General features: G+C 33.1%; 8 protein-coding genes and 11 long non-coding RNA genes across 22 annotated transcripts; 13 read left to right on the forward strand and 6 right to left on the reverse strand.

Annotated features, from left to right (window-relative positions):
* Window positions 1–652: 652 nt before the first annotated feature.
* LOC144428291 (uncharacterized) lies at window positions 653–1,742 on the forward strand. The gene is made up of 3 exons (XR_013478246.1): window positions 653–871; window positions 1,038–1,111; window positions 1,549–1,742. It is a non-coding gene; the product is annotated as an uncharacterized LOC144428291 (long non-coding RNA).
* A 3,405-nt stretch (window positions 1,743–5,147) lies between these two features.
* Window positions 5,148–6,402, forward strand: LOC120338138 (uncharacterized). Its single transcript, XR_005569053.2, has 3 exons — window positions 5,148–5,646; window positions 5,870–5,955; window positions 6,208–6,402. It is a non-coding gene; the product is annotated as an uncharacterized LOC120338138 (long non-coding RNA).
* A 4,014-nt stretch (window positions 6,403–10,416) lies between these two features.
* Window positions 10,417–11,983, reverse strand: LOC144428329 (uncharacterized). The gene is made up of 4 exons (XR_013478276.1): window positions 11,588–11,983; window positions 11,116–11,235; window positions 10,869–10,921; window positions 10,417–10,718 (listed from the first exon to the last, which is right to left on the reverse strand). It is a non-coding gene; the product is annotated as an uncharacterized LOC144428329 (long non-coding RNA).
* Window positions 11,984–14,145: 2,162 nt separating this feature from the next.
* On the forward strand, window positions 14,146–15,685 carry LOC144428330 (uncharacterized). Its single transcript, XR_013478277.1, has 3 exons — window positions 14,146–14,401; window positions 14,630–14,734; window positions 15,029–15,685. It is a non-coding gene; the product is annotated as an uncharacterized LOC144428330 (long non-coding RNA).
* Window positions 15,686–18,251: 2,566 nt separating this feature from the next.
* LOC144428318 (uncharacterized) lies at window positions 18,252–20,332 on the reverse strand. Its single transcript, XR_013478271.1, has 3 exons — window positions 20,039–20,332; window positions 19,573–19,638; window positions 18,252–18,722 (listed from the first exon to the last, which is right to left on the reverse strand). It is a non-coding gene; the product is annotated as an uncharacterized LOC144428318 (long non-coding RNA).
* A 217-nt stretch (window positions 20,333–20,549) lies between these two features.
* Window positions 20,550–27,919, forward strand: LOC144428331 (uncharacterized). 2 transcript variants are annotated; one of them, XR_013478279.1, is made up of 4 exons: window positions 20,550–20,674; window positions 26,302–26,404; window positions 26,630–26,734; window positions 27,033–27,919. It is a non-coding gene; the product is annotated as an uncharacterized LOC144428331 (long non-coding RNA). The 2 variants fall into 2 exon arrangements; XR_013478278.1 differs by lacking the exon at window positions 20,550–20,674 and having other exon boundaries at window positions 26,247–26,404.
* Window positions 22,020–24,113, reverse strand: LOC144428328 (uncharacterized). Its single transcript, XR_013478275.1, has 3 exons — window positions 23,807–24,113; window positions 23,444–23,563; window positions 22,020–23,258 (listed from the first exon to the last, which is right to left on the reverse strand). It is a non-coding gene; the product is annotated as an uncharacterized LOC144428328 (long non-coding RNA).
* Window positions 27,920–30,358: 2,439 nt separating the features above from the next.
* On the reverse strand, window positions 30,359–32,066 carry LOC144428333 (uncharacterized). Its single transcript, XR_013478281.1, has 3 exons — window positions 31,591–32,066; window positions 31,117–31,230; window positions 30,359–30,925 (listed from the first exon to the last, which is right to left on the reverse strand). It is a non-coding gene; the product is annotated as an uncharacterized LOC144428333 (long non-coding RNA).
* A 3,161-nt stretch (window positions 32,067–35,227) lies between these two features.
* On the forward strand, window positions 35,228–36,970 carry LOC120338302 (uncharacterized). Its single transcript, XR_005569072.2, has 3 exons — window positions 35,228–35,376; window positions 35,940–36,038; window positions 36,210–36,970. It is a non-coding gene; the product is annotated as an uncharacterized LOC120338302 (long non-coding RNA).
* Window positions 36,971–50,774: 13,804 nt separating this feature from the next.
* LOC120338309 (uncharacterized) lies at window positions 50,775–52,825 on the forward strand. The gene is made up of 3 exons (XM_039406291.2): window positions 50,775–50,911; window positions 51,588–51,782; window positions 52,279–52,825. The coding sequence occupies exons 1-3, from the start codon at window positions 50,842–50,844 to the stop codon at window positions 52,338–52,340; spliced, it is 327 nt and encodes a 108-aa protein (XP_039262225.2). The 5' UTR covers window positions 50,775–50,841; the 3' UTR covers window positions 52,341–52,825.
* A 2,233-nt stretch (window positions 52,826–55,058) lies between these two features.
* Window positions 55,059–57,104, forward strand: LOC144428305 (uncharacterized). The gene is made up of 3 exons (XR_013478259.1): window positions 55,059–55,575; window positions 56,127–56,270; window positions 56,950–57,104. It is a non-coding gene; the product is annotated as an uncharacterized LOC144428305 (long non-coding RNA).
* Window positions 57,105–63,958: 6,854 nt separating this feature from the next.
* Window positions 63,959–65,665, forward strand: LOC120337730 (uncharacterized). The gene is made up of 3 exons (XM_039405614.2): window positions 63,959–64,206; window positions 64,343–64,507; window positions 64,753–65,665. The coding sequence occupies exons 1-3, from the start codon at window positions 64,137–64,139 to the stop codon at window positions 64,818–64,820; spliced, it is 303 nt and encodes a 100-aa protein (XP_039261548.2). The 5' UTR covers window positions 63,959–64,136; the 3' UTR covers window positions 64,821–65,665.
* Window positions 65,666–68,023: 2,358 nt separating this feature from the next.
* Window positions 68,024–69,736, forward strand: LOC144428190 (uncharacterized). Its single transcript, XR_013478200.1, has 3 exons — window positions 68,024–68,247; window positions 68,683–68,823; window positions 69,196–69,736. It is a non-coding gene; the product is annotated as an uncharacterized LOC144428190 (long non-coding RNA).
* A 3,766-nt stretch (window positions 69,737–73,502) lies between these two features.
* Window positions 73,503–74,886, forward strand: LOC120338405 (uncharacterized). Of its 2 annotated transcripts, none has more exons than XM_039406393.2 (3): window positions 73,503–73,644; window positions 74,028–74,234; window positions 74,571–74,886. In XM_039406393.2, the coding sequence occupies exons 1-3, from the start codon at window positions 73,560–73,562 to the stop codon at window positions 74,624–74,626; spliced, it is 348 nt and encodes a 115-aa protein (XP_039262327.2). In that variant the 5' UTR covers window positions 73,503–73,559; the 3' UTR covers window positions 74,627–74,886. The 2 variants fall into 2 exon arrangements, with proteins under 2 accessions (XP_039262327.2, XP_039262328.2); XM_039406394.2 differs by lacking the exon at window positions 73,503–73,644 and adding an exon at window positions 73,715–73,850.
* Window positions 74,887–83,013: 8,127 nt separating this feature from the next.
* LOC120337862 (uncharacterized) lies at window positions 83,014–84,606 on the forward strand. The gene is made up of 2 exons (XM_039405763.2): window positions 83,014–83,141; window positions 83,931–84,606. Exons 1-2 carry the CDS (start codon window positions 83,066–83,068, stop codon window positions 84,233–84,235), a joined length of 381 nt encoding a protein of 126 aa, XP_039261697.2. The 5' UTR covers window positions 83,014–83,065; the 3' UTR covers window positions 84,236–84,606.
* Window positions 84,607–86,724: 2,118 nt separating this feature from the next.
* LOC120337988 (alpha-mannosidase 2C1-like) lies at window positions 86,725–103,911 on the forward strand. Its single transcript, XM_078117053.1, has 25 exons — window positions 86,725–87,058; window positions 87,814–87,942; window positions 88,291–88,373; window positions 88,801–88,921; window positions 90,150–90,327; window positions 90,628–90,720; window positions 91,260–91,362; window positions 91,610–91,716; window positions 92,626–92,736; window positions 93,343–93,552; window positions 93,963–94,000; window positions 94,349–94,406; window positions 95,202–95,293; window positions 95,748–95,925; window positions 96,501–96,683; window positions 97,891–98,065; window positions 98,695–98,771; window positions 99,215–99,420; window positions 100,137–100,296; window positions 100,785–100,921; window positions 101,538–101,654; window positions 101,752–101,831; window positions 102,386–102,539; window positions 103,103–103,195; window positions 103,313–103,911. Exons 1-25 carry the CDS (start codon window positions 86,868–86,870, stop codon window positions 103,428–103,430), a joined length of 3,192 nt encoding a protein of 1,063 aa, XP_077973179.1. The 5' UTR covers window positions 86,725–86,867; the 3' UTR covers window positions 103,431–103,911.
* Window positions 103,912–107,087: 3,176 nt separating this feature from the next.
* On the reverse strand, window positions 107,088–117,612 carry LOC120337658 (uncharacterized). Of its 2 annotated transcripts, none has more exons than XM_078117411.1 (8): window positions 115,543–115,797; window positions 114,962–115,075; window positions 114,475–114,664; window positions 113,873–113,999; window positions 113,091–113,236; window positions 112,461–112,610; window positions 111,863–112,004; window positions 107,088–111,613 (listed from the first exon to the last, which is right to left on the reverse strand). In XM_078117411.1, exons 1-8 carry the CDS (start codon window positions 115,571–115,573, stop codon window positions 111,074–111,076), a joined length of 1,440 nt encoding a protein of 479 aa, XP_077973537.1. In that variant the 5' UTR covers window positions 115,574–115,797; the 3' UTR covers window positions 107,088–111,073. The 2 variants fall into 2 exon arrangements, with proteins under 2 accessions (XP_077973537.1, XP_077973536.1); XM_078117410.1 differs by lacking the exon at window positions 115,543–115,797 and adding an exon at window positions 115,827–117,612 and having other exon boundaries at window positions 107,089–111,613.
* A 1,267-nt stretch (window positions 117,613–118,879) lies between these two features.
* LOC120337662 (uncharacterized) lies at window positions 118,880–127,857 on the forward strand. The gene is made up of 8 exons (XM_078117513.1): window positions 118,880–120,098; window positions 120,773–120,886; window positions 121,183–121,372; window positions 122,126–122,252; window positions 124,472–124,617; window positions 124,905–125,054; window positions 125,369–125,510; window positions 125,779–127,857. Exons 1-8 carry the CDS (start codon window positions 120,023–120,025, stop codon window positions 126,379–126,381), a joined length of 1,548 nt encoding a protein of 515 aa, XP_077973639.1. The 5' UTR covers window positions 118,880–120,022; the 3' UTR covers window positions 126,382–127,857.
* Window positions 127,858–130,764: 2,907 nt separating this feature from the next.
* Window positions 130,765–132,188, reverse strand: LOC120338495 (uncharacterized). The gene is made up of 3 exons (XM_039406514.2): window positions 132,097–132,188; window positions 131,444–131,590; window positions 130,765–130,982 (listed from the first exon to the last, which is right to left on the reverse strand). The coding sequence occupies exons 1-3, from the start codon at window positions 132,164–132,166 to the stop codon at window positions 130,888–130,890; spliced, it is 312 nt and encodes a 103-aa protein (XP_039262448.2). The 5' UTR covers window positions 132,167–132,188; the 3' UTR covers window positions 130,765–130,887.
* Between the last annotated feature and the right edge of the window lie 11,991 nt (window positions 132,189–144,179).

Consider the following 144,179-nt stretch of genomic DNA (forward strand, 5'->3'; position numbering starts at 1 on the left):
TTCAGACTAGTCAATGGTATCGCGAAACTAATTCAGATGTGTAGTTGCTATCGGAAAGATTTGTCTGCAAAAATAAATAGACATAAAATACGTTGGTAGTGATGATGTATATATAAGTTGTTTCACAAATAATCTTTCAGACACCGCGTTTACTTTCGCTTTACACGTTCTTTGGTTAGCATTCTAAGAGTGAAATATCGTGCACCGTGCCAGAGTATAGGGAGTTCACATAAGGTACATGGACATCGGATATGTACAACTCTTACACATACATAATGTTTAAAATAAATGTATAAATTTAATATATAATATTATATATACCCAAGTAAAACAAAAATATTTTTCACATTCATTTAAACGCAAAATTTGCTAAGATATATAAATAAGATACTCCCGTAGTGTTTGTACCAGGCTTGGGTTAGGCCATAATTCTATTCCGATTTATCTTATTTTAGTTCTATTGCGTGTTCAGGGACTGTCGGTGTTAGCCAAGAGAATATAGGCTACCTACTAAAGTAGGCGAACAAAATTAGTTACCTTCATATTGGTACACACACTTCTGGAGCGCCATAAATAATATAGGCCTATAACATTACCCTCGAACTATATACCTTTGTGCTTGCCGTTTTTTAGCCTCTACCTGCATCATTGGTAATGTAGTTTCTTGTATTGCTTTTAGAACGAATTTCTCTACTTTTCTATATTAATCAGATACGATGTATACAAGTACCGGTAAGTCAATTTTCGTGCTCTGTATTTGCTGTTTGGTTTTACTTGATCAAATGCATTTTGGAAGCTGCCAAAAAGAGGAACTGAGTATAGAGTTGCCTGCTGAAGATATTAACACAAACGGAAAAACTGAATTCTCGAGGTGAGTGAATATATATATATATATATTCAAACTGATTTGTCAATCTTGTCTAATATGGAGCTTATTCTGTCATTAATTCAGTACAAAACATTCTAGGTGGATTCATTCCATACTCATTTGGCTCTTTATCGTGAAATTTAAATATTCATTTTTTCCGTCGACGCAGGTTCAACCGCGACTTTGCTCAGTGGTGGCGAAAAAAGCGAAATGTAGAAGAAGATTCACAAATGGTTGACGAAGGTAAATGACCTAAGTAACTAAGTAATGAAATTTGAAATATTTTAGCAGTGTATAGCTACATTTCGGTTATTATTATTTCTTAGTTTCTTTTTTATGTTATTATTTAAACTTTCTGGCGACCGGGAACTTTCCAAATTCCTGAGGTCATGTCAAGGTTGATAGAATAGAATTGATAGAAAGTACTTTACGTAAAATTTGATCTGTTCCAAGATTATTATTATTATAAAGAGGAATTTCAAAGAAATGAGCTGTTTTTTTTTTTTACCTAACTGTGTATTGTGATAGATTATTATTGCAATTGGTAAGCGCGACGTCAAATATTTAGTATTTTTAGTGACCCGTAATTGATTAATAGTTCTCTGTTACTGACGAGTCTCCTCACAAAAATATCGAATGGGGGAAAAGTAAACGAGTACAATCTATTTTTATTGTTTCAGATCGCTTCGACTTCGATTAAAAATTACAATAGCTGCATCTATATAAAGATCGATACTGTTGATGCTGTTCGTAATTATTAAAATTGAATTGTCTATTCTTTACATTTCCATTAAATTCGTACGTCATGGAGTTCTGCTACCTTTTCTCCAGCTTCAAAATGTATTCGTAGTGATTAAAATAAGCAATAAAAGGATGTTATGAATGCAATTAAATATTTATATCAAACCTTACAGATCGTCAGGCAGTTATAAAATTGACAATGCTCCAGTATATATTGGAAAATGCGCTTTGCATACATTTATTCGTTACTTCGGTCATATTTTTACAAACTCTCTGCTTGCTTTCCGAATAAAATACCTACATCAGTTACTTGTGGAATAGGATCGATTTTTATCTAATTTTGCTAGCTTGGCAATTTGGTGTTGCTTTTGTTGTTTTTCTGCAACACACACGAATATTTCACTCTATATATAGTCATTGGTAGGTCCACCCCTAGGCTATATCAAAGAAATTGGTGTCGGTGAAGATGTCTATGTCAGAAGTCAAGTTATATATTAATCCATCTATCAAATTCGGGAATTTACCTTTTTGTAAATCAATAATTTGAGCATATTAACAAACGCACCGATTTATTTAATCCAGGTGTGCTGTTTATTTAATATAAGTGTGCTATAATAGATATACGCGTATACCTTGATTGCAAATGTCCTCAGCAGCAGATGAGCGAGGATCCGAATGTCCTGTAAATCTGTATACTAAGGCTAAAACTATGGGTTCAAATGTCCGTTGACATAGGAGTACGTGAGTACAAATGTCCTGCATGCAGTTCGAGGGTGCAGATGTACGTGGGTGCTAATGTGATTTCTTCCACAATCATGGAACGCATATCACTTTAACCGTGATATACACTCAAGACAAGTGGCATGACAACTATAATTACGGCGTAACCTACGGCCCGTGGGCCGGATCCGGCCCGCGGAGTAATATAATCTGGCCCGCGACTCTTCACTGAATTATAGTAACAAAACAGCTGTTTTAACGTTTATATTCTTTACGTAACAGAATTTATTGTGAGACACGTGTAGACTAATTTATATTCTAACCTAACAAGAATATTTAATTACAATTACTCGTTTAATGAGCCTATAATTTATTTATAATTTGACAAATGGCAACATATCGCAGAAAAGTTGATGATAAGTGCAAAGGGTTCGATGGCGCCAAAAATATTCCAATGAAATTTTTTGAAATCCAATTAGGAAATAAATCTATATTTTATTTGAGAGATGTATCATGATTGGTTTTTATTATAAAAAGTATCATCCGTTCGGTTTTTAACTTTCTAAAAATATGTGCGGCCCGCCAATGACTCGCAGCCCCTTATATTGGCCCGCGAGCTACAAAAGGTTGCCGACCCTTGATTTACGCAAAGCAAGATGTTTTTGTATGGTAATGTCATAATAGTTTCAACCATATCGAGGTGCTTTTTACCAGGTTACCAGCTCTTGCTTGAACTAACTTGAGGTGCGAAAATCCTTGGGTGCGAATTTCTATGCATGCGAAGATCGTTATGTGCAAACGTACATGCGATGTAAACTTACATTAGTGTAAATGTCCGTGAGTATAAATTTTAGTTTAATTGGGTGGAACTGTCTATAATGCCATTAGGCCGACGTATGCTGATGTAAATGTCCTGGGCGCAGTTCATGTGTGGAAAAGTAAGTGGGTGCTGCAAAGATATTGGAACCTTATGTGATAGCTGAATAAAGCGATTCAGCATATTAATATTTTGTCAATATATGTTTTAGAATCTCTCCTGATTCTTACTATTCTATATATTAGGATTGTTTATGATATAGAAACAGTGCAACAATTCTCGAAAATAGCCACAAGTAAGAGTTAATTTTCCTTCCTTTCACCAGACAAAACGCGTGGCGCAATATGTTTAAATATTCTATGTTTATTTCCTCCATACCTGATTATTTTCTGGCCCGCATAACTCGCGGGCGGACTCAATTCACCATGTTTCATTTATTGTATACATATACAAAGTTTGTCAGTCCTCTCTCAAAAGTGAGAAGTAATCAGTACGAATGTTGGACCTACTCACCGCAGGCAAAACTTACTGTATGCGACGAGTATGTAATTTGGAGACTGCCGAAAAATAACAAGTGAGCCATGCTGAAATATACAAACACGAAATGCAAATAACTATTATGGCCACGCAATGTCATCCAAACGTCGAAAAAATTGAATCGAATGACATATGTACCGAATGTTAAATGAAGGTATTTTCAATGCTTATTGAAACTTGTAAAATTTGGGGTCAAATACTGCGCCGCGAAGTACGAAGGAAAAAATAAGGTAATAACTTTCTAGCAACCTATTCCATATAGAACTTGAGTACATTAAAAGTGTGAAATCGATTGTCTCAAAAATTAGCAGAATGTGATTTCATCACAACAACAGCATCTCCAACAACAACGATTTCGCAAAACGACCCAAAAGTATATACCCTTTGTGTTCATTAAAAACCCTTTCACATATACTTATATGCCTATATGGCGACAAGCAAGGTTTGCGGCGGGCTCAGCTCCATCATGATCCATTTATTATATATATACACAAAGTTTGTCAGTCCTCTGACCAAATTGGGAAGTAATCAGCTCGGATCGTTATCCTACCCACTACAGACAAAACTCACTATATGCGACGAGTATGTAAGTTGGAAACCTCAAAAGAATAGAGCAAAGTTCAAATATTCGAACACGGAGGTCAAATGACTATTATGGCCAGTGGCATGTCAGCATAACTCCAGCCAAATGTTAAAATATTTGTACCGAATGGAATTTATACCAAATGTTATATGAAGGTATGTCGATTAATTATAGGAACTCTCAAAATTGGGGGGGGGGGGGGGGGGGGGGGAATATCGCTCCGCGATGGACTCACTAAAATTTGAAAAAGTTTATTCACAACAACAACTATTTCACAAAACGAGCAACAAGTACACTTTGTGTCTTAAAAGCCTTACGTATACCATTGTACGCCTACATGTAGCCTAGATGTTTAAAATTAAACAAATCACAGTAATCCGCTGTCAAATGTCTGCTAACTGAACACCGGTGCCTATACAAAATGGCCTTCTTGTTGTCCCTTGTATTTAGGAAAAGACATGGCGTCTTGATTCGGACTTGTTAATGTGTCAACGCACCGTGATACTGCATTTATGTGACCTTTCTATAAAGCAAACGCAATATTTTTACGTCTTCTCCTTACTAGGTATTTATAAATAGAAAGATAGAACTTTAACTGGCGCTCTAGAAATAGACCCAAATCCGCAAATAAACCACGTTACTCAAAATAGTACCAGTTAAAATACAAAACTCAATACTGATTATACTTTGGTGATCTGTAGTTTTTTGTATCATTTTTGCCGACATTTTGTGAGTTTTGTTTTGCCTATTTCATACGTTTCTAAATATAATAATCTGAGATATAAGAGCAGTACGCATCAATCAAACTGAAATGTAAATAAACACAAATTCACCTTAAGGGCAAATTAGTTCATAATATCTAATATGAACTTTTAAACGACCACGAGGTATCGGAACATATAGTAAAGACATAAACATTCAGTAGTGATCGTGCCAAATCTTTATTTTGATCAATTAGATTGGATCTATACTAGAGGCCGAACTATAAAATAGCAGTGCATTTAACATGATGTGGTGTATATGTAAAATAATTGTAAAAGCCGTTCGACCAACCTGGAGTATAACGTGACGTTATATAATGTCAGGAATCAGGGAGGTTCTCTTGTAGATTATTCCAAAATACAACGTCAGCTTTCTCGATATTTTCAGTTGATGATTGACATCGGCTGGTTTGCTAACACGTGGATTAAAGATATAAAAAGCACATCTTCACCTCAAACATTAACAATTCTCACTTTACGACGAGAGTGTTTAAAACAAATAGTTCAAGCAAGAAATAATTCTAACGATGAATAAAATTCTGACAACATTTGTATTCTGCTTCTTTTTTACTATGATGCTTTCAACGATGCCAGTTTCCTGTTTGGTACATTATTCGAGGTTAGTACTTTTCATTGTTTGACTACTATTCGATAAATAGTTCAGCAGTTTTAATATTTATTATTTGCCATTAGACTAACTGAAGTATCGTTGGCTCTACTGAATGTATTCGTATTGATCGCCATTTCACGGAATAACTGATTGACAAAACGACAGCTAAAGCAGTTTTTAAACATATCGAGTTTTTCGCAATCATCTATTCTGTATATAATATTAACTACAGAATTGACGATACTCCGCCTCCCCAACTTGCATTTTCATGGTGGTCCAGAGCAGAAAGTCAACGACATAGAAGATCAATCGATTTTGGTAAGCTATGGTGCATAATATACAATACAGTACTATAGAATTATTAAAAGTGCAACAACAAGCATATTGTTTGTTAGGTATATACTCCAGATTTTAGACCGAGTGGTGTCAGCTAGGAATAGTGCATGAAATACGAATAGGCCAACGGTATCTTGGAAACTGTTTCATTACTCACTTATACTTTAAAATTCCAGAGTAGGCTTATTAAATAAATATTTTTATCGAGATTTAGTAATCCCTTGAATTTTTCAGATGAAGACCAGTTGTTCGATTTCGAATAATGGGCGCAAAGAGAAAGATTTTTTATGCATAACATGAAATGTATAAAGCATGTTTCAAAAGTTGACGAAGTTGAGTAAGATCAATCTTGACGAATTTTAATGATTTTGTAATGATTAATAAATACTACCTCGTGGTCTATCCGAATATAATAATATTTTTTTACGATGTAGTTTATCACACGAGTACATACTCACATTAGTATGAAGTGTCTATATCAGTTGGGCGAATTAAGCGTGAGTTTTGTTTAAAATAGGTGATTAGGCTTTAAATATACCAAACAGAACAGGACGTATTTTTATTATACGACGTACTTTATTGGTCAGAACATAAATTCACAGTGAGCAGGATTAACAACCGACTAAAAGAACCCAAAATTTTAGTTTGGCTTTTCCGGACAGGTCAGTCTAATTCACAAAAAGCTATGATGATTAGAAAAAGATAAGATTCCCAGTTCAATCTTAATGTAATCAGGATATGATAAATGTTTGGTTGTGCATATGGAGCCTTGTTTTGAGTGAAATGCAGGAAATGACAATAAACTGACTGACATAGTCGCTCCAAATTAAAGGTCTTTTATGATTACCATGGGGACATCAGAACGGGTTAGTTGAAGAAATTTGTTCCAAAGGTCTTCTTGTTTCATGATTAGGGAGGGACTCCATATAAGGGCAGACCATCGCTGCGAATTCGCAGTAACCACACACTACACATCGAGTAGGCATTGGAATTTTAATATAGTCTACATACTGCAATGTTACAGAATCAGAAAAGCGGACAAATCCCACATAAAGTATATGATCTTAATGATTGAAGACAATAGAAATAGTCTAGTATGCGTTATTTCACTTCAAAATATGTTACAGCATTCGCCAGCACAGAGATCGAGTAAATTTTAACCTCGGGTTGCTATTGGTTTGTATTAAAACCTGCTGCAGCATTGGACAAATGCAACGTCCAATATGACTAACCATTCAAAACAAGAGAGCGATGCTCAAATATTTGGACACGAAACCCAAAACGAAGTAGCACGAGTATGCAATCGGTCACAGTGGACTATCGGGTACAGCATTGCGCGTGTCCACCAGATATCAACGTACGCGTAAGCAGAAACGCCACAAGGTGCGCAATTTTCAATTTTGATAACGTCGGCGCAAACAAGACACGAATCCAATAGCGACCACAGCAATTTTTGAAATAAATGAAAGTAATAGCTTCCTAGCTAAAATACAATCTTTAAACACTGAAAATTCCAAAACAATCGGTACAGTAGTTGATGAGAAAAACGATTTTTTTTCACAACAACAAGAAGATCAGTTAGAAGACCATACTAATTATCGATCAATTTCTGCAGGGTTGACTTTCAAAAATTCATTTGAGATCCGCAAACGAAGTCCACTTTGTGTAATGAATAAACACCAAAAATCTCACTCAATTTTATATTATTATTTCGAAATCGTGAGAATATCACATTACTTGTTCGTTTATAATGTTACTCAAAACTTTAGCAACCAAACGCGCTTCACGAGCCCAGGAACTGGATTTGCTCTACGTCGACAGTTCAAACGAGTTCACATCCTCATATATAATGAATGTAAATATTGGGATTTTGTTGACATTTCTGCAATAGGGCGTGCCACAGATTCCATTTTAATGTCATTCATCTGCGCTAATATGCTGCGATAAGTTCTAGACCAGGGTCGTCCAACCGTTTTGGCCGAAGGGCCACATGTGATTTACTAATAACACGGGCCACTTAATACGCGGGCCACTTAACATATTAGTTATGTTCTAGTTTTGCTGCACTGACTACAGGTTAATCGCTAACGAAGAAACAAACAAAATCCTCACACCGAACTTTCACAATTATAAAAACAATAAAAAAACGAAGATACAGTAAAGTCAACATAGTTTTTTCCACATGTAGATATTTCAGTGTGAAGTTTGGCACTGCTTTCCGCTCACAAGTTTGTCAATATTCGCTGAGATGGACGATGTGGCAATGCGAAGCCAATTTTCCATATGACTGTCAGAAATTATTGATCTCAGGGGGGATTTGACCTGGTTCATCCGTGAAAAAACTTGCTTGCACAAGTAAGTGCTGCCAAATAATGAGGTCACGAAAACTGTCATTCTGTGAATCCTCTGAAATTTTTCTTTAAAGATGTATTTTCTGTAAAATTATAGTAATGGCAAATCTTACCTTTAAAGTAGATTTATGTACGTACGCCTAAACACATAGCATTGGCAATTATTACTTATGCCCCCGGCAGGTTTGATCAAGTAATATTTGATTAGTGTTAAATTTGAACGAGAGACCACGTGATAAAATAGAAGAAGATTGTCTCACAGATCTGATAACGTCATAGAGCAGGGGTGGGCAACTTCTCTAGTCGGCGGGCCAGATGTGTAAAAATAAAGTCCTCGGCGGGACGTATTAATACAAAAAATACTCCGGTATCTAATCTTTGGTAAATGCTCGACACTCTCAGTCAACTTTACGTTTCTTGGGATATTTCATGGTTAATAAAACTTAATATAAAATCGTATTTCTAAAATCTTTCTATATTTAGATTCCAAATATAACTGATAACAGTAGTGGGGAATGTTTACAACGCTCTCTGCTCTAACCTTATATTGTTTGTTTAACAAGTGTGCTAACGCAATTGTTTGTTCACTAAGGCAATTGTTTATTTCGCCAATTCGCACTGACAGTGCGGTGAGAGTAGAGCGATCGGCAACTTACATGAATGATGCGTCTGACCACATTACAGAGTGTGGTTGGATACAGTCAACGGGTCGGTCAAAATCTCGTCGCGGGCCGGACCCGGCCCGCGGGCCGTATGTTGCCCACCCCTGTCATAGAGAGTAGTAAGAGACCAAGTGTGTAAGCGACTATGGCACTTTTATGTATGACATTTCAGGAAAATAAACAAATCGTTTGTATCACATACACATACAAAAATAGAAATTTTACTCATTTTTTTTTCAATTTCGAAGAATACAGCGCAGGCCACTTGAAACCCTTCCACGGGTTGAACGACCCTGTTAAAGACGATGTCAATAAATAACTGTGCGATCACACACGATTGTAAATTGCATTTTATTAAGTATGGACAGGTGGAAACCACGCTCGCACGGATTTGCGTCATCAGCGTATAATTTACAGATACACAGAAAAATCATGAAATACATTATCCTCCGTAATAATATATTTTAAAATCTGCTTGGAATTAATATACCACAACTTTCTTCGGCAAGCATTAAGCCCGTCCTAAATATTTGTATTTGTCCATCTGACATTAATAAACATAGTGTGACTACTTTATTTAGTTTTGGCGTAATGTATTTAGCAAAAGCCTCGAGTTTAACGAGATCAAAATGTATTTTGAAAACAACCTCGGGCTGATCAGGTTGTTATGTATTGTCCGCAGAGAAAGTTTATGGGATGACAAATCGGTTATCCCCCGAGATAATTTTTTGACATTAACACAAATAAAACGACTACTTATTCAACGTCATTGTTACATAGAATATTTTGCACGTGTACTTGCTGGCGTGTCATTGTTTCATAGAATGAACTTAAATTGAAACATACAATTATATAATAAGCATATGGCGACTTCTTTTTCTAAATAAATTGTTTTTGGTGTGGATTATAAACTACGTAAAATAAAGACGTTTGGTATTTTGATTCAATCGCCGTTGAAAAATGTTTGCAAAAATAGCCTGACTAGAAATTTCAATATTGTGCGTTAAAGAATGCTTGTTTGTTACTCGTGTTTATATTTCTGTATATGAATATACTGTATGTTGATGGCAATTCGATTGAATCGTTTCCGCGTCTGATAAAATACAATGAATGTGATGTGATTCAAAGTTTGTAAGTAATCAAGTTCGTCATCGAGTATCCACTACACTTGCAAAATATATAACTACCTAGAATATATATACAAAACTGACTGTATAATATATAATATTGTTACTTAATCAAATCTCAAAGCAAGCATTTCTGTTTTAATATTGAAACCCTTAATTTTAAAAACTTACAGATATGTTAATTTGTTTTTAAATTGTTACGGCGTCTTCGGCGGCGGTGAGTGCTAAAAGTTCAGGATATGGTAAAAGTTGACCATCAGAACTTAAATATTAAATTATCTCAAAACACCAATTATTTGAGAATTATATATTTACATACACAGTATATTTCAAAATAAAGTAACAACATAAAAGATCTATTTTTCAGCAAAAAATAAAACGTACAATTTAACACTGGAGTCTTCGATTTACAGATAAGATACATCTTGTTCAATTTTTGATATGCTAAAAATATACTAAAAAACAAAAAATAATGAACACTGCATTTATAGAATCCATACCTCAACCAGGTTTAATCGAGCACATACACACACGTATGACTTATGAAGCAGATAAATATACTGGCTAAAGTAGTACGACGATGATTGTGCAGTAACGAGTTAATCAATGACAGCAAAAACATTTGGATACAAATTAAAAATGAGATCAGACACATCGAACATCAATAATGTAAAATGGTTTTTTAACATTTTAAAACATATCACTAAACAATCGTGTAAAAATGTACAAAATCGCAAATTCGTTTATTATTATCAAAAACCTGCAATGGGGCAAATTTTATCTCTGCACAATTTGCAATTTCTTTTATCTGAAAAAAAAATGAAAATATTTAATTTCATGATATTGGCAATATGGAAAAACCCGAAAAAATATTGATATTAAGGTCATGACAAGGTATACAAATCATCTCATTAATCAAATGAAGAATTTTTCCTTCAAGTTTCAAGTTGATCAGTAAATTGAGATGATATGTTTTTTTTAACAGCAAAATATGAAACATACTTCTTCTTCCTCTGGCTTTCTCACATCGTCGAGGTTTTATATAAGAACCAGTACTTCTTGTCATGCAGAAGCGGGAACATTTTGACTTTCCTATCACACTATTGCTTTTTCCACGTCGTCCTAAAACAAAATTTTATTGGAGTTCATTCATAGACAAAAACTTACTATAATATAACTCATACAGTATATGAAAATATAATATGAGTAATATGTATCCTTAAGTGGATATATGGTTGGACAAAAGTAATATTCGAGATTTTAAATGAAAAGGTATTCGTGACAAAAATGTTGATTAGGCTTATCCATACTTTTTGTTTTGAAACTTCTCAAAATTTTACAATTGAACCCAGAAGAGTGAAAAATTCGAATTTGATTGGGCTTTTTGACTTTTGAATGAATTTTCCTAATGCACACACCTTATCATATAAATTATTCCTACTTAATTTAAAGACAAATAAAATGAGAAACTTACTTGTGTATCTGGCATCCGAATATATAGTAGCCGCACAAATCAATATTGCAAGAAATAAAGCGAATTTCAAGTTATTATGATCCATATTTTGTTTAACTGTTGATGGTTTGCACTCAGCTTGTTTTTGAGAATGTAGCCCTAACTGCAGAAGCCTGCATATTTATGCATACAATTAGGCCTATCTACCTACACCGAAGTATTCCCCTAAAGTATTCCATCGTACGCTACATTAAGCGCCGTCATAAATAGCGCACCGGTGTTGTTTCAGGCATATTTCCCCGGGTTTGTTTGTACAAAAATGAGCGCGACAATTCTTGAACAGTTACGTAATAGCAATGCTAGTTATTATGCAGATACAATGATCGGATACAAAATAACTCTGAGGAAATCTCACAGGATTGTTGGTTATGGTAGTGACATCATACTAAAATGGGAAAGCAGAACCATTACACGATATACCTCTCGACCTAACGTAATTTCGTTCAATCTTAATCTAATTATAAGCAGTAATCATCAGTAATTTATTTCCTCACCATGCTGGAAATACACAAATTAGAAAGACACAATTTAAAATAAATCACATTTCGGAATGAAAGGAGGTGCCGAAAATCAATATTGGTTATCGAACGGATGTACCTTTGGGGAAGTCTAACAAAACGTGATAAATATGTGATAAAACAAAACGTAAAAAAAAAATCGAACTAAATGCTTGTTTGGATGCTCGACATGTCACTAAGATGTTGAATTGGCAGGGATGCTTGTTATTTTGGATTATTATCATTCCGGAAAAAGTTCTTCCAATAGCCTGCCTGCGCATATTCAAATTCAACCGAAAGTCGAAACTTTTTAACTTCTTTAATGATTACAAGTTCTCTTCATATATCTTATAGTATAAAAACTTGGATTTAATCTAGATTCTAAAATTAGATGGACAGTTAATGGACGATAGAATTGTCGTATGAATTTTTTTTTTGATGGAATTAAAGTTCTCACCAAGGTTCCCTGGTAACAGCTTCCGGTCATTCACGAAATATATGAAAGACCTGTTCTACTGGGATCAAAATTTCCAAGAATAGATCTGTGTTCTGTTTTGCTATTTAAGTAGTTTAACATGAAAAATATCGTGAATATCAGGTCAACTATCTCTCAAAAAGTTATGTTATTCCTGAAGGAAAATAAGACTATTTGAGGGCGAGGACGCTGAATTTTGCCAGATGTGGATGTGTAATTCATTCTGATGCTGAACACGACAAACGATTTCGTTGGTTTGGTTAGGTTAATTCGTATGTCAGCTTTGTAAAACAGATAAGTCATAAAAACTGTGAAAGGGCGGTTGGCGGTTTATTTTTTTTCATCCTGCGTTTAATTTTAAGCACGCTTCAAGCATAATAAGCATATATATTAATCCTAAAGCAAGACTGTACGAAATCACGCCACGCAATAGACGTTTCTTCGTGGTGATGATGGCACACAAATTCCGCTATTTCACCATATTATTTAAAACCCTGATGGTGTTTACGTAGTAATGCTGTAATTATATTATAATAACGTAAGTTGATATTGGTTGGGTAAGAGAGTCTCGTTTAAACGGATATCGCGTCATTCACGCTGTCAGCATACCGCGCACATCGCAAGCGTGAAACAGTCCATATATGGAAGCATATCAGGAAAGAGACGTTTCTCCCGAGGTACTCGACCAAAAATTATCCCAGAAAATCCCCCTAAATTGCCTATTTATCAATCACGCTCGTATGTTATTGATGCTGTTTACGTGGTAATGTATTACGTAAATCGGGGATGTAAGTTTCATTTTTGTTGGTTAAAAATGCTTAGATAACCAGGACCAAACAAACGCGATTTTTGTAAAGATTTATTCTCTAAACTGTTTAATAACCGAAAAAGAATCCATGAAACGTTGTTTATACGTATACAATGAATCTTATGTTTTATGGTATTGTCACCATTGCTAAATCATCATATAGCAAGTTTGTTAGGCTAAATATATATAAGTATTTGGAAAGATATACCAGCCAACATTAACAAAAAACCCAAAATTTCGGTCGAATCAAGTAACTTTTGTGTGAGCTAGAGAATTGAAATCGCCCAATCAAAGTAATATAGTTAATCATCTTTACTTGCTGGCGACTAATCTGTTCTACAAGAGTGACGAATTGGAATGAGCTGTAACATTTTTGTTTACTTAATTCATAGTCAAACTCGGCAAATTATATCGTCTTGTTTTTAGAAATACGAATTAAGTATTTATGACTTTGCTTACGAATGCCTCAACGATTTCACGTTCTCGTTGATGAGGTCTTGAAAAATTTTGCTCAATTTCGCAAAGAATTTCTCCATTCCTAGTTCGTGGAGTTAATCATTAACCGCATGTTGGCGTGGTTATTTGACACTGTGAACTATTTTGCTTATATAAAACAACTTCATAAGTTTCAATGGTAAAAAAGACATTTCTCCTAAACAACGAGGGATAAATAATGATATATATATAACATTCAGCATCCTAGTCCAAACTTCCGAAGTTATATCTTCATCGCTGTTTAAATATTTATATATTGGTATATTATATTTGCTACATTTAATCTCAGAGTAGGAAGTTGATAGCAGAACAGGAACGTTGTTCATGCCAATAAAGGGCGGTTTACCGTTTTAAGCTTATCAAATATAGAAAACTGAAAATGCTTTTTATTTTGCAGAATTTAATTTTGCTATAACAAATATTCAACAAGATGAAGCTTATGCTATTTTCTATTTTTTTCATTTTGTTATCTGATATGTTTACTCAAGCCAGACCATCAGGTGAGACAATTTACTATACTTGAGTTAATTACAAACTTTACAAGAAATACATATTTTTTTTTTGAATAGTCACAATCTTGTGAACAATTGGTTGATTTTTATCAAAGTCTTCTTATTTGTTTTCAATGATTTTTTTGAATGCTATAACTAATTCTTTCTTAGTAATGTACTTTTTCACATTCCATAAACCGTTGAAAAATATATAACAACAATTACAATATATTTCAGGAAATACTATTCAATTACGACAACTTAAAATAATTTGTCACCGATATTGCAGGATTGAAAACGGATTATTTTCCGGTCTCAAATGCGAGCGTAGACTAAGATATGGTAAGATACAAATTACGATAAAAACTTGCCGGCATGTAATTTTCTGAAAAAAGATATAGTGTAAGCAAAAAATATTCGATTTGATTAAACGAGTTTTTTTGACAAATCATTTTTTTGTCAGAATTGCATTGTGTCATTTCACTAACACAGATGAGTTGATAATTTTGAACCTGAATAGTATTTTTTTTAAATTTATTATTCGAACTCATTTCGTGATATGTGTACCGGTTTTGTTGTAATTAATTAAACATAAACTTGTTTATTTTTAATCAGTATCAATAAATATTATTTTAGATCGTCGAGCATGTGAAATCTGTCGATTCAAATACGAGTGTGGGGGTGCAAGTATATTTGGTTGATCTCATATGCGGAATATACTATGCACTTATCCGATATTCAGTTATTCAATCATTCGGGAAGATTATAGATATTATTTTAAACGACATATAAACTGATAACAATTGTTTATTAATCTAGCGCAATTTTTTCAATGTATTCATTTTCATTGATTGAGATGCAGCACCGCAGTTATTATTCGTGATATTGTCTATTGTGTCTTGCTTAACGAAACCACTATTTTCAGAATAATTCAATTATTTTTCCTTTAAATGTACTTATTGACATTGTATATTATTTATTCATAAAAGCATAAAAGCAAAGCATTCATGATTGTCATTCTTGACTTCATCACAATTCAGTGAATTAAAATACTGAATACATGTTGTGCAACTATGGTATTGACATTTCAATATTTTTGACTAAGATTCTAAATATTTGTTTAAGTTCTGCATTGACATGTAATTAAAGGTTTACAAATATTTTTTTGCTATGAGATGCATTTCCAAATTTCTCATTTCAAGTTTATTTTCAGAGGAAACAATATTTGGCAATAAATCAGAACTGTTTATAAATTGAATTTAAGGTTGTAGAAATGAGTACTAGAGCAGTAGAGCAATCAGAATTAGAGAGAGAATTTTAGGATCTTATGTCATTGACGCTTGAAGAGAGATTTCACAATTTTTTTTTTCAATTTTTAAAAAAGTTGCATAACTAAATCTGCAGCGTATTCGTTTTATATATGGATCAGTATACTTGTTGTTATTGGAGCTCTTCCAATATATATGGTTATATAAAAATACTTTAAACGCTTATGTCAGGAAAACTCGCACATTTTAAAAGACTGGGACAAGCTGAACAGGTTTGGAATTAGAGTGACACTATTATAAGTGTGGTAAAAGTTACATAAATGTTGGAAAAGCCGAGAAACAAGTTTGATTCAATCACGACGAGTGTGAGAAAGGCAGGACAAATAACATAGAAGAGAAAGTGGGGAACAACTAGTATAAGTATGGTAAAAGCAAAATAGGTGCCGAATAGACGGAGAACGTTTTAGACAAGCAAGATAAGTTTGATTCAATCAGGACGTGTCTGTTACAAGCCAAACAAGTATGAGACAAACAAGGGACAGGTTCGAAATAAGCAGAACATCTGTGGGTGAAACAAAATAAGTGCGGTCAAAAAATACAGAAGTGGTACAGTCGAACAAGTGTGATATATTCATGACAAGTTTGAGTCAAGCAGGGCAAGTGTGGGACTATCAAGACAAGTGTGATAAAAGCAGAACAAGTGAGGGATAAGCGAGTGAATTTTAATTAATTCATGAAAAGCAGGCAAAGTATTATACAAGCAGGGCAAGTGTGAGACAATCAAGACAGGTGTGAATTAATCAGGACGAATGTGGGACAAGTGTGGCACTAACCGGACAAATATTGGAAACTCAGGAAAAGTATAGCACGAACGAGGTAAGTTGGATGTAAGCAGGATAAGTTCAGGATAAGCAGGACAAGTTTGGGACGGTCAGAAAAACTGATTTACATGCAGAACATATTTCAAAATCAAGAGAAAATTTAATTCAATCAGGACAAGTGGTAGGAAAGCAGGAAAAATATCACACAAGAGCAAATATGAGACAAACTGGACACGTTTTAAATAAACAGTACGAAAGTAACATCAACAGAATAACTTTGATACAAGCAGGACAATGGTGGGTCAAGCAGAACAAGTGTGAGACGAGCGAATAAATTTTGATTCATTCAAGAAAAGCAGGACAAGTATGATACGCGCAAGACACGGTTGAAATAAGGGTTACAGGTGTGGGACATGGAATACAAATGTGGTAGAAGTAAATCAAATGCGGGGCGAGCAAAACAAATGTAAGGCAATTATGTCAATTTTGTTTTAATAAAGACGAGTCGGGCAGACGAGCAGGACAAGCAAAATACCAGGACAGGTTTGAAATAATCAGGACAACTGTTGGTGAAACAACATAGGTGCAAATGAAAAACATAAATGTGGAACAGTTCGAACAGTGATAGACAAGACGGTCAGGTAAGGAACTATTAAAACAAGTGTGGGACATGCAGAGAAAGTGTTAGACAAGTTCGATTCAATGAGGAAGAGTGTGTGACAGCTGAACAAGTATGAGACAAACAAGATAGGTTTATAATAAGAAGGACAACTGAGGGTGAAACAACATAAGTGCGATAGACAAATGCGGGACAAGCCGAATAATTGATAAAAGAAAGACAAATTTGATTAACTGTGAGCGTAAGACATGCTGATCAAGTGTGGAGCGAGCGGGACGAGTTTGAGACAAGCAGGGCAAATGTGGGATCATCAAGACAAGCGAGGAAAATGCGGAACAAGTGTGAGCCAAGCATGACAAGTGTGAGACAAACGGGTGAATTTTGATTTAAGGCGTTCAAACTCTCACAACATAGATGAGGTCCATTTCTTAAGTATTTTTGACAATGGCAGTCATTGGCGCTTGACTGGTTATCTACGCGGGCATGCGTTTAAAATCTTTTAGTGGCTAAAACAGGATAACATAGGAAATTGACGTTAGAATTTTTCTTTTGATTCAAAACATCAGATTGTCGCCATATGAAAAATATAATTTATTGTTTTATTGAATTAGGGCCTATTTTATCATCACTTTTTTATCACCTAAATTTGCATTGATCCGTGACTTGGCAGGTCGCTGAAAAAACGCTGGGGTCACTTTGTAATTCGCGGGTCATTGGTTCGCTATTCCTTCTTTTATAAGTAATTTAAATATATTAGTTATATTTTGGAAAACACATTACATTCATCTCGTTTATCTGACAACATTTTATTTTAAATCAGTCTGGCACTACATTTATTTGGGTTCCATCTCGTTTGTAATTTGCCGCGGGTATTCTGCACATACAACGCTATTATCTTTTTCGGTGGGTAAGTAGGCAGGCTCTAAAATGTTCTTTAATACTTTTGTGTCGCGAATCTGCGCCAAAGACTTAGATAGCGAATATTTATGCATTGTGAAGTTGAGAAAATATCTACTCGGCAATACTATTTAAAAAAAAAAAAGAGATTTATTTTAAATTGTCCGGGAAGATCTGTGGGGTAATAGAACCCTTCCGCCGAGTTACAGGTTAATCCACCGCGAGCTCAATCTGACACGTTTTGTGTTGTTAAAATGCTTAAACTCACCATATCATATAAATACCAACTTCTAAATATTCATCAAAATCTTAGCGTAGTAGTTGGATATGTGAAGTTCAATATCAACTAGCGAAGATTGCAACGTATTGTCTCAGAATATTTTTGCACGTGAACTTACTGCTGGCATCTTATTGTTTAAGAGAATAAACCTAAATTATAAAACATACAATAATATATTGAGCATATGGAGACTTCTTTTTACAAATAAATTGTCTTTGATGTGGGGTATAAGTTACGGAAAATGAGGACATTTGTATTAAAGATTCGATCACTAATAAAAAATGTTTGCAAAAATAGTTTTACTGAAATATTCAATATTGTGCGTTAACGAATTCTTGTTTGTCACTCGGGTTCATATTTTTGTATACTGTATGTTGACGTCAATTCGATTGAATCGTTACGCGTCTGATAAAATACAATAAATCGAGTCGAGAATCCACGTCACCTGCAAAATATATAACTATTACAAATATACGATAAGTTCAAAAGAAATTCTGATGGCTGAAAGTTCTCAATTAATCCAATAATTTCGATATTGAATAGGTAAAATGCATTTAGGTAACTGGAAGTTACGGCTGAGACTGATGGTGTAATATACAAAGAATTCTGGCCTTTTTCTAATGAAAATAAACTGTATCCATCCATTAACTGAACTCTTTGCAGATCTCAAAGCAAGCTGTTTGTTATAAAAATAAAAGTGAAACCCTAATTGCAGAAACTCACAGATATGGTACGTTTTTTGTTGTAACGTCGTCGAAATGTTGATAAGGGCTGGGAACTTAGAGGAACGTAGGAGTTGACCTTCAGTACCTCAAATATTGAATTATCGCAAAACACCAATTTTTGAGAAATGTGTATTTACTTTAACAGAATATTTCAAAATAAAGTAACAACATATGAAAGATATATTTTCATAAAAAATAAAATGTAAAATCTAACACTAACACAATTAGAATCTTTGATTTACAAATAAGATACATCTTGATCAAATTTAATTTTTGATATTCTTGAAATATACTGAAAAACAATAAATATGTATTCAAGAAATTAGTTAGTTGAATTTATAGAATCCCTACCTTATCCAGATTTGCCCGAGCACATACACGTACGTATACATACATATATATGTGAATTATAAGTCGAATAAACATACTGACTAGTACTGTAGTACGACGATGACTGCATGTGTAGTAACGAGTTAATCAATGACAGTCAAAATATTTTGATACAAAGTAAATAAAATTCGAAATGAGATCAGACACATCGAACATCAACAATATAAAAAGAACCAATACTTGTTGTTGGGCAGAAGCGGGAACATTGTGAATTTCCTATTACACCAATTCCCTTTCTACGTCGTCCTCAAAAAAAATTAAATTGGAATTTATAAAAATAAAAAAAAACCAACTTACTTTTATATAACTTATACAGTATGAAATTACAGAATAATAGGTATCTATCCTGAATTCGTGTAGAATGCAATCAAAATAGTTTCATCGAAATATCACAACTATCATTTTGAAATTTCAATGGAACAAATATAATATTTAACATTTTAATAAAAAACTTTTTCGTAACATCAATACTGTTTAGGCATACGCATACTTTTTGTTTTAGAAATTCTTAAATTTTTACATTTTGACCTAAAATAGTGAAAAATTCTCTTTCGATCAGCCTTTTTGATATTCATATGAATTTTTTTCCAATGCATATATATCCACTCCTATTCATTATTCCTACCTAATTAAAATGAAAACCTACTTGTGTAAATGGCATCCGAATATATAGTTGTCGCACACATCAATATTGCAAAAAATAAAGCGAATTTCATATTAATATTAGGATCCATATTTTGTTCAACTGCGGTTGATGGTTTGTACTCAACTTGTTCCTGTGATTGTAGCCCTAAGTACAGTAGCTCGCATATTTATAATGATATCTCTGCCCATACCAAAATATACCCCTAAAGTACGTTCATCGTACGCGAACCCGATGTTGTTGTTCAGCATATCTTCCCGCAGACTACAGCATCGGGTTTGTTTGTACAAAAATGAGCGCCGCAATACTTGAACAGTTACATAATTGCAATGCTAGTTACCACGCGGATACAATAAACCGATGCAGAATACCTCTGACAAAATTCCACGTGATTGTTGGTAATGGTGGTGACATCATGCATAAAGTAAACTAAAATACAATTTTGTTCATTCACCATGCTGAAAATACGCAAATTGAAAGAAATATAAACACATTGAATTTCGGGGTGAAAGGTGACGCCGGAAACCAATACTTGTTATCGAGCGACGGCACCATTGCGGAAGTCCAACAGAACGTGATAAATGGAATAAAGGCGAACCGAAATGTTTGTTTTAATGTTCGACATAGCAGCGATGCTTGGTATGTTATACTAATATTATTTCGGAAAAAAGGTATTCCAATAGCCTAAACGTATTTAAATCCAGTCGAAAGTCAATTTTCGGAGCCAACACATTTCGAAACATAAAATTTCTTAACATATGATTACAAATTTTTCTCATCTGACTAAGGAAGGATGAACAACTTGGTTTGGTACTTCCGTAGTGTGTGTGGTTAGGGTTGAGCCATAATTTCGTTTCGATTTCCTTATTTTTGTTCTATTACAAGTTCGGGGACTGTATGAGGCAGCCAAGTAAATTCAATCCCTTTACACAACTTGATGTAAAGATAGCGATCAAAATCAGTTACCTCCATATTGGTACACACACTTCTGGAACGCGCTTGGATTTGACCTAAATGAACATATTCTGATCGATGGGTTTGCCGTATGCAATTTTATGTTGAAATTAAAAATCCTACTAAGGTTCCAACTCCCCAAATGTCCATGTTAACAGCTCCCGGTCATTCCCAAAAAATTTATGAAAGACCTATTCCATTTAGATCAAAATTTCAAAGATTAGATCTGTGTTCTGTTTTGCTATTTAAGTAGTTTGACATGGAAAATATCTTGTTCAGTTCAACTATCGCTCGAAAAGTAATGTTATGATTCCTGGAGGCAAGTAAGGCTGTTTAAGGGCGAGGACGCTGCATTTTGGCAGATGTGGATGCGTAATTCATTCTAATGCTGCCCACGCCGAACTTAGTTTGGTTAGGATAATTCGTGTTGTTATGTTTGTAAAACATGTAGTCATAAAAACTGAAAGGTGTAAAAAATCGATTTAATTCGTTTTTATATTCATCCTGCGTTCAATTTTAATTAGGTTTCGTGCATATTGATAATACATCGTAATCCTAGAACAAGCCTGTACGAAATCACCCCATGCAAGAGGCGTTTCTTCCATGGTACTCGAGCAAAATTATCCCACAGAAATTCCGCTATTTCACCATATCTTAACCCCTGGTGGTGTTTATGTAGTAATGCTGTAATAATCAGGGTTGCCAGATCCCAGCGATAAAAAAGCGAAATCAAGAAGAAAAAAAATCAGAAAAAGCCAACAATTACTACGTTCAAAAGCCCCATGAATTGATTCCCATAGTGAACCACACAAATGTCTTTTCCCATTGAAGGTTGTATTTTCCGTTGCTATCATGGCGAATTCCTCTTCAGCGGGATAAAAGGTTTAAAAGTAAAAAGGATTGGTGGAATGGCAGCACCGGAATCTACATTCGACACAACACAGTTAAGCTGACATCTATATGGAAAAATTAAAAAAAAAACTAAAAAAAATTAAAAGAAATATTAAGCGGGCAGCAATATTTAACACAGGGTAGTTCAAGGCTGTCGGTCTCGCGAGCCACACTATTATTTTTGTATTGTTCGCAGGCCACAATAGTGCCAAGAATAGGCAACAGTGCAATACAAAACAAACTCTTTTATTGTCCAAATACACTGATCATTATTTGTCATTTATCCCGCTAAAATATAAAATAACCACCAAAAAACTCACTAAAACATTCAAGAATCTTACTATATCCACATTTGGTGTAAGATCGCAAACTATCAGAGAAAATGCCGTTTTAGATTGTCATCGACACTACTTGCAGACATATTAGGCAAGCATTTTTGTTTTAAAAATGAAACCCTTATTTACAGAAACTTACAGATATGTTAATTCGTTTTTAAATTGTTACGGCGTCGTGATGTCGATGAGTGCTGAAAATTCAGGATATGGTAAAAGTTGACCTTCAGAACTTAAATATTAAATTATCCCAAAACACCAATTATTTGAGGAATATATATTTACATACACAGTATATTGCAGAATAAAGTAACAACACAGAAGATTTGGGAAATATATATTTACATACACAGTATATAAGATTTGGGAAATATATATTTACATACACGGTATATTTCAAAATAAAGTAACAACACAAAAGATTTGGGAAATATATGTTTACATACACGGTATATTTCGAAATAAAGTAACAACACAAAAGATTTGGGAAATATATATTTACATACACGGTATATTTCAAAATAAAGTAACAACACAAAAGATCTATTTTTCAGCAAAAATAAAAAACGTACAATTTACCACTAGAATCTTCGATTTGCAAATAAGATACATCTTCAATTTATGGTATGCTTAAATATTAAGCCATAATATATGCCGAAAAACAATGTATATTCCAAAAAAAATAATTAACACTGAATTTATAGAAACCATACCTTAACCAGGTTTAATCGATCGCATACATGTACGTATACATACATATATATGTGTCTTATAAATCAGATAAACATATTGTCTAATGTAGTACGACGATGATTGTGTAGTAACGAGTGTATCAATGAAAGTCGAGACATTTTGAAACAAAGTAAAAACAATTTAAAATAAAATCAGACATATCGAGCATCAATAATGTGAATGAAGTTTCAAAATTTTAAAACATATCACCAAACGATCGTGTAAAAATTTATGAAGGCGCAAATCCGTTTGTTATTGCCAAAGGCCAGCATTGGCGCAAATTTTATCTCTGCACACTTTGCAATTTCTTTTATCTGAAAAAAATATTTATTTCTTGATATTAACAATATGGAAAAACCCGAAAAAATATTGATTGATTAAGGTCATGACAAGGTATACAAATCATCTCATTAATTAAATGAAGAATTTCTCTTCAAGTTTCGAGTTGATCAGTAAATTGAGATGATATGTTTTTTTAACAGCAAAATATGAAACATACTTCTTCTTCCTCTGGCTTTCTCACATCGTCGAGGTTTTATATAAGAACCAGTACTTGTTGTCATGCAGAAGCGGGAACATTTTGACTTTCCTATCACACTAATGCTTTTTTCACGTCGTCCTAAAACAAAATTTTATTGGAATTCATTCATAAACAAAAATTTACTTTAATATACTCATACAGTATGAAATTGCAGAGTAATATGTATCCTTAAGTGGATTTTTAGTTGGACGAAAGTAATATTCGACATTTTGAAAGAAAACTTATTCGTTACAAAAGTTATGAATTTTCCTAATGCACATTGCTACCTTTAATCAATTATTTCTACTTAATCAAAAACGGCAATTAAAAAAAGAAACTTACTTGTGTATCTGGCATCCGAATATATAGTTGTCGCACAAATCAATATGGCAAGAAATAAAGCGAATTTCATGTTAATATTTTGACCCATACTGTTGATGGTTTGTACTCAATATGAGACTGTAGCAGACTGTTGAGACTTATTTATGCATGAAAGTATCCCCCATACCGAAATATTCCCCTAAAATATTTTATCGTATGCGACTTGAAGTGTCTATTCTTAAATTGCGCACTGTTGTCCGGCATATTTCCCCGCGGACTACAGTCTCGGGTTTGTTTGTACATGAATATTTGAACAGTAACATAAACGCAATGCTAGTGACCATGCGGATACAATGATCGGATCAAAGTGACTATAACACTATAGCAAACCGTAGACCGTCGACACAATCGCACTTGATTAGAATATGCATAAAGTTTGAAAACAGAAATATTACCCGTTATGCCCTACAGTGGACATAAACGTAATTTCGTTCGGTTTTAATTCCATAATTTCGGAAAAAGCTCTTCCAATAGCTTACACAAGGGTCGTCCAACTTGTGGCCCGACGAAAGTTTTCGAGTTGCCCGCGCTGTATTATTCGAATCTCGGTGTCTCTTACAAATCCGGGCCACTATTGAAATCTTTAATGAAAAAGTTGTTCCTCGACGTTCAAACGCGCGAAAAGTACGAAAGCCTTTTTAAGTCTCTTTGCGGACGTTATTGTTGGAGAGAAACATTTGAATTAATTTTTATCGTCTGTCATGTATTTTTCAATCTGTTTCCCTGGCTTTTTTTTTTGTGAAGAAGCTGTTTTTATGACCTCAATATTCGACTGAACTTACTTGTAAGAGCAAGTTTTTTCACGAATATGAACCATGTCAAATGCCCCACGAGATCACTAAATTCTGATAGTCATATGAAAAGTTTGCTTCGCATTACTACATCGTTCATCGCGGCAAATATTGACAAACTTGTTGGATAAAAGCAGTGCCATACTCCACATTGAAATATCTATGTTTGGTAAAAACTTTTGACTTTACTGTATCTTCGTATTTTCATCGTTCTTATAATACTGGCGTAAGGGTTTTGTTTGTTTTTTCATTAACCTGTAGACGGTGTAGTGAAAACTATAACAAAACTACCATATTAAGTGGTCCGCACAATTATTCGTAAACTACATCAAGGTTGGACAACCCTGGCCTACACATATATTTAAATCCAATCGAAAGTCATTCTTCGACGTCAACAACGTTAGAAATACTAAATTTATCCACGCAAAATGTGTAAGAGCGGTTTATTTTATTTTTATATTCATCCTGCGTTAAATTTTAAGCACGCTTCAAGGATATTGAGCATATATTGTAATTCTAAAACTAGCCTGTACTAAATCACGCCACCTAAGAGGCGTAAGAGGAGCAAAATGATGGCACTTAAATTCCGGTATTTCGCCATATCTCAACCCATGGTGATCTTAATAGGGTTTATGTAGTAATGCTGTAATAATATTAGTAACGTAAGTTGAATTCGGTTATGCAAGTAAGCCTCGTTCATACGGATATTACGTCATTCTCGCTTCAGCATACCGCGCATATCGTGGGCGTAAAATAAATCCATATATGGTATACTATTAGATAAGAGACGTTTCTCTCGCGCGGTACTCGACCAAAAATTATCCCAGAAAATCCCCCTAAATTGCCTAATTATAAATCATGCTCGTATGTTGTTGATGATGTTTATGTGGTGATGTAAGTTTCATTTTTGTTAGTTAGAAATGCTTAGATTACCATGACCATACAAACGCGACATTTGTAAAGATTTAAACTATTTAATCACCGGAAAAGAATACATGAAACGTTGTTTATACGTACACGATGAATCTTATTTTTTATGGTATTTTTATCAAAGCTAACTCTACATATACCCAATTTGTTACGCCAAATATATATTGGAATTCGGTAAGTTATATCAGCCAACATCAACAAACAACCCAAAATTTCCGTCGAATCAGAAAGCTTTTTATGTTAGCTTAAGAATTTAAATCACTCAATCAATTAAATATAGTTTATCATCTTTACTTTCTCGCGAACAATCTGTTCTACAAAAGTGTCGAATTGGAAAATTTTGCACATTTTCACAAAGAATTCCTCCATTCCTCGTTCGCGGAGTCATTAACCGCACGTTGGCGTGATTCTCTGACATTGTAAACTACAGTATTTTGCTTTGACAAGATAACTTCAAAAGTTTTGACGATAAACAAAACATTTCTCCTAAACAACGAGGGATAAATAATGATACCGGTATATATATAACATGGGGCATCCTAGTCCAAACTCCCGAAGTTAGATATTTATCGTTGTTTAAATATTTATATATTGGTATAATATATTTGCTACATTTAATCTCAGCACAGTAGGAAGTTGATAGCAGAACAGGAAAGTTGTCCATGCCAATAAAGGGCGGTTTACCGTTTTAAGCCTATCAAATATAAAAAACTGAAAATGCTTTTTATTTTGCAGAATTTAATTTTGCTATAACAAATATTCAACGAGATGAAGCTTATGCTATTTTCTATTTTTTTCATTTTGTTATCTGATATGTTTACTCAAGCCAGACCACCAGGTGAGACAATTTACTATACTTGAGTAAATTACAAACTTTACAAGAAATACATAGTTTTTTTGAATAGTCACAATCATGTGAACAATTGGCTGATTTTTATCAAAGTCTTCTTATTTGTTTTCAATGATTTTTTTAAATGCTATAACTAATTCATTCTTATGAATGCACTTTTCACATTCCATAAACCGTTGAAAAATATATAAAAACAATTACAATATATTTCAGGAAATACTATTCAATTACGACAACTTAAAATAATTTGTCACCGATATTGCAGGATTGAAAACGGATTATTTTCCGGTCTCAAATGCGAGCGTAGACTAAGATATGGTAAGATACAAAATAACTTACGGTCAAAACTGACCGGCATGTAATTTTCTGAAAAAAGATATATTGTAAGCAAATAATATTCGTTTTGATTAAAAAAGCTTTTCGACAAATCATTTTCTGTTAAAATCACATTGTGTCATTTCACTAACACAGATGAGTTAATAATTTTGAGCCTGAATATAATTTTTTTTAACTTTATTATTCGAACTCATTCCGTGATATGTGTTCCGGTTTTGATTTAGTTAATTAAACATAAATTTGTTTATTTTTCACTCATTAACAATAAATATTATTTTAGATCGTCGATCATGTGAAATCTGTCGATTCAAATACGAGTGTGGGGGTGCAAGTATATTTGGTTGATCTCATATGCGGAATATACTATGCACTTATCCGATATTCAGTTATTCAATCATTCGGGAAGATTTTGAATGTTATTTTAAGCGACCAATAAACTGATAACAACCGTCATTGGTCATTTTCATTGATTGAGATGAAGCACCGTTGTTATTTATACTTTTTATTTTTTATTTTGTGCATTGCTTAACGAATCCACTATTTTCAGAATCCTTTCATTATTTTGTACATATTGACTTTATATAGTATTATATTCAATTATTTTAAATATTTTCATATTTAAATCTTAAATGAAGGCAGAAATGACAATATTAATGGTATGTTTAAGAAAGACAACAAGACGAGTTGATCGCATTGCGAACCACTACTTCTTGCCTGTCTTGCAATGTAGGTCTAATCCAATGTATATGAAAATAGTTCACCAGTTTCAGATTGCATGAAGTTGTCGACGGTTTTATTCTACCAGCAGTCAATTTTTTAAGAAAAATGTTGAAATTAATGTCATGAACGAATCATCATATGCAGTGGCCAAAGTATGCTATATCAGGTTTGAATAGACACGGTGGCATGAAAGCAAAGCATTCATGTAGAGATGTTACGATTGTTGGACGCGAATTCATCACAATTGAGTGAATCAAAATACTGAATACATGCATTACAACCAGAAACGTCTACTCTCTTTTAACGATATATGTGTGTAGTAATCTTCATATAAGCCATAACAACCTGGAAGTTTCTATACATTCGAGTATCTTTTGTTTGATTATTTTTGGGCCAAGCCTTGTTTTAACTAGGTTTGTGTTTTTTCCTAAATTTATTTCTGTATGTGTGCTGGGGGGCGGGCACATGTTATTTCCCATGTTTTAAACCTTTTCAAAGGTTTTGCTCGCCCCCCAGAATTCTCCATTTTAAATTTGTGTATAAATATGAAGTATTAGAATAAACTATTTATCTATTATTATAGAAATAAGTTCTAGAGCAGTAGTACAATTTTTTTCAATCAGAATCAGAGGGAGAAATCCCAAGTCTTACGTTATTGACGCGTGAAAAGGGATTTCACAATTTTTTTTGCTCAAGTTTTAAATTTTCTTTCCAATTCTCAAAAAAATTTCTTCACCAAATTTTCAACGTATTCGTTGTATAATTATGTTAAATCAATATAATTGTTGCGGTAATTTCATTATTGTAAGTCCTCCGAAAATTTGACAAAGACATTTTGATACAGTAAGTTAACGATAAAAATATTGTCTGGTATTATACCATCTGCCTCTTGATTATGACGATTTACCACTTTCACGCCTCTGGCCAAGTCCTCATATACACTGAACAATGCCGACTACTACGCGTTGTTTGGCAAGTACGAATCTATCGAAAAATATTTACGGGCAAAAAGGGATTGCTGAACTCAAAGCCGCCACCAGACGACGTTTGCGACGTGATAAGATAGTATTTGCATATTTATCCCGGGGAGGGGAAAACAGATAGGAATTCAAACTTCAAGTTTCCATGAAATGTAAGAACTTCCAAACAACCATATTATATTAAAAATTGTTCGCCAAACTCAAATTCTCAGTAAAAGCGATTTCTGATACAATTACGACACTACTAAGCATTTAGCGATTTTATTAGACGCCGGGGTGGCTGTGAAATGCTGTTTCAACGATTTTAACTAAAACAATACGAATGTTAGTGCGGCTGTATTTAGTGCATATTATTTTTCTCATTTTTTCATCCAGCAATTTAATCAATCCTTAAACCAAGTCATGAAATGCATAACTTCGATAGTTTTATTCTTATCCGGATAAACGGAACGATCTTTGGAGCTCTTCCATAATTTAAACGCTTACATCAGGAAAACTCGCACATTTTAATGCGTTCAAACTCTTACAACTTAGATCAGATCTATTGATGAAGTTTTTTTCGACAGTGACAGTCATTTGTGATAATATCTATGCGAGCATGCGTTTAAAATCTTTGTAGTGACTAAATCTTGGTAGCGTGATAAATTCACGTCAGAATTTCTCTTTTTTAATCAAAACATCTGATATCCTGGGTGTCGCGGTATGAAACAGCGAATTTATTGTTATATTGACTTAAGATCTATTTTTTCATCAATTGCATTGATCCGTGACACGGTGGGTCGCTGAAAAAATACGGTGGTCACTATAACCCGCAGCCAGTGGTTTGCCATCCTTGTTCTATAAATACTAATACTTCCGTGTCGCAAATCCGCGCCAAAGACTTAGGTAGCAAATAGATCGCTATTGTGAAATTGGGAAAATATCAACTCTCAATAATACAGCGCAATACTATTTCAAAATAAAGAGGAGATTTATTTTTATATCTTCCGGAGAAGATCTGCGGGGTAATAGGACACTTTCGTTGAGTTGTAGGTAAATCCACCGCGAGCCCAATCTGACACGTTTTGTGTTATCAAAATGCTAAAACTCACCATATCATATAATAACCAACTTCTAAATATTTATCAAAATCTTAACGTAGTATTTGGATATGTGAAGTTCAATATCAATTACCTGGGAACGAAGCTTGCAACGTCATTGTCCCATAGAATACTTTTGCACGGGAACTTACTGCTGACATCTTATTGTTTCATAAAATAGACTTAAATTATAAAGAAATCGTAACTTTGATTTGATCACTATTAAAAAATGTTTGCAAATAATTTCAATATTCTGCTTTAAAGAATGCTTGTTCGTTACCCGGGTTTATATTCTTGTATATAAATACACTGTATGTTGATGTCAATTCGATTGAATCGTTACGCGTCTGATAAAATACAATAAATGTTCTTCAAAGTTTGTAAGTAATCAAGTTCGTTATGAAGTATCCACGACCCTTGCAATATATATACCTACAACAAGTATACGATAAGTTCATAGAAATCTTGATGAAACGAAAGTTCCCAATTACTCTAATAATATCGATATTGAATAGGTAAAATGCGTTTGGGTATATGTTTGCTACAGCTTAGACTGACTGTGTAATATGCACAGAATTCTGGCATTTATCTAATGAAAATAAACTGTATCCAGTTATAAACTGAACTCTCAGAACTGCAGATCTCAAAGCAAGCTGTTTGTTATAAAAATAATAGTGAAACCCTTAACTGCAGAAACTCACAGATATGTTAGGTTTTTTGTTGAAACGGTGTCGAAATGTTGATGAGTGCTGAGAATTCAGAGGAATGTAGAAGTTGACCTTCAAAGTACCTCAAATTTTGAATTATTGCAAAACACCAATTATTTGAGAAATATGTATTTACAGTCACAGAATATTACAAAATAAAGTAACAAAATATGAGAGATATATTTCAATAAAAAATAAAATGTAGAATCTAACACTAACACAATTAGAATCTTTGATTTACAAATAAGATACATCTCGTTCAATTTGAATTTTTTATAGGCTAAAAATATACTGAAAAACAATGAATATTAAAAAAAATAGGTAACTGTATTTATAGAATCCATACCTCAACCATGTTTAATCGAGCACATACACACATATATATACACACATACATATATATATGTGGCTTATAAATCAAATACACATACTGACTAAAGTACTACGACGATGATTGTGTAGTAACGAGTGAATCAATGACAGTTAAGACATTTTGATACAAAGCAAAAAAAAATTCAAAATAAGATCAGACACATCGAACATCAATAATGTAAATGGAGTTTAACATTTTGAAACAAAGCACTGAACTGTACAAAAATGTATAAAGGTGCAGAACCGCTCATTATGGCCAAAGACCTGTAATGGAGTAGATTTTATTTTCTCTGCACACTTTGCAAATTTTTTTATCTGAAAAAAGAATGAAAAAAAATTATTTAAGGATACGGCCAATATGATAGCAGGCAACAAAAATATCGAAGGTGATTTATAGCAAGTTATACAAATCATCTCATTATTTAAATGAAAAATTTCCTTTTCAAGTTTTTAGTCGATCAGTAAATTGAGATGATAAGTTTATAAAAGCGAAATATAAAACATACTTCTGATCCCTCTGGCTTTCTCACATCGTTTTATATAATAACCAGTGTTTGTTGTCATGCAGAAACGGGAACATTGCGAATTACCTTTCACACCAATGCCCTTTCCACGTCGTCCTAAAAAAACATTTTATTGGAATTTATTAGTAAACACAAACTAACTTACTTTTATATAACTTATACAGTATTGAATTACAGTGTAATAGGTATCCCAAAGTCGTTTAGAATGTGGAATGCAATCAAAATTGTTTTATCGAAATGTCGCAATTATCATTTTGGATTTTTTGTTGGACAAAAGTAATATTCAACATTTCAATGAAAAAACATTTTCGTAATAACAATTTTATTTTACGCATACTCATACTTTTTGTTTCAGAAATTTCCCAAACTTTATTAATTTTCGTATGATTTTTTCTAATGCACATTGCCACCCTTTATTTCTACTTAATCAAAACGGCAATAAAAAAAGAAACTTACTTGTGTTTCCGGCATCCGAATATATAGTTGTCGCACAAATCAATATTGCAAGAAATAAAGCGAATTTCATGTTAATATTTTGACCCATACTGTTGATGGTTTGTACTCAATATGAGACTGTAGCAGACTGTTGAGACTTATTTATGCATGAAAGTATCTCCCATACTGAAATATTCCCCTAAAGTATTTTATCGTAAGCGACGCGACATAAACAGTCTATCGTTAAAACACGACACCGATGTTGTTCGGTATATTTTCACGCGGATACTGTCTCGAGGTTTTTGTACTAAGATGAGCGTGGCAATTCTTGGACCTTTACGTAATTGCGATGCTAGTCACCATGATGATACCAAGACCGGATGAAGTGGACCGCAGACACAATCCAACTTGAGTGGTAATGGTAGTGAAATCATGCACAAAGTTTGAAAACGGAAATATTAAACCGCGAACCTCGGCCTTCCGCCAAGTTATCAGTCAATGTCGGGTATGGGATTAGTAAGACAGTTGTCAAATGCATGGAATTGATGTTATAAGTTTTTTGTAATGATATAGCAGATAGCTTATACAGCTCCACATATCTTGCAAACAAATTCAAGCTCCCATGTTCTAATCTAAACAACCCTATTATATAGAAATTGACCGCCAAATTTAACGCAGTTACTGACACTCCCGAGCATTAAGCAATTTTATTAGATGCCTGGATGACTGTGAAATACTGTTTTAACAATTTAAAATAAAACAACAATAGGGAGCCATGACATGGATCATTTCGATAGTTTTTCCCTTTATTCGGGTAGGTTAATGGAACGATCATTGGAGCTCTTCCAATATATAGGTGGTAATACAAGAATACTTTATTTAAACGCTTACACAAGGAAACATTTCAATTCGTTCAACTCTTTCAACTTTGGTCAGGTCTCTTTCTGGAGTTTCTTTCGGTAGTGGTGTGGCAGTCATTTGTCACTGGATATCTATGCGATCATTCTGTTAAAATCTTCGTTCGTATCATGGGTTGTTGCCGTGAAAACAGAGTGTTTATTGTTCTATTGGATTAACTCTTTGAACCCTAAAAACCGGTATTCCGACTTTCCTGAAAACGTCTTGGACCGTCGAAGCAGGTTTCCGGCTTTGGCATTCCATATTAGTTATGCAACTTTGAAACCTCGCAATCTCGCAAACTTTATATTACTATTTAGATAAGTTTTATATTATTTGAAAGACAGTCTAGGAAACCAAATATAATTCTAAAATGAAGATAAAATATATCGATTATCCTGCAAAAATGGGCAAAATTAGAAGCGAAAAAATGTTCTGAAAAGCTTTTTATTTGAATAACAAAAACTTCGATCTGTTCTGTTTTAACCTAATACGATATTGACACATTAGTAGGGGTTTAAAATAGCTTTCGAAGGAACCATTAAATTGAATCCATGATGCACCTGTAAAATTACAAGAGCAATCTTATTCAATGTTCTCCAATTCGTCACATGTCCGTCGCGCCAACTTGACGTAAACACGACGTTTCTTAAATACTTCGTTACGCAGTTACGTTGCCAAGTATCAGCTCTGCGTTCCCTATGAAAAACACACATCGCTTTCCCTCACAAGTGTGTAACTTCATTAACCTGTCCCAAGGTCACGTTTAAAGCTGGTTTTATTCGAACTGATAATATGATGACTGTTCACACCATTTCCTCAGGAAAAATTTTCTTGATCCAACTAGCTGTTCCATCAGTTGTCCAAATAAATATAGAATGTAAACGGTCTCATGGCTAGCACAGTGTGCGCCTTATGAATTTCGTCAATGTGTACAAGTTGTAGGTTATAACGTAGAAAATCTAAACCATTCGCCGCGCCATCAACTTATCGCTATTTCGATTCTTTTGCGTTGAAAAATGTAAGATATTTACCAGGTGATTTAGCGACGTCATCAAATCTTCCACGTTCTCGTTGGTCAAACTTGGGATCAACTGATCCCAAACTTGTTTATAATTTCAATGAATATCCAATAGTAAAAAGTTAGCTTCGACGTTTCCGACCGAAACCCATACCCACGCGCGATTCAAGTTTTTTGGTTTGGCCATTTAGTTACGTCCCATAATCTGATAACAAAAGTATATACCATGGCGTTTGTTTTTCAGCAATTATTATCAGAGTTCAATCAAGATGCGTTCGAATATATAGCTTTTAACAGCGGCCGGATCATTGGAGCTCCTCCAATATATATATATATGTATTACCGCCGGTAATACAAAAATACTTGAAACGCTTACACCAGGAAAATTCTGGAGTTTCTTCCGTTAGCGGCAGTCATTTGTGAGTGGATATCTATACGAGCATGCGTTTAAAATCTTTGTAGTGGCTAAAATAGGATGTCATGAGAAATTGACATTAAAATGTCATGACTATTTACTGTTTTGTTAAATTAAAGCCTACTTTATATTAATTTTTTATCCCTGAAATTTGCATTGATCCATGACTTGGCAGGTCGCTGAAAAAACGCGATAGTCATTTTGTAATTTACGGGTCATTGGTGCGCCATCCCTGTTCTATAAGTAATTTAAATATATTAGTTGCACTTTAAAAAACACATTCCATCGAGCATTTTATCAGACAATATTTTATTTCAAATCAGTCTCAAATCTCTGGAAGTTCAGTATGAGCCCTGCATTTATTTGAGTTCAATGGAACTAGGCCATTCGTATGTAATTTGCCTCGGGTATTCTATACATATAGCACTCTTTTCTCTTTCTTGGTGGGTAAGTGGGCAAGCCCGAGAAACTTCACCAAAACTTTTGAGACACAAATGCGAACCAATAACTAAGGTAGCAATTATTTAGGCACTGTGAAATTGAGATTATATCATTTCGTCAATAGCCCAGTGCAATACTCAGTCTTGCTACAAAGGAATTTATTTTCAAATCGTCCGGAGAAAAGTCAACGTGACACTTTCGTCGAGGTCAATCTAGTGCGAACTCAATCTGACACGTTTTGTGGTGTTAAAATGCTATAACCCGACATAACATATAAATATTTATAAAAGTCTTATTAATCTTTATAAAAATCTAAATATTTATAAAAATCTTGGCAGTGAAATTTATGGGTTTTCATTACTATGTTTAGCCGTAAATATATACTACTACGGTTTAGCTCATTACCTTATCGCCTCTACTCGTTATAATCTTTTTTTTTTAAAAACACACAATGCATTGAAATTAAATTATTATTACAAACATAAGAAAATTGTATTTTTGATCCGATGAGTCACTTGTCTGTACAATTATTTACAAAACATTTGCAAGATGTGTATAAGTGTAATAAGCAGCTGTTTACACACGATCTCCTCCAAGAAGAAATTGGGAGCTGCAAGGTAATTTTTACGAAGCATTGACGTATACCACAACCCCACAAAAATACAATGATAACATTGTGATCCGCCTTAGCTCCTGAAGAAATAACAACCACAGCTTCATCGTCAACTGTATGAAGAAGCGTTAAAAGCGTAATGACCCGTACTAAGGACGATTTCTATAACCAAGTTTAATTTTTGTTTGATCGAGTTCACTTATCCATACACCAAGGACGATACGGAAACATACATTTATTATATTGAGCCTCACAATGGCATAATAGCACCTTTCACTCGGTATCGTCTCGCACAACTGAAAATTCTTTTATGCGTGAACAGACTAAACTGAATACGTGCTGTCGATATGAGTGGCAAATCTGCCTGTTGTTTGATTATCTTACTTCTAATTGTAAGTGACGTCGTTGAATGCAGGCCAAGTAAGTGTTAACGAGATTGTTCAATTTGTGTATATTATCCTACACTCTATAATAAAATAATATCTTGGGACATGCCAATTGAATCGTTTGGTATTTTTTCAAGATCTCTCGTACGAGCAAATGTTTGTATGATATATTTAAATAAATAAATAACAAATGCTTATTTTCTTCCACAAGAATGTCCAGTCAGCTAGAAGTAAACAATGACGTAACAATTGATATTAAAGCAGTAACTAACCCCCCTTTTACCTGCTTCGTAAATTGGGAAAAATGGTGAACTCGAAAATTTAATAAGTTTGCATGTTAAGATAAGCATTATCAACTTTGTATTAGTCAAGTATATGGAGGTATTGGAGAGACCAGGGGTCGTTAGGAACAATATGTGGTGTAAAAGGTAGCTTATTCAACATAGATGAGGTTACTTTTAAGCGGCATTTCAGTAACGGACTTAATTTTGAGTAGGAGTAAACATAAATTATAATAAAAATGTTGTAAATCAACACCTTTGTTTTCTAATGATAACTATCTAACTGGCCAGTATAAACAGTCACTTTTCCATTCAGGTCGGTACGGAAGACGGCTAAAAAAGATTTGCTTCCACTACTGCAGAATCGTAAATGATCGTCTTACTGGGCTAACATGCACCCAAAGAATTCATTTAGGTAAGATACTGAATTTCACAATTTAAATGCTATAACCCGACATAACATATAAATATTTATAAAAATAGCAATTTACAAATATCGCTCCCATTTAGGGTCAAATAATCTTGCTTAGTAGAATGCTTAGTATAACAAAATTTATCAACATTAATATATATATTTCTTTTTCAGATCATCGTATGTGCAAGCTGTGTCGACATGATTACAACTGCGGTGTAATATCTTTTATGTAAATTTTATTTTTAATATTAGTCATTTGGAGATATATAAACTTGAATTACATAACACTGCCGGAAAGTCGTTTTTAGGTTTTTAATGTATTTCAACTTGTCTTGCAACTTTGAGAGTAAAAATAAATTTTTGGCACTCAATGTAAACCCTATTTCTAAGTTTTGTTTAATTTTTTGAGCATTGAAGATATCGATTTGGGAACTTTTTAATATACAGTATAATATACTACAAAAATATCTGCTTGTAACTAGTTAGTGAAGCTATCAAGTTGAGAATGTATTATTATTATTTTATACGACGTAAAAACGTTCAAAGTTTTGTTTAATTTTTGATCATAAAAGATATAGATTTGGGAACTGTTTAATATACAGTATATATACTACAAAAATATCTGCTTGTAACTAGTAAAGCTATCAAGCTGAGGATGTATTATTATTTTTTTATGCGACATAACAATGGTTTTTGTGTGATATATCAACTAAAAACCTTTGTACTCTTAATTTGTACGTGATAGTTCTATTGTAGTAAGTGATTTATAGATAATGGCTAAACTTCAAATAGGCTTCAGTGTGTAAATTATATCAGGTCGTCTTTCTGAACTGAAAGTTTGAAATCACCAATTCTTTCTATTTCTCAGTCAGTTTGATGTAAGAATGTAAATACATATTATTCGCTAATACAACAACTTTGTGATACCTGAACTGTTTGATTCAATTGAGGCTCCTGTGTAAAATGAATCGGAATGGATGGCTGAAATCAATTCGAAGAGTTCAAATATCTTCTGGAATATATTTACGATATATAATGTTACATGGTGTAGCCCAGGGTGGTCCAAATTCAGGCCCGCGGGTCACATGTGGTCCGCCGCTTCATTATCTGTGGCCCGCGTCACATTCGGAGAGAAATCAAAAAATTGAATTTTGTGTTTTTCGTAATAAAATTATTCAGAAAAATCTGTTGACATATTGTTACATCACTTATGTCACTGAATTGACTAGTGTTATATCTAGATGAGGCAACTAGCGAAGTTGCATGATGTGCTTGGCAGTCTGATTTATTATCTTGTTTTCCTTTTTTTTGGTCAGGAATATATGCTAACAATATAGGCATCATAGAAAACTAAAAATAGAATGCTGATTCTATTAGCCTGGGATGGTTATGTATGATATCTATGTGTTCGCACAATAAAAGTGTTTGTTTTGTATTGCACTGTTTGCTTATCCTCGGCACTATTGTGGCCCGCGAACAATGCAAAAAAAAATTGTGGCCCGCGAAACCGACAACCTTGGACCACCCTAATGTATCCTATATATAGTAATATAATTTTGAGACTTGTTTAAATAAAAATAATTTCATTGCTCAATTGTTACATTTTCTTAATTCTCTGGAATATTTTAATCTATTAAAAGTATGTAGGAATATTTCAAAAATGAGGAAGACAATGCTTGAATATTAGAGAGGTTTTTTAATTAGAAAGAAAATATTGAACGAGTTGGGTACATCAAGGGGATCATTTCAATCATTAACTCATCAAATTAATATATTAATTAACCTAAATTAAGGCTTTATGATACTGAGGTAGGGCAATAGTATATATGGGGATAAATTGGTTATCGAGGGTGTATACAAGGTATATTTATTTCCATTTATCAACATCAGACAAGGATACAGAAATTGAGGCACATGATAAGTTCGACATTATCATGAAAGATTTATTAGAGTCTTCGTATATTTTCGAATGTTTACACGATATAAGCGAGAGGATTGTTGGAATCCTCGCCGCCTATTGGTAGTTCACGTAGCCGCTGGTCGGTTACGGCATCCCCACCAAACAAATACCTGGCTGACTAATCCCATACCCGACATACACTGGTAACCGGACGAGAGGCCGTGATTCACCATATGATTAAGCCGTTCTTCATCGGCTTTTCACTCTCCCAGGATAAATATGTAAATCCTATCCTATATATATCCTCTCATATACTATCTGTTGAATTCATTTGATATTTGTGAAGCGATCTGTGAAACGAAAAATAACTCTGCAAGTAGATGCTTCAATGATTGGATATCGGGGAACACAGTGAACTATTATTTCGCGCGGGTGAAATTGTTCAAATAACTGATTTGAGAAGGTATTGATCAATTAATGTTCATCATTAAATATTTATAATTAAAAAACCTCAGATGATATCTGGTTGGGGACAGGGTACAGAGAATACGTGTCCCACTTGTCCCGCGTGTTCCAATTGTTTCCATTATATATATAGGTTTGATTGAATTGTTTTCGTTTCGAGGCCAAAAAATGTTTATTCGAAGAAATTTTACCTGCGCGGGAATTTTCGTCTGCGTTATATAAATGAAATGTTTTGTCTTTGCCGATTGGTATATTTATGGTTTAAAAAATACAGAAAATCGGCGGTTACCAATCTTTGACGCCTTGTTACATGCATACCGCCTCCTGCGTGCATATACGAGTGACATAGAAAACTTATTCCCTCATACACATTTCTATCAATATAATCGGAGTTTTCTGTTATCGACCGATTTGAGATTTGTCCAGATCTTTCAAGTTAAGTTAAATAGTGTTTTTAAAGGGCTGTGCGCAAATAAATTTAGATTCAAACTGGCCCGCTAATTGCCGACGCCTGGTTTAAAATAATCGATCGGTACATTCCTTTCTGGAACCGACTTTCAACCTGTATACCGATCAACGACGTGTATATTACCCGATAAAATCTCAGCCCGAGACAGCAATACAGTCCTAACATTTCTATAATGGAAGTTTTAACTCATCTAACTGCACAAACGACTGAAAGAAGTGCAAACCGCTCACATATACGAAAAATTCCGAATTGCTGAATTATATTCCACATGACGAAATATTCTGATGTATAACATGTATTCAATTTTAATTTTTTTTGATTATGGGCCTAATAAATCACTACAGAATCTGGGGTGTCGCAAAAAGGTCGTGTGACACTGCAACCGTCAGGCTTTACTCTGCTAAAGTACGTTTAATTAATACTGGGGTAAGAACACGCAGAATAGGACCCATCTTAGGAATATGGACATCTAAAACCTCAAATATGTTTGTATCTTTTTTAACATTGGAACGATCGTTCGCAATTAGCAATTGAGTAACCAATTGTGGGTAATGAACGATATGCAATGCACAACAATGAAAAAACATCCAGCAGAGTTCAACTAATGGGGCAAGAAAATATTTTGCATTTGTTGGAAAAGCTTTGTTTTGAATTCAGGAAAGCGTAAGAAAATCGAAAATTATTTCGTAGAGAAAAATGATTTCACATCCTTCTCAAAATGTTTAGCAAAACTGTCGTTTCAAGGTTATTCGCTTCATACGTGTGATAAAATTAGAAGAAATCAACTCAAACAACAAATCAAAACCGAAGACAAGCGTATTTCAAACCAGCCGTCGCGTTTGGCAGTAATCGCCGTATCGAAATCAAACATAACGAATTAATTAGGCATACTTTGCATGTACGCTAGTAGTAGTGCGCGACCCTGACAATGTCGTCACAACAAAGAAAAGTCATCGACTGCGTTAAATTACGCAATAACCAGACGATCACATTGGCTGAAAAGAGCAGTCCGTGCTGACTCGCCATCACCACAATTAGTCACACAAGACAATACACGTATTTTCAACTTTTACTTAAATAAAATCATGTGTAATGAAGCAAACTCAACAGCTTGGATCTGCAACGTTCTGCTTCTGTGATCCTCCCCTCAGCTTACCCGGACTAACATACTATCAAGTTTGGCCTTCAGGCTCTTTTACATATAGCTTTCGAACTACCAGGCTATACAGTGCCATATATATATATTCAATTGTTTGATTAGATGGCATGGAAACAGGCTGTACTGCTTCCTATCATAGCAGTAGCAAAACAAGCAACCTGAGCTATAATTTGAGAGTGAAGAAAGAAACGGGTTGTGCTACCAGAAGTAGTACCTTTGTTACATCCTTGAACAACCACGTTTACTTTTGTTATTAATTAGAATCAGTACAACGCTATAAATGTTGTCAATTTTGTCACTCGATCATTCCAAGCATTATAACGAACTGTACATAACAATGAAAACTAGCTAGTAAGTAGTGAGAGAGCGCGTAACACAACATCCTCAAGATGTCAGTACAGCATGGGAACTCAATTTGATGTTACTGGCCTCACCCCCCAATATTTCTCGATTTCTTATTAAGATACATTGCGCTTCTATCAAATTTGGCCTAGTGTTTGCATCTCATAGATACTAATCTTTTCATGTGTCAATTTGAAAATTATGGTTATCTGGAAAGTTTTATGGACCACAACTAATGTAATTTCAGAAACGTTTATGAGTCTGTGAAAGTCGACATAATAAAATAATTTATTTTCCCCAATACCAGCCATCCTTGATGTCATAATATGAAATAACGCAGTATGCAACATTTGCATATCTAATGAAGATTTAATAAAATGGATTTTGGAATGGGTACAAAAAAATTACTTTTCAAAAATATAAATTCTCATAAATGATATCGGCGAGCCGGATATTTTAATATCCGTGTATTCCGTGAAGTTTACAAATTAAACACTTCGACTATCTGTCTATAGGGGCGCATGTAAACCCACAAACCGATTGTTGCGTGAAAGTTTATGTATAATGTGGCAATCAGTCATCATGAAATAGTAGTAATAAAAATGGATGCTAAATAAATTCAACAAAAATGGTTGTGTGCAACATATATTATATTGAATATATTATCAAATATCTTATTATAACATTATCATATATTCTTTATCGTTTATTTTGTTGACTTAAGGGGGAGAGAGCATTTAAAAATTATGACGTGTATTATGTCATATTTCACACACCGAGGAATATCAACTGTGACGTCATATATTTGTTCCATGAAGACGTGTCTGTAAATCCTGAAAACTTAATTTGGGATGAACTATATCGAACTGTGTGGAGCTCAGAGAAAATCCTGATTGCCTACCGCCTTCCAATGACTTCTTACTGAAATATTGAAATCCACTGGTCAATATGTTACGCAGAATTTCTATAATCCGAAAACTCAAAACACCACAGCAGCAACAAAAAAATAATTATAAATAAAAATTTCTGATAAGATTCAATTTATCAAAAGGTTGACTTTCTTGTTAAAATTATATCAAGCAGCAGTAGAAACTACAACCTCTTGAATTATCGCTAGGATGTTTGTAGGTAGTTTGATCCAATATGCTTTATCTTATCAAAATAAGTTATCAGTATTTGAAAAAACATTATGTCCGTCATTTCGTCATCGGATACTAAGTATAAAAACTGTATTATCATGTAAAGCAAACGTTGATATGAAAAGACAGAATATCTATGCGACTTTATGGCGACTACGAGATGGTAAAGCGGTTGATTAGTGGATACTGTAAAAATAATTGTCAACACGCATTCAATAACTTTGGAAATTGTGCCGAGAAACCGAGGCGTTCCTGGTCCTCAACAGAAGAGATGTTTAGAAATAAATGAGATCATGACGTACTTTTCCTATAATTTTCTCTGTTGGAGAATTGAATTGAGTTGAATAAAAATTTCAAGTGTCAGTATGCTTCATAAGTTTTAAAGGTACTTTCCTGAAATTATTATAAATTCATTATCATAATATACCTAAATAAACTAGCGTAGACTGAATTAAATTTATATTAGAGCAATAAAAGTAGTGTAGTAACTTCTCTGTTTGGTCCCTCACTCACACAACTTTAGTGATTTTTTCGACTGTTTTATAATTATATATATAAAAATCATATCAAAAACGAATGTTCATTGACTTGGAGCTTTCAGTTTTGAATATATTACAAAAGATATGGAATACCAAAATCGAATGTTTATCTTATAGCTCGGAAAGTTGATAACATGAACAAGCTAAATATGTACATACTCTTCAGAAAATATTTGTACTTGGATAATACATAATACACATACCTTTGATCGATGATTTCACAAACCAAAGTTAATATTTATCACTTCCTATTTGAAATTGTTTTTTAGGTTTGTGGTAATGAATATCGTACATGACATCTATATATTTACGAAAAAATGCTTTTGATACTAGGTATTATCTAAAATTGCAAAACAGTGTATGTTGAATCAAAGATGAGCCCTTAAGATATATTGCTGTGGTTTATAAAAAGCCTATTTTCATCGCGCGAAAACTTTATAGCTTCAATTCATTCTGAGAAGTTTACAAATCATTTACTTTCCTCCAATTTTTTTTTACAAAATATCAGATTTTTATCACAATAAAGATGACTGTGTTTATTAGAACGTTCGTGCTTTGAAAAATGCGATTTGTTGAAATAAAGGAAAATATTTTTCACACAAAATATTATATTCACTCATGCATTACTGATTCTAATTTATTGCTGAACTTCCAGTTGCGAATGTTATCACCCCATTGTTGATAAGCTCACCATAACTGTGTTTGAATATCGCAAAATATCTGGAAATTAGTTTGTATCAAAAGAGGTCATTGACAAGTTTATATTTACCGACATGGATTTAGAAAAAAAAGGGGGAATTGTGAACGGTACAATATACGTAAATGTCATTTTAGCCTTAAATATCTGGGAACACCCCAAGCACAGAAAATCAATCATACCAGAGAAAAAGATAAATAAATATTCCCTTAATTTCTAAATTTGTCTGCGTTTGTCACAACATTAATTTGCAAAACGAATGTACACAAATTACTACTGTTGCTTAAAATGACGTGATTTCAATTTTTACTCATTCTTGTAATCATACATACATGCTCATGTATTCCACGGCGAAAAGCGAAAAAAAGTGATGCAGATGTATTTTAATGAAATGAAAAACATGGAATACATTGAAAACAATCAAGTGAAATGCTACATAAGTAGATGTTTTTGGAATGTCATTTCATTTCCTAACAGGCCTTCAAAAGGAAAGTTATTTTCGGCAGTCTCGATGACTTACTCGGTGAATATTAGAAGAGTTATGATGATTTATAAAATGTTATCATAATTGAGATCAATTGTCTGAATATAATGCTCTAAAACAGGGGTCACCAAACTTTTTTGACCGCGGGCCGGGTATGACTCAAACTGTGTTGAAACGGGCCGGACAAATATTTTTGTCAATGCAATGTGCCTACAATAAATTCACAAAAGTTGGGAAATCCATTCAATTTGTTAACGATATATATTCTACATTTCTGAAGACTTGAATATTAAATTCTATCTATATCGCAGGATATAGATCGCAAACATCCTAGGAAAACAAATATACAAGATTTTCATATCTTGACAACTATCCTGAGTTTAGCTGTTATCAAAACGTTGCAGTCATCAATTAGGAATGTTACAAAATTCGCCTTTTTGCGCCAAAAAATGTCCGCATCACGTCTGCTAAGTACCGTTACGCCGTGTCGGAATATCGCTCATAACAACGACTACGGACTGCTTGCTGTAGCATAGAATTCCATAAAATTTTGACATAATTTAGATAAAATAAACAACTATTATCTGGTATTTGATTTTTTTCCTTAGCGCATAAATTTCCCATCATTCAGAACTTTCAAAAATTCCGCTCAAGTTATACTTAGTGCAAATTAATGGTATTGTCCATAGACACCGATAAAATTTATGTAGACGTGTGTATTTCTTTCCTATCTTGATACTTACCAATTTACCAATGAACCACTGACAAACTAACATGCACAACTCCAGCGTTTATTTGCCACGATCTTTCGGCGGTGTAAAACACCATTGCCAGAATAAAATCCTGAAATAGTCTCAATATTCCATAGATGTGACGCAGATCGAAAGATTAGTGATTGATACAAACGTTTTTTACAAACTTGGTATTATTTACTTATTTTCACTCAGATCTATCTAATTGTGCAGTTTTCATTTAAATCGGATGAACTTTTAATTTTTTTGTAACATACGTACATGAATATCCGCATTTAAGCAGTACAAAAGTTAGTGTGACTTTTGAAATTGGAGCAGTACGCGAGGGATTACAGTACTGTTAGCGCAAAATGCACATTCGACGTTCATTTTAGCACAAGAAACGTAAACAGTTTCGTCGAAAGCACGCGTCACGAGTGTACGAGTGTATCTTTCGCAGAAAACGTTGCATACTGGTAGAAAATTTAAACCTATTTTGTCACTGCTATTTCCAGACTAATTTTTCATTACTACTATTAAAACTATAACTGGAAAATGATGACTGGCTTAATTTGTTCCATTCATACTTAAATTTCCCAAACACAACCTAAAACTAACGAAGTATTGTTTACAACCACGACTGAAAACCTGCAGGGTGAAAAAAGTGTCTGAGCGAATGCGAAAAGGCCTCTTACACGTCACTCTTTTGCATCTTGCTGATTGGCCAATTTTACGAAATAAACAAGGAAGACGATGCTCGGGAAAATTTCCTTTGGAAAAATATTTCGCCCTTTTTGCGTGTTATCGCGGGCCGGATAAAATGACGCCGCGGGCCGGATCCGGCCCGCGGGCCGTAGTTTGGTGACCCCTGCTCTAAAAAGCTAAAGATTTTTTTAAAGTATTTATTAATTTACCGCATTTTGTGTTGTAATATCACAAAGTAATAAAATACTCAACAACAATCTTGAGAGAACCAGTAAGAATATAATATCACCATAAACAAAAACTAAGCATATGAAAATATATAGTTCCCACATTTGAGTAGCTGCTAACACATAGAGAAATCTTTTAATATTGTAAAGATTCAAGTATTATTGCATCTAGAAATGTTTATCAATAAATACAAGTAAAAATAAATATCAATTCATATTCAGCCTCATATTGATGTGCTCGAACGCCAATGTAAATTCGTTTATCTATCTTTCTTGGAAAAGGCGTCAAAAAATAACATCTGAAATTAGCTTTGTATATATATTCAAAATATTCTTACAGAATATTCCATTTGGCGTGACATGTAGTTAAAACTGGCTAGTATAGTTATATTAGGCTATCCCCGTACAATGATTCTAGTAAACGTGTTTTCTGAGCGCGACTCGGATAAAACAAAATGGAAAATTTAACGGTTATAGTTCAACAAAATGATATATCAAATTACCACCATGCTTTGTTGATCATAAAACACAGAATCTGTGCTTTGTAAATTATAAAATGAAACTAAAAGTTAAATTTGCAAACTTTATACTGTTTCTTTCGTTTTGAATTTATGAAAAGTTAACATAAAAATTTATTTCTCATTTTTGTTCGTTTCGTTTTTGTGGGAAATCCAACTTATTTGCTTTTGATTCGTTTTAAAATTTTATATCTATAGTCTATATGTATATATGATTGCGTTGGGTTTTTTAACTTGCTCAATGCTGCAAATTATTGGATTTGTCAAAAAATCTATACATCGTACTTTTAACGTAGTAAAGTATCGACATTATATTATTAATTTATGAAACGGGGTAAATCCAAAAAATCCATACCAAAATGAATATTACGTTTTGTCATGTTTGGAATTTTACATATAGTACAATAAGATACTCAAATAATAATTTTTTTTAGACTGTAGTCAGATTCATATCCCGTTATTTAATGTAGTTATTAAAAATTTTAATTAATAATCTATAAGATTTAATATCTATCCAATCTGATCAAACTAGATATGTCTATATGTAGTTAAAATTAAACATGATTTATGGGAGTTCGAATTAATTAGATGTTTAAAAGTTACTTATGTCTAATTTTTCATAGTAAATTTGAGACACGCTTTTTTGATGTATAAAATACGAATTCAAAAAAATTAATTGTCCTGTACATATTAGCAAGTGCTGAATTTCAAATATTAGCTGTAATGTATTCATGATATTAGTACTGTTTTTTAAATTTAAAAAGATAACTTTTAATATTTCTGTCAAAAATTTTTACATAAATTATTCTAATACACCAACCAATTGCTTTTAACTTATACCAGGACATTCTATTCTAAGCGTGACGGATACTAATCACGTTAATTTAAGTGAATGGCTATTATACCGTGTTTGCAAACATAAGGAGTCACAGTCTATACGAATATTGTTGTCGCGTTAATCAATTGGTAGTATTTTCAAATGCTTGAAATTTATCTTCGGCAAGTTTGTTATCTTTGTTTCGGGGTAAAAGAATCTTACCAGTCTCAACTCTGGAGAAGATTGTGATTTTGTCAGTAATTGTATGGAAACAATTTTCAGTATTTTACTTTAAATACGCTGTTACTTAGTATGTTTTGAAAGAACAGAGAAATCTCTAGCGAGGTAAATCAAATAAATACGAGGTATTTATATACAACTGTATCAATCGCAAGTGTATAAAGTTTTGTGAATACGGATACTCAATTATCATCTTCTGATTTACAAACTTGGGTAAATTTGGAAAAAGGATTCATATTTTGGATGCTTAATGTTGGACTAAGAATAATACGAACGTTAAAATTCGAATAAATCCTAAATGTAAATTAATTAGAAAATATTCTCGCCCAAACGGAATATACATTTTTGGCAAAGTATTTTTGTAACAGGAATTGAAGAATTTGTTTTCATTTTTTGAATATTTTTCGGGTTATTTAGTTTTAATTTCATTTGAACAACTAGTATTCAAATATGTATCTCACTTTACAGACAATAGAATTTACAAATACATGAATGATTGTTGCTTGATTTCTCCATAGGGTGACCTTATAAAAATCAGTCGCATATTTGTCGCTATTACGCTATGAATTTCATTGTATCAGTGTTAACATTTGTCGGCGTAGTAGAAGATATTAAGATAATTTACTAACAAATCCCGGGATTTAGCAGACTTCACGGTATGATGAATAGCAGGTAAAAAAAGATTGCGAAACCGATAGATTAAATGAATGTAATGAATCCAATATAAGAAATAGATTTGAATGTGAGTACCGGGATGTTATTCCGTGAATAAGTATATACAGTGTCACGAAGATTATCAGAGAGAGATTTGTCAAATATGTGTACTCAGTCTGGTTTGGTGCTCAAAACTGACTTTCGTTTTGACTTAATCGTAAAGGAGAATATCAGATATATACATATGAGATAAAAAGAAAGTGTTCTATTTCCCCCAAAAAATTATATTCAAATTTTTTTTGTTGAGTCCCAAATATTTGACCGTCTTCATAAAAACTTCCCCAAAAATATTTGAATATGCGCATCGCAAAAAATAAATGTAAGTTTTTAAAGCAGATTGGCCGACTTTTGACCCTAATATCTAGCAACATAATCCAATAATTTGAAGTTTGTTACTTTAACAATATTACAATATAACAAATTATATTACATAACTAAATATTTAAGAACCAATGGTAACAGAAGAGTCTCATAAAGTATCGGGGATTTCACCTACAAGTCAGCACTAATCCCTGTTGAGCGAATGTAAAATTCCGGGAAAACTATGGCAAAAAATGTGCCACGAAGAATATCGGTGACTATGTTAAGAATCGTTGCTTTATATATATTTCGTTGAATTGCTCAACGTAAAACGTGAAAGGTCTATTGAGTCTTTGTATAAAAAGAAATGTCGATGAACTTGTGTTATTTATTTTCATCGTTTAAAACAAGTATTTCACGCAATAGTTAAGTCTGTAACATCTGCGTAACATTTCATCATTAGGAAGTGTTTGGGTTTTGTCAAATTATGATTAGTACGTTAGGATTCCACCTCTGATTTTCTAGGTGTTTTAGTTGTGAGATGTGCAATAGTTGCATGAAGTTATATCCCTCGATATTCAGTAACAGAATTAATTTTATTTTCCCAATTTTTAGCTTGTCAAAATAAAAATAAAAAATGGCCATATTAGTCAACAAAGACGAATCGGTTCTTAAATTTTTAACATTTCCAGGGCCGGTACTTGACTGAGAATTTCATCCGGCCCGACATTAGGGTAAAATAACTCTTAAGGAAAATTGAATAATATAAGTTTTTTTTAAATTAATTCATTATAGACAGTTTCATTCTTATCCACCATTATAGTTTAATGATGTGTGTTAGTGTACAAACCACTTCCGCTTAAAAGAAAAAAATGTTTCTAGTTTCCCCATAAAAAGTACTTGTTTTGAGTATATATTGATTGCTGGGGATCGTATTTGTGCAATCTCAAATATGTTTGTGAGACGTGAGCGATGGGAAATATTGGGTTGCCATTTTGTCTCCAATTTACGAGGTATTGCCCGCTTTGCCACCATTATTTTTCAGCTGTATCGCAACTGCATGGTTGATATTTTTGTAACTGCCAGCAATTCGTTACCTGGCGGAGAATATCTGAACTCGAATTAAACTGCTAGTAAAAGGTAATTTTTTAAGACTATTAGAGTCTAAATTATAATCGTTTATCCAAGAAAAATGGCCAAAATTTTCAACAGCAATTTTCATACAAGCAAATATAAGGAATACTTGTGTAGTCATATTTAGCACGTCGTACTTCGCTGAATAGTACATATAATCCTTCCATAATCCCGCCGTTTACGTATATACGTGTAATAACGGGCAGAATCTAATCAGAACCAGAATATTGTTCGTATAGGTGAAGGTTTTGATAAGAAAATTACAATTTGATAGTCTTGAACGTAGGTAACGGTTACAAAAATTATTATGTTTCCGGCACGGTAATAAACTGAATCAAATACAGTTGTATTTTTCGATCGTTATCGCGCCAAGCTATGTGCAGCGCACGATTTTTGCGAAATCTAAAAGAAGGGAAAAGATTAGCTTGATAAATATTGTTCATAGGTTTTTACATTGTTTGCTTCAAGATAAAATTGTGGATGTTGATTATTGTTAATTCTTCAGCAGTCATTCCAGATATTGCCAACAAGTGCCCTAATCGAATACCTCACTAGGCAAGTAACAATTACATAGCTATTTTGTGTTTTTTCAAGACTAGTTGTGAGTTTAGGGTTATTTTGTTGTCTTGAAGTGAATTTGGTACTTCCAGAACTACAATTCGATTTATATATGTTCGAGGGAAAAAACTAACTACCGTGCGCAAATTTGTTGTGGCGATTGAACAAATTTACAAACCTTTCAAGAGTAGTTAAATATTAACGTTATTCCAACTCCTTGCCTAATGAGAATAATTTTGATGGCGCTACTACTTGAGGGGAATATAGGAAAGCGACAAAAAATCAAATATCATACGTGAACCGTTCATAAACGGTGTAAAAAAAACTATTCTATTCACATGATATAAAAATATTTCAAATAAAATCATTTGAAGAAAAATATGTGATTTTCATTGTTTTAATCCCGGGCCGAGTATAAACCAATTTGCTTGTATCGATGTATTATTTTGTTTGATTTAAAATATGAGTTTGTTTTGAGGTTTAGTTCATTATACTCAAGGCTTTTAAGACAATAAAAGGCGAAGGTACTGAAGAGTTATTTGTCTTCTATTGCGGATTGGAGGTTTAGTTGAGAGACTATATTACAGGTTGCAGTGAAGTTGTGACTCCTAGTACTTACTCGAAGATTTATTGGTGCTCCCGAAGTATGCGAACCAAGATGGCGGACAACGGAACGTATCATGGCTAACAGGTTAGGGTTAGGCAATAATTTTTTCCAATTTTCCTTATTTTAGTCCTATTATCAGTTCGAAGACTAGCCAAAAGCCTCCCGTAGTATTTATACCTAAAATTATGGCCTAACCTTAACCTAGTACACATATTACATTCCGATGTCCGCCATCTTGGTTCGCATACTTCGGGAGCCCCGATTTATTTGCCATTAAAAAAAATATTTGTCAAAAATATAATGAATTTTTGCATCCTTTTTCTACATTGTTGATTTTTAGTGAATCTTACATTGTAAAAGTTATGAGGTAAAATTCAAAATTAGTGAAAATTAAATATCAGTGTGTTAAATGTCAGTGCGTATTCTCTCTTATACAGTAATTGACAGCAAATTACTTACGGTTTTATGATAATTAAATTATCTAACTTATTATAATTAAGTATGAATGCTTCCCTTTTTAAATTCGATGATGAATAATATATTGAAATGTATATTCTATTGAACAAGCATGATTAAAATCTTCCAGATTTGATCATTGGAAAAAAAAGAGATTCAAATTATTAAATATAACCTAATTTGTTTAGGTTTATAATTGAATTTTTTTCATAGGAATGACAATGACAAGATACAGATTTTATAAAAAATCTGCTGAACTTTGATTCATTATTAAGTTATCTGGGTACCACATACAACGAACATGTATATAGTTTTTTTTTCGATTTTGGCTTATTGCTATCTAAAGGCTCATCAGGATTCGTTTTACCTTACGATTCGAGTCTATTAAAAGGCTAGGAATGTGATTGTAATCGTGTCAAAAATTATTTTTTGTGGGGATAAAAATAACTGACTAGGTTATCCATGTCAAGCAACGAAGTTCCTCGCTCTTCGTGTCACGTCAGCACCAGAATATATGTTATATATACTCATAACCACACTATATATATTTTTGCAGTTTTACACTAGAATTTTGTAAGTTAGATACGGAGCTTGCAACAAAAATGAAAATCTGCCTATTCGCCGTTTTCGTACTTATAATCCTGTGGATTACTTGCTCAGAGAGCGCAAAATGTAAGTGGGTTAGACGACTACAAATAGAGTAATAAAGTAGTAAATAAATTTTTTTACTGTATTCATTATATTATTATATTTGATAAACCGAAAATGTACCAAAAGTAAATCGTTTATCTAAGTTGTAGGTGAGATGACGAATTGATTCACGTTATATCTCGTAAATCAATAACGAGAATGCGCATAATTTTTTGTTCAGACACAGATGTTAGTGAACTAACCCTGCGTTCAGTTTGAAATTTACAATTATTTGAGCATTACATTTTGTCGAAGGTTCACCATTACTAATAAAGAATATATCTGAATATTTATTAAATCAGAAAAATAAGTCTTTAATAAAATACTACAATTTAATTCGGCTATTTATCCAGATGAATTGCTATTTGTGGATTGTCTGAATCGGAGAAAAAATAGCATTAGCTATTTCAAAAACATATTAAGTTTTTTGTGAACTTTTGTTTCGGTATTTCAAACGAAGTTAGGATGTGACAAACGAATTGTGAACGTAACTATACTAACAACATATAAATACTACTTTTCGTTGAATACTTATTCAAATTTATATGAAAATGCAAAATGGCGAAGTGTGATTCCGGAAAAATCTCTATTTTTTTATACTATTTAACATCACTTATTGTGCATTTTCATATTTTCTTCCTATATAATGAATATCTAGACGGGAAACCGCATCTCGTCGCTAAAGGAAGATTGGGACAATTGTTATTCGGGAAGAGAACGCATTTTCGCCGCAAGAATTTTTTTATCCGAGCTCGGGGGAAAACAACAATAGATTGCCGGAAGTTCTGCAAAAGGAATCACGATGGAAGTTTAGCTGGAAGAACGTGCGACAAGAGAGGACCAAGAAGTAGAGGTAATGAAAATGTTTCACGACTTATCATTATGAGTTGTTATAAAGGGAATTTAAATGAGTGTACCCGACTTTGAATTAGTTTTCAAAACACTTTCAAGCGAAGAGCGTGATATTCTTCAATTTGATTTATCTTGGTATATAATTGATTACATCCATATATCATTTAAATTTGGTTAGCAAGAATTTTGGTCTGGGTAGAAAATTTTCTAAAAAATGGCTGTCCCCTAACTGTCATTTACATATTATTTTACGTCAATGCTGAATTAATTAAGAGATCATCTGATATATTTTTGCACGCTTGTCAAAATAATATTAATAATCTTTCAACAACATATCTGAACTAAAATAAAACAACTTCTAAACATTTTCACTTTTTCTATTTACCTAAAATATTTTAGAAATTGTGATGCTAAAAATAGCGGATTAAAACTAGAATTTGTAATAAATAGATTTTTGTAATATCATGAAATTTTTAAACTTTATTTTTTTTTTACAGTATTCTGCCGAATTTGTCGTTCAAACGAACACACATGCGGAACCAAAGATATATTCTCATGAACACCGCTTCACTCAACTGTGTCAAAACTTAGCCCACGATTTCCAACACAACTGAATTGTTTAAACTATAAAACACAGGAATTTCTTTATCCATCTTTTTAAAAACTAGTAACTTTTTATGTCATCAGGCTACCTGATGACAGACTCCAACTGTGTATAAAAAAAAACTTGGAATAAGTGCTGTCGAAGGAATAAAAACACCAAATGCGTTAGTGCGCAGCAGGACTGCGTGGTTTGCCTGGTTAATATCGTTTGGTAGTAAATTTGACTTACCGATGTATAATTTCTAAATAATTTCTAAACATACGTAGCGGATACTGACTTTTTTCGACATTTTTACGAAAACCATTTTGTAAATTGTTTTTGTGGTCATTATATAAATTTATTTTAATCAATCGCATCGTTTCTCAGTCTTGTAGTGCAAGTGGAAGGAATTGTATATATTTTCAACTTTTATATTATGTAAATAAATATTGACTAATGTATACTCTAGTGTTGACTCTATTGACTAAAAAATATTGTCTTATCTGAATTCAATAATATGAATGCACCCACCTTCCTCCGCAAGCCACGTTATGAGCTGTACTATTGGGCGGTGTTTAGGCATTGGGTTTCACAACTACAGCTATTTTAGAGTAGCTACACAAGATGTGTACTGGAGCCAGGCGGAATGATTTACGTAAAGACTTGTTCTTCCAGTAGCTAAAACTTTTTAAAACGCAAATGAAAATGGTGATAAATACACTTAAATTCTGTTATGAAAATTCTGAAAACAAAAAGTGCGCATTGGTGATAGAGTTGAAAGTACAAAAATGTATATAAAACTCATGGTATATGGACACGAAGGCAAGAACGAAGTAATATCAAATCTTCTACAATACCGGTAATCTTTCACATAAAAAATCGTGCTATCACGGAACGAACCGCCACACGGTGTACAATTTTTACAAAGCAACCTGATGAGTAGTTAAAAAAAGTGAGTTTTTTTACGACAACTACAACAACAAGAATTATTAAAAACAACAACAACAGCAGCAACAACAATTTAACCCGGCGATCCATAGGTCCATTTCCTGTTCGGAAATGACGAGACAGGCCAGTCGTCGTATATAGAGCAATATTAATCATACTTGTCATGACTGAAACATGAAAACCAGGCAATGGCTATAGCAATCCATCCAACTATCAGCTACGATTACATCAGACGTCAAAAATCTCCGACCGCGCCTCATCTCAGATTATCACAAAGAAACTCAAGGCAGCGTATCATGTATATATCAACAATAATGAAAACAGCACAAAACGCAACTTTCGACTACCCTTGGTCCAAGGCAAACGTGCGATGGGATAACTCCGTGCTCATTTTGCGTTTCGCGGAACCAATTAAAGCGATTATCACACTCAATCGAAAGAGTAGGTAATAGAAAAACAATTGGCAGGACACGCGGAAAATCGTATTACACAGAAAACCTAACAACACCCGACAAGATCAGTGATGGATTACACTGGATCGAGATCCTTTTGAGATGCGAGAAGAGCGGGGGGTTCAGGAGGTGCAGCAACATGCAGATGCCAGAAGTTTTGAGCAATGGTTTGAGCTTACGATCTAGTCTAGACCACGAGTGTGCAACATTTTGTGTCATCTAAAAAACTTGAGACATCTAGCTAGGCCACACGAAATAATAGTTTTTCCATGCACAACGAATTGAAATTTGTGACAATCAGAGCGTTGCTGGCAAGGCAAGAGAATGCGACTATCGCTTTCCCTATCCAGTAATGAAGGCACCAAGCAAAACGGCGAAATATTTAACGCAGCGACAACAGCAAAAATCATTATGTATTTTACCCATTTGAGCGCCTTTACAAACATAAACTCTGGGATTAAGATTTATGCTTGATGGGGAACAACCTAAGTTTTGACAAGGACCAAACTAAATGGCATGGCGGGCCGGATTGTGGCCCGCGGGTCGCCTGTTGCACACCTCTGGTCTAATAATGATAATGATTTTGTAATTGTATTTTGGCAAGCAGCCTATGGCTTGGTTCCATCCTACGATCTCAGTCATCAGGCAGACGAATGTAGGCTACCTAGTATAATATATTAAGATATAGTTAGTTAGTTTGACAAGCTAGAGGGCTACTACGCTGGTTTGATGGCTTCTCGGTATATATATATATTCACATATTTTGTGTGAAATAAAATGTATTTCATTACAAGATATTTACATTCTTATTTATTACGCGTTGAATATGATCACATAAATCATTTTTATTCTAACTGTAATGAATTAACTAATCGTAACTGAAAGTACTCGTTTGAAGCGATGTTTTGAAAAAGCCTAATATTAACACAAAAATTCGTTACACTTTTGGTCGAATCGTTTCAATATTGCATATGCATTCTGCTTTTTATACTTGAAATAACATTAGAATGATATATTGAATTTCACGTTAGTAAATGTTAAATATATTCATATTTTATGTATGAAACGAATGCATAAGTGCTATTTACCCTTAAATGATACCAATAGTTTATAAATAAAGTATTTGAGAAGAAGGTAACATTTAAAGCACTAACAACTTTTCGCTTTATTTTTAACGGGATAGCGGATTTCAATTCTATCTATGTTCAAAATCATATTCATTCAAGGCATATGTTATGCATTTACTACAAAACTACCACACAACCACGCAAGGAAAATTCAAAACCAAAAGACGCTTTACGTATCCTCTCGACTTTCAGGAAGTGGAAATTACGAATAATAGCCGGGACATTAACAGGCGGTCAGAATTCGGACATAGGGTCAGATTTACTCAGTCATGTCGCCATTGTTTCTTCAAATGATTGATGTGTAATATAGGAAAGGAGTGACTTAAGATTTGCATATTGATGCTTTGTATTCAAATCCGATACATTGGAAAATTTTGTGACTAAATGTCTTAGTTTATCTCTCCATATATGACTCAACGTAGTATTATCGCCAAGCAACAAACTTTATAATGAAAACAATAAATAAACATCTACGGTAAAGAAATTCAAGATAATCTGAAGTGAATAAAAGAATATGCAGTTACAAAAAATTATCATTATTTCTACAAGCACTGCAATGTGTGCACGAAGCTGAAGGGGTAAGACATCGGCGATTAGAAAGAAGTATCATGAAGATTCTACACATAAGTTTTTTGCTGATATTTTCGATACTGTTGCCGATTGCACAGTGTGTATCAAACGAAGGTAAAAAATCAAATTTTTGACTTTTGTTAACGGAGCTGTTTATCATAACAAATAAACTGTTATTATTAATTCTTCATATGCATATACATATATATATATATATGTATAATATACATTCCAAATAGTTTGACTAGCCAATAATAGTAACCATGTTTATTAATCTGAATACGTGTGTGAAAAATTCCGATCAATCAGAATAGTTATCGTACAAAAGATATATATAATAAAAAAGCAAACCTTTGGTCGGGGATTCACAACTCAAACTGTAAAGAGTTGCGACACAAACCACATTAACATTACTTGTTAGTTTCTGTTTCAGATAGAACCGCGGGATAGGCATGTGTGAACAATCCTCTCGATTTAAATTCTTACGACTCGAACGCGCTTTTTTGGTCACATCATGCGCGCGTGCCCCATGTTGTCGGCACCTACAGATAATAAACTAAAAATGCGATTCGGATTCAAACTTAATACCGAACATTTTTGTACAAATAAATTTTGATTTTCGTAGCTTTCGTTGAAAATTTTTATATTTCGTATTTTAATATTAGAGTTTGAAGACTATTTCGAGAATGCTATTATGGACAGAGATGCAGATTCGAGATTGAACTTTATACTGGTCAGCTGCAGTTCCTTCTGCAAAATTCGAGGAAATACTTTCATTGGTCACTGCTCGCAATGGTGGAGTAAAAGACGTATGAAATTGTTTCATTACTTTTACCTATTTTGCAAGTTAACATGCATACATATATATTTGCACATCTATACATTACTTACTCATCAGAAAATGTGTCAGAAGCAATGACTTCACATTCCTATGTTTTTTAAAGTGTGACGTTTTAAGTTTATTTCACAACTTTCGAGAAAGCAAACATTCCCGATGCTATTTGTCATTCGGTACTTGTATGATATTATATACACATGCATTCCCTCCCTATTCGCACATGAGACATTTACGGGCTTCCGTTTTGTGTGTAACCAATACTTGAAAGGGTTCTGTGGCACAATTTTTGTTTAATATTGATGAAAAAATGTAACATTTGGAATTTTCATCAAGTTGTTGTAGGTTTATTTATCTGCATGCCACAGATAGTATAATACAAAAGAAAGATAACCGGGAACTCATTATTTCTCAATAATAATAAAAAATGATAAGAATGTGCGATGCTAATTATATGGATACGAACGTCAAAAGTCATATCGAATTGTACTTTCAAATTAAAATAAAATATTGCTGTCGTTAGGTTTGCTATAATTTGTGTAAATTACGTACATTTTTCTATCGTCCTGTGTAGGTTAGGAGAATCGGTCATGAATTTTATCGTTGTTACTAACCAACTTTTCACTCATTGTGATTGTTTATTTATCATACAGATCTTTGCTACTACTGTCGATCGTATTTGTGCCACTTTGCTTCGCTTCATGGATGAATCATCCGAAGTTCAAAGGACTACGAAAAGTTTTGATAATTCACTATCATAGTGTAATTTGAATAAATCTCTCAATATTGATTAATGAATCATTATTTACATAGCTGACCACAATATTTTAGTTAGGCAAGGATTCCAATACAGTAACTAGAATTCGGTTGGAAACCGAAGACTTATCGATCGAAGGTTAGGGGATCCCCCAAAACAGTGGTCTTACTCCATAGTGACACCGTGTGTCCCATCACTAATTAATTAATAACTCGCTAATTATACGACATAATCCATCCAAAATCAATAGGCTTCTGATCCGAGCTATGATGAATGCACATGCTAAATCTGCAGCAGATCCAATCTCACTTTCGTGAGATATCGCGTGCATCTAACACACAGACATACAGACAAACAGACATACAGACAAATACCTATCAACATACTTACCGATCAAAATCGATAAGTAATAAAAGGCGGGCGGTAGTTATTGGACACGGAGTGGACCTATGGATCATTTTGTTATTATGTTGTTGTTGTTCTCGTTTTTGTTTGTATTCTTTATTTTTCTTCCTGTCTTTATGAAAAAAATCGCCTTTCTCTTTTTTTACTGGACCAATTGCTTTGCAAATCTTAGTGGTCAAAGATTGTATTTTTCTTCAGAAGGCTATTACTTTTATTTATTTCAAATATTTCTATAAACTCTGTGGAATCCGTTTTTTGTTTGCTATGACGTCTTCAAAATTTGCGCACCATCAGCGAATCTCAGGCTCAGCGAACATCGATACAACTCGTGCTTAGCGAAAGCGGGAAGTTTTTTTTATGGGGAACAATATTCTGCGGTACCTGAGCTGGCAATGCAGAAGTGAATCGGATCAGTTGGTATTTCAATTCACGTTGAAACTGAATCAAGAAGAATGAATCATCGTCACAGGACTTGGAAAAGCTATGACAGTGTCTATACCGTTACCGGGTAGTTAGTCTTGGGGGTTGTCCGTGTAGTTGAGTTGCCTCCCTATACGTCTATTGGTAAGGTACCGTATATGATTTTCGGGGAATAGATGATAAAATATTTAGTTTATTCCTCCGTGTCCACATATTTGAGAATAGCACTCTTGTTTTAAACACAGTTCTAATATTTCCAAACGTTGTCGTTTTAATGGAAAAGTCATTTCAATAATAAAAGATAATGAATTTTGTGACATAACATAAATTCCATCGCTGACTATCATATATATATTTATATATATACCAAATTATGTGGTTGTATATGCTGACTAACTTTTAGAAATTCAACTGAGCACACCCATAAACAAAATTAAAATACACAACAATAAAACTTCAAGTATTCCTGCAGGAATACTGAAGATCTTCTCACAAACAGTTTTGAAATCAACACTATTTGAGCCAGGTCAAGTCACCCGGGTGGGTAGTCTCTAGTGCACATTTGGTAATGTTTTTTGATAATGTTATTACCTTGTACCGAAATAAAGACGTTGATTTAAAGCTTTTTTTACCTAAAATGCAGGTTTAAATTAGAAATTGTTTTCATCTCACATACACTTGCGTTAGGGGTTGATTGTATTTCGTTTACTGATATTTAAACCAATCCTCTGAAGGAGTCAGTCGGGGTTTACTCCGCTAAAGTACGTTAAATAGTACTGAAGAAACACACTGGGATAATAAGGACCATATTTTCTTATATTTATGGTACAGTGGTCAAATAGGTAAATAGTGATTTGTAATGCCAAAATATCACATATTGCGGAGTTGTACGATTGAATTGATCCAAATAACAGACAACGGAATACACCTAAAACCTTAAACGATAAACCAAAGATGTCAGTGGAGTAAACCCCAACTGACTCTTCCAGAGTTCAAAGCACACAATGATGTGTAGCCTGATGCCAAATGTTTGTTCATTGTAAAGTCACGCAATAGAATTGATCCGAATAACCGATAACGAAATGCATTTAAAACCTTAACGCAAGCATATGCGACGAAGCCCAATTTTTAACAAACAAAGACGATAAAACAAAGGCAAGCAACACTTGAGCGAGGGTGGGAAAATACGTCATCAACTTTTTCGCATAAAACAAGAAAATATCACTAAGAAAATGAAATTGAGCAACGACCATGTATTAGGCGAGTAACATACACTATTAACAATGAGTGGCATTATAAGTTTAAAAGTATTAAAATACACACTAAGTAGCCTTGTGTGCTCGATACAGTACCAGTAACGATGTAGATTGGATTATTCTGCGGTGATTGATGCAACCTAAGACGCCTATCACAAGATGTCGCTCTCGCATCGTGTGATGGTGAAATTGTTTCTTTTCCATCAGATATGTAGTGAAAATATGGGTTGATAGTGCAACCTATTAAAATAAATTGAATTGTGGAGAAATATTGTAATATCACAATTAGTTCATGATTACCAAAAATGTAAATGAACACCGTCATCGTTGCGTCTTATACACATATTAAGAATTTATTCATAGAAATTTATTGAAATGTGAAGATTAAGTAAAACCTTGAATAAAAAATAATATTATATATTATATAAATATATATATTTTAATAAAAATATATCACAATTACGTGCATGGAACGCCAAGGTGCACATGTATTAGTGAGTTCAAATAATGACCAAAACAAAATTTTTGATGTATATAGTTGGTAATTAAACATAACATTCAATGTTTTGTTTTTAAGCTCCGAAATTTTTATAATTTTGAATTCAATGTTGACTGCACACATTCGGTGTTTTGATTGAGAAATTCTCTAAATTGAGATAAAATCAAATATATATCCAGTAGTTTGTTTTTGAGTGATATTTTTGTAAGTATCCAGTTAGTTTAGGTGTAGTCCCCTGTAGAGACATATTGCGTTGACATATAAGATTGTTTAAGAAACAAGCAAAAATAAATAAGATGATAATATCAAATATAATATATTGTGATATGATATTTCCAAAAGCTGAAATCACAAAACATTCTGGATTGTTTTGCCATATTAAATGATATATAAATTGATAAATTTGTTTACAAAATTGCAAAATAAAGATTCTAAAACCATTGCTAACGACAGCATAAAGTGATAACTAGGCACAGAATGTTAATCAGGTTAAGACAACAAGGCCTTTTGGATGGATTATGCTATTCCACTGGGTGGGCTGTATAGGGTTAAACTTGGGCTGAATATAGATCGATTCTATTATATATATATCCTACGAGTTAGGTCAACAATCCAAAAGCAGCTTTCTCCCTTACGTAATATTCAATTTGAATCGAAGGGGTGACCGTACATTTGAACCCACGTACATTTGAACCCATGTGTATATTCGCGGGTTCAATCTATATGCGGGTACAAAACCCATGGGTTAGGGTTGGTATGGGTTCAAATATCCGTAAAACAACAAAAATTTCCAGAGGTGCAATAGTATGCCGGTGCAATCGTCGTGGGTTCAAATGTACGTGGGTTCAAATGTAATGGAACCGAATCGAAGGATGTATTTACAAGTACACATGATATTTGTGCAATATAACCTCTGTTTACACAAATATCTTGTTAAAAATAAATATTATGGAATTAGGTAATAATTTATGTCCGTGTATGGGTTAGAATTTGTCTAAATTGAACTAGTTAGTCAAAACGTTAATCGAATGAAAGAAAAACAATATATTAAATTATTTGAGATTAATGAAATCACATCTGTTCAATTTTGCACAGATAGACTTAACATATTTTATTCATTTTATATTTTTTTCTTATCTTTGAAAATTTATACATTCAATATTCATCTGTTTTGAATGTTTATATCAAAGAAAAAGCCTTTTCAGTTTGTATTCAGGGGATAATGCACACGATAATAGAATATTATAAGTTCTGCTCTACTTTGGATAGGAAGGTTCAACGAATAGTTAATTTATTACTCAAAACCTAAATTTTGATTAAACTAATGATATTAAATAGCAAGCTAATCAAAGTATGCGGTAAAAATTATTAAAAATGGTGTACGCTTTGATAGGATATTAAAAATATATAGCTTTTATTGTTTTGTTTAGATTAGAGCATGGGTGGCAACCTTTAGTATTGAAAGAGCCATTCAACATTCCTTCCATCAACCTCAAACCTACTCGGATCCGTAACTCTAATGTCATTGGCTATTAAAACTCCCGGGAAACCACCTTTGACGCAATAAATTAGTTTTTTCTAAGAAATTCAAATGAAACATCAATGATGCAATAATTCAGTCTATGACGAAATGAAAAGACTTGTAAAATGAAAAGCAACTCAAACGTTTGGGAATGCTGTGTTGTGTATTTAGTAGAGTATTTGGCTCTATGCCTTCGCCTTTTATTAAGTCCCACTGCGTCCAACAAAAACGGCTGTAACCACATTACTTTACGGGGAGCCAGATCTTCAAGCACAAAGAGCTGCATGGGGCTCCAGAGCCGCAGGTTGCCGGTCGCTTGATCAGAGCAACATTAACCCCTGCTAGAAGCCAAAATATCAGGTATGAAAATCCATTCACCGTGGGTTTTATTACTAGATTGGTACGAAGTACATTGATTTTGTATGTGTGATAATTCCAATGTGACGTTCATCATCTATTACTAACTCAAATCGGAGGAAGTTATGACTGGGTAATGATCCCCCTGGTTAGATTAAGAAATTTTCAAAGAAATTTTCGTGCTATATATAGTCCAACAGATCCATTCTGTAATATTTAAAATTCACTTCGAATGATTCACTGCATTCATAGACAGAAAAATCCCCAACTTGGACGAATACCAGATTCAACTAATTTGAACATACTTAGCTATTGACTTTTATATATGTTTGAGATTACGCAAGAACGTGTTCTTGAATATAAAACATATAAACATGAAATGAGTTGAATAATTTTCCTAAACCTAAACAATCCGGAAAAATCGAGAGATAGTTCTAACTATATTCGTATACGCAAGCATACAAATTTAATAAAATGACTTTTTACCTGCAATTTGCCATTTTCATTCCTGTTTGCGAGTAAATATTATACTATAAACATTTCTATATTATATTCCGAAATAATATCAAAACCTTTCAGATTTCGAAGAATGCTAGCAAGTTTTATGTAGACAGGCTATTTTGGATAGTTATTCTAAAAAAAAATTATCATGATATATATTGCCAATTTGTTATTGGATAAGATCTTGACAAAAATCTTGACTAACCAATTCATAAATGGATATAAAACTTTCAAAAATAATGTTGCTTTTTCATCAACTTATTGTCAGATAGTTAACTTACATCAACAATAAGTATAAACGTAACTTTATCTCATAATCATTCCAGAAGCAATAGACAACGTATCACGTGTCAAAAATAACATATCAATTATGATATTCGTGTCTCATCATAAATCAATCGTATCATATTAAACACAATATCATATCGCTCTTGTATTGTTGCTTTTGTGCTTGACCAATAATTTTTATGACCTGTTTTCTTGCGTCATTGTGATATTTGACCTCTCATGTCATATCGACTTCCGGGAAGTGTGTAACAATTCGCTGTTGACCTTCCGCATGCAATTCTTAGAATAAATATGTGTTATTTCCAAAAAATTAAAACTTCATCTTCGAAACTGAAAAGTCAAAAATATCCCATCAAACTGTTGAATCACTTTCATATATAATGAAAAACAAGAGTTATTTGTCTCCTTGCATACAACTGAGAAAATTTATAGCATATGTAGTATTAAATATGACTCAGCATATTGTGAAAGTCCATATGAATTGATATCATGCTCACAATAACCAAATCGTTGAATTATTTTATATTAGATAATACCACCAGTATATTACGCAATACATTTGTTATTGTAGGGTGAGCCAAAAACATAATTCATAAAATTGCCATTTCTTCTACGAAAATGACGAAAATTATTAAACATTTGAATACTTGAACTTTTGTTTGCTTATGCTCTATTCAAAAGTTTTAGCAAACCAGGGCGTTTGGCACAAAAGTTGTGTTTTCTCTAGATTCTAGAATATGTCCTAGATTATTTGGGTTCTGCATTTTCGTCACCCTGTATTACTTTATAGTCTCTAATGAAAAAATAACAAAAAACCGTTAGTTTATGAACCCGAATGCAGACTATGTAAACTTCACGTACATGGCTGAATAATTGCTTGCAGTTTCACTCTTGAGTGGAATTAGTCGTTGAAATAATTCACCAAGGCATAATCCTAATAAAAACGTAATAAAAATGAATTTATATTTCTAGTTATATATTATAATAACAGAATATTCAGAATAAGAAAGCATCTGTTGTCAATGCGTCTATCGTTTAAATGACGTGATGTTTATATTTTAGGCAATGCAGATTAAAATACAAATTCAAATTGTCCACATTATTCAATTTGTTTTATTGACATTGTAAAAGTTAAAATAATGTACATAAGCAAAACAACATAAACATATTTTAATATAAATAACTCAAGTATAATTATTTATTTGACTATATGGAAGGCATAATAATCAAATTAGGAATTGCAGTCAAATTAAAAATATGAGAGCACGAAAGTGTTCAGTATCCTATGGATTGACCGCGTGTTGCACTTTAAACAGATTCGTGACGCAGAACATTCATGCCGAAGAATACAGGAAATGAAAAGATGAATTCAAGTTGTTGCGATCGTGCAATGTCGCATATGTAATTTCCATCCGTTATGGAAACTATGCAAGTAAGAAATACTCATGGCTCATTGCACGATCACGCATGATAGATGATGTTTACTATTACGTCATTCAGCTCTGATTGAAATAGCTCTGATCCATTTTGACTATTTTTTCAATTCCTGGGAGAAAATAAAGATTTAATTTGAATGATTTCAAATACTCCATTGACTCACATATAGGGGAATATTTAAAAGTAACTGGCAACTGAAAATATACCATTATTAAAAATAGTAACGATTTGTAATCAGTTATGAGTCGATATGTGTCACCAAGTTGTATATAAGCAGGCATTGGAAGATGTTTACCATCAAAATCGTCGATAACATCCGATACAAAGTGGAAGAGATCAAGAATTGATAGAATACAACAAAATTTTTGAAATACTACGGAAGAAACTTCGAAACAAATATGAACAACTTGATTTTCATTGCAATCGTCTGCTTATTCGCTATGCTGTTTGTGCATAACAGTAACGGAGGTAAATATTCATTTTGTATTATTAATAATGATTACCAATTTCTATCAAAATTGGTTCAAAAATAATAGCTCATTCCACTTTTGAAATTTGATAATTGTTTTTGGTATTCATTTAATGTATTGTCTATTTTTCAAAGCGTCTGTGTCAAAGCCAGGAAATGAAGAGGGAACAACCACATCTATGAAAGTTAAAACGGTTGCAAAATACGGTTTCGATGTTCTCAAAATCTGCAAAGTATTTTGCAAATGGAATTCTAAGACACAAAAATACAGAGGAAACTGTGACAAGACCAAATTTACAAGTAAGTAGATTTTTAAAGAATCGGTTTTCAAATGAAAATAACGAAACCAAATTTTCTATTTATTTATTTTATTAAAAATATTTTGGATATAATTTATAATGTAATTTAAATTACTCGTTAATTGAAGCATCATGAAAATTCTGGTATAACCTCAATTATCGTTTTTTCTTTAGTTCATATAAATAGATTCATAAATTTAGATTTTTCCTTTTTATATTTTAAATATTATTACTAACTTTTTTCAGGGGCATGCAATATATGTAGAGATGATATCGGATGCGACAAGATCAATAGTGGTGGATTATTTGGCTAGGGTTACAAATAGCGACTGCCAGAACAGCGACTGTTAATAGGGCGACCATACGACAGCGATTATTTTAAAACAGGACTATCAATACAGCGACTGCAAGACAGCGAATCATTTGAAACAGCGACTGCAACAACAGCGACATCACTGCCTTTATTAAATCCAAGGCTTATGCGCACACACACACATTCCATCCCCCACACCCTAACTTTGTTTTGTCATTCCTGTACAAAAAGCCTTCATGACATATCATGTCACTTCCTTTTCTTGAAGTTATGAAATCCATTGGGCCAAATTTTTCAAACGACCTTAAAATTAATGTGACACGACATAGCGTTACCTTTCAACGACCGACCAGGAAATTCGACTCAGTGAATTCAACTCAATGAACACGAGTTAAGTCGCTGTTTCAATACGTTCGACATTATGACAGTCGCTGTTTTGACAGTCCGGCCTGGATACCGGAATATTCTAATTCTATTTTTTTTCCTGCTTTTATTTCAAAGTTCAATCATACATTAAAATGCGATACATTTAACAGACTTTTCAAAGAAATTCTTCATAACTTTTATAAACGCGGGGTTATTTGAAAACCTATCTTATATTTTTATTAATGCTATTTATTGTTCATATTTAGGTATTTTATTACAAGAAGTTCAATTCTATTTCATTTTCGAACATTTAAAATGCACATATTAGCTATAGCAGACTTTTTTTTTAAATATGTCAGTGTTTTATTTTTATTTTTCTCTTCAATGCAAGTGTTTAATGTTTAATGTTTAATTTAATAAGTATTATTTATTTATCCTTAATTTATGTCCTTATGTGATAATAAACTACTATAATTATATCCTATTCAGCCATTTTTTTGATTTCTAATAACAGCACAAGTCTGATCAAAGGTGAATTTTTTGACGGAACTGCTGGGGGTGGTTTGCTGTTATTTTACCTACAGTTAAGACAGAACTTCTTAGTGTTCGATTTAAGCTTCCAACCGCTGAATGCAGAAATCATGTTTATGATAAGATCATATGTGATGAAATCATCCTAAATACAATACTGCGCTTCATGAGACCTGGCTAGTTACGTAATCAAATATGTAAAACATGCGATAATTAGGACAAATGGCTAAACAGCATTTCCTACCGACAGCTTTGACCCTAATTCACGAGTAAAACCCGCAAGTGGGTAATATTCTTATCCGGAAGAAGGTGCTCAATTTCAATCTTTGCAAAGTGAAATGTTCAACATGGTAAACGTTCATAGCAATATTCAATACTCGTTACAATGTTTTAATACTGTAAATTGGTTCCCTTTACGCTCGATAGAATTGAATATATAGCTTGTCATATTTAATATTCTTCCTAAAATACGGCTAGAAAAATTCCAAAACACTGGTGCACATGAAAAAGTGTTAAATACGAAGTGAATTCGAGTGAATATTTTGGGTAAAAACATATAACATCATTCAATTTCATCGTTTAACCCAAGTAAATTTTCTTTATTATGCATAATTCAAAACTCTCTATTGTCTATTTACTGGCGGCCCTTCAAAACAACTGTTTAAGATGAATGTTGTTTACCGAGTGATGCGTTGATAAAATCAACTTGGGCCTCAGTATTGGACGAGAAATATTCGTAAACACGGGGTTAAAGGAGTATAAGTTGTTGAAAGAGATTAGAAAGTAGCCATTTTTAGAGTATTCGTTACAGCGGATTACAGCGCGAATCGCAGAGCAGAATGCTGGACTAATGTCTATTCTTTTAAAATTCTTCGATTGAAAATTTAATTTGATCAAATTTCAATTCAGTAGTTTCAAAGTTTCAAAAAATGTATATGTCCAACTCAACAGGCACTTGACAGACAGTTTGTTTCCAATTATTTTATGAGTAAAAAGTAAATAGATTGAGTATTTTCATTCTACTTTAGGCACAAGAGAAAAGTTTTGCTATAAACTACGTCAGTTATACTTATCAATCGATTATCAAAACAATTTTAGGTTTTCAAACTCACTAATTCAATATCTAGTTCGAGTCACAAATCTCGAGGTCGGAATGGAAATCTTTTTATTTTCAAGCGGCATTTTACCTGTAATTAGTGCGATTTTATAAGCTGTTATTTTATAACAAAAGGAAATTAGTTTCATCATCTGCTGGGTTGAAAGACTCAAAGCCAAAATACCTCGACATAATATAATACCAAAACTTTGATTGTCATGTCGCATTGGTATATTTACATTGAATTAGGAAAACTGTAATACAATTCCAAGTTAGAGGCATTGTTTATTCAAAAAATATTGATAAATATATGTAAAACAACTAATATTTAACAGAAAATAATAGAACTGGACAGAAAAAGGTAGAAGATGATTGACGATGGGGCATTTTGTACACTCACACATCTTATTTTACTCTTTCATCTCCTAACTCACAAGTTGTACAGAAAAATGATCAAAAATAGAATTTTAGTCTACTAATACTCGAACAAATTGCTACCATTTTTAATTCGAAATCGAAAATTTTCGTGACGAAATTCACTACAAAGCTTTTTATTCCGCTTCTTTTTTGTATAAACAAAACAACAATCGTTAAATTTAAATATTATTTCACATAGTCACATTTAAAAAGGTCTAGTTTTACCAAATAAATTGCAATATATCAAGAAAAAATGTGATGTAAGTTTAACTTATATTTCAAAGAAAACGCGCCATGTCTGCGTTTGGTAGATAACAGCAACCGATGTTGTAATCTTCAAAATATATTCACACATAAAAAATAATGACGTACGACGCAACTGCATTGAAAGAATACAGACCTCATATTAATGCAAATTGCTGAAAGTTGTTGACATCATTTCTAAAATTCTCGTATTCAATTGGTGCATGTCTGGAAAGGACATCTGGGTTCAGTTACGTGACTACCAGACATGTGATACCATTGAAATACTGTAAATATATTTCGTTTTTTAAATATTGCTTCACTGTACAAGAGTCCAAACATTTTAGGGTAGTGCGAAGACTTTTGTTTAAGCTCCGCTCGCTAAAATGTATTTAAAACACGGAAGACACGTTCTCCTTTACTTTTGTTTTGATTGAATCCCATACAAAGCGAGAGATAGCAAGAAACGAGAGAAGCCAACGCGCGGATTCTAGTATTTGTTTACGTCATTTCGTCAGTCACTTTAACAAAATCCATCCGGCCTGAAAAGTACCGATTAGAACGGACTATAAAAAGAGATACACCTCCTTGAAACACATTATTTATAAAAATTCTCGTAAATTGAAATAAAGCGGACAATCTGCTAAGTTTATGTTAAATATTTGTTTCTATTGAAGCCTGCAGGAGATATTAATTCACTTTGAAATGGGAAAATTTGTTGTTGTTCTCGCCGCGTTCGTGGCTATGGTGTTAATAACTGAAAATGTGAATGCAGGTAAGATATAATACCAAAGCATTATTTTACTGACTGTTATCTATTTAGGTAAATGTTGGTCAGCAAATATTTATTATCGCTGTAATTGATAAAAAAGGCAAAAAAGTGTTTGAAATTTTTATTATCGTTCTATAGCTAATCTCAGTATTATTCTGAAATGAAACCTATTTTTTATATGCAGAATGTTTGATATTCTATAATTCTGCTTTTGATCTTAAAAAGTTTTGGATGTTAATACTCAATCTAGAAATCAGCAAAAGAATATGTTTTAAAATATTATATTATATACAATACACATTTTATTTTGAGCTTAACCAAAATTTAGATAAAGTCACAAGGAATTGCAAAAACAATTATTTTCAAAATATAAGTTTTTGTTAATAATCAATATTCATTATTTTCAACAAATCATTCATATTTTTTGTTATAATTCAGTGTCCATATCAAGAGAAAGACGCTCAGCTAGACGAATTGTATCTCGCACGACAACGATGACCGTTCGATGCCAACGATTTTGTACGTACAGTCAAATCACTGGAAAACTCAACCGAATCTGCATAGTAAAGCGAACAAAAGGTATAGTCTTGCGTTTGTAATCTAAGCTGAATTTATTGCAAAATTATAAATACAAAACGGAAAATCTGGTGTTTGCCGATGGTCCTATATTTAAAAAACGAAAAAGTTTTAAAGAGTTGTAGAGTTGAATTACTTTTACCCATGTTTTCCGTTTAGAACGCTATAATCGGTGAAAAACATTCTCGACAAAACCATGTGAATTTGATAAATATTATATTTAATAGTTTCCGCGTTTGGATCAGTACAGTAAGCGCATTCTATAACATACGGTTATATCATTTTTCAAATACAATTTTTTTGTTATGCCTACGTTTACATAGCTTATATATCTTTTCATTATCCAAATAATAAACACGTATTTTTACATTACAGCACTCTGTAAAGCATGTCGGCGTTATGCATGTCCGTATATGTCCAGTTCAATTGTTGGATGAAGAAGAGCTGAAGATGAGAACGTTTGTTAAGAACGACACAAACGAACATAGTTTAGTTCGATAACAGAATATTGCTGCTCAAATCAATGCTAAGATGTTTCGATATTTTTACCCTTTTAAATACATAGTTGCAGGGAATAATATATATTTTCGTAAAAAGTTGTTTTTGTATGCATATCGATGATTTGAGTTGCTATACACATCGGTATCTACAGTTGAAGTTCTTTGAAACGAAGGGAAAATAATTTGTTACGTCATTGACAGCCATGAGACGTCCAAGGGTCAAGTTAAATTGGAATGATTTTCTAAGCTTCTCATTTTCCATCCTACCTATTTGTGCTTTTATATTTTTATTTTGTACTTTATTGTGATGAAAGTTCCAATGATACATGTTTACCTTGTTTCTTCATTATCTATTTTTTTTAAATTTTCTACGTTTTCAAATCTTTTTCGTTTAATAAATCTCGTTGATTTATAAATGTACAATTTTAAATGCACGATTAACAAAAGAATGGTAGTTCCACTCAGTACTTAGACATGATATAGCGTTTTGTATTACAATAGGATCATTATGCGGGCTAACACAATGAAAGGTCAGATAAGTAGCCTACTTTCAGTTAGATTCGCTTCATGTGGTCTTCACAAAGTATGCGATTCGTAATCTCATGGCGAGAAGGAATGCGGAAATTATATAGTCAACAATGTGGATGCGGCACTACTTGCTAATAAACCGAATTTGGTTTATTTTGTACTTTTTCGTTTGCCGTAGTATAAGCCACTTGCCTGCTTAACTTAATTTAAATCACAAACAAAACACTTTTGTCACTTATCCGATCCCGTGCATGAACAGCATAAACGTCGCATGTTTGATAAAACTTTAACCACAAGTAACAACTAAATCTCGCAATATCAAATTTCTGACGACGGACATCTGAAAATAACGAAATGGTTCTACCGTTCGTATTATCTATTGTGAAAGAATATATTCGAGAGAATAAGAAACTGATAATTGGATTAACCTTATCTTATTCGAAATACTCAAAATGCATGAATAGGTTCAGTAATTCAAGAAAAAAGATGAGTCAACTAGTTGATACTTGCTGGAACACTTTTTAGAAGCAGGCCTATTCAACGCAAAAACTAGAAGCCAAATTCGTAAAGTTTTTATTCGCACACCTAAACATACTTAAATTTTTAAACGACTTATTAAATTTAATAGCATAGGCCATAGAGTAATATCATTTGTCATCAAGTTATAATGTTTACCAAAAGTGGTGACGTATATATCTTAAAGATATTACTGAATTTACTGAGTTTACTGAATTTAAACTCATGATATGGTCCGGTACATAGGTTCGTACTTTAAAATTGTTCCTCAAGTCACAAATCATAAAATTGAAGAAGTTTGGTATTAGTCCCTATGTACAACATTTAAGACGTAATTGATTTTGGAAGTCATTTATTTACATTGTGTCTTTCTTTGGCATTACATTACTTTTTGTATGACTGTAACTTTCAATAGCTATAAGTAATATATTTGCAAACAACGTGAACTAAACAATACATCAACCATAGTGGCCAGTTAATGACTGTTTACTTCCGTACAGATCATTGAAATAAAGGATTTAAAATGAAGAAAACTCTGATTTTTACCTAATTTCTGATTTTGTTATTTTCCTTTTATGCCAAATATACTTCTCGTGTCTTTTTCTAGTGAATACCATGTTATTTTGTTTAGAGAATGTTTGAAATGGTTGTTCACCGTCGAAGTGGGTAGACAAACAAGCAATAAACAAACAGTAATTGAGTCATGAGTACCCCACTTGACATCGTTAATAAGGGATAGTATTCACGGCGTACTTCCTTGGTAGTTTACGTGCAGGTTCATTTTAGAAAAAAGTCGTCTCAAAAACCAAAACGAACATAATTAACCATGCCTCTAATTAACCGCTGGTAAATGAATCGCTGTCGTGTAGTCGCTCTATTGACAGTCGCTATTTGGAACCCGAGCCCTTTTAACAACAGTTAACAAAGTTAATTTATGTGCTGCTGGCTGCATTGATATATGACTTACATCCACGACCGAATTATGTGTGAGGTTATGAATTAACTAACCATGTAGTTACATATATATTTAAACTCTAGTTTTACACGTTTCTATGCTGAAATTTACCAGGCAACGAAAAATAGAAACTTGAGGAGGTATCTGGAAGTATGACATATTTGAAAGCAAATTTGGTTTTCGAACAATAAATAAACGATAACAAGAATTCGGAACTATTCTCCTAAAATATCTTCACGATAATGAGATGAAAATCCCCGTCTTTAAAATCTGACGGAATGTACTTTTGATAGTGTTTGATGAATAAATACGTAAATACATTACAACATAGTAAACAGACAACGTTGATATCATGCATGAAACGGTGACTGAGATATCGTAATTCAATTGGTTGTTTATATTTTATAAGTACTGCGTTTTAAAAGTAACTCGAACCATTGGAATATATTTCTTCAATCACTGTTTGTCCCTTGAAATAGCATTGGGAATGAGTCACCAGTAGCCTATCGGTTTAAGATAACTTTATTCCCAAAATAGTAGGACATGATTTTGTCTAGTTTATTACACGGAAGTTTCATTTAATTAAACCGTCTAATCCAAGATGAACCGAAAAATATACCTGTCGAATTAAATCATGTTGAGATAAAACACAATGGGATTAAAATATCTTCTTCAAACATGTCCTCTTTTTAAACCTGCTCATTATATTGTCAGAAAGTGAAGCATAAAATGTGGGAAAACAAGAAATGTTTTGCAAAATCACAGTTTTGTTAAATCCTTTTGACATCGCCGGTTTCGAAGTATTACAAGTAATCCTAAATACTCATTCCTAAACGTATCATTCTGCACCTATCGAATGTAATTTCAAATGATAAAGTGGAGGCTAGTTTCCTATCCTAAGTAATGTTAGGTAATACAAGTGTAAAAAAAACTCTTATAAAGTTGGTATCTCTGTACGTGTATTATCAATCTAGAGCAGACTGATGCCCAGTAGAAAATATATGGCATGTAATAATATTGTGTTGATTCGACCAATTCCCATTTAAACCTGAGTTGTTTACTTCAATACGTTTCTTCAAATCATTCCCTACAAGCCTGTCCAAATATAACATAATATTCCCCCATATTGACGATGAATTAAATCCAACTTTAAACATGGGATTGAAATTACCTAAAATTGATATAAACTTGATATAGTGATCCAATGGATCATACATACGCCTAACATGCGCTAGTGTGACGTGTGCAAAAAGTCCCGGAACTTGAGTTTTGCTTAATGAGCGTGGAGTTATGCTTTGTTAATATTCAGAAGTGGTCGATGGGAAATCTCACAATAATTCGACGAAGTAAGTGAGAATGGTAAAATACAAAACCAGTAGATGTTTGATGAAGTTCCATTTTAGCATATTAGAACGTAAGAGAATAATGTGATTGGATGGTTTCACATTTTATCGCACAAACTTTAAGGGCCTTGAATAGGTTCTAACTCACTAATAAATAATGGTAATAGTCGGTGGCATTTCAAATTAAAAAATTCTCTCAAAACCAGATTTCGAAAATTCACGTAAAGAAAAATACAAATTAATTCAAAGTAATAATAGTGTCGTTTAAATATGCATTTGAAATTAAAATAAATGTTACAGTTGACTTATATATACATATATATTTATAATACACTATTACATTTCGGGAAAATGCCCTACAACATTTTAAAGTCTAATGAAAGAATGCACTATATTTTAAGTAGATTTATATTGTTTCCTTATTTCAACAATGTTGAAACTCGTGCGCAAAAACAGTTCACCAACGTATCAAGCATGGATATATTGTTTTTTCATTGTTAACGCTATTTACGGGCAGCTTTGGCCATGATTAAATTATTTTCAACATTTATTCAATTTCTATATCACCGAATTTCTGCTTAATATTACATCTGAAATGCTCTCTAATTGTCCCGGCTACTCACAAAATAGTAGAATTATCGCAAAGCCACAAGTAGAATTATGCACCCATTGAACTCATTTTATTTCTAGAACACGTAAGTTTATGGACACAACTATATTCTGTATTTGTTCTGACATTGAGAGGATGAAGAATTGAGTAAATTTATTCAGTGCAGATATATTTGAACTTACCCGCGCGAACTATACACTGGAAAAACTTTTTGAAGGTAAATGGAAAAAACATGTAGCTTTCGTTCTGGGATATTTTAGTCAAAAGTGGACTTTTTCTTTGAACGAATGATGACTTGCAAGAGTCATGAACTTTTATCGGAAGTAACAACAACTTTGCAGTATGTCAATTCACTTTTTCTGCACAACTACAGTAAGATTTCTTAATGAGTGCAATGTTTTAAATGGTTATGAAGTTATACATATACCGCATTTGTGTTGTTAGCAAAGACTGGAACGCACGGTATTGCCACAGTGCGCAGTATTATATTTGCATTAAATGAATTTTCAAAATGCATTTGGCACAGTTATTTTTCGTGTTTGCAACATGTATGCCCATAATCAACGTCTTGGGTTCAGGTGAGTAACAACATTTCGATCATCAGTTTCAATCTTGAAAAAAAATTAAATAAAAAAATAAAAGTAAATAATCTATTAATATCAGAAATATTTAGATAGATACACAACGGTAAGATTGTAATGTAAAATTGCACAGCAGTGTAGAGAAGGTTATATATCTGTCCAATTGATTTTTAGGTGAATTTGAAATTGACGTAACAGGAGTGTCCAATGACAACATTGACATGTTGAATATAACATTCAAAGAAACTTTGAAATCACCACCAGCTGACAATATGCTTACAGCACTGACGGGCAGGACAATGCAAGTGTGCAATTATTATTGCCGATGGAATGCAAAGAAGAATAAATATTACAAAAAATGTTCACGCATGTCAAAGAAAGGTATATAGCATTGTATAAAGATAAATCCTATTTATTCTCCGATTCCAGAAATAGTATGATACACGGGCAGAGAAATACTCTGTTGGTTTCAGTTAACAAATGGAAACAAATTTTACTAATGGAAGTAGTGCTGACATTTCAATTAGCTATGAAATAGTTCTTGAATAGTTTTCAAATTATTGGCTTGCTTAGCTATGTTTTCCTAGTGTTCGATTTTTTTTTATTTTGTTCATAAAGCTGATTTTTGCCAATGTTAAAATGTATAAAAGTTTTTATGTTCCAAACTATAACACTTCGATCCGTATTCAAATCAACAATTTCTTTTTTTCAATACAGGGTTTTGCAAGTTTTGTCGAAAAACTATATGCAATTCAGGAGCAATAATCTCATAGATCGCGAGAAGCATGAAATAAACCAGCAGAATATTAAATTTTATTGAATAAAAAGTCAAACTATTTTGATTTTTTTTTTGAATAAATTTGAAAATTCCTATATTGTGATTTTTTTGAATCAAGCTACGATGTTAGGATATTTGATTTTTATCTAGAACCAAAAATCTGCTAAGGATGTGAAGTCAAAACAAGAACAACCTGTACCAAATAGTTTTTATTTTTTTCGAAAAATACTCATTATATGATGACATATGTATCACTTCGTGTAGTAAGAGATATTTACCTGAGATATTTGTTTAAATACTTTCCTCTTGCTTGAACAAGGTATTATTATCTGTTTAAGAATCATCTAGAGTTGGAAATAAATAGTTCCTCTGTTGATGAATGATTCAATAAATGCCTAGGGCACGAATTGTAGTTTTATGCGTTAGAAATATTTTAATATTCAAGCCGAGAACTAAGTCTACAAATAAGGTTAATACACACTCGAACGTAGGTTAAAATAACATTTTACTTATTAAGTAGTTCAGGAAAGTCAGTATTTAGTTGAAAAGCATTTGTCAATTTGAAGATAACCAAATTCAATATATCATATTTTTATTTCATGGGGATGTCATTGAAAATTTTACCGCTTGAAATATACTTTTAAGTTCAAAGTTTAAAATATTCACTCCGTGAAAAATGCAATGACGCAGCAAAAAGTTTTGTATGACAATTCAATTTTCAATTAAGTGAATTCATCAAAGCAACGTCACTTGTATTCATCCAGATATAAAATACTTTTTCTTTAAGCATCAAAGCTATTGGAGACCTCCGAAATAGCCAAAGCTACCAAGGCTATGTATTTGTGGTAAATCAATCTCGATTATCGCAAGACTTGAAGCAGTTCAAGCGAATACGGTCGAAAAAAACATCTTCTATGAGGTAGTGAATTCGACATAAATAACATTTTTGAAAAAAAAACTACTGCAACACATTTCTTTGTCTATTGTAAGTTCTGAAACTTAGAAAGGCCACAGATCGTTATATTATATTATAATAAGCACAATAAAGCAACATTTCGTCTAGGAGAAATAGTTTGCGGTTTGGACGCCAATGGAAAGTCAAAAATATTTGATATTATTTTTCTAAATCGGTCTAGCCGGTTTCGTACAGTTACAGTTGGTATTAAAACTGATACTTAGAATTAATCTTATAATCACATATGTTTAAGAGAGGATGTGATCATTGATAAATAGATATATTATGTTCAGTGAGTGAGAGAACTTAATATAGGTTTTGCACAAACAAGTAGGGCGAACAAAAATGATTATTGCTGTTTTTTTCTCAATACTTTTGCAAAACATTTGGCTTAAGGCTACGCAAAATAGTACGTCATGAATTTAGTGACGAGTATGAGTTTCGTACCATCACAACCATTATCATCGGCAAAATCATTGAATCAGGCTTTTACGCTAAGCAGACCATAATCATTGATCCAAATAATCTTGTTTCATGTACTTAAACACTGTCCACCGTGATGACGTTCTACACGAATTGCCATTTTTGAAGGCATTTATTCTAACGTTAATAATATAAAGATATATTTAAATTAGTATCTATATAAGTATATATTGATTTAGATCAAAGAAAATCCATCCGGATTATCGGTACAAAAAAAAGTTAATCTTGAAAAAGAGTTTTGCTACAAGTGAAGAAAACTCAAAGTTTTCGGTTGCACTTTCTGATCTTAACTTTTGATCTGTTTTGTGACACAGGTGTATAAATGGATGTGTATCGTCATCACCCAGGAATCGGAAAGTAAAAGTCATTTATAAATATTCGTTTACGATTGTGTCATAAAAGATACATAAATTCGAGTAGTGCAAAAATCATTTGTTTCCCTGTTTGTCCCCAAACCCAAAACTTTTTATATTTACATCATCGTTGCAAGATATCAAAAAGCAACAAAATCCTGTTTACCCAATAAAAATCGTTCAACGATGTCAATCATAAATATATATATATATATATATATATATATATATTATACCGAACTCATATCTTTACTTGTATTCGGGCACGTCGGATAGCAGTCAATTTGCCGAACGCCATTTCGGTAATTGACACAACATACACCCAAGTTAAAATCGAATTTCGAAATTTTTGCGTACAATATATATATATATTAAGCCAAAGCACTGCTTTAAGAAACCAAATGCATTCAGAAGATTTTTTCATTTTTATTTTTTGTCAATTTTTCTATCGATTTCATGAAAATGGAATCCAACTCAAGCAAATCAACTGAAATTACAATATTCACGTAACATAATTTTACTCTTTTAACTATAACATGAAATGCCACTTTTTATTATGTAAAGCTAATTTTCCCTGGTTAATTGCATAACTTTGCTTTCTCTTACACTTTGGATAAAGTTAACAAAAATGCAAAATATTGGAGGAATACGTTGCAGTTTAGACACAAATTATTATGCAATTCAATAACATGTTATTCGGAGGATCAAAATAACCTAAAAAGCATTCTTTTTTGTCCACAGAAATGACGGATTGTCATTAATAAAATATAAGTATTGTTTTACTTGTGCCGAAAAACATTGCATGATTGGACAATAAAAATATAAGTGAAATAGGTCTTTCTGTTATACATAATACGGCATGTATTTTCACACAGTGTACTGGGTAAAAATTCATCAAAATCAAACATTTTTATTCTGTAAACAATTAAAATCACTAGAATTATGAACATAATCCATCCAACATTCTGGTATGCAGCCAATTAATTTATAATATTCCCATTACTTATTTGCATTGTATTTTATACCGAAGTGTTCTATCAGTTGAAAATAAGAGAATAGAGAATTTTGTTCACTAAATGATGTAATTCACAGACTCCGTGTTGTTTCCAAGCTTCTATGAAAATGGCATTCTTGCATATTGTAATTTATTGTCGTTGTAGAGGTGGATATTGGCATCAGATGTTAATTCTTTATATATGTACCAGGTACACAGTGTATCTATAATTGTTAGAAAATGAAGCTTTTTTATGAAGCGAGATTAATACCATAAATTTTCTTTCAATAAACAATGTAGTTCTATATCTCGTAAATAATAAAGTTCAATGCTTTCGAAAGATAGAATAGTCTAACAAAATTAGTATCAACAGCGCGACCATGCGGTGCAACTATTTGAGTTTTGTGGTGACTAAGGTGAATCACTTTGATCGTGTCGTAAAATATGTGTTGATTTTTCGCAGAGTTTTACATTGTCAATGTTTCAAACTGTTGCTGATGTTTTTTTAGAAAACAAATTTTTGTGAAAACTTTCGAAATGATGTGCTATAGAATGGCTGTGTACAACAGGCTCAGTACACCACGGGATGACCAGAAAACATAACTCATACATTTCTTCTACAAAAGTTGTGAAATCTTTGTATACTCTGTATTTAATTTATTGGACATGAAACTATTTGCCGGCTTGTAATTCTGACCAGAACGAAAAATTGGCCATCTTTGGCATACAGAGTGTATATTGTACATCACCATATACCCCTATATAAGTCAATATGTTGGTGTCGGCATTATGCACAGCCGTATGCAGTATGAAAGAATAATTTGAATTATTGCAAAACACAATAATTACCGATTTTCGGAAATCATCTAAATATTTCATTTTGTAACCACACCTCTCAATTTTTCTTCGTCATAACGACTAAAGCGTGCAGACATGACTAGTCTCAGCAAAAATGTGGTATATCACGATATAATCCAGAAAAAATATGTAATTGAATATAATAATGCTAAAGTTCAACACCATTGTTAAATTTCATGCATATTACCCGAAACAATGCACGGCTGCCAAAAGAATGACCTGTAAATGCAAAAACGTGTGTCATTGAAATTTGTGTAGTGAATTTAAAGTCGGTCACGGAAATTTAATTAGTGAATAATATTCACATGGCGATTAAACATTTTGTACACATTACCATTGTGCGCTTGGCATTGAACGGTACTTCTTGTTTTACAAAATAGAGTATTTTTGAACGTTGCAACTTACGCCAATGAGAACAACATTTAGATGTGGCATCATAGGATACAGTAATTAGAATATTTTCTAGAAATGGTTAAGGCTTGTAGACCTTCTGAGCGTACGAAGGTGTCGGTTATTTTTGAATATGTAGATTTTCCAGAGATCAAACGTGGGGCAGTGTAAGGCGTAAGGTGATCAATTTTAATTATGTGCACATATTTTAACCTTTTTGAACTCTTTTAACCTATTACGAGGTTAAACCAAACACCACCAAATTATTACTACTCTAGCACATTTTCACATGTCTTTCTAATCGTCTAAAGTAGAATCAAGCACGAAATAAAGATAAATCAACTCATTGTGTCAAACTAGGCGTACAATAACTACAAAATAAAAGAAAACCTATCAAATTTTTCACAGCGAGAACCACAAAATTAGCTACGCGAATCTCTAAAGCCCCATATGAAAACAATACATAAATAGCGGTATCAATTAAGGCAGTAACCACGTAAATACAATACGCTATTTGTTTGCAAAGATATGCAAGAAACTAAAACATTCTTCCTTGTTTTCAAACTATACATATTTTCAATGTTTAACAGTGAATTCGGCCACAAGTTAGCAATAATTCATTGTTCATTCGTTGTATTCGCTGCAATTGCAGTTATTTCCGATATTTGAAGATCCAGTCATAAGATATTTTCTAATAAATCGCCGTGTATTATCATGAATTTTACAAATGTCTCACACTGCATACGTCATATTTCAATGCTATCCATCTTGATTACATCTGACATGACACAAATTTGAAGAGTGATAGACGAGAGAGCAATTGGTAGCCGAGTACCATCCTAAATGTCTATTGCAGGAAAACAGTCGACAATTAGTCGCAGAGGGAAATAATATAAAAATATAAATAATTTTTCATATCGATTAACAGACGCTAAAGTGTTTCTTTAGTAACTTATCGGTTCTCTAATGTTGTTGCATAAAGCTACCAGCACATGCGAGCCTGAAAAAATTATATTATCTTTATATTGTAGAGGAGATTGCTTTCACAAAAATGAAGACATGTTTTATATAATCGTTACCAAACAATGAAAAAGTACAGAAAAAGCAGATTTGTTTATTAGTTAATTAAACAATTAAAACCTGACATGAAAGAATATCGTTTTTACCGGTTTTGTGCTTTGAAGTAGGGAAGATGAAAAAGTTCATATACCTGCAGAATTTTGATATCATTATATAGGCAATACAGCTGTGTTCTATTTGTTCATACCTATAATTCTTCCATATTGACAAAATAAATTTCTTCAACTGTTACGCCGCTGTACTATTTTGATCGGTGTATTCCTACCATGTCGACATGTGGTCGATTAAGATTATGGAAACATCAATGAAAATATTCCGAAAATCGTATTGATAATATTAATATTTGAAATTCTTGACATCAAAACCCAATTGAACCATTTATTGGATATAAAATCAACATTTCGTGTGAGTATTCTGAATTATTTAGTCGACTTTAATGAAAGTTTGTAAATGAACATTATCCATCAAAATCGATGTCATCTTGAGTGTGCTTCAAAGCAGCTGAAACTTTTAATTTTGCTCAGTCAGGTCAAAAAGTGAAATGAATTCTGCTGGTAGTCGTTTGATCTGCAAAATTTATTTTGGTTGCGCCGTTAGTAGTTTCATTTTCGGATTGTTTCAGTAAATATTTTTTGCAAAAAAATTGAATGCATATATTTCGGTTGCGCAACTATAATAACATCAAAAATTGTTTGCAATATTTAATAGTTTTATCGATAAATTCTAAGAAGGATCGCTGTTCGTGTACTTATTGTTTTTATTTGTCTAGTACAAAATTCTAAATTTGGATCTTCAATTTCGCAAAAAAGATCGATAATTTTTCGTGTTGATGTCTTAGAGATCCCACGTAGAGATTGCGAGTAAAGTATTATGTGCGATTGCAGGGGAATTTTATTGTGTTAGATTTTATACAATGATAAATGTTTTATTTGCACTACAAGTATTCTGTCAAATAGGCACAAAGATATGTTATATTTAACAAAATTGCAATAATAGCATTGAACTATTGAATTTAACGATAAAAATTTGAAATATTTTTGGCATTGCGGTTTCATGTCGGAAATAGAAATATATCACTGAAGCGAATGAAAAATAAGAAATTATGTTTAAATGAAAGCAAATAGGTATAGGTAGATATCTAAATAAAATTGAGAGAACTTGTAATTATAATTATATACGACTATATGTGTCGCGGTACACTTAATTAAGCGCGTTAGACTTGATTAAACCATGCCGACTTACAGCTTCTATTTCTGACGGAACACGGGCCGCCCCGGGTTTACCAATCTTGACGCTATTATTGAATTTTTTTTTATTTGTTTTTTTTTCATTTTATTGCATGTAACTACGCCAATTTATTCAGTCGATAAAAATAGCATTGGTAAAATGGCAATGTTAATTTATTGTAGATCTAGATAGCACATTGTGAAATAATTCTAATCGATAATAGTAATTCTACCTTATCGTATTTTTTTTTTAATTTGGAACAAATAAAAGCACCGTATTTGAAACAAATATTGCTTACATGCGTGCTGACTTGCATCGGTTGCATGCATTGCTAAACAAAATGTTAAGTTCCTATATGAAACTTTTTACTAGGCTTTTAGCGATAAGTTGTGCATTAATATGTTACGAATACTCTTTTTGTTATATTTATCAAGCTTGTAACATTGTAGATCCTCTATATAATCTGACATCCGCATAAGTTTTTTAATCTATACTCAAGTACAGTCGGTATTGTACCAGTACGCAACTCAATTAAATGTGAATTAGCATATTAAAAGTAAATCAATTCTAAAATGGTAAGACAAGCGCGTAACCATGTGAGGTGATGTAATTGTATTATTTATGATCAATGGATAAAATACCGGAAATACAATGCACGCGCTCTACAACAATTAAAAGTTATGTTTCGGGAGCGTGTAGAAAAATTAGATTTTGTAATATTTTTTTATATATGTATTATTATCTCACATAACAATTAAGAATTCTTCTCAAAAGAAGCATTCCTAATGCAAGCTTTGTTTTTGATTTTGCGTAACAAAGGTTACTTGTTGTTAGCTTGATATAGAATTTCATCGATACAATACTTTCAGCTATTATTTATTACTTATTCCCAGAAAGTTTCCGACAATGAAGTAGAGTTTGCACGAAAAATCCATAACAGGCAACATCAAATCACGTTCATGAAATAATTTTGAAATAAATCAAATTAGGTCAGTCATATTGAAAATTTAACCTATTACATTTTCGAACGGAAATACTATTTTAGTTTAATTGAAAAAATGCACATTGAGGTATGCTTAAATGTTTGTGTAAATGTGTAAAAGTTTTAGGCAATGATTATAGTGTTTCGAAATCGCCATTTTATAATTCTCGGTTTCAAGTTTAGATGAAGAGCCTTGAAAACGTATAGATCAATTGGAATGTAGTTATTTGATTGAAATAATTAGCAAATGTCTGCAATTCAGCACGGATTATTACGCTGACAAAATAATAGTTATATATAAAGTTATATTTTAACAACAAATTTAAAAAGTTCAAAAATTGTTCTATTTCGAAAAAGAGTGAAAATTGAAGAGTGAAATTTAAATTATAAATTAGACTGAAGATCTAGCATTAATTTATTTAAACTGTTTATAACGAGAGAAAGGTGAAAAAATGGATTAAAGCTAGATTCACCGAATTTGTAGATTCTCGATTTATACAGAAAAAATACACATTCTGCACTATTTACCCTTGATTATATCTCGATACCTAAACGCGTTTCCATATATGCCATGCCCGGGAGCAAATATTTTTATGCACATTCTGATTTGACGATTAGTAGACTTGTGATTTATGAAAAAAAACTGTTAACATTCATTAGGTGATTACGAGGTTTTATGGAGGGTACTTCCCAGAGTTAAATTGCTTCTTCCGTTCAGATCATCTATCAAGTTTTATTCATTAATAAAAGATTGTCAGGTGTAATAGAAATGAGATAAATTTAGTTTATTCGTGTAATTATGTCATTGGACATACCGCTGTAGTAGCCGAATTAGCTTAGAAATTAATTTTGGTTAGAAGTACCATTATTGTAACTTTTAAAACCAAGCGAAACTGCGAGTTGAACAAATGTGTCAACTTTTTAGATTTATCGGCTAAAAGTAAATAATCTGGTTGATATTTTGAAAAATAAGAGGGAAACACACGTAAATAGGCAGTTATATTCAATAAATTTTATATCGGTTGGGTATACCAATAAATTAAGTCTAAATTCTCAAGTTAACAATGTATTTGTTTTGCAGATTAGTAATTTAAAATTGTTTGATCTTGAAAATGAACTTCGGTATAATCGCCTTTGGCACATTATTTGCCGTTGTGGTCATGACCGTATCAAAGCCTTCGACAGCAGGTAAGTTCCATAGCATGACATCATAACATATAATACAATTTCGGCACAAAAACAAACGTGAGGCCACCCAGTTTAATACTTATAGCTTTGGTCACAAATGAATTATAATTTTTTGATTCAACCGACTTGTCAAAGCAACGTAAAGGATTAGCGACTTCTTTGACAACGCAACAAAATTTGAATAGTTTAAGCAAACTGTAATCTAACTTTCTGTTTCTGTGTGTTTGTCAATTTATCACCTAATGTTTTCACAGATTCCTCAGTACCCCGCATTTTATAGATTCGTTCGACTCGTCATATAATTATAAATGATTATGCATGCAGTGTAATACTCTAATAACTGATCAACCGTCCAACTTTACACAATGAATATATTGTTTTTGTGTACACCACCTTCCTGTAAATGTTTTAAACTTCATTCAAGATTTTTACCATAGCCGAAAACTATTCTGTGTGTTTCTTTATCCTGTGTTGTGTGATTCAAAGTTTTCAAAATAAAGTATTGTATTGTATGTAACATATATATATATCAAAAATATTTGAATTCAGAAATATAAAAATTAAGGATAAATCAGCAAATTTAGAATGCATATATGGTGACTATGAATATATATACAGTTTAGTATTTTATTTTTAATATACCAAATCACCAATCGGAGTCGTATACATATATGCACAAAGTACGTGTGATAGGCTACTACTCCATTTATTCATTATTCAAACTCGGTCCTAATTTCCAACAATTTTGTAAGCAAAACTTAATGTATTGAAACTTATTTATCATTTCAGCATCTGTCGCAGCATTGAGCAAAGATAGATTCAATGACACTATTCCGATAAACTCCACCACAACTACCACCGTTGCACCAGTGAAGTTAACAACGAATACTATTCCGCTGAACTCCACCCCGACTACCACCGTTGCATCAGTGAAGCCCAAATCTAAATTCAAGCGAGTCATCTACTGCCAAAACTATTGCGAATGGAATCACTTCAGAGGAAGATATTTGGGGAAATGCGTCAATAAAAGAAATAAATATCATTGCCATGTTTGTCGGAAAAAGGGATGTAAAAAGTTTTTGGTTCTCGGATAAACAAATTTTCAACTTTGTATGCGTGAACTATGGCAAAACGCATTCAACTTGCGTTCGAACGATGCACTGCATTGTAATGGAAAGTCATAAATAAACTTGCAAATATTGTGCACACAGAATACCATGAACATATATAAACGATGAATGAGTTTTTATAAAAACAAAAGATCAATTTTGAGACTTGTATGTTAACTTTTCGTACCTTTATCCCTGTTAATAATTCAGCCTTCAAATCGATTTATTTATTATTTTATTTAGTTATGATAGATCGTTGTAAATAGTTTTACACGCAACACAAAATTTCTTGATTCATATGTGTGCAGAATATATGTGTATGTGTTATGTGTGTCTAATACATTTTTAAATTCGAAGTGTGACGTGTTAATGCTATTTCAAAAAGGCATTTATGACAATCTTAAACAAAGTAACTCAAAAATAGCTGGAAAAATTTATGAAAACTCGGTTAATGCTTGATTGGAACATACATATACAGTTCAAAGAGTACTAATACTTTTTGTACAAAGTGGTTCCCGACATTTTATGGCTCTTCTAAAATAAAAAATGAAACGCGTGAAAACTTGTGCCTAGCATTGTGTCCCCGCCCCAACCGCTCTGCAGGCCTCTTGCATTAGGGCGCGGTTGGGAACCACTGAACTACCCACAGACAGGGCGCAGTTGACTGATTGATATTTGACTTGGAGTTCAAAGTAATTTGGAAGATGTTGACGAATTTTGACAGGGCTTAGGTGAAATTACTGTAACAACGTAAATATGGAGGAAGCATATACTGGAACCAATTTTCTGGCCCCAATTTTTGAGAACTATGTTGATTGAACTAGGCAAAGTCAAAAAGATGCGGCATTGTTCGTTATTACAATTAGTTTTTTGAAGTTAAGATGAAATGAAATTAAAGTGTTGATATTTTCATTGCTCCGAATAATTTTTTTGTTCTTTTAACTTGTTTATTACATTATCACGCGAATACTTAGTGTTGATCGACTCCGGCTAATGAGAAATTGTTAACGTTTATGGTAATTCCTGATGTTAACAGCGTTTGCGTGTAAAAATAATGCATACAATAAAAGAAAGTTTACCTCTTATAAATTAAGTATTTTGTCAAATTTTAACGTGAGAACAATCTTCGTTTAAAGAATTATTATACTGGTATCATGTTTGGCATGGCGGCGAATGGCTATTTCTTTGAAGGGTCTTATCGCATTATCATATATTGATGTATTTATAGTTTTATATTTTTCAGTTTATCTCCTTAATTATACATTCAAATATCATTTTTGCTCATTTCATGAAAACACACGCGGGAGAATAGCGATCAAAAATTAATTTCCGAAAAAGACCAGAGAAGACCAGTTTTTGAGCGCCAACTCGTAAAATTCTTTAAAATATAAACTTTACATACATTTTTAATGGCAGGTTTAGGAAGAATATTTCAGACGTCTGAAAAAGGGGGATTTAATTCAAATTGCTTTTCGTACAATTTTTGGTACTCCCGTAGTGTGTGTACCAGATTAGGCCATAATTTTTTCCCGATTTTCCCCATTTTAATTCTATGACGAGCTCGGGACTGTCGGTGTTAGCGAAGTGAGTATACTCCTTGCCCGTGGGCTTCCCTTTACACAACTTGATGTAAAGTAGGCGAACAAAATTAGTTACCTCCATATTGGTACACACACTTCCGGAAAGCCCAATTTTTTACATAATTTTATTATTATTTTGATTTCATTTATAATGACGTTGGGCACTAGAACAAATATTTAGAGATATTGGATAATACTGCGATTTTCTTATAAAATCAATCAATTCGCAGGGCATCTTGTAATGTATTACACTGTATAACTAAAATTATGTATCCCTATTTGATGGGCCATCTGATATTGAAACAAAGCAATGCTCAAATATATGGATACGAAGACTAAAGCGAAGCAGTTGTCTGTCTAGTCTACCTTACCTTTCACAGCACCGGTACCATTATAAAACTTCCCGACTTTCGCGTTGCAAGAGAGTAGCACGAGAAAGGTCGAAGGATCGCTAAAAATAGTTAGTAATAAATTTCAAGAGGGTATCACACAACATTTCGAAGTGAAAAATCAATCACATAGAGCCCACAAAAAGTTTTGAATAAATAAAAAAAAATAAATCATTCATAGATTACGGTTAATTTTAGTGATTTACTAAATGTCATATTAATGAGAAGAGTTATCAGCCAGGTATTTTAGAACTAAACCCATTTAGTGAGTGATTTTATGTTAAAATAATTGACATATATATTACTTGAGGCCGCCCGAGTGGCTAACGTATTTTAAAAAGAATGGGTCAAAGCAGAGACCCTGTCATGTAACCAATTTATAATATTTTATTCTTATTTTTCAAATATTCTAAAAAATAATATTTGATGTTCCAGAATTCATTAAAATTTACATATGTTTGACATGTATGAGTTATTGCTTCACTGCCTGCGAGGTGCAAGATATTTCGGGGGATTCCCCTATAATATCCAATTTACTACCTTCTGTATAAAAATTCGTATCTTGATTTGACAAGCTTTAGATAGTCTGGTATTAGTACGCTGCAACTGCAGACTTCTGGAATTGGACTTGATCGTACAATATAATCCATGGCCAATAAACGTATCGCTTCGTCATCGCGGGATAATTGGGGGGAGAAGTTGGCCCGCAAATCGATGGAGATTAGCAATGGCAACTCCCCTTTCCACCATGTTACATTGAAACATAGAAGAACAACTTTGGGGAGAGTAGACAAATTTTTATCACCAATTTATTTTACTGATGTAAACATATTTGGAAGGTAAGCAAGCTTATTTCATTATTTAATACTGCAGCCCATAATATGACATTACAAGTATTTTGACAGAACTATATCAGTATTCTGCATTGATTTGAATCGATTATTTAGTTAATGTTCGTCAGTTTGATCTCAAGAAATTGTTCAGTTCTGAATACTGAACTAATATGTCATACCTTTCGAACCACGCAGGCTGGAGTACGCAAATCTATTTTCACTTCAGTTATGAAGTATCAGGATGTTATTGCAATAATACTGTGTTTGGACATAATTAATCAGAGATTTTGTGGTCGTAAAAGGGTAACATGTTTTCGAGACACTTATTCGGCATGCATTTGGCTTGGTTTTATAACAATTGCACCATAAGTTGAAACTTTTAAATTCCCCTCTATTGCATTGCCTATTGTTAATAATTGCATATTCTCACCCGGGCCTTCATGAGCCGAAACATTTGCAAGGCCTATACCTCCATATACAAATCTTCTTATCCTTACTTTCCTAAGCACAGCCCAGCTTTTATAGTCATCCGCTTGTTTAATTGCTCAACTTTCAGTTATTCATAAGTTGTAAATAGACTGATTTTTTCTGATTCCAACTTATTAACATTTTATTACTCCAATATTCAAGTGTCACATATTAGCCAAATAAGTATATTAAAATCATGTGACCTGATTATGTTTTAATAATATGAATCTCTTTCAGCAAATACCATTTATCAAATTCAGCTAAATATTAATTTTTCATTGTTAATTTTCAAGGTTATATCAACGACATGCTCCTGTTATGTTGATTAAACATTTTGGACCAACAAATTCAACCTTTCAGGAAATATCAAAATGTGAAAATCATTTTAAAAATTTTATTGTCGGTGATAATTTCGGACCAACGTAAGATTTATTACATTATTTTTACATGAATTTATAAAGTGTTTTTTTTTGAAGGTGTTGTTTATAAATCCTCAAACAATAACGGTTTTCAGATATTTGCAAACACGAGTTCAGCTAATATTTGTCTTATTGGTACAACAGGTTAATTTTAGTCATACATCACACATTTGTTTCAAGGTTGTAATAGAGTTTACATTATATGATTAGCCTAATTGTTTTTTTCATAAATTTCCTCTATTCCATATAAAATCCTAATTTTGTAATGTACTGATTGAAAATAATGTCAGATTTACTTCACATTATTCTTCTCTATAATATTACTCAATCTATATTACTATTTATATTCAGATTTTCAAGACATTGGTTCAAACTGTCCATTGAAATACCATCTTCATGGATCCGAGAGAAAGTCCAACTTATTTGGGACATGGGTAATCATTTCACTATATGATGAATATATATATATATTATACTTGATAGAATAATAAATTTATTTGTACTGGAGCAGCTATGGGCACACTACGGCCCACCAAAGCATTTTGTGCATACTTGTGCTCTTGGAAGAAAAATATGAAAATTTAGAAATGAAAAATGAAATATATTCCTCATTTATCTGGAATTAAAGTATCTAAACTATGAATTGTTAGGTTTATATTAAAGTTTTTTAATCTTCGATTTAACAATGTCAGCCATATTAAATTTTAACTAAGGTAACAATAATATGTTATGGTCTTTTGTAAAAGTTGAGTAGGCCTATTTTGTCAATTCAGCAAAAAGATTTTCTGAATGTGGCTCTTCAAAAATAAAATTTCTTAGTCCTATACTAGAGAAATAAATTAAACATGCATAATTTTTGAGGTTGCGAGGGATTGATATGGCGAAACAACAAGCCTGTATTTAGCTTGAATTATGAAGATGAGTTTGGCGTGAAAAAACGTTACAACATCTATGAAAAATTTCAACAACACAATGATAGAAGGTAGAAGATTTAAACCTTACATGTTCTGCCATGCCTGCAACAGGCAATATTTAGACAAACAGTGGTGATGATCAATATACTATTTCATCATTATTGTATAAATGTTGTTGCGTAACATAAAAGCTGGGTGAACGATGTGAGGTTGAAGAGTATAGATTTGGCCCTACTAACCAGAAATCTGGAACTATACCACAATTTTGTAATTGAAGTTGATAATACTACTGAATTCAAATATGTACCTGAAATGTAGGAAATTTCACCCTGACAATAATTTTGCAGTAAAAGTATTACTACCGTGTTTTCCTGAAAATAAGACCAAGTCTGAATTTTAAAAATGATTTTAATATAAGCCCTTCCTTGAAATAAGACCCAGTAGTCAATGAAGCGAATTTTTTTTGACATATCCGATGGCATGAAATCTCTCCTACATGTTTTAAATGTTAGATGATCTACGTTTGCAGCTATTTTGAATAAAAACGTGTTATTCATAAGTAGCATAAATGGATATCGGTTTTCATATTTTGTAGATTTTCAAATTTCCTAATTCTCCACTTTGTAATTTGGTTTTTGATAAATGAAAATATAGGACATTCCCCGAAAATAAGCCTGACTGTTATTTTACGGAAGAAAGTTGAAATAAGACCCATTCTTATTTTTGGGGAAACATGGTAGCTGTACCTGTCTGTATGAGTATGAGTTTTTCGAAGTAACTCAACCACCCATGCGTACATACTTCCTCTTTGATCTGATATCTCTAACTAACCTGTGATGCAATTGCAAAGTCATAGTCATAGTCAGGTTTATTTTTCTAACCAGCAAAATAATAAATGATACAAATGCAAAAAATATGCGAAAATATCACATCATTTTACTGGGCAAGACAAGCCGCAAACTAGTCCTTTGACTTTAGTCATACCTTCATCTTTATTGTCAGAATACTTATTTATTACCATTTTTATGCTATTCACAAAAGTAGTCTAAAATGCACATTATGCTTTTTGATCTTGTGTGATTTGTGTTTGAAAATACATTGAATTGAATATGATTTAATGACCGAATTCTAAAAGCTCCGTACTCAACAGAGTCTCACAAAATTAATGCCATCTTCTCTCGAAACATTAACAACTTCATGTTAGTTGCTTTTTTTACAACATAAATACTCTACTAAGTAAAGTTTACTTTTCATCATTGTTTGCATAGTTATGTACAGCCATATTTTGAATTTTAGTGTTACATTATACATTTCTGTATCTTGTAATCGTCTTCTCGGTGAAGGAAAGAATGGAATGATAAATCCGACTGATCTAAAGAAAATGTTTACGTTGACAAAAGCTGAAATTGTAACGCTCAACTCAGATGCATACAACACTTTTCTTGACTTGTGTCTACTTCATGAATTGGCAAAGGTATGATATACAGTATGAAGGTAGTAACTAAAGTAACCTAGATTATAAATAGGACGATACTGTTTGCAGTTATTTTATATTTCCATTGCCCTCCTATTTTCTGATTTAGAATGTATCATTATATATTTGAAACAAAATATGACTATTGTATTTGAGGCTGATCCAATCTTAGATCATTTTTACCTTGTAGTATGTATTGTGTTACTTCATGGCATTGTAATTTTTATTTTAAACCAGGATTTTATAAGTCGAAGTTCTTTTATTGTTCAAATAAATAAGTTATTTTTTTTATCTTGACAGTCTCTGCCTGAAGATTCTCAGAGAAGTACTGAAGCACTGTATTCTGCAAATGAAATCATAAACATTTTAGTTAAATCTAAATTTTCTGAGCAGGTATGTAATATACAGACTTACTATTTACAACTTAAATTATAAAATAATTTAGCATATTAAATATAGCAGTGGCTCTCAAGCGGTGGGGCATGCCCCTAAAGGGGGGTGTAGACAATTTTTTGAGGGGGTGTGAAGCTAATTAAAAATAAAAATATTTGTTAGATTTGATCTTGCCTGCCCTATTTTGAATATTTACATTGCTGTATTTTAGATATTTAAGCTCCATACACACGTATCACCATCTGTTATGCATAGCTCATTGTTAGATAGTTATTTTTGAGGTGGGGTGCGAGACTTGACACCGAAAAAAGGGCTTAAAAGTTTGAGAACCACTGACATATTGCATGTAACATTATGTTTAGCCACTGCACTCTTTCCACTAAGATCCATTTTACGCAGCCTTGCTGCATCATTCTTATGATGAAAAATGTATTCAAATTACATATCAACTAAAGATTAATTTTTCTGCAATCGTCATTTTTGGTTTCTCCATTTACGCTTACCGTATATAAATTTTGATGATTCCTTTCCAACATCAGGGGTACACGAATGCTAGAGATATATCGAAAAAGTTTTTCACCACAAAGACAAGAGATGGAGAACACATTGTTCATGCTATGGGACATTGCCACATTGATTCTGGTATGCATAAAGACCATTTTTACCTCTAATATGAAAATTTTATATCATCTAAGCTAAAACCAACGAAACTAGAAGTATTATATCCAATTTAACCTCCATGCCCACCACTACCTCTCCTATAGTGCAATAGATTGAATTAAAAGAAATTCTTCTCATAATAAAGTTTTTTTAGTGCTGAGAAATTTGATATTACTTTATTTTAATATGTATATCTTTATTATGTAATCTTCTTTTCACATTAATTCAGCATGGTTATGGCCATACTCTGAAACCATTCATAAATGTGCAAGGAGTTGGATATCAACACTCACTCTCATGGATAAGTTTCCTGATTTTACATTTGTTTGCTCTCAGGTAAAATTTTCTCGTATGGAAATTTGCTCAAAGCAAGGTTACGTATACTCACTTAGAATAGAAGGGGACTAATCCCTGAGCCGAGTTAGGTGGAGCCATGGAAGCCGTTATGTAAGAAATATTGTTGTCAATCCTAACATTAGGTCTAATGTATTTTGCATTACTATTCTTAAAGATTCTTGTTATCGATGTTCTTTCATTGCTCCAGATTTTTATAATTATCCTTGTGGCAGAGGAAAGCCTAATCATATGTTGAGTCATATGTTGCCTCGGCGGTATGGCGCATCGTGCTAAGCGTTAGGAATACGCACACCACCGCATCCCTGATTACCCTTTTGGGGTTCGCAGGTTCCCATGTGGGGATGATCATGTGCGAGATTTGATGGACTCCTCGCCGCCGTAGGGTGGTTCACGTAAACGCTGGTCGGTTACGGCTTCCTCCACCATCAAGTCCATGCTTCCGAAATCAAATAACTGGCTAACTAATCCCCTACCCGACCTGGACTGGTAACCGGACAAGAGGCTGTGGTTCGCCATATGATTAAGCCGTCTTATTGGCTATCCTCTCCCCCGGGGTAAATATGTAAATCCTATCCTAGTTCTATAACTTCTTATCTGGTTACTAGTCCATGTCGGGTATGGGAATAGTTTACCAGTTATTTGTTCCAGATGTGTGGATTTATTAAGATAGAATAGAAGATATGATAGAAACCATATCTGACCAGCACTTGCTTGAGCCTTCCTATGTCTTTTCGCATATAATTGAATCCCACAGCATTCCAACCTGTGCGGGATAATCAGAGGTGCGGTAACAAGCAGGTTTTTAACAATTCGCAAAAATTCGCACAATGTGCCAAATGCTGAAATAGCAATATCTGCTCTATTAGATACATTTTTTTGTTTGGCCAGGCACAACAGTTTGAATGGGTAAAAGAAAATTATCCTGAAATCTACAAGAAATTGAAAATTTATGTCAAAGAAGGAAGATTTATTCCTGTAGGAGGAACATGGATAGAAATGGTAGATAGTAATTTTTTTATAAAATTATTGTCAATAATCCTAAAAAGCCCAGAATATTATTTTCATGTTCCAAATATCTGTTTGCACAAACCTGCATAACAATTTAGCAAATATTTAGATATCAGATTGTGTTGTGCAATTGTCTACTGAGAAACATATACAATGAAACACCAATACACTACCATCTACTGCCAATATTTTCATGTCTATATCAGGGGTGTGTAACCTTTAATACAGTAGGTGAGACCCGGGCCGCACCTCTATTAAACATAGACTTTCTAGTAGTTGCAGACACGACAATTTTTGGCTATTGATCTTGTGACATGCGTTGTTCACTCCGCACAAGCTAAGTGTTAGAGGGAATTGTAACATCATATGCATAGATAATAAATTGAACTCGGGTATAGGCTTTGCAACGCAAATGGATTGGAATTACCAGAATGTACCAGATTAAACTAAATTAAAAACTCATTCCGTAGGCTGCACACCATTTAAAATTGGCACTTCTTTTTCAGCACTATTTTTTTTGTGGGCCGCATTTGGCCCGCGGGCCACAAGTTGCACAACCCTAGTCTATATTATGCTAGCAAAATGTATTCTTCATAGGATGGAAACATTCCAAGTGGAGAATCTATGATTAGACAATTTGTGTTTGGACAAAGATTTTTCCTCGAGGAATTTGGTATAACTTGCAAAGAATTCTGGTTGCCAGATACATTTGGATATTCTGCTAATCTTCCACAAATAATGAATGAAGCAGGAATACATAATTTTTTGACTCAGAAATTATCATGGAACTTGGTCAACACTTTTCCTGTAAGTATGTTTTAGTTAAAAAACATTAGGACCTAGGAGTCTTCATGGCAAATGATTCAAAGCTGAAACTCTTGTTATGGTCAAATCATACAAGAATTGCAACTCATGAAGTGTATTTCCTTGACGAGTTAACACTGGGTTGCTGTAGGACCCACTTACTCGCCCACACCGTGTTTTACTATCGCTGAATGTGTCGTAGTTTTCCCTAGTACTACGTACCCTAGTACAATGCTCATAGATTCATTGTTAACTTGGGAACAATTTCTCTTCCAACTTTTGGAAATATTAGGAATACCTACTTTTATAATCCTATACTGTTTTGATTGAGCCATGACCAGGTATTTTAGACAACTATACTACATTACTATAATCAATAATAGCTAACATTTTCACTACAACATTTTTTCCAGCATAACACATTTCACTGGGAAGGAATCGATGGTTCAAGGTATTATTCAATTATAAAGAAAAATTGCATGTTCTTGGGTACTTGATTAGCTTTGAAAACTACCAAGATATGAGAATGTGTGTGTTTTGATGGCTGTGACTGTTGTAACTGCAAAATAAAATGTACTTGATTAGCTTTGAAAAAATACCAAGACATGAGAATGCGTGTGTCAATGGGATGCATAGTAATTAACAATAACCAACACGTGGTAATCAGTGACCATAGTCAGTGAGTCAAATTTTGACAGATTATGTATTATGCCCCATTGAATCTGGTTTAATTTGTTGGCTTGAGATAGTGATAAATAAGTTTGGACATTTCAGTTTTATGATTCTCCTTTTTTCTCAGAGTGATTTGCCACTTTCCACCCGGTGACAGTTATGGAATGCATGTAAAGCCAGAAGAGGTAATACTGAAACTTTCACCATTATAGCAAACTTCTTTGGGAACAGTTTTGGTTTTGTCATAGTAATAAATATACATATATTCTGAGTAGTTTTTGAAAATGAGTCTGGCTGTATTAAACAAAGTACAAATGAAATCATCTTCTCTCCAATCATGAAAGATGTCATTTATTAAACATGGAATGATAAATGCATGTCGTAATTGTTTTGGTAGAGCCAGCAAATTTTCAAGTTAGTCCAGCTTAAATTATTACTAAAGTGATGGTACTCCTCTGAAGTATGTGAACTAAGATGGCAGACACTGGAGCGTAGTGTGTGTACCAGGTTAGGGTTAGGCCATAATTTCAGGTACAAATACTACGGAAGTCACGTGGGTAGTCCCCGAACTAGTAATAGAACTAAAATAAGGAAATTTGGGATAAAATTAATGCCTAACCCTAACCAGGCACATAATACAGTCAAGTGTCCGCGATCTTGGTTCACATACTTCGGGAGTACCAAAGTGATTATAAATAACAGAGATTATACAAACTGCCATTCTCGAAGGAATCTAAGCACTGAATCTTATTTCTAGCTCATTGGTAGGAACACTCGCTATCACATTGTTGATAGTCAAGTCTGTGGGGATTGCTGTACTTCTCGCCATCATAGGGTAATACGCAGAACTGCTGTGTGGTTATGACTGGTAAATGGATGAAGGACAATTGCATACCATATAATTAGAATTTGATATTGACTTCTCTCTATCCTAGAATAAAAATGAGCTTATTGTCCTTAATAGCAATTTATTTTTGCAGTTGTTGAAAACAATGAGTAATCACAAAGACAAAGGAAGATCTGACACTTCGGTTTTCTTGTTTGGTTTTGGAGATGGTGGTGGAGGCCCGACGTTAGTAGTATTTAGACTGTTTATTGTAATATACTTTGTACCTGTTCACATTCACCTTATCATAGCCTACGATATATATATATATATATACCGAACGTCCTTTATATCTTTCATTTTACCTAGGTACATCGTTTACCTACGTATTTATCTTAACAGAAAGCATATAATTTTTATTTTTGTCTATTCATGAATGTAAATAAGACATCTTTACCATAAGGCGAAACACAGCATTTATTCGGTTACCCGGTATGACTGTTAATTAAAGGAACCTTTACTTAGTAATTCATTTAAAATGCATAGAATTGATTGAAAAAAGTATAACTTCTTATCACATAATTATTCACTACAGCATTCAAACCTGTGAATCTGTTATTTTTTTGTAACAGGAAATATCAAAATACAGCAGGGTATAACATTTTCATAACCCATTCTATAACTATGTGTATAACAATAGGGAAGGCATGCTTCATCGATTGTCACGTATGAGTAATTGTGCTGGACTTCCGAAAGTCAAAATGTCGACTCCGGATCAGTTCTTTGCTGACGTTGTCAAAACACAAGATAAACTTTGTACATGGGTTGGTGAATTATTTCTAGAACTTCACAATGGAACTTATACAACACAAGCAAAAGTATGTTTCTATTCGTTTAATAGCTTAAATCCTCAAACTGCGATAAGATTTTTTCATTTATCTCGATGTGAAGGGCAGTCAACATTTCCTTTTTCATGGGCTTTGATGGTAAAATAAGATTTTTTCAACTCTGCTGTCGGAGTGGAGGAAGTTGTATCCTAGTGACTAGCTAATACCGCCAATGGTGAAGAGTCCAGCAATTCATTTGCCCCACATTATTCCACACTGGACTTGAACCTGTGAGTTGATTACGGTGGTGAAATTGCAAGTATGTTCACAAAGCTCATCACAATGCTCCAAACTGTCAATGCATGGTTGCAAATGAATTGTAGAAGCTACATTTACAATAGGAATTTTAATGAGTAAGCTTATTGTACATGTATGTTATTGCAGGTTTGTATAAATTTTTTTCAATTCTTGCTGGTTCATGTGGCTGATTATAAAGAACACTTGTCAAGAACAATTTTTTTTTTCAAGTAACTCACATGATGTGGCTAACAACGCACACATTTGTCTTTTATAGGAAGAAAGTAGTGAAATAATTTTTCCAACCAGCAGATATTTTTAAAATTAAGATCAAGAAGTTCAATCGAAAATGTGAAATTCTTCTACACAATATTGAATTCATGTGGACTCTTGCTGAATCTCAGAAGAAAAAAGATTTTCCGCCATATCCTCGACAAGAAATTGATAGACTGTGGAAGTTACTTTTATTAAATCAATTTCATGATGTTTTGCCCGGAAGCTCAATTGAACTGGTATGAAGAGTATTGCATTAAATCATTTAATACTCTTTATCAGCTCTTTATCAAACTTTTTTTGCCCCGGAACTCCTATGCTTTTCTTTCATCTTGCCTAAAATTGATGGACGGCTTCCAAAAAATTTAGTCTATGGTAATATTAAAAAGGTTGCTGTAAACATGAAAATTAAAAGATTTGGGTGACGTTATTAAACGGTTAACGAAAACTCCATGCTTTTTTGACTGAGGCCTGTCCGCCTGTTCAGGTAGCAAGACCTGTTTGCTTTTTTGTCGCCAGTTGGGAAACAAATTCACGACCCAGAGTCGTCAAATTATGACTGAGAAGGCCATAGTGACCAATTTAGTCGCAATTTCGATCCCTGTCCCGCGGAACACGTCGAAGAAGCTAACGGAACAGCAGTGTTCGGCAGAATAGGATTCCCATATTCATCCCCCACAGAGAGAAAAGACTTATAAGACCTCTGAAACATACCATAGTCTGCCATCCAGTTACGAGTCTGTGTTGTGTTGTGTATGGGAATAATTACCCAAGTATTCGTTGTAGATGCATGGACTTGATGGTGAAGGAAAGCCATAACGAACCGGTAGTTAGGATAGGATTTACATATTTATCCTGGGGGAGAGGAAAGCCGATAAGACGGCTTATCCATATGGCGAACCACGTCCTCTCGTCCGGTTAGCATTCCAAGTCGGGTATGGGATTAGTTATATTGTTTGTTTTCAGAAGCATGGACTTGGTGGTGGAGGAAGCCGTAACCGACCAGCGGTTACGTGAACCACCCAACGACGGCGAGGAGTCCAGCAATCCTCTCGCACATAACCATCCCTGCATGGGATTCGAACCTGCGAACCTAGCAGAGTAATTAGAGGTGCGGTGGCGAGCGTATTCCTAACGCTTAGTTCGTTGAGCCACACCGCCGTGCATAAGTTACATAATCAACATAACCAACTTGTGGCGATGAGGAATCCAGCAATCCTCTCACAAATAATCCACCTAATCTTGAGTGTTTTCAAACATTTAGCACTGTACATCCACTGTTGCCCTATTAGGTTCATGAGAATTAATGATAAGTATTGGTAATGGATTTGAAACTGATAATTTCTTTGAGTGGTATGACTCTACTGGAGCCTATATACACCACTCTATCGATAGCTGATGATGATATATATTTTTCAAACTTGAAACTGTGTTTTATCATTGCAGGTTAACCAGGACGCTTGCAAGTATTATGAGGATATCATGAAAAGTGGTGAAATCTTAATAAATACAGCCAATAAATCATTAATAAAACATACAAAGAACAAAACTGAGTTTTCTTTTTTGAATTCTTTGTCCTGGGATAGAAAAGAAGTTGTGGAGCTGCCTGATAAATCCCTTTGTAAGTTGATGTTCATATTATCTATATCTTGGTATATGGTGCAAAAGATTTGTATGCCGTAATAGAGTGGTGAAATGAATTTCTTCATGTGCACTGACAGTCAGAAAATTATTCCAACGTCTTTATTGCCATTGAAGGACTAGTAATTTTTAGAACTAACTATTAGGATATAATTTTATATATATCCCGGGGGAGATGAGAAGTCAGCTTATACGTATGGCGCACCACAGCCACTTGTCCGGTTACCAGTCCATGTCAGGTCTAGGAATAGTTAATCAGATGTTTCGGATATATGGACCCGTTGGTAGGGGAAGCAATAAACGACCTGTGGTTATGTGAACTTCATTGCGACAGCAATGAGTCTAGCAATCCCCTCTCAGAATATCATACATAATCTCCCTCCCCCAGGATTTAAACCCAAGTGGGGCAATCAGAGATACGATGGCAATTGCATCCACAATGCTTAGCACGATGCGCCAACAGTCTAGCATTTGCACAGATTTTGAGAATTAGTTAATAAAATTTATGTAAAGTGCGTATTTTCCCATCTTAAGATGGATGTATGTGTCATAAAATAGTTAACTATTTAATCCACTACCTTCTATGAATATTTTCACTTTTCATTTCAGCTTTTATCTTCTGTCCTAGTTTGAGTATGACATCTATTCATATCTGTGAAACAGATCCAGTCATTGTGGAACCGCAGGTAATTTATTAAACTGTATTGAAAAAAGGAACAAAGTTTAAAAATGTGGACTTTTGAATTGAAATTCATATGCAATTTTTAGATGTAAGCTCCGTAAAATGAAGTATGATATTAATTTTCACACTTTTCCATTTCAACTGGTATTAATCTTACTTACGGTATATTGCCATTCATTTCTCTTTGTAAAATAAGTCAATAGTTAAGTTGCAATACCATAGCTTAATTGGATTTACAGACTGCTTAACCATATGGCGAACCACAGCCTCTTGTCCGGTTACCATTCCATGTCAGGTGTGGAATTATTTAGTTATTTGTTTTCGGAAGCATGGACTTTAAAACAAATAATTGATTAACTATTCCCATAACTGACAAGACTAACAGGGCAAGAGGCTCCTAACAGGGTAAATCCTAGGGATGAGCATTGTTTTCAATCATTCATTCAGAAAAATGGTATGATATCATTACGGAACAGCAAGCTCAGATGTACTTTTGATAATGGTGGTCGATTAGTCAGTTTACAATTGAACAATGCAGAAGGTAGCAAGGAATTGATAAAGTCTTCTCACTTTGGAAATCAATTGGTTTTATTTGATGATGTTCCATTGTTTTGGGATGCATGGGATGTTATGGATTATCATCTAGAAACAAGGTAATTCTATAATTTTCTGCATGTATAGATAGATTAATACAAGAGCAGACCTGATATCCTATATACTACGCGACAATTGCAAGGGTCAAGTGTGAAACTGTTAGCTTAACCATGTGTAATAACAGATCAGACTTAATTTGAAATGTTTTGCTGAATAACCATGCGTATTACATAGTCAAATCCATGCATCTTAAACACAGAATTGGTGACTATTCCCACACCTGACATGTACTGGTAACCATAGAAAAGGCTGCGGTACACTTAACGGGATTCACTGGGATGAATAAGAAAATTTTATTCATTTGGTATATGTATACAGTGTGTCCAAACAATTTCACCCAGTTTCATAGTAATAACAATTGTAAGTTTAACTAAATTTTATTGTATGATAAATGAGAACTACAAGCACAATAGGAACTATTAATAAACGAAGGCAAAGATATTATTACCGTTTTATAAATTTGGGTGAAAATTTTTGGACCTGATGTATATTCCTTGTAATAAGGAAAAACTATGCTGTGAAGAAGAGTAGTTGCAATTTAGTTCTTCATATGTTCAAGTCAAACAATGTTGCATGGCAATCAATATTCACATGATTATTATATCCGATACATTTTTGATTCATGAACATTCTTACATGCTTTTAATATATAACAAACATACCTGCCGGCATCAACAAAGTTTGGGGCCATTTTCAATAAAAAAATGAATTACAGGTCACCTGTACTTGATGTTATTGAACCACTACATGTAAGTGAAAAATCATGTGAACTGCGTGGAATTCTAGAATTTTCTGTACGAATTGGCGACAATAGCAAATTGAAACAAACTATAGAACTGGATGCTGATTCTCCTGTCATCAGGTTTAAGACATTTGTAAGTATCAAGATATTTTATTATACTTGGTCAGATGGCAAACTATCCCTTTTTGGTTGATTGGTCATTAATGGAGGTAACAAGTTGCAAACGCTTGATGGAGGATTCTTGGGGAGGCAACTGACTATCAATCGAGTTAACCATCTAGTGACGGAAAGAGTACAGCGATATTTTTGCCCATTTCTATCCCTAACAGAGTTCAAACCTGTCTCATTGGACGGGTATCAGTTGTGCAATGACAAGTATTTATTTTGGTATTGAGATATTATGCTCGTTCAAGTTTTCCAGAGAGAAGTTGAAGATGCTTATTAATTACATTGTTTCTCCTACACTGGTCATGTTATATACATATTCAGCAATTTGATGTCATTTCCAATTTTTGAAGTGTCTATTTGGCCTAAATATATATCACATCTTTGATGGAAGCAACAATTTGAAAACTATCGAACGCAACCATTTTTCATTCGTATAATATTTTGCAATTATAGGTTGACTGGCAAGAAAATCATAAATTTTTGAAGGTTGAATTTCCATGGAATATTCATTCTACAAAAGCAACTCACGAAGTACAATTTGGACATTTGGAACGACCAAACCATCAAAATACTTCTTGGGATAGTGCCCGGTATTTTAGTTTGTCTATCATTGAATTAGAAGTGTCTTTACTTCATAGAACCTGGAGAATAACAATTATGTTTCTCTATTTCACATGTTTATGATGAGGTGTTCTCATGCCTTCACTTTTGACAAGGTGCTACAAGAGCAGTCACTGATTCGGAAGGAGTTACTATTGAAGCTGGTTTTTTTTCATTAGTAGGTTATGTGGTAGGAATAGACTATGATTCGGATATCTTTCACCTGTTATGTCAACTTACTTAGGTCCAACACTCATTCTACGAAGACACGATTCTCAAACCTAAAAGCCTACTTAGTGGTTTTCTTGGGATTGCAAGCAAAGGTGTTTACTAAGAAGGAATTGTGATGACCACATTAAATAAAAGTTAATGAGCTGTGAATTGTTTAATGATATAAACATAATGCACCTTTTTACTTTAGTTTTTTGTCTTTTGTTTTAAATGTCTTGAATAAAACAACTGATCAAACCTGTTATAAACAAAATTAGGTTTTTTGTTATCAAAGACACCATGGTGTGTTGGTAATCTTAAGAAAGTTTAGAAACCACTGCACTAGCCCATTGCTGCTACCATTTATTTAATGATGTGTTTACTTATTTTTATCAGGTTTGAAGTTTGGGCTCACAAATGGGCAGATTTATCAGAATATAATTGTGGTGTTGCAATACTCAATGATTGTAAATATGGATATTCAACGTTTGGAAGTACCATGAGATTATCACTGTAAGTGTAATATGTTGAATATGTTGGGAATACAATTATTTGTTTAGTGTCAATCTACCTTGTTTTAGAAAACGTAGACTTTGTATTGTTTTCACAGATTGAGGTCGCCAAAAGCACCTGATGATAATGCAGATATGGGTGAACATGAATTTACATATGAAGTCATGCCTCATTCAAGTGAGATCATTTATTATATGAATGTTACTTTGTGATTAGAAATTAATTCATCTTTGTGAATACATTCGTGTGTGCTTTTTTTGGCGCTGTGTATCAATATGGAGGTAACAAATTTTATTCGTCCACTTTACATCAAGTTGTGTAAAGGGACTGAAACCTATGGGTAAGGGGATATTCACTTAGCTAACACAGACATTCCCCGAACTCGTAATAAAACTAAAATAAGGAAAATCGGAATAAAATTATGGCCTAACCCTAACCTGGTACACACACACTACGGGAGTTCCCCCCCTTTTTTTAAATGTGTTCACGCATACTAAAGATATAAAGTATAACTGTATGTACAAAATTATGATTGCATTGAAGCATCCAAAAACGTAGTACCTATTGTTCAAATAATCCTAGATTACTAAACTTCTGGGTACAGCCATACACACGTTAAATAAATTTTCTTCATTACTGTAGAATGAATTAAGAAATTACACAACACCTGTGTTAAGGCATTGCACATTTTTGACTTATTAATTTTAATGCAATTAAATGGGTTGCTGCAGAAAGTTTACAGGAATCAGGTGTCATAAAACAAGCATTTCAACTCAATAACCCGTTGCGAGCATTCGAAGGAAAAGTTGAAAATGACTTGAAATTGGCAAATCTGAACACTGATGCAGTAATATTGGACACATGTAAAAAATCAGATGTTCATAAGTGAGTTGTCTTTGTGTAGGTGTTTATTAGAGTTCAAGCACATTCTTAACAGCAAAAAAATGCTTCATTTAAAGCAGAGTGCAGTAATCAGTTGCTTGCAGTGATGGAGTGATAAAATTCACTCGAATTCGACTGAAAACTATAATCTATGCATGAAGGAGGAATTCTCATATTAATCCTTGGGATGGAGAAAGCGAATAAGAAGGCATAGTCAAATGGTGAACCACGGCCTCTCGTCCAGTTACTAGTCCATGTCGGGTATAGAAATTGTTAATAAGTTCTTTCTTTTGATTGAACTTGATGCTGGAGAAAGTCATGACCGACTAGCGACTACGTAAACCACCCCACAACGTCAGACGGCAATACTCTTGCACATAATTATCCTCGACATAATATGAACCTGCCAACCCGCGCATGGTAACGAAACTTGTTCCAAATGCTTAGCACGATGTACCCTTGGCCGAACCAAATCTATTCAACTGATGTTGTTGTGTTCCTTGCAATTTTGCGTTTTTCCTATCCTTTGCTCTTTTGAAAAGTTATGCTTCCTGAATTAAATTCAGGGATGCTATGCTACTGAGACTTTATGAAGCATTTGGGAGTTCAACAGAGTGTGAAATAACACTTTCCAATTCATGTATTAAAAAAGTTGAAAGGTATGTACACACTGAAATATATATAATGGGATTTTAAAAATAAGTTTCGAATATTTACACTCATCCATAGGTATCTTTCTTTATCTTATCTTTATCTATTATCTTATTTTTGTTTAGGTGCAATATACTAGAAGAACCCAAAGAATCATGCGATATTGAAATCAATGAAAATCATAGCTTTACTTCTTCTTTTTCACCATTTCAAATTCAATCTTTTCTTGTTTGGTTGGATTGAACCCCACATCAGATTATTTATGTGTCCATGAAATATAATTGTCTGTAATAATTGCTATTGTCATTTTGCCAAGTATACTTTTATTCCTTGGGACAGATCTTAACAATTTCTCAATGATATTATTTTGCCACCTGATCTTTACGGTATAAGCCATCAAGTCAATTTTATCAGGTCTTTCAAAATGCCAGCATTTATCTCACTGAAGTATGATACTCCATATATCCATTCATTCAGTGTTGATATTGATTGTAATGCTTTGCTTTTGAAACACATTGTTAGATGCACTGGAATCATTTATTAATTTGAATTTGCCTAATGCTTTGGTGCTATATGTGTGTACACTGTACACTGTATTAGTGACAACTCTGACATCCTGTTGATATATTTAAATGTACTGTTACTGGAATATATAAGACAATAATTCCACTGCATACCATCATAATTCTCTGGTGATAGTCTAATAAAAGTGGTATCTTCAGAAGCCATTTTTTACTATCTGTCTACATATAGTTCGAAGTTATTTTTACATAGTGTAGACCAATGGTTCCCAAACTGGGGGTGATTACCCCGAAATGGGTAATTTATCAATTTCAGGGTGTATTCCAGACAATCATTGTTTCAATAATTTCTTTTTTAATCCTCGTACTTTTGACTAGTCTGTGGAAAAGCTAAACATTCAATGATTGTAATTGTAATGATTGCTAACATATCAGTGATAAAAATTGATAAAACCGGCCTTAAATTAATCTAACAATAACTAAACTATTATAATTTACCGTCAGTTGGACAGTCAGGAAGGGCTGCGATCGCTCATGTTCAAAATGTTGATTTTCGGGCCGGTATGGTAATTTTCAAAACCCCTAATCTTGTACGCATGTATGCACCGCTGTGTACCGTTATTCATCTATAGGGCCTGACATCGTTCATGACATAACAATGCAATTGATCTGTTCATTTCTCGCAACGCCTGTCTTTTTTGGAAGTGCATCTGCAGACTGTTTTAGGGGTTATACGAGAACTAGATGCTACTTTGCATTTTATTAGTTTCTCGCCTACAATGCCGTTGTGAAAACAAAAACTTTCAGACTTGAAATAAAAATCTAGAAATCTGATATAACAATGGGGCGGTGTAAAAGTGGCTTAATGTGATTGGAAGCTGATCGAAAATTATAACACTATCAAAGCGGAATTACCTCCAAACACTAGAACCGTAAAATAATTTAACGCATCATCCTAAACGTTTTTGGTAATTCATGTGCGTGTTTTCGTACTCTAATATCATAAAACCGAGTGCCATGAAAAGTCCCTGATAGAAGTGCTGCATAAGTAAAGCCCAAAACTACACCAACACCAGCTTATAAGATTTATTTCAGAAGTATCTTATGGATACAAACGTGAATTAAATATCTGTGACCCACTCTCTTCTGTTCCGCGATAAAATTATAATTTTTGACCCATTCATTGAAAAAGGTTCGCCATCCCTGCTCTAGTCTATGGCATGCCTACCAAATAACGTAGTACTGATAGATCCCAGCCTAAATAGTAGCTCATTTTGTATCAGTGACTGCTCTTGCAGGACCTTGACAAGAGTGAAGACATGAAAACGCCTCATCATAAACAGGTGAAATATAATTACTATTCTCCATGTTCCATAAAGGACAGACACTTCTAATTCAAATTTAGTCAAGGAAAAATACCGGGCACTATCCCATGAAGTGTTTCGATGGTTTGGCCGTTCCAGATGTCCAAATTGTACGTCGTAAGTTGCTTGGGCAGAATGAATATTCCATGGAATTTCAACCTTCAAAACTTCAATGATTTTCTTGCTAGTCAACCTAAAATTGCAAAATATTATACAAAATGAAAAATTGTTGCGTTCAGTAGTTTTCAAATTGTTGCTTTCATCGAAGATATGATATATATTTTGGCCAAATACACACTTCAAAAATTGGAAATGACATTAAAAACTGAATATGTGCGAATAACAATTATTTATGTTTTTACAAACTCGTAGATTGTGTAACAAGGTACATTACCGGTACCTTCCCACCTCGATATGGAAGATTAATTAAGGTGTTAAACGCTTTCGCAAAAACAGGCCTACGTTACATGAACTCTAAACATATTATATCCAAGCAGCAAGTATTGCTTTGTGCAGTTTGAGTCATAAAAACAACTGGATAGTAGTAAACCTCGCTTGAAACTAGGCCTAACATAAACAGTTATATATAGTCGAATATACCCATTTGCACTTGATTTCGTAAGTCATATTCAAATAATGCTTTACTTTAAAATAACCCCAATGTCAGAATAAGCACCATCTGTTGTGGGCGCAATATTTATATATATATATATATATATATACATATATGATTGGAATATAAAACTGTCATAAGTAGAAGTCGTTGTGTGGTATGAGATTTGTTGATCTTTGAAAAGCAAATTAGTTCAAGAATTTGATCATACTATTTTAGTTTCGAGCCATAGACTTTTTGCTCAAACTACCCTATTTGAAGTGCAGCACAACACAGCTAATGAGTGGAAAGACTAGAAACAAGTTTCATATTATTATAGACTTCCACATGCTACCGTTTCAATACCGTTGTACCCTCAGGTCAGATAAGGTTAAGTTGATTGTCTATTTACGATTGGGGAACGTGAAAAAATACTTGGATTTCACAAAGAAGGCCTGTGATCTGTGAATGTTTCATGAATACCTAACTATACGTTTTTTATGTTTTAATGCAGTAATCTTGAAATTATATATTTATACCATGGGAATATTCTTCAAACTCTTGCTGCTAACAACAGTGTTGTCACTTACGCTAGAATTAGAACATACCAGTGCAGGTAAGTGAAATTTTTTACATCGGTGTTTGTTGCGGTATTAGACGAAAATATTGAAATTTTAATGCGCGACTATCAATGCTTGTGTAGATTTATTTTCTATTAAAATTATTATCTTGCTTGTTAGAATAATTCTTTATAAAGACATATTTCATTTAAAAAATCTCGAATAATGAAATTAAATTGGAAGAAATTACATACGACTCACTTCTTTAACTACGGACAAATGGCCCATTGGGCGATAAAAACTACTTATTACTCAACGTGTTCTCTTGTTGTCGTATTAGTTATAACCATTGAATTGTTGGATTATGATGTTCAAGGAGTGCAGGACTAAGTCTCATGTTTCATCAATCAAACTGGTTGGCACGTTAAACGTAGCTTACTTCGCACCCGATAGTGACGAGGGGTTATAGCACACAATATTATATCCATTTCATGGTATCCTTTCTTACATTTTATCTCCATATTGGAAGCCGACTTATATCTTTTATTTTAATTGCAGCTTTAATACAGAAGAACCATAACAAAACATCGATTGCAAAAAAGTTCAAAAAACAAGTAAAAATAGTTTTGAATTGTACTAAATACTGTGAATGGAATCATTTCATCCAGGGATACTTAGGAAGATGCAAGTTTAAAGACAATAAAAGTAAAAAAAAATGTCAATACAACAAATTTTAAAAATGAGATACTCAGTGCATCAAATGAAAAAAAAAGGTTTATCAAATAGAAAAACTTTATTATACGATTTTCTAAGATTCCATCTATGTTTACTTGAATATTTTTATATATAATAAAACTTTGAATTCAAATTTAATGCGTTTTCTTAACCGAGATCGATGTAATATTTTTGACTTTTTCATATGAAAGATGAGCAAGGCGTCCTAATCATCGAGTTATTAAGTAATGTCCAAAAATTGCAATGTGACAATCCACTTAGTTTTGAATATTTAAAAAAATTCATTAATTCCTTTGCAGAATTATGTAAATTTTGTCGAAGACTTGGATGCAAGTCAGGAACTATACTTGGTGACGAATCATGGACAGATGATGACGAATTTTTACTTTATCAAATTAACATTCTGCATAAATTTACTTAAGTATAGTAAAATTTAGAACAATAAAACATCTGGTCATTTATTTTTTTCTGTAGTGTAAGTCAAAAGCTTATTAGCTTCATAATATCAGTGGATGCACACTTTACACTCCCTTATATGGATGTCGTTTATGAACATTTAGATATAATGCCTACTTAATTTAATAGGTTTATATTACACGTTTAGCACTTACCATCAATACATAAAACAGACCTTGCAAAAAATCGCCAAACACAGATATAAAATCCAAAGAGTCATAGGCCGGGCGTTCAGGAAGTAATCGTACCAAGATGACGCACAAACTGAACGAACCCTAACCTGATATACATTCTATGTTTAGGTTGTGCGCCATCTTTGTACAGATACCTTGAGAGCACTCAATCTAGCACGAAATGAGGTGTTTACACAATGTATTCAGAGTAAATGTCCGAAAAGCTGACGTGGAATTTGTGGGTATGTAAGGAATCTTAAAATCACGATTATAATGGTGGTTTGTCTTACATGAAGCATAATTGCACATGAATTCAAAAACTAGAAATCCCTTTTTGTAACGTAGTTTTCTTTGGTGGAATGTTATCGAAACTGCAGCCAGATTTCAACATCATGTTGAGTGTGCGGCAAGTAAGGCTTAAGCTTTATGGAAATCATTTTATTTTAGGGAAACACAAAACGTCGATGCGTAATAGAATTACCAATATTGATATACATACAGTAAAAATATAAGTTTCACTTTGAAAACGCAATTATGCTTTTAATTGTATTTCACTGTACTTTGAAACAGTGCTCTAACTAAATCTAAATTACAATTGATACAATTTTGTTTTAAATGAAATTCCTTCTAATATACCTAACACAAGTCAAGATAATGTACATAAAGTGAATTCATGAAGTGCATCTGTTCTTCCGCAATTAAAAAAAAAAACAGAAACAAAAATCCCAACTTAAATAGCAACGTAGGTATAAAAATAAGGAGCTGTGTAGAAGAAAAAAAATTCAACTACTTTTGAGTTTTGTCAAGCAAGGTACATGTTATCGATTTAAGATAAGCTCAGGACAGGGGTCACCAACACGTTGCCCGATAAGACCATATGTGTTGCCCGCAGGTCTGTTCCAAAATAAGCCCAATAACCGCGCTTATGAGTAAGCAAATATCAATTATTTTTAGTCATGCTATTCTTGTATAAATCACACTTATATGGGAACTGAGAATGACATTATATTATTTATTGTAACGATCAACCTGATTTGTATTTGACCTCAGTCATGTGACGGGTCATTTAATACGGTTACAACAGGGTTGTCCAAAACGAATCGAATATTCGAATGTATTCGAATATCAAAGTATTCGAATACCTTTTCGGCTTATTTTCGAATAATTCCGAATAATAGCCACTTTTCGCCGTAAATGTGGTGTTTCGTTTCACGGGAATCTTCAAACGACTTTTTACGCTGTCTCACGTATTGTAATGACGACGAAATAGAATCGGCACTTTGATTGTTTAAATTCTGTGCGACCGTACGTCGCATAGTGTTGCGACACATTTGCACGTTTTCGTGGGTGGACATTGCCGACATTCGTCTACGAGGCTTTCAATTTACAAATTCATTTCCATTACGTCGAAAAATTGACAATTACCGTATTACATGATATTTAATCGCAGGCCGGTTATCGTTACTTTAAAGAGAAACACGGCCACCGAGATAAAGTGATTTGTGACCCTTTCGTTTTGCCGATTCAGCAGAACACGACAGGGACAGGAAAACACAGCTGTGAAATAACCCGTGGACGTACAGTGTAATACTTATCACATTTCAAAATTATTTCAACTTTCGGGTTAATAGGTTGTCCAAAATGATTGACGCTTCACAACTTAAATTCACCGCTCAATTGTTAAAAATAGTTAATTCTGTGAGTATGATTCTACCGAACTAACATGATCTGGTTCTAAACATATAAAATTATTAGCGCATATCAGCACAACTGAACAACAGGGACACAATTTTTCCACCCGTCTTATTGAAGGCCTATATGAAAAAACCCATTTTTTTGTGTGCTAAAATGATTTTTTGTTGCGCAAAATAATCCAATCCATGACTGGTACCAGCATTTAAAATGTCATGCCGTATTAATTTAATTCTGCTTAACGTAACACATGGTTGTATCGACAATCTGTGGACATAAAATGTGTGGTAAACTGACCGATATTATTAAATATTGATTCCTATTTTTATATTGATAAAATAATGAAAGTATTAGTACCAAATACCACTGGTATTTGTGGACATGAAATACGTGGTAAACCCCCAATTATAATTAATTTCGGATTCGTATTTACAAAATAATAAAACTATTATATATAATTGTAAAATGCAACGGCGATCTGTGGCCTTAACATGTGTGGTAAACTGCCCGATTTATAAACCTTTGAGTTATGATGATAGAATTAAATTAACACGGTAAGGCATTTTAAATAGTGGTATCGGTCATTGATTCGAATATTTTGCGTAGCACAAAATCATCCTGGTAAAAAAATGCATACCTTTTAAATACAAACCAATGGCAACCATTATCCAAATTAGTTCCCAAGAGCGGGATAAAGTATAAAATTCTTTTTCCGACTTGTGACAATTTTTCGTGATCAAAAACTAATTGTATTCGGCACAATATCACGGCAATCTGTGGACATAAATTGTGTGGCAAACTCGCGATTAATATAATTTTTGATTCCCATTTTCGTATTTACAAAATACAACGGCGATCTGTGGACTTAGAATGTGTGGTAAACTACCCGATTATAAATAGTTTTTGATTCCTATTTTCATATTTATGAAATAATAAAAGTATTATTACTCAAACATAGAACGGCGATCTGCGAACTTAAAATGTGTGGTAAAGTTCCCGAATATAATTAATTTTTGATTCGTATTTTTGTACTCACGAAAAATTGTCACCAGTCGGAAAAATAACTCATACTTTATCCCGCTTTTTGGCAAATAATTTGGATAATGGTTGGTATTTAAAAGTATGAGCGTTTTACTAGGCTGATTTTGTGTTGCGCAAATATTCAAATCCATCATCGATACCACTATTGTCGTATTAATTAAATTCTGTTAACATGGTTCATGGTATATATATAAAATATATATATACTGCAATAATCTGCAAATATGAAATGCCTGATAATATATATAGCTAGGTTGTAGATAGCAGTTATTCCATTGCTTATTGTATGGAAATTCCTACATACATTTAGATAAGCTTCAATTAGTGGATTTTATTTTCGAAGTATTCGAAATTTCATATTCGAAAAAAATAATTTCGAATGTATTCGAAATAGTGAACTATTCGGTATTGGCCATCCCTGGTTACAATTATGACATCACTTTCACGAACTCGCGTTTTTTCTCATCCGTTGGTTTGTGAAGCAGCAATAATTTATGAAACAAAGTCAATAATCTTGAAAAGTGGGGGGCCGGAAAACGCGTGTTTTTATGAGTCTTGTGGGTCTAAAAAGATGTATAAAACAGAAAAATGTATAATACAGAAAGATGCTTTTATTTTTTTTACATTTCAAAAAGGGGGGGGGGGGGGTCGACCCCAAAAATTACCCGCCTGACGACAGCCCTGCTCATATATATCACGGGATTCGTCAAATCTTTCGTTTGATTTCTGCTATGTCGGAAAAGGATTTTCTTTTAGTTTAAGTACTTCGTTGGCTTCCTAGGGTTGTAGAGAATGTAGGTGGGGCCGATGAGTTGCTTAAAAAACATAACTATAATACAGACACCAATGCAAAAAACTGTTGAAAAAATTATAGAAGACGCGACTATCGTAACCTCGTAGTGAGCTTGTTCATAAAAGTAAGACCCCATGACAAATAATGCAAAAATCAATATAACTCCTGATAAATACAAAGCTTGTTTAATAGGAGACGGATTAACAAAGTCCTTCGTATAAGACTTGTTTGTGTCAGCTTGCGGAGCAGCTGCGCGTCTCGTTGGAACTTTCGATTCGATGACAAGAAAAATAAATATAAAAAGCCAAGAAAGAAGAAATTCCATGTACTCCTGCGCTGGGATAAACAACATTTCGTACATACGACTGAATCCGCTTTTGGTAGGATCGATGGGCACAACCACAGTGCCACACAAAGCAGCAACAATACCGAGGTACAATATTGGAGGCACAATTCGAACCCATGCAGGAATTTTTCTCCAAAATGGCAAACTGAATATCTAGAAAAAAACATATTTTTATGTAATGTTTTTAGTTTCACCACATATAGTATATCAAGTAATTTAGTGATGCTTTTTGTGGATTAAATTTATAGGTAATGAGTGGCCAATAATATCGTTGTTCGGTATAATTTACAAAGGGATTACAATAAGTTATTACTGCAAAAGAATATGAATCAACTTCTGAAATATTACCTTTCATGGTGTATAACTGAGAAATTAAATATAAAATGACGAGTACAATCTAACCTGTGTGAATGCTAATAGAAAACCAAACCCAAATCCAAACACGGGCCATAAATTTCCATAACCCTGTTCTGGATTTCCCGTCTGCACAGCTACCACTATAGAATGTATCAGCACCCAAGTTTCGTTTAGAAGCCGCCAATATCTACAATTCAAAAGCAGAACTATTAAAAAGAAATTACAGAGGTCTTAGAACTTTTTTCCGTGTTCAACCCGTGGGTGAATCTATGTACGCCGGGCCTGGAATAGCAATTGAAGTAATAATCAATATAATACAATTCTTGACTGGTTTATTCACCACTCTTTAGACGAATATTTTGTCTACCTTATCTTTATTTGAATCAAGTACATAGATTTATTTTTAACAACTACATGATTCTTATCGTCATAGAGCAAGGCATTCTTACAAATGAGAAATGGCCGACTACTGTTTCCAAAACCATCAATTTATTTTCCCTTTAAAACGGCTAATCATTCACTTTACAATGTGAAAAGTATAAATTAGAGTCATGACATGCAGTTGAGTACATAGCCAATTTAATTCAGTGGATTTTTATATATATACACCATTCTAGACCTGGTAAACAGAATTTATAAATACCTGTTCAAGTGAATTTCGGTGAAAACTAGACTTCCTTGAAGCAGAACGATAGCAGTATGAAAAAATCCTAAAGTATGACCCCATGTATTTTCCATTGGATGGTACCAGAAAGTATAGATTGATGACCAAGCGAAAGCATAACCGTGGTATCTGAAACAGTTATGAATAGAAGTAAATATACGGTATCAATTGACATTTGTATGACTTTCCATATAGAGGAATATAGATAGCAGGTTTGATTTTCAGAGCAGATGTGTATTGCTCATTACCTTCAGGTGTTGTAAAAAATCTGATTAAAAGTACCTGGTGTACAAATAAATGCTTAAAGCGACTTGTGTAAAACTCCCAAAACAAAAATTGAGCGACGGTCATAGTGATCAAAGTATTCGAAACGCAAATACAACCAAAAGTGAGAAAAAGTGAAGAGCGTTAAGGCGGAACAGTGGAGAAACGTACAGGCCGCCGTTGGAGTAAGGCAGAAACTCGGCGTAAGCGGCGTTCACAGTTTAACATTTAAGAAATTATAGTCAATAGTCATTATCTATGAATTTCATAAACTACCGATCAGGAGTTGTATCGAATATACAGACAGTTGTTACATAATTCTCAATATAAACTGCTTCTGTCTACTTGCGAATTAATGTTGTTGGTCCAGGATGAAGCCTCAGTTTGTTTGCTGCAAAATCATCGGACGTTGAATTTGGCCACATCAATATGATTCCTCTATCCTTGTATTCCATTAGAAGAACAAACACCAACAGCATAATTACGGATGACTGTAATAAAACGATAACGGGATATTCACAAGCAAAATCGTTTCATTTATTCGTTCCGGCAGCTAAACTCCGGTGCTGAATGTACAATGCAATGCTCTTGCCAGAATCAGTGTTTGAACACTTATTAAGTTTATTTCATTTTCAACAAGTTTTTCGGGCCTCTACTTGAAACGTTTCTGCAATGTTGAACTTGTGTGATTATTTATCATGAATGTAATATCTTTATTCTGTCTACGCATTGAAAATGTAATTTTATGTAAGCGAAAAGATCCGAAGGCGATAAAATAACTTCTAAAGTTTTAGTTACAGAAAAAAAAAATTTGGTTCCATTATGATTTGATCAGGATTTGATTGTTATAGACGTAGATTAATCAATAGCATCTAGTAGGTTTTATAAATCAATTTTCGTTCTTCTATGAGAGAGAAAACAACACATACAAGGCCGGTATTTTAACAGCTTTCTAACTATTTTTTTTATTTCTTCTCGTGCTTCAAAATTTAGACCCTCTTTACAAGACAAGATTATGAAAATTGTTTTCATGTAATCAATCAGTCAGTAAAACTAAAAATCACTTCAATCAATTCGACGATTTGGCTACTAGATTTATTGGCTTGGAGCGCAGTCATTTATCCTACCTGTGATGTCGACACAGCCACCTGCTGTGCTAATCCATCATATGTTGTGTGAGTTTGTATTAAATGTAGAATATGAAATAATGCATTCACTGCCAACATGGACCAGTTAAACCATCGTAGATTGGAACTGTAAAGTATGAATGAATAATAAGTGACAATGTTCAGAAATTTAATACATATCGTGTACAAATAGTTACTTACTAATTCACATAAATATGGATATTATTTATAGTAAATATGTGTGTGGTAGTGGACAATATACTGATTTCCATAATTCGTTTGCACAAAAATTACAGAAATGATAGTAGTATCATCTGACTAAATCTGAAGATTTGAAACTATTGCTGGAATTAAACTTAATATTAAATGGCCCGAATGCACGAGCAAGGAAGGACCTTGTGTCCATGATTTGTATGTGGTGTCAAATTAAAATATCAATGTAAGGAATTATCATGAAAGCATTATGTAATGATGATTTAAATGTTGCAACGTATTGAGGGTTCATAAAAATTTCAGATCTATTTCAAATTTTGTTTCTGTTTTTTGCAAAACTTATGATATTTAACGAAACTATCAATTCATAGTTTGTGTTAGTAAAATACCTGTATTTCTGTTGTTTTCCTTCAACTTTATTTCTATTTACTGTCAACTGAGATCTGTAAATAAGTCCCCATACAAATATTTGGTGAAGAGAATACAAAAGCCAAACAACTGCTTTTGTGGTTGCCGTTGATTCGTTTGGAGGTAATTTCCAGTAATACCAATTCTGTTGACAATACTGACCACTTCTACCTGAAACGTTAGTACATGTGTGACATTGTTTAGTTGTAATATTATCTCAATAGCTTTTAAAATTGACAGGTAGTGCTGAAAATGTTTATTGAAAGTCCCATTGAACAAAAAAAAAAGAATCCATCGTAAATACCTAATTTTAGTTTTTACAGTTTTTTGCGTCGTTGGTCACTTCTTAGTGGAAAGCTGAGTTGGACTGTTTGATTAACTTCTGTGATTTGGAATATTAGTCAGAAATTATTTTCAGCATTTAATCTAAGATCAGTAATGTAGAAAAACATGATAATACGCCAATACCAGGAAAAGTTGTATCATTGCAGGCATTGTCAGGTTCAGGTAAAAGTCTCTGTTGAGAAGAGATAACTTCATAATGGAAATAACCAGAATTTGCTTTCCAATTCAACAATTCACCTAAATTGGTAAAGATAACTTAGAACAATGTAAATTATATTTTTATTATGTCATTATGGGCATATCAAGCAATTAAGAAAAATATCAAAGAAAAATACTACTTCGGTAGTGAGTTATATAGCAAATAAAGTGTAAGTTGATATTGTGATCAAAAAATTGTTGCCAAAATTAACTGAACTAATCAGTGCAAGTTAATTGAGTAACTATACCTGACACAGTATAATTTTATTGCAGAGCGGGACACACTTCGATTGAAAAGTCAACTGACTGGCGTATCGAAAGAAACATTATTTACGATTCCAGTGCACAGGTAAAAAATTTAAGAGTAAGATCGTGCATGAACAAAGTCGATGACCGACTTTAAATGTTTTGTTTGAAACGAAGTGACTCAATATAGTGTAACATTTCGATTTTGTAGACCAATTTTACAATTTCTCGTGTATATAAAGCAAAAGTTATATATATACCTGCTATTAAATCACAATAAGGACAAAGCATTGTCGCCAATAGGAACTTCCGACACTTCTTTTTAATAAATTCAACGCATTTACAGCAGGTGGAATTACCGACACACAACGGGGTTGTAAAAACAACTACTTTGATATTTTCATTCTCACCATTGGTTTCGTGTCATCTATACGTGCAATATGACTATGCGACACATCTATTGCTCTTGATTCGTGACCCAAACTATCTGAATAATTCTAGCTCAATTATGATATTAAATGAAATAAAACATATATATCCTTACCCCACATCCACATCGTTCCGAGAAAAAAAATTATAAATAGTAATCCACCACCTAGTGCAAACGCATCCTGTTTCATAATTTCTCTGCGTAGGTTTCTGTTATCAACTAGTATTTAACGCAACTGAAATTACAATTGCCGTTTCTCAAGATGAACATGGAGTACACACTACATACACTAACTGAATTTTTAACTTGTGAATTGCTTTGTAATTACACAAAAGTAGGTGATCTGTTGCTTGTAAAAATGGGATTAAAGTGAGACCTGAATATAAAAGAAAACAATGATAATATTCGCATGTCCATTCTTCTCATACAAAGAGTTTTACAGTGTTAACAAACGACTAAACCAAGCAGGTATTCTAATTAAATTTTTAGATAAATTCAAGCCTGACATCTCCAATAGTTGTTGGAATTAACGGAATGAGTGGGCATCCATGGAAAATATTATTACAACGATATGGGAAATTCAAACCAACGAAATTCAAGGAGGTGTAGGGTCTTACTACAGATTGTATATTCTGTATATTATATATTTTAAATGATTTAAGAACAGCTAATGTAAGCTTCAACTCAGTAACACCTGTATAGCATTATGAAACATTCAATGACGAATCAGCGTTTTTATATTGCTCGTTACATAACCTGTGGAGTTGACAAGTCATGATTAGGCATATCGATTACTGCAGGAAGTGGCGTTGTGCTAACCAACTTTGTCTGTAAATGAGTGGTGCCTCATCAAGCACATAATTTCAAACAACATCTTTTCAATTTTATTTATAACGATTATAAGTCGAGCATATTCAGTATTAGTAATTAAATTAAAAATTGGATAGCTTTATTATTTTGATCAATTTTAATTAAATTAGTTTTTGACAAGCAAGTGGATGTGTTATGACTGTGGATGCTAAGTATGACTGACTACTTGTAAGTATTCGATTCGATTCTCGACATAAATTATCGATGATGAATTCCCACCTAAACAATACCATAAGAAATCAAGCAAGAGAGCAATGCTGATATAATATATAAATATATGGTCACAAAAGCCAAAACTGAGTAGTATGTGTATTCAGTAGTCACAGTAGACAAAATCGGGCAAAAACGAGTTCACAGAAATTTAAAAAAAATAATAAACGTGATAGACTTCTAGCAAAAAAATAAACTTTTTACCCACTAAAAACATTAAAGCAATGTTGTGCCGCAGCTCAAAAATTTGTCCCGCTCGAACGAAGCAAAAGTAAGTTCTGGAGAGTAAGTTCCGGAGCAAGATTCTAATCCGCTTGAACGTGGCAACAAATAGCGTGCAAGATTGTAAAGAGGAGTTTTATGACGCGATTTTAAGACGCATCGTAATCGATTCTAGTCGCTTCCACGAAGAATCGGTTCTGCCATCCCTAGTTATTATCTCAGGCAGTTGACACCTTATATGCCTGGGGTCATACCTAGATTGATATCCTGCCACTTGTATATTCTGAAATCGAAAATTGATCTCAAACCCCTAGCAAAAATTACTCATCTGATTCCGTAAAAACAGCGCAGAAGCATCACAAGTTGCACAATAAACTTTTTAAACGAAATACATACCCCAAAGATAATCCAGACTAGAATAGCAATTATATGTAAATGGCAGCAAATATAGCGAATCGGCCATATGCTTATTTTCAATTCTCAGCAAAATTGAATGAGTCAGATTTGAGATTCCGCTTGACAGTGCACGCAATTTCCTCAACTATATGTATATTCATACTGCTCATAATAAGGCTAGATATATTATAACATTCTCAATCTAGATTTGCTAATTTTTAAATTCATTGCCCAAATGCCTGTACCTTTCTGCTGAACGTTGGAAGAATAAGAATATTTAAACTCGCTAGGTTACAGTTTTCCCAAACTCTATTGTTACGTAAGTTCTGTTACGTAAGCTCTGTAACGTAAAATACCGGTACTGTGAAGAAAGCGCATAGATTTCACTGACATTGACAGATCAATTATTGCAGAATACAACTTTCAATTGCTTGCGCATATATGCTTGGTTATTGTAATCGAGTTCGAGGCCTGATACACCTACACTCTATGTAATTTAAAAAAAAAACACTGATTTAATTCTGTTTAACAAATTACTGCTTTTTCTTACTTACATCATGCCATGTCATGACAATATCTTCCCATTATCAAGGGATACAGCACTTCGCATTTAGTGAAGCATCAGATATTTATTTATTTGAAGTTTCTATTGTGATTGATGTTAAATGTTGATTTTTATTATATTTTTTTCTTTTTAAATTCGTTCAGAAAACATCGCTGTTTTAACATTATAACATTATAGGTATTCAAAAATATAAACACAGACTGATCAATAGAACGTTGCAATAAATATAAAAGTTTTAAAATTCAGCTGTCATAATTCTAAAATTGAGGAAAAGTATATTATGATATTTTTCATCAACTTACCTATAACTGGTCGCTGTGGAAGGTGTTAATCAAAATAAATATTTGTAATTTCTGGTAACTATATTTTATATGAAAGTTCGATAGCAATGTTATATATATATGCACATATACAATGTTTTCACGCCTTTTCAGCTGTATCGTTTCGCTTTAGTGGACATGATGTAGGTAAGAAAAAGCAGTAATTTTTTAAACAGAATTCAAGCAGCATTTATGGTCAACGTTACATAGAGTGTAGGTGTGTCAGGCCTCAAACTCTATTACAATAACCAAACTCATATGCATGAGCAATAGAAAGTTTTGTTCCGCATAAAATGCTATATAAATGCCAGTGAAATATGTGCGCTTTCTTCACAGTACCGATATTTTACGTTTCAGAGCTTACGTAACAGAACTTACGTAACAATAGAGTTTGAGAAAGCTGTAAGCTCGTGAGTTTAAATATCCTTATTCTTCCAACGTTCAGCAGAAAAGTAAAGGAATTTTTTCAATGAAATTGGAAAAACTAGCAAATGTAGATTGAGAATGTTATAGTATATCTAGCCTTATTATTAGCAGTATGAAAATACATATAATTGAGGAAATTGCGTGCACTGTCAAGCGGAATCTCAAGTCTGACTCATTAATTTCTGTTGAGAACTGAAAACAAGCAAACCTCAGATTCGTTGCACTTACTGCCATATACTGATGCTGTACATAAAATTGCGATTATATCCTGAATTTGGGTATGCAATTCGTTTAAAAAGTTTATTAATAAACGGGATGCTTCCGCGTTGTTCTGACAGAATCAAATGAGAAAGTATGCTAGGGGCTCAAAGGTCGATTTCCGAAAGATGTACGAGTGGCAGGATCTCATTTAGGTATATATGACGCATATAAGCTGTCAACTGCCGAGGTCATAGCACGTCCACTTGCTCGTCGAAAACTAACTTAATTATAATTTATCAAGATAATAAAGCTATTTAATTTTCAATTTGATTACTAATACTGAGTATGCTCGATTATATTCATGTTGGGAAGAAAAATTGAAAAGATATCGTTTGAAATTATGTGCTTGATGAGGCACCACTCATTTACAGACAAAGTTGGTTAGCGAAACGCCACTTCCTGCAGTAATCGATATGCCTAATCATGACTTGGCATTCCCACAGGTTATGTAACGAGCAATGCAAAAATGCTGATTCATCATTGAATGTTTCATAATGTTAAACAGGTGTTACTGAGTTGAAGCTTACATTAGCTGTTCTTTTAAACAGTTAAAATATCGACTGAGGAGTAAGCGCGCACAAACAGTGATATATAATACGTGTTATTTATCTGTGCAGACTCTACACATCCTTGAATTTCATCGGTTTGAATTACCCATATCGCTGTAATAACATTTTTCATGGATGCCCACTCATCCCGTTAATTCTAACAACTATAGGAGATGTAAGGCGTGAATTTGCCTAGAAATTAAATTAGAATATCTGCGTGGTTTGGTTGCTTGTTGACAATGTATAACTTTTCGTATGAGAAGAGTGGACATGCGTCTATTATCATTGTTTTCCTTTACATCTAGGCCTTGCTTTAATCCTATTTTCAAAAGCAACAGATCATCTACTTTTATGTAATTAACAAAGAAATTCGCAAGTTAAAAATTCAGTTGGCGTATGTAGTGTGTGCTTCCTTTTCAGCTTCAGAACCTAAAATTTTAATTTCGATTTCGGTAATACTTGTTGATATCAGAAAACTTACGCAGAGAAATTATGAAACAGGATGCGTTTGCACTAGGTGGTGGATTACTATTTATAATTTTTCTACTCGGAATGACGTGGATGTGGGGTAAGGATATATATGTTTTTGTTCTTTGGTATAATGTAATAATTCAGATAGTTTGGATCCCAATTTAGGAGCAAGTCGCATAGTCCCATTGCACGAAACCAAAGGTAAAAATGAAATTATCGAAGAAGTTGTTATACAGCTGAAGCTTCTTTTTTTCCGCCTTCTCTAAATGGTGAGAATCTATTAAAAGAAGGACGTTCTATTGGCAACAATGCTACTTTCTGTAATAAGATTTATAGCGACTACGAAGCTATGCTTTATATACATACATAAGGGATTATAAAAACTGTCTACAAAATAGAGTAAAATATGTTAAACTGTAATTGAGCCACTCTGTGAAATTGCCAACAAAAAAAAGGAATATAAAAACATACCAAAAACGATGGTCATTGAACGTCATTCAGCGATTTTGCTCATACCTTTAAAAATGTTGTGCACTGAACCGTGAATAATGTTTCTTTCGATACACCAGTCGGTTGACTTTTATCGAAGTGTTTCCTGCTCTGCAATAAAATTATAATATGTCAGGTATACTTAATTAACTTACACTGATCAGTTCAGTTAGGTTAATTTCGGCATCCATTTTTTGATCACAATACTAACTCACACTTTGTTTGTTATATAACTGCCCAAAATACCATTTACATTGTTCTAAGTTATCTTTACCAATTTAGGTGAATTGTTGAATTGGAAGGCAAATTCCGGTTATTTTCATTATGAGGTCAACTCTTCTCAACAGAGACTTTTACCTGAACCTGATAATACCTGCAATGATACAAGTTTTCCTGGTACTGACGTATTATCATGTTTTTCTACATTATACTGCACTGAGGTTGAATGCTGAAAATAATATGCAAATATTTTTACGAATCACAGAAGTTGATATATGGACAAAACTTCAATTTAATGTTAATAGGCAAAGCTAGACGTGTACGCTGATTAATTTTTGAGATGGAACAACGCGCCCGAACGCAAAATACATCATAAATGGCTGAATATTATTTATTAGCTATATCCAAGAGAATTTGATACATTTTCATACTTATTACAAGTATACAACGTTTCACATATGCTATCGTTTTAGGTAGAAGTGGTCAGCATTGTCGACAGAATTGGTATTACTGGAAATTACCTCCAAACGAATCAACGGCAACTACAAAAGCAGTTGTTTGGCTTTTGTATTCTCTTCACCAAATATTTGTATGGGGACTTATTTACAGATGTCAGTTGACAGTAAATAGAAATAAAGTTGAAGGAAAACAACAGAAATACAGGTATTTTACTAACACAAACTATGAATTGATAGTTTCGTGTTTGACAAGAAAACAGGAACAAAATTTGAAATAGATCTGAAATTTCTATGAACCCTAATTACGTTGCAACATTTAACTCATCATTCCATAATGCTTTCATGATAATTCCCCACATTGATAATTTAACTTTACACCACATACACATTTATGTACACAAGGGCCTTCGGGCAACCTAATCTCAAGTTAGATTTTAGCAATAGTTTCAAATGTTTCGGAATTAGTTAGATAATACTACTATCATTACTTATCGATTTTAATCGGTAAGTGTGTTGATAGGTATTTATTTGTCTGTCTGTTTGTCTGTTAGATGCACGCGATATCTCACGAAAGCGAGATTGATTCTGCTCCAGATTTTGCATGTGCATTCATCATATGTCGTACCAAAAGTCTATCGATTTTGGATGAATTATGTTGTATAATTAGCGAGTTATTAATTAATTATTGATGGGACACAAGGTGTCACTATGGAGTAAGAGCGCTGTTGGGATCCCTTAACTTTCGATCGATGGGTCTTCGGTCTCTGACCGATATTCTCGTTTATGTATTTGTTGCGCAAAAGTATTATGGAAATCAGTATATTGCCCACTACCACACACATATTTACTATACGAGTATATAATATCCATATTTAAATAAATTAGTAAGTAACTATTTGTGAACGATATATATGGAATTTCTGAACTTTGTAACTTATTATTTATTCATACTTCACAGTTCCAATCTACGATGGTTTAACTGGTCTATGCTGGCAGTGAATGCATTATTTCATATTCTACATTTAATACAAACTCACACAACATATGATGGATTAGCACAGCAGGTGGCTATGTCGACATCACAGGTGGGATAATTGAAAATAATAATGACTACCAAAGCCCGTCGTCGAGCGTGATGACATCATAATAAATTAATAAAATTTTATAGAGCCAAGATAAACAAGCAAAGCTAGATACCAAATCGTCTAATTAATTTGGGCAAATTTTAGTTTTACTGACTGGTTACATAAAAACAATTTTCTTAATTTTATATTGTACGAAGTGTCTAAATTTGTAGCACAAGCTAAAATAGAAAAATTGTAACTTATATGGGTCACAAGATGGAATCGGAAATTTACATGTAACGGCTCCTGAAACGGTCTCAGCGTTCGTTAAAAATACCGGCTTTTTCGTGGTATAATAAATTTTTCTGTCTCGTAATAACTACAAGAGTTCAAAATGTCTCTCTATTTTAATTCATTTGTGTTCAAGGTAACTCGCGGTTGCGGCGACTCATGTCAAAATAAACTCATTACCGATCTAAAATAGCGCGCCAATCCGCGGACATATTAAAGTGTGATCAACTTCCCAATTATATTTAGTTTTGATATATATTGCACTCATGCGAATTCGTTGTCACCATTAGAAAGATCTGGTATAATATCCCAGAAAGTATACTTAATTTAGTACAATTAAAATACATATTCATCGACTCGAAATCCCCGCGCTACGAATCCTGAGTCAGTTCTCGAGATTACGGCAGTCGTTATAAGAGCCGACTTTGTCAACGGATATGTGATGGTTTTCATGTTGAATAAAATATTCATTTAAAAAATGGTTGCTTTATTCATTTGATTGTGATAAATTAAATCTGCGATTGCGTTGATAAAATAAAAGCACCACTACTCCAAACTACCACGGTAATCCGCAACCATAAAAATGTGTGGCAAAGTGCCCGATTACATTTTGTTTTGATTTGTATTATTTTGCCAATTTCACCATTATGAGCTGTCCCTGCAACATTTACTCCGCTCTATCGCAATGCTCGATTAATTTTAACACCGTTACAGAAATTCCTTAGTCTGCGATAAAATCCCACGGAGTAAAATTTATTTCAAGTGGGTTGATTTAGAACACTACTGGTGTGCCGCAGGCACAAGGAATTTAAAGATTTGCAATGTCTAAGAAAGTGTTTTTAATCTGTCGCGGTCCACCCCAAAACAAAACTTTTTTTTATTTTTATATTCCGTTTTCATAATAAAGAAATATTTGAATGCAGATTCACTGCTTTATTCTATCTTTAGCATCTCGTCGCTGATGATTATATAATAAAAACTAACTCGTTTTCCGCAGAGGTCTCATGGTTCTTTTCGAAAACAAAAAAATATGATTATAATGATTATAATCGTCTTCGCGACACAAGAATATGTCGAGGGAAATTTCTGATTTAGGGAGAATAAACACCAAAATCAAGATTTTTACGGCATAGCAGTCCACGCTTACGAAAACAATCAAGATTTAAACAAAATGCAATAGCAAACGCCTTAGCGACTTTATTTTTCAACGGTCAAGGGCCGAGGAAACGTCCACATGCATAATAACTATTGAAAAATGAACTGCTTTTAAATTTACATGAATTCATTTGTACTTTTGCTTATTTTTAACACACAGTATATAATTTTGGCATCGCTCAATAGTGATGAAGTAAACAGTTGATTGAAATTTTACGTGTCTTATGTAAACGTTTGAGCAGGAATTACATTAAAGCATAGGTTTATTGCGTGTTTAGTTTTACCTAAAAACTAGTTTGACTTTACCAGGTATTGCAAACTGAGGGGAAAAACGAGAATGTATGATGACCAACCATTATTTGGCTTCATACATACGACAGTGAATGGCAAAGTTGTACTCCGAAGCGTTTTATGCCTAAGCAATCTGAGCAATGACGCTATGAGACCAACACTTTTATAGCGTCATCTTAATATATAGCAAGCTGCCCATCACAAAAGCATTTTTTCAAAGCAAAAATAGGGGGGGGGGGGAGTTCGTAAAATTTTTCAAAGGGGGGCGTGGCTCAAAAAGTTCAAGAACCACTGGACTGTAGACAGAATAAAGGCTATTGAATATTACATTCATGATAAATATTCACACAGATTCAACCTTGCAGAAACGTTCCGAAAAACGTTTAGAAACTGAAATAAACTTTAACAAATACTGTGATTGTGAAGGAAAAAGCATTGATTGCCGGAACAAATAAATTAAACGATTTTGATTGTAAATATCCCATTATCCTTTTTTATCACAGTCATCCGTGATTATGATGATGGTGTTTGTTCTTCTGATGGAATACAAGGATAGAGGAATCATATTGATGTGGCCAAATCCAACTTCTGATGATTTTGCAGCAAAGAAACTGAGGCTTCATCCTGGACCCACAACATTAATTCGCAAGTAGGCAGAAGCAGTTTATATTTGAAAACATGTAACAACTGTCTGTATAATCGATACAACTCCAGATCGGTAATTTATGAAATTCATAAATAATAACTAGAGGTCCTTATATGCTAAATTGTGGACGCCGATTTTCTGTCACACTGCACAAGCGGCTTGTTCGTTGCTCCATTGTACCGCCTACCGTCTTTCACTTTTGGTTGTATTTGCGTTTCCAATATTTTGATCACTGTGACGCTCATTTTTGTCTACCCCATAATATTCTTTCCTATTCCTGACTGTTTCAGATACCATGGTTATGTTTTCGCTTGGTCATCAATCTATACTTTCTGGTACCATCCGCTGGAAAATACATGGGGTCACACTTTAGGGTTTTTTCATACTGCTATCGTTCTGCTTCAAGGAAGTCTAGTTTTCACCGAAATTCACTTAAACAGGTATTTATAAATTCTGTTTACCAAGTCTAAAGCGGTGTATATAAAAATCCATTGAATTAAATTGACTATGTACTGAATTGCATGTCATGACTCTAGTTTATACTTTTCACATTATAAAGTGAATTATTAGCCGTTTTAAAGGGGAAATAAATTAATTATACACGGTTTTGGAAACAGTAGTCGGCCAGTTCTCATTTGTAAGCATGCATTGCTCCATGACCGCATGTATAATCATTTGAAAATCATGTAGTTGGGAAACAAAAGTTCTAAGATCTCTGCAAATTTTTTCTAATAGTTTTGCTTTCTGATTATAGATATTGGCGGTTTCTAAACGAAACTTGGGTGCTTATACATTCTGTAGTGGTGGCTGTGCAGACGGGAAATCCAGAACAGGGTTATGGAAATTTATGGCCCTTGTTTGGATTTGGGTTTGGCTTTCTATTAGCATTCACACAGGTTAGATTGGAGTCATCATTTTATATTTTTAATTTTCATCTTAAATATACACCATAAAAGGTAATATTTCAGAAGTTGATTTATCTGATTTTGCGGTAATAACGTATTGTAATACCTTTATTATGCCGAGTAAATTATGCCGAACGACGGTATCAATGGACACTCATTACCTATTAGTTTTATCCACAAAAAGCATCACTGAATTATATGATATATACAGTATATGTGGTGTAACTAAAAACATTACTTTAGAATATGTTTTCTTTAGATATTCGGTTTGCAATTTTGGAGAAAAATTCCTGCATGGGTGCGAATTGTGCCTCCAATATTGTACCTCGGTATTGTTGCTGCTTTGTGTGGCACAGTGGTTGTGCCCAAAGATCCTACCAAAAGCGGATTCAGTCGTATGTACGAAATGTTGTTTGTCCCAGCTCAGGAATACATGGAATTTCTTCTTTCTTGGCTTTTCATATTTATTTTTCTTGTCATCGAATCGAAAGTTTCAACGAAACGTGCAGATGCTCCGGAATCCGACAAAAACAAATGTAATAATAAGGACTTTGTTAACCCGTCTCCTACTAAACAAGCTTTGTATTTATCAGGAGTTATATTGATTTTTGCAATATTCGTTATGGGGTCTTACTTTTATGAACAAGCTCACTACGAGGTTACGCTAACCGTTTCTTCTATAACTTTTACAACTGTTTTTTGCATTGGCGTCTGTATTATAGTTATGTTTTTTAAGCAACTCATCGGCCCATCCTACATTCTCTACAACCCTAGAGCCAACAAGATACGTAATCAAAATGAGAATTCTTTTCCGACAGAGATGAAATCAAACGAAGGATTCGACGGATCCTCTGATTTATGAGTATGGCTGTCGTAATAAATACCTTTTCCGCCGAAGAATTAATTGTATTAACTTTCTAAGATTGTTGTTCTTGTGTCATAAATTTGTCGGAATTTCAACGGCGTAATTAAGAAATATGTCTATTTGAGTGTCTTACATCGAATCATCTACCAACGGTTTTCACACTATAAATTTATTCGCTGCTCCCAACCAATATCACAAGTTAACATGTTATATTTATATATATTATCTAAGCTGACCTCATATGGATAACATGTGTAATATGTTCAAAAGTAGTTGAATTTTTTTTTTACACGGCTTGTTATTTTTATACCTACGATGCTATTTTTAACTTATGATTTTGTTACTGTTTTTTATTTTTTATTTGAAGAAGAGCAAATTCACTTCACCTCATGTGTGATATCTCGGCTCTGATTGAGTATATCAGGAAGAATTCCATTTGCTAATCTAAGAAATTAATACAGGGTTCGCAATTAAATCAGCGTTGGCGATGAAATCAATAAATACGTAACCCTGAAAATAAAATTACCAATTGTAATTTAGAACACTATTCCAAAGTAGTGAAATATATTTACAAACACAATTGAGTTTTCTGGGTAAGACTCATATTTTCACTGTATGCTTATCAATATTGGTAATTCTACTAGTAATTTTTTGTTTCTCGAATTAAATATTTTTTATAAAACTCAAGCCTTTCTTACTGCACAATCAACATGATGTTGAACTCTGACTGCATCTTCGATAACATTCCACCAAAGAAAACAACGTTATGAAACGGTATTTTTAGTCATCAAATTCATGTGCAATTATGCCTCAAGCAATACAAAACACCATTATAATAGTGATTTTAGGATATAATTCCTAACCACGAATTCCGTGTCATCTTTTTTTGGATATATACTCTGGATACATTGCCTCGACCTTTAACTTCATTTTGTGCTAGATTGATTCGTTGGATTTTATCTGTGTTCCCAATTTATTTTGCGCGGTCTTTTTTCATGTATCAATAATTGGAGCTGAAAGTGTAATATAAACCTATTAAATTAAATTGGCCTAATAACTTAATATTGAGAAAATACTTCCCAATATTAAAGTGTAAATTGTGCACTCACTGATACTAATAAGCTAACAAGCTTTCGATTCTAAAAATTATTTTACGGAGAAAATATTCAGATTATTAAATGCCAACTCCATTGTTAGCAGCATGAGTTTGAAGAATATTTCCATGGTATAAATATATAACTTTAACATTACTGTATTAACAACAAAAACGTATAGTTCGTTATTCAAACAACCTGTAAAAAAATGTCATTTTTCACGTTAGCCAAGATTGAATAGGCAATCAACCTAACAGTTGCGTATGTGGAAACCATATTTAACGAATCATACAATATATAGCTGTGATACTATTTGATAATATTTATTAATAAGTAATAAATTCATTTAAATTAATAAAAATTCTGACAGGTTCTAGCTAGGTTTAGATGAATTGCTTCCCAACCGCTATTTCAAATGAATTAGTTTTAGTGCAGTTATATATTGTTATTTAGAGTAAGACTTGAAATTTGATTCGGGTAATTAAATATAACTATTAAATATAATTGGCATTACATTATATCAGCAAATCGTGCACTAAAAAGTTTCGAAGCACGTGTAAGTCTATAATAAAATGAAATTTGTTCCACATTCTTTCTCTTCTTAGTTGTTGTACTTCAAGTAGCGTAGTTTGAGCAAAAAGTTTAGTTCAAAAGCTTAAGATGACAACCGCCATCTGCTTTGCAAAGATTAACAAATCTCATACCACATTACGAATTCTACACTTTCATATTTCAATCCTATATGTATATATATAAATATTGCGCACACAACAAATTCCGATAGGGTTGGTACCGTGCAATACATATACTGCCAAGAATATGCAGATATAACCAACTCAATATAAAAATATAACCATAAAGGTGATGTACAAATACTGCCAAGTCATAGGCATATATAGCCAACTCAATAAACACATACAGCCATTAAGGTGATTTACAAATACTGCCAGATCACAATTTGTGTTTATCCGGTTGCATCTACGAATCATATGCACATTACGGGTCGTTCATATAATTAGCGCATTAAAAAATGTTGAAAACTCCAAAGCGGCTAGTGATCGATACGGTATTGGCATATACCAGTAAGGATTTACCTGTGCACGAAATGGCATAAAAATACCAGTGTTGATACTACATGATAACTATACAATAGGTACCAATCTATAATATTATATTACCAAACTAAAATCCAATTAAAACAAAAATAAATACTATTCACAGGTTATTCAATAACAACTTCGAGACTTAAACCGATAGATTTACAAATATTTTTTTAAATAACAAAGAGTCAGTTATTGATTAACCATCGGAAATATCCCGTTTACTTTCTTCTACACCAGTAGACGACAGCAAGGATTAAAAATCCCATCGCGATGAAAAACCACTGGGCGATAATCCTGCAAAAAGTAGAACAAATTGAAAATAATAAAAGTTAGATGAAATAAAAAGGTTATTCAGTAAAATGATTGATTCTATATTTCTTTACTTTGATGTTAGTTCCCGTAATTTTTTGACCTTTCTAGCTTTCTGAAAAACATTATCTACAAGTTAGACACTGTTGTTGTTCTATAGAAACACGCAGTTCGTTGAGGCATTAATATTTGCTAAACATTGCGTCATAATTAATTTTCTGAAAACTTCACTTACGTGAAGCAAAATGAAATTACTGTTTCCACTCTGTTGAGCACGGTTGATTGTATGCTGCACTAGGTGCTCTATTGTTATAAATCTTAGACAATCATAACGAAATTAATTGCGTTTTAATTTTTTTTCACTCAAATTAAAATCACCAGCTTGGTAACATTATTTTATATATTAAATTATATATTAAATGTCCCGGTCTTGCAGTATGACAGTCAAAAATAATTTTTTTATTCAATACTATTACAAAAAAAAAAATTTTTCAACGGAGGCAGTCGATTTACCACTGACGGGGTCTCACTTCACTAGGTCACCAGAGAAAAACTGTTATGTCATAGTTATGATACGAAGTATGGGCTATGCGTTAATTTAACACCCAACTGTACTGTCGCTGAATCACCGAAATGCCGGAAACAAAGTGCAAGTTTTCTAATGATTTGGACGATTTCCATTATTTGAAGTGTAAAGACCAATAGAGTGTATTTTAATATCATTTACAGCTAATTTTGATGCCTGTAATCTACCCACAATGGTATGGAAAAAGCTTAAACTTTTACTAAGCCCCTAGAATTGAATCAAGGTTGGCTTGTTCAATCCGCGTCGTACCGGGTTTTCGCTGCAGAAATATGGTAAGCCTATTTATGTTGTGAATGCGGAAAAGAAATTGTTTTTTAAGATCTGAAATATTTCAGTTGAACCTTAATTTCAAAATTACTGAATCTCGAAATTTGAAGTCCCACAGTTGATATTGATGCTGACTTGTTGCTAAATGTTTAACGGCCTATTTCCTTGAATTAAATAAAATGACTCATTGTTACCAGGGTGTTCAAATGTACCGCAACGCAGTGGGACTGAACAGAGATTTTCAACCAGCACATTTGTTGTTGTGTTATGATCGATCAGCTGTTGTGGGGTTACATGCCATCGTAGATTGGTACCTTTTGTTTAGTTCAAGACATCGGCAGTTTTATGTCTTATTGTACGCAATCAACGTGTAAAGCCCCACCCCTGAATTATAGTACCGTTTTGATCACTAGCCACTTTGGAGTTTTTCACGCGTTTAACGCACTAATTATATGACCTACCAGATGTTATCGGGTATTATGTTATTGGATTGCGGCTTCCATACATCTGTCCATCTGCTTGGATCTGCGGATTTTTATGTAAAGTAACATGCTTATAACTCATAGATGCAACCGCATATACATACATTGTATTCTTATGAAATGATATGGCAGTATATGTACATCACCTAAATAGCTGTATTTGTATATTGAGTTGGCTATATATACATATGACGTTGACAGTATATGCATATTTGGTTGACTGTTCATGTATACTCGTATATATGAGTTGGCGGTATATCTATATTCTTGGCAGTATGTGTATAGCACGTTACCAACCCCATCGGCTTGTTATGAGTATATCTGGATGAATTTCGTTTTCTAATCTAGAGGTATTGACAAAGGGTTCGCAATAAAATCATCTTCTACTGCCAAAACAGTAAATACGTAGTCCTGACCTAAAAATATAATTACCAATTGTGATTTAGAACTCTATTCATAAGTAGTGAAATATGATTAAAACCATAAATGTTGATGAACGACATCCCTATAGTAAAGTGTGCTAAGCTAAGAAGCTAATGAGAAGCATATAAGCGTTCGGCTTTAAAAATTACGCTATGCACAAAATAAAATAATCAGATGATTTATTGTTCTAAATTTTACTAATCTTCATACTTAAAGTAAATTTCATGCAGAATGTTAATTTAATAAAGTAAAAATTCGTCATCATCTGTCCACGATTCGTCACCAAATATAGTTCCAGACTTGCATCCAAGTCTTCGACAAAGTTTACATAAATCTGCAAAAAAAAGTAATAAACTTTTTAAATGCTCAGAATAAAGGGGAGTGTCACATTGCAATTCCTGGACATTACTTACATAACTCGATGGTTAGGAGGCCTTGCTCATCATTCATATAAACACGTCAAATAGATTACATCGATCTTAACCCTACGTCAGCTCAGAAGCCCATATGTGATGAGATCAGTGTCACTGGTAACCTACTGGTAATATCGCTCTTAGCTATTTATTGCCATTGGAAAAGCATTTTCAATCTTCGAATTCAAAATTCATGTTGCGTTTATTAAGTATTTTTAGACGAAACTAGGTGGAATCTTAGAAATGCCTTTTCATGATAAAGTGTTTTCTGTTTGATAAATAAACCCGTAAACTTGAGGCTTTACTTGATCTTTTTTTTCTGTTCATTTGATGCACTGAGTATCATCTCATTTTTAAAATTTGTTGTATAGATATTTTTTACCTTTATTGTCTTTGAACATGCATCTTCCTAAGTATCTGCGGATGTAATGATTCCATTCACAGTATTTAGTGCAATTCAGAACTATTTTTACTTGCTTTCTGAACTTTTTTGCAATCGATGTTTTGTTATGTTTCTTCTGTATTAAAGCTGCAAATAAAATGAAAGATGTAAGTCGGTTTCCAATATGGAGCCAAAATTTATGGAAGCTATTGAATGGATACAAATATATATAATATTACGCGCTATGACTCCTCGTCACTGTCGGGTGCCGAAGAAAGCTACGTTTAACTTGTCATGTCTTTGATTGATGAAACATGAGACCTAGTACCGCACTCCTTTCACATCATAATCCAATATTTCAATGGTCATAACTGATACAACGACAAGAGAACTCGTTGAGTAATTATAGCCTCTATCGCCCAATCGGCCATTTGTCCGTAGTTAAAGAAGTGAGTCGTATGTAATTTCTTTCAATTTAATTTTATCATTCGAGATTTTTTTAAATGCATTTATTTATAAAGAATCACTCTAACAAACATACTAATAATTTTTAATAGAAAATAAATCTATACAAGCAATGATAGGCGCGTAATAAAATTTTAATATTTTTGTCTAATACCGCTACAAACACCAATGCAAAAAATTTCACTCACTTGCACTGGTATGCTCTAGCGTAAATGCAAACACTGTTGTTAGCAGCAAGAGTTTGAAGAATATCCCCATGGTATAAATATATAATTTCAAGATTACTGCATCAAAACAAAAACGTTTAGTTACAAACATTCACAAATCACAGGCAAAGTGGCATTTTGAAGTCTATAATAATATAAAACTTGTTTTCAAGTTTTTCCACTTATTAGCTGCGTTGTGCTCCATATCGATTAGGGTAGTTTGAGCAAAAAGTCTATGCTTGAAGCGCTAAAATAGTTAGATCAAATGCTCAAACCAATTTACAACAACAAATTTTGTACCACACCACGACTTCTACTTATGACAGTTTCATATTCCAATCATATACGTATATATATATAAATATTGCGCGCACAACAGATGTTGCTTATTCTAACATTGGGGTTATTTTAAAGTACAGTATTATTTCAAAATGAATTACGAAATCAAGTGCAAATGAGTGTATTCAAATATAACTGATTATGTAAAGCCTAATTTAATGCGAGGTTGACTACTATCCAGTTGCTTTAATGACTCAAACTTCACAAAGCAATACTTGCTGAGTATAATATGTTTGGAGTTTATGTAAACTGTGCCTATATTTCGCGAAGGCCTTTAACACCGTATGTTCTTTCATATCCTTCCATATCGAGGTGAGAAGTCAACAATACTTTTGTTATTAATACAATTAGTCACTAAAAATAAATGCTACTGTGGAAGATATCGTTTATAAGAAACCGCAATATTTATTAAAACATATGCCGAGAAGGACTCACAAGTGCGTCAGAACGTTACATTCCATGACGCTTGAAACAGACACGTCAGTACGTCACGTAGCCTATAATGTATCTTGTTACACAATCCATAGGTTTGTAAAAACTTAAATAGTTTTTTCCACTATAAATAATTTGCTGTATCCATTTGACATTTGTTTGGCCTGATATTCAAATTGTAATTTGCTTCATCAGAGTGATCAGCTGAATGGAAATCCAAACCCTAGGATAAGGATAGTTTTATACCAATATGACTCCAACAACTCAGATCAATTACCACGTGTAGCGTTGCTTTCGATTTGTTTTTAGTATACCATTTAACAGCATAAATAGGGTTTGTTTTTTGGACATAACAGAGATATTATATCATTTATATAATTATAAATAGAGTCTCTTCTATCATGTATAGGTGTGAACAAAAAGACAAATGTTTGATAGCATACTAATAACTAGTACAATAATAATGTTGGCCTTTAATGTTGCATATAAAAAATTCGCTTTTCTTCTGCACTTTATAGAATACTTCTGGACGAATCGTTTTCAAATTTTTAATAGTTAAATGGAAAGCGCCCCTATAAGGCTATTCCTTTTTTTTCTTTTTCAAACTTGGTCTGTACTTTGTAGGGGCTCACAACAACTTTCCTTGCGACAGTTCATCGTTAACGAATTCAGGATTCATATATTACACATTGTATCGCACTTTCCCGAGTTAAAATGTTTCACTGCTGTACAAGCTAGAGTTTAGATATTTTTGTCACGGTATTTTTTTTTGGACAGGTACCAAGTTTCCCGTTATATTGATGAATCAATGCTGTTATCACAATTTATATGTAACTCAATTCTTAGCAATCGTTGCAAACATTCTCCACAGCAACATTTGTGTTCACATGCTTCAAAAACTTTGAAGGCTGTCTATCTATAAGTAAACAACGCATTTATCAGATGCATTAGCGGTATCTGGAATGAATAAAATATTTCACTAAAAATTAGTCTGAATATAAGTTGTCGATTATGTAGACTAGAATCCTTCTTATAAAGAAAAATTTATTTTAATAATCCTTGGAAATCTTCCGTCCATTCAATAGCTAAAAGGGAGAAAAGATAAAACAAACGGGATGCTGGACAGCATTTTGTCCACAGTAGCTAAGCATGTAGATGTTGCATATACAATAGATAAACATTCAATGCTTTTTGGTGTGTTTTCTGTGTTTCACACAAAAGTAAAAGTTTATGTTGTTTAACCCGTTTAGTATCATTGTTTAAAATATTTCTTTGAACTGCTTATCAGTTCTCAGTACCAGTACTATTATTGCAAAAAATTTAAATCGGTCTCAGTCGATATAAATAAGGTAGTTTGTGTATATATATTTCGACAGAAGAAGCGATCACAATAAAAATGACGTATAAAAGCTATTCGATCTCATGAAATGATCCTAAGTAATACTGTGACAGTATTTTTCCGCGTGTTCATGATTCTTTGTTTTCCTGTATTTGTAATTTGTTATTGCTGTGTTAGGTAATGATTTTCTATTGCCTCATTGTTGTGTTGCGTAATTATTAACACCGAATGGGAGAATGAGAAGGCATTGTCTTCCACGTTCGGGGCGGTGACACACATTCGAGTTTGGTGTTTCCTGTGTTGAGTTTGTGTTAAAGTTGCAATATTGCTGTTTTTAAAATAAGAATAAAGCCGCAGTCGAGCCTCTGATCTTCTGTTTTTATCGCAGTCAGATGTTTTAAAGAGTATAACAAGAAAAGCTGCGACAATACAAGTGGTTCGTTTAGGACTATCACAAATTTATTTTATATCAATCCGTCCGATGTAAGTAAGTAAGTAAGTAATATTTTAAATATGTCAAGAAAAGCGTCCTAATTAATAGCAATTGTGAAATGTTGTTTTTGATTATTCCATGATTTGACTTCTGCTAATTTAGTTTACTGTCTCATCAACTACACCCGCAGGAATTCATTACAGACTTTTTCTGATATCTTCCAAGTGCATAACAAATGCTAAAGTTTTTTGATAAAACATAAGGAAGTCTAAACACGTGAATCACTAAGTACTGCCATACTCTGCATTCTGTAACGAACGGAGTTCTGATTGAATGAAATATACTTACATAATGTTCCCAATCAGTCTCGGTTCTGAATATTGTACCCTTTTTACTAAAGTAGACGACGGTGATACATTCGACGGCCACAATACCACGAACGTGTATGCAAAACTGAATTCTATTCCAGATTATTTCGAAATATTCATTTATTTCTTCATAACATGATATGTTTTATTTTGTACATTCAGTATACTTTCTAATTTGTTTCGGAGATCGTCATATTTTAGCAAAATTTGAAAATTTGATTGCGTGCAATTTTGTGAACCACTTTGTTATATTCCTGAATCTTCAAAACGTTTTCGTTCTCCTTGTTTATAAGATATTGAATCTCAAATATATTTCGAAACAATATCAAATAGTTTGTAGTTCTGTAGCGGATTCGTTAACATTTGATTCGTTCAATTCAACAAAGATTGTTTCGTTTTCATAGTTAAACAGTAAGTTTTGACCAAATAGCACAGTCTTGTCGACGATAAAAGATTCTATAACATTGGTGATCTCTTCGGAAACAAACTTTGCCAGTTGACTCACGACAGTAGAATTATTATAAATTAAATTATGCAATCAACTTATACATTCGACTTGCATATTCACTCTCGCTCACCAACTTAAATCTTGATATAACCAATTCCACTGTTCTATATATATATATCCCTATTGCGACAACTAAAAACATGGCTCAAGTCAGTTGTCAGGTTGTTGTAGTAGTTATACTACCCATTTTGTCAAATGTTTTCTGTCATTTCTGAGTCTGGTTAGAATATAGTTTTTTGAATTTGAGTGCACAGGGTCTTGATGACATTGGAAAGAAATCCTTTTTCTTAGAGGATATCCGGACGTCGAATATGACATTCCAAAGTCCTGGTCGGTCTCAAACCGAATTTGGAAACTTATATGACTATACGATTTGAAAATATGCTTGGTTAGGGAAGCCATAGATAGATAATAGAAACTTCAATAGCTCGATTATCCTAAGGCTGTAAGCATTTTATCTGCCAGGCTGCGACTGTTAGTTTTCGAAGCTATTCAACCAGGTGACATCAGCGGTCGAAGCACAACAATCAAATGTTTTTTGGTATTAATTGGATATTAAATTCCAACATTATTTTCTCTTCATTTAATTTATCACGCCTATCATTGCACGTTGACACAATTTTTTATAGATTAATTTTTATTTCTATAAATTTCATTCATTTAAAATAGTTACACGATCCGGCATATATAGTTTGATTGATTGTACGCACATGCGATTAAATTTTACACCAAACTACAGGCTGATAGCGACTTACCTACTCCATGGTATACGAACTTTTTTGCGTAAAATACATACCGGATAATATCCACAATAGTTTGTTTGTACAAAGCAAATCATATAACACCAAGTAAAAACGAAATGCGACACATCACCGAATTTGCAGTCTGCCTTTTGTTTTCAGCCTTATTAGTGACTAAATATTTCGTTGTTATAGTTAATTTCGTTAACAAACTTGACAAACGCATATCCTTCTGAACCCACTTTAACGGAAAATAAGATGTAGTCATAAAGAAAATCTTATGCTTATTTTTCGTCGAATTTCTACTGGTTACACCGCACCACATTCTCTGTGATCAAATCAAATTTCTTTCCACTGATTAACAGTGGAACTCAAAATCTGTGTGCATTTTGATCATCTGAAGTTTTTTACCATCCACGCCTTTTTGTTCATATTTCGCGGCACTATAAGCATTGCAAGTTCACATACTCGCGGTTTGCCAGCTATATGGTCAAATCCAGCGTTTCTTAATCAGGCATGAATTCCTCACTGAGGGGATTTTTTTTGGGGGGGGGGGGGGGGAGTAAATTTACTTTTCTTTACAGTAGCCACATTTAATACCCCATTCTTTTATATGCAAACTAAATTTTAGGGCTTTAACCCTGAATAAATATTTTTATTTAAATATGAGACTCCCTGATCGTGTCTTAAATGCCTGATTCTTATTATAATTAGATGTGTCATGTAACCGTGTCTATCATGCAAAGTTTTCCAAGCCTTTTAAAGCTAACCCAAACTTCATACTAACACAGCAAGTAAACCAAAAACACTTTTATATTTTAATTGTATTCAACGACTTTCGAACAAATACAGAGATGTACTTGGATCATTATCCTTGAGCACACAAACATTGTGGCACCTGAAAAAATTAATGATATATATACATATTTTATAATGTATTTATCTAACATTTATTATCATTTTGCATTCAATTTTTTTATTATCTACAATCTATTTCCCCCTATTTTATTGTTTATAAGTTTTAATTAGAGATGAATAAGTTACTTACAAGTTAAAAAGCTACAGTTATATTATTAGTATTAATTTCCCCAGTGAAAATAGAGGAAAGTTGAACAAATTCAATTAAATGTACATGTTATTAGTGGGATGGTAAACAAAAATAAGGATACAAATAAGTTGACATTTACTTTGTATTGATTCTTGTTGTATACTTGAACCACAATGCTATCTTTGCATGTGCATTTATCTCCACATATCTGAGAACCTGATTTACTACATAAAAATAAAACAAAGGTGAAAATTTATGTAAATTCATCAGTAAGGTTCATTTTGCGATTATTGTACACACTCAATTTTTAAAACTAGTTAATCTGAGACTACAAGTCCAATCTACCTATGGAATTGTCGCAATTAAAATTTTGATTTGAATTAATTAGATTTGTTCGACATACTCCTCATTCAAAGAACTTCAAATAACTATATTTTTTTTTAGAAATAATTGAAATATTCTAGAATCATGGCACCATCTACTCAAATCAAATGTCCACAGAACTGAAACGTTTTGTTTTCAGCACATTCTCAATTTACTATTTTTAATAAAATTTACGTTCAAGTCTAATGGATTCAACCATCTTTAGGTACCAATTATTCGAATTCGATTAGTTTATAGCTAATTAGGTTTTTCAAAGCCGAGAACAACATGAATTTAACAAATTGATCTAGTGGGGTATTTCTTCCCAATAAGCAATAAAATAACTCAATGAATTAATCCGATATTGAGGTGCTAGTATTGAAAAATACTTTTTACTCGCATTCCGCATAAAATTGACAAATTTTTCATGAAAATTACGAGAGTTAAACTTCGCTTAATTATGCTTACTAGCAACAAGAAGCTTTAATCTTTTCTCCCTTGCCATTCGAATCCTTTATATTCACGTAACAAGTCTCCTTTTTGCATTCTTTGCTACTCTCTTTACACGGAGTGTAAGACAATCTAAAAAAAAATTTGAAAGAATAATTGTAAAAATTCTAAATATTTAACCATTTTTTAGAAATATGCAATGGAAATTAGTGATGATATGGATGAAAAATATTTTTCACTAAATTGAAATAAATTAACAAACAAGCAAACCCAAAAATAGTTTTGACAGTAAATACACGAGAATACACAAACAATTTGCGATTACAACTTGTGCATGTTTGTATTTGCTTCTCTAGCAATTAACTGAAATTTTTAATAAAATAATTTTTCAAAATCATTGTATATATGGAATATACCAAGGTAAATGTTCCGTCTCTTCATTATATGTATTTATATGTGACCGAATAATCAGTTTTTTCGCGAGTTGGAGCTTACAAACTAATTGGCATGTTCAAAACCATCAATAATCGTATGCACTTCAATTATTCCTCTCAAATGATATGCAGCGCGTTCGCTGACGAACTACGTTTTCATTACGATTACAACAGCCGTAATACTGGATGATTCCATTGTAAAGTGGATTAAGGCGATCGTGTCTTTATGACATATTGTAGAGTGCACGACGAATCCTAATCTGTTTAATTGAAGTGTGATGAATCGTAGTTTACAAGTTATTTCTTCCTTAGAATAATCAAGTCGAAAAGAGCCGCATGAAACCGGCACAACCGGCCGAGCCGCTGGTAGGCCACCCACGGGAATAGATGATTAGCGAGGCAACGGTTACATAAAGAAATAAAAAAAAAGGGTCGATAATCGGGGAACAGAAAAATCAATGAAAAACAGTTCTTGTTAATGAACAATAAACCGTATTTATTTCATCCGAAAAAGCGATAAAATATAAACATTACATAGGAAATGGTTAAAACAGTAACAATTCTAAAATGCCATGAGTATTTCTGCTACATAGATCAATATTGAATTTGTTGTTCAATATTTCTAAATTTGCCAGATGTACAAATAAATTTACAACATAGGAAAGTGATTAAATAAAGATATAGTTACGGGAAAACAATTACGCAAAACATGGGAAAAGTGTGAATGATGCAAGAGCTCAAAGATACTTACGTCGGCTTACATTTGCACTCTTCAATGAATTGACAATACACCGAGCTAGCAAAACCTAAAATGAGTAAAGTCACAAAAAGCCGAATCATTGTATTCGTTTTCTTTCTGTAATAAATTTTACGTATATATACTTTAAAATATTGAAAACTACTGCAATATAATCTAGATTCATCTTGCTTTGATAAACAGAAAGCGGAAACTTAATTTATAAATATTAAATTTGAATAATCGGAATTGAGTAGTCAGTCTCTCGAAAGTTCAAATAAATCGAATTAAGCCTATTACAATATATACAGCAAAAATAAATCGTGATGTCGAACCGAAAATATTATCAATTCTATTCCAAAATGGAGTCGAAGTTCTGGATTAATCAGAACACTGTTTAATTAGCAATTGCATTTTAATTTTGTACTATATTTCTGTATGTTTTCTATATCAGATATCAACAAGATTCCAAGTTTTATGTGATTGGGGTAGAACAGGAATTTTAAACTTAGTTCAAACTTAGTAAAAATAGCTCAGTTTACTGTGTCTGACACTGCTGAGTTTCAAGTATATCAGTGCGAAAGTTATATCACCTCGCAACACTCTAATCTGAATCTGTTTGACGTTACAATCCTTCTGCAAACTATTGTGAATTCTAACCTATATATGAATTATCTTGGCACATTCATATTTTTTTGTAAAGCTAACATAAATTTGTATTACGTATATATTTTGAACCTGTGCTGTGTTGTTCAGACACGCGTTTGCGAAACTGGAAAAAAAAAGGTTTATCTCAGTATATCCGGACAAAATTAGCAAGCAAAATTGTATCTTTTATCGCATCTGCAAAATGTAATGTACATAAATAGTGGTTCTTATATGCGCACGATTTGTTTATAATTTCGTCAAATGTTTGTCAAATAAGACATTGTACTATCGCTTTAATTTGCGTCATATTGGTTATTTTTTAAGATGTTCCGATTCTTTTTTACGTCAAGAATATTTCTCAGACACATCAGTTTGCCATGAAACAATATTAAACATTGCTGTAGTGATTTTTCAAAATATGAAAAAAAAAACTTCAGGAGTCAGTGTTTTGAGTTCGATTTCCCTATATACGTATAACACAAATGGCATATTTAACCTGCTGGCGACCTATGGATACAAAGTAGAAATTCATATCCAGTTTTTGTTACAATTCTTTACAATTTCAATTTTTGGGTATTCTACAATTTTTCAAACATTACACAATCGTAGTTTTACACTTCAGAATGGAATTAAAAATCGAAGAGTATACTTTTTTGTCACGATCATAAATCCATCTTATTAGCAGGTCTTGTGCCCAACATTTGAAACTTTTTTCAGGACGAATGTTTCTTGTTGGCAAATTATTAGAAGCATTAAGTGAGAAAGTACTTCACCTCAACAATGATCATATATTCTAAGTTAACAAAAACTAAGTAAATTACAAGCAAAGCTTTCTTTCATAAAAAGATAACAAAAGATCTGCTAGAACCAGCGAGCTCACAAAAAATCCTTCCTCCGAGATCTAATCATATATAATAAATAAACTATTATGAAGGTCCAAAAATATTGACATGATCATGATTAAATAAATTCAGAAGCATATATTGTCATATATATTCGATTCATTCCAGAAGCATACTAGATGTTTCATGTATTTTTGACTATGTGTTTTGCGTGTTGATGCTTTTCATTCAAGCATGTATATATATATTTGTTTTAAAAAAACTCGGTGCTTTGGTATACGTCCACTTCAATTTATGTTTTGAAAATGTTCTGTGAGGGCGTCTTTATCGTAACTTATTATAACTTATTCGCGATTTGATGTTTCAAATTCTTGATTTTTCAATTTTATTAGACCAGATAACCTGCTATTAGGCGTTCTGAACAAACAAAGGAAAGGTGATGGAGAAAATATTTGAAGATTGAAAAGATTGCACGAAGGAACCACTCCTGTTGTGTTTGATGGAATAAACAGATGTAACACGCCTTCAAGCGTTTATCGAAAATAGTTCATTATGTATAAGAATTAAATATTAAAAAACTTTAGTGTAATTTTGTTACTGGCTGAGCTACATTTATCAGGATGATATTGACCTCAATGCTTGAATCAAAATTTTCTCCATTTTAATTTCATTACACCGGAAATAAATCGAAATGAAAGATAGGCAAGGGCAAAATAGAGTTGTCTTTCGACACGAGTAAGCGAGTTACTGAAGAAGAACTTTAACTAATATCATTCCAACGCACGAGTATTTTGTTGTACATCCAAATGAATTCAACTAATATATATATGAAGTTGTGCTTTTTCATATGCAGGATAAAGTATATGATGATTGAAACAAAGTAATAGTTCGTTGAATTACCTAAATGGCAAAAACAAATTTGAAACAATATGAATTTTTTGAAGATACCATTTTCTTTTTACATCTTTATGCTTGTAGTTAGAATGAATATGAGTAGAAATTGAGGTAAAAACAAACTATATATAACTTTCCGAGATTGAATGAGGTAATCGCTCAATCCAAAATCAAATTCAATACCAATATTATACCGAATTGCTATACAAATGGGTAAAGAAAATATCTCTTGTGGAATGGAAAATACTCATTTTTTGTAAAGTTGTTGCGTTTACTTAAATCGTAGTCATATCAAACAAAAATGAAAAAAGTTTGATGGTGATGTTGTTGAACAGATTGATTGACAAGACGTGGCATACTATCGATAATATATGTAGCTGCCAGGATATGGAACTTTTGAACTTATACAATTATCAAAAGTGTTTAGAATAGAATATAGATGAACGCTTGAAGGCGTGTCATATCTGTTTATTCCATCAAACACGATAAGAGTGGTTCCTCCGTGCAATCTTTTCAATCTTCAAATATTTTCGCAGACCTTCACTCTGGTTGATGAGAACGCCTAATAGCGGGTTTTCTGGTCTAATAAAAGTTGATAAATCAACAATTTGAAACATGTAATTGGATTTATGTTATAATAAGTTACAATGGAGACGCCCTCACAGAACGGTTTCAAGACATAAATTGGAGTGGACGTATAACAAAGGGTCAAGTTTTTTAAAAACAAATATATACATGTTTGAACAACCAATTTCATTTTAGCGAATAGTTTAATCGAAAACACATGAAACAACTATTGTATATGTTGTTGAAATAAATTGAAAAGATATGACAATATATGCTTGTAAATTTAATTATTCATGATCATGTCAATATATCAGGTCCTCTATGAGAGTTTATTTATTATATGTGATCAGATCACGAAGGGAGGAAACTAGCTCGTTCTGGCAAAATTTAAATTTCCCTCCAATTTTTTGTATAAAAAAGTTTTGCTTGTAATTTACTTACGTTTTTGTTAACTTAGATTATGTGATCATTATTGCAGTAAAATAATTTCTTACTTCACACTTATAATTATCTACTAACGAAAAACATTCGTCCTGATGAGAGTTTCAAATGTTGGACACAATGCATAAGACCTGTTAATAAGATTGATTTATCATTGTGACGAAAGTGGATACTCTTCGATTTTCAATTCCATTCTGAAGTGTGAAACTCCGATTGTGCACGTTTTGAAAAATTGTAAAATACTTCAAAAGTTCAATAAATAATATTTTTTCCATATGTAGCTTGAGTGCATGTTCAGGGTAACAAAAACTTAATATAGACTCGTACATCGTATCTATAGGTCAATTGGTTTCTTCAACGCCAGCAGGTCATGCCATTCGTGTTAAACGTATATGAAAATCAAATTCAAAACACTGATTCATGAGGTTTTTTGATCGTCAGATTTGAAAAAATCACTAGAGCAAAGATTAATATTGTTTTATAAAAGACTGATGTGTCTGAAAAATATTCTCGACGTAGAAAAGAATCGGAACATCTTAAATAATGACCACCATGAAGTGACGCAAATCAACGCGATAGTACAAGATCTTATTTGACAAATATTGGACTAAATTATAAACATATCGTGCGTATATAAGAATCACTATTATGTTCAATAAATTTCGCAGATGCGGTAAAAGATACAATTTTGCTTGCTAATTTTGTCCGGATATACTGAGATAAACCTGTTTTTTTTTCAGTTTGCAAACGCGTATCTGAACAATACACTACAGGTTTGAAATATATACGTAATACAAATGTATGTTTCCTTACAAATATAAAAATGCATGTGCCGACATAATTTATATTTGGGTAAGATTTCACAATAGGAGAAGGCTTGTAACGTCGAACATACGTAGATTAATTATAGTGTTGCGAGGTGAAATAACTTTCGCACTGATATATTTTAAACTTAACAGTGTCATAAACAGTAAACTAAGCTATTTTTGGACACGTGAGTGGACTTATGGATCGTTTTGATATTATGTTGTTGTTCTTGTTCATATTCTTCTCCGTCACCATAAAATCGCTTTTCTCTTCGAATACTGGACAAATTGCTTTGAAATTTTCAGTGGTTGAAAATTGATTTTTTTTTTCCAGAAAACTATTACTTTCATTGGTTTCAAATATTCTTTGTAGCACTGCGAGATTCGTTTTCTTGACAAGTGATTCATTTGTTTTTGTGCTGGCACTCCTCTTTTTTTGATCACGTATCCATCGAACGTCGGTGGTGTGTAACGAACTTCTTGCTCAAGAAACTCGGAAGATTTTTGAGGTTACCGGTACGCGTAACGTAGTAAACTACTGCTTCGCTTGGTGTCCATAAACTGCGGTATTTACTGTTATGATACCGTGGTAACTCGAAGCAGTTGTTATCTCAATCAAGTTGAAACAGAATGAAAAAACTGGAAAATCCCTGTACCTGCAGACCTGTAACAGTGCC

The sequence above is a fragment of the Styela clava genome, chromosome 10, assembly GCF_964204865.1.
Source record: "Styela clava chromosome 10, kaStyClav1.hap1.2, whole genome shotgun sequence".
NCBI lineage: Eukaryota > Metazoa > Chordata > Ascidiacea > Stolidobranchia > Styelidae > Styela > Styela clava.

Coding starts and splice junctions, on each gene's coding strand:
- LOC120337658 (XM_078117410.1), bottom strand. CDS start 115,902: ATGAAACAGGATGCGTTTGCACTAGGTGGTGGATTACTATTTATAATT. Junction 112,611..113,090: donor CCAACAACATTAATTCGCAA/GTAGACAGAAGC, acceptor TAACTGTTTCAG/ATACCACGGTTATGCTTTCG. Junction 112,005..112,460: donor ACCGAAATTCACTTGAACAG/GTATTTATAAAT, acceptor TTTGAATTGTAG/ATATTGGCGGCTTCTAAACG.
- LOC120337862 (XM_039405763.2), top strand. CDS start 83,066: ATGAACTTCGGTATAATCGCCTTTGGCACATTATTTGCCGTTGTGGTC. Junction 83,142..83,930: donor ATCAAAGCCTTCGACAGCAG/GTAAGTTCCATA, acceptor TTATCATTTCAG/CATCTGTCGCAGCATTGAGC.
- LOC120338405 (XM_039406393.2), top strand. CDS start 73,560: ATGATGACTTGCAAGAGTCATGAACTTTTATCGGAAGTAACAACAACT. Junction 73,645..74,027: donor ACTTTTTCTGCACAACTACA/GTAAGATTTCTT, acceptor ATTGATTTTTAG/GTGAATTTGAAATTGACGTA. Junction 74,235..74,570: donor TTCACGCATGTCAAAGAAAG/GTATATAGCATT, acceptor TTTTCAATACAG/GGTTTTGCAAGTTTTGTCGA.
- LOC120338309 (XM_039406291.2), top strand. CDS start 50,842: ATGAAAATCTGCCTATTCGCCGTTTTCGTACTTATAATCCTGTGGATT. Junction 50,912..51,587: donor TTGCTCAGAGAGCGCAAAAT/GTAAGTGGGTTA, acceptor ATGAATATCTAG/ACGGGAAACCGCATCTCGTC. Junction 51,783..52,278: donor GAGAGGACCAAGAAGTAGAG/GTAATGAAAATG, acceptor TTTTTTTTACAG/TATTCTGCCGAATTTGTCGT.
- LOC120338495 (XM_039406514.2), bottom strand. CDS start 132,166: ATGGGGATATTCTTCAAACTCTTGCTGCTAACAACAGTGTTTGCATTT. Junction 131,591..132,096: donor GCTAGAGCATACCAGTGCAA/GTGAGTGAAATT, acceptor TTTTATTTGCAG/CTTTAATACAGAAGAAACAT. Junction 130,983..131,443: donor CATGTTCAAAGACAATAAAG/GTAAAAAATATC, acceptor TTTTTTTTGCAG/ATTTATGTAAACTTTGTCGA.
- LOC120337988 (XM_078117053.1), top strand. CDS start 86,868: ATGGCCAATAAACGTATCGCTTCGTCATCGCGGGATAATTGGGGGGAG. Junction 95,294..95,747: donor GATGGTGGTGGAGGCCCGAC/GTTAGTAGTATT, acceptor GTATAACAATAG/GGAAGGCATGCTTCATCGAT. Junction 101,655..101,751: donor AGTACCATGAGATTATCACT/GTAAGTGTAATA, acceptor TTGTTTTCACAG/ATTGAGGTCGCCAAAAGCAC.
- LOC120337662 (XM_078117513.1), top strand. CDS start 120,023: ATGAAACAGGATGCGTTTGCACTAGGTGGTGGATTACTATTTATAATT. Junction 121,373..122,125: donor GGAAAACAACAGAAATACAG/GTATTTTACTAA, acceptor CATACTTCACAG/TTCCAATCTACGATGGTTTA. Junction 125,511..125,778: donor TTCTATTAGCATTCACACAG/GTTAGATTGGAG, acceptor TGTTTTCTTTAG/ATATTCGGTTTGCAATTTTG.
- LOC120337730 (XM_039405614.2), top strand. CDS start 64,137: ATGAACAACTTGATTTTCATTGCAATCGTCTGCTTATTCGCTATGCTG. Junction 64,207..64,342: donor TGTGCATAACAGTAACGGAG/GTAAATATTCAT, acceptor TATTTTTCAAAG/CGTCTGTGTCAAAGCCAGGA. Junction 64,508..64,752: donor TGACAAGACCAAATTTACAA/GTAAGTAGATTT, acceptor AACTTTTTTCAG/GGGCATGCAATATATGTAGA.